General features: G+C 36.9%; 1 protein-coding gene across 1 annotated transcript; it reads left to right on the top strand.

Moving 5' to 3' along the window:
- The first annotated feature begins 205 nt into the window (after positions 1–205).
- On the top strand, positions 206–81,639 carry LOC131044638 (chloroplast sensor kinase, chloroplastic). Its single transcript, XM_057978001.2, has 9 exons — positions 206–829; positions 10,653–10,823; positions 10,944–11,228; positions 45,609–45,674; positions 45,778–45,846; positions 46,022–46,114; positions 79,097–79,302; positions 79,660–79,933; positions 80,981–81,639. The coding sequence occupies exons 1-9, from the start codon at positions 269–271 to the stop codon at positions 81,218–81,220; spliced, it is 1,965 nt and encodes a 654-aa protein (XP_057833984.1). The 5' UTR covers positions 206–268; the 3' UTR covers positions 81,221–81,639.
- The last annotated feature ends 62,540 nt before the right edge of the window (positions 81,640–144,179 follow it).

Below are 144,179 nucleotides of genomic sequence, written 5' to 3' on the forward strand. Positions count from 1 at the left end.
ATATTAAAAAATTTTCCATTCACTTTTTAAAATTTTGTTATCCAATACTATTTATTTATCTATTATTGAAATTCTTACAAATATTTTTTTAGATTTAACTTTATAATTATAAATTTAATTGCTAAAATTAATGATAAGACACTCAAAATTTTGATATTTTAAGAAACCTACATGCGTAAGTTCAAAATTTTCAGCTTCAAAGAATTCTTTAAAGGTAGCGTCTCTCCAAACGTATAAACCTACTATTCCTATTATTCTTTCGAAAATCATGGCACAGCTTCATCTTTCCGCAGCACAACAAACACTCCGACACATTTCCCCACACATGTTGGACAACCACATGTATCCCAAGAGACTTTCGAATTCCTGTTCCTTACAGTATAAAGAAACTCTATTCATTTTGGGCTCCTTGTCGAAAAGGTTACACAGAAATCCAAATGCAATTAAAAATGGCACAGGCCAATCTGAATTGGGCATTACAGAAAATTCAGGCGCTCTTCACAATTGTACAGGCTCGCCAGAATTGGGTTTTTCAGATAACTCAAGTGCAACCAAAAACGATACCGGCCCACATGAATTGGGTGCAGATTGCCTTGAAGTGGTGCAGTGCAATGCAGAGCGTGGTGATGAAGGGGAGCTCAGCTCCTCTGCAATGGCAATTGCCTTGGCAATGCAGAAGATATGTGGGTACTCTGTTGAAATTGTGCAGAGGGTGGAGAAGGTTGTTCCAGCTGGAGTATTTGCCGGTCCCAGCGCCGAGTTCAGGACACTCTGCATTGAACAGCTTTCTCTCTGTGCAAATATTGTCGGGGATGATGCCATTCTATCAGTCAGTATTATAAGCATCTTCTTCTGCTCAATAATATTGCAATATTAAGGGATTAGACAAATGAATTTTAAAGTTAAAGAAAAATGGTCTGCGGGACCTATCGTAGTAGATTTAACTGTGCAGGTTGGTTTTGATATGGTTTTCTAGTTTTAATGTAATATATCATCAATGAGTTTAGATTGATGTTTACAGGCAAAGTGGTATATAAGACTTATTCCGAACGTCTGTTTGATTGCATTAAATCAAGATTTCAGTCTTGAGAGAAGACTTTTGATGTGCTTTAAGCAAAAATGATCCGTAGAATATAAGACCGCTGTTTATATTTGCATCTTTTTCTTATTTTTGGTTTCAAGATCTTATATATACTGGGGTATGACTGCAAATACCTGCAATACTTCCTAATGCCATCATATGATGGACAATTGAAGAGAAAATGTGGACGAGCTTCAGGTTATACTGATTAAAAGCATGTTGCTAGGACAGGTTTTTAGTTGTATTCGCTGGGGTTTAGACAAGAATACGAAATTTGTAAGGCATTTTTATGGTAAGTCCTTTTTGAGATTCATCAATGGTTTTCTGAGAACTATATGCTATTTTAGGTGCCAATCAAGTGGGTTTGGAAATTGAATCTTGTCCTAATTTTAGAACATCTCGCTGATTTTTGAAATCACATTTACTGAAATTTATCTCAGTTCTATGAATTTCTTTGAACGTCACCCTAATTTTAGGATGCTATGTTGTTTCTTGCCATTCAACCGAAACCTATATTGGGTCTTCTTTCTGAACTAAACTATATCCCAAACATACAAATAAAGACGCCCAAAGATGACAACACAAACAATCAAGGGTATTGCATCTACAATCACCTCATCTCTAAATTCTGGGTTAAGTCTGAATTGAAGCTTACATTACTTAGTTACTGATTTATCCACTCTCTGCTTCAACCATCCGAAATAATATACTATTTTGCCTTTTCATTTGGATTTTTATGTGGAAGACATTGGTGGTTTCATCTTCATTAGGAAACCCATCATTCACTATGCACACACCCTTACGAATTGGAGCACTTGACAACCTATTGCAATCTGGGAACCATAATCTATCTCTTTCTCTTTGCTCACATTTGTGTCACTTTTAAGGTGCAACTTCGGGTGTAACTTCCAACACCTCTATTCTAAAGGTCCATCCTTCTCACAATGAGTGCAATGGAACTTACCTTTACTTTTGCCCTTTGTATTAACAGTAGTATATGCATTCTTCTTGCTTTTCCACTTGCCCTTACCCTTGTCTTTGTCATGACCATACTGCTGACCTTTATCCTGCTCTTCTTGAATGTAGTTAGTGCTTGTGCACATGCTTCATCTATATCCTGGGATTTGGCATTCAAAACAAATTTCTTTAGGTGTCTAAAAGCCTACTTGTGTAATTCATGAATACTTTAAGGTCCATGCCATCCTTTCCCAATTGGACTGCTTTATTTGTAAACTCACTTGTGTATTCTTGCATACTTTGGTTTTGTTTTAAACTTTTAAGTAATGCTATTGTGTCACTTTTTCTCCTTAATAGCAAATAGGGTAAACCACCTAGAAATTGATGGCATATTAACTTGCAAGGAGTGAGCATAGCTTTCACAGCAGGGCAGAGTATGCTTGGATGGTTTAACTCTAGCAAATGAGACTTGTTTGATGAGGAGACATCTTGTGTCGGCTGAAATGTGCCACACTTTGAGACTCCCATTGGTCAAGCTGCTCGGCACTTATCTATCCATCAAATGGCTGAATGTCAATCTTAACACTAGCCATGAAGAATCTGCCATACAAGGTCCCTCCTTGCTCTTGCATGGTCTTCTTAGGTTAACCTTTTTCTTTTTGATTCTTTTATGGAATACCATGCTTCTTAGTTAAGGCAAACATTATGCTTTCAAATCGAACTAGAAATATGGGCAACATCATTTTTTACCCTTATAAATAATGCCTTGTCTTTGTCCATATCTCTTGCTATTGATCTCACTGCCCTATTACACTTTCTTGTATTGATCTCATGCTTAAAAGGGAATAAATCCTCACTTCCACTAGACCTTGTAGAGGACATAACCAGTAAAAAATGCTTTTATATTAGTCATTCTTGCAAGGATATCTAAAACCTTTCTTTGATACCACTCGATCTGTAAAAAGCTGGAGATACTCTCCTAGCAATCACTTGTTACAGATGCCTACTTGTCAACTTCACACAACACCTTCAAACATCTTAATTACTAGCTTAAATGCCTATAGTATTAGTCTTGCATGTTTAACATTGCATTAACATAAGGAAAATTAGTAAGCACAACCATCTAGAACATTCAAGTAGCAAACCATCTTGATTTTTTCCAAACAATCAACACATAACTTTGGAGCTGTATTTCATATGCCTTATGCTAACTTTCATTCCATTCAAGGGCATATCTCACATTTTGTAGGTAAAATATTACATCTCTGTCTCCTAGATTATTTTGGAGGTAACAACAGGTGGATGCAATTTTGGAATATGCCTTACTAAACTTTGTTGCATCTATATGCACACCATAATTTTCTATGGATGTCACCTTGTCTTCCCATTGTGCACACCTCCATTTATCATCATGTGAAGACCTATTGATTAATACAATATGTTTTTCTTGTCCGTCTTCATCCTTTGGAGGATATGGCAGAGGGGAAAAGATAAGGGGTTTCAAGAAAACCCGAAAATAAGCAAGACTGGTGCATCTTGAAATATCTTTTTGACTTGCATATCTGCATCAGTTGATTTCTTGGTCCAAGTGACTGATTCACCTTCTACATTTTCAACTAGAGCAAGGCCAGGAGGACATTAGCAAGGGTCTCTTCTGTTGGTTGAAAATTTTGTACGCCTGGGGAGGCGTGCAAAATTGTGGTTTCAGCCACAGCGTGAGTTAAAACTCTCCTAATTCTAAGGGAAGGCTCCCCCTTTTCTACTATTACAAATTAACTAAAACACTAATCTAACTTGGGTGGGAGAACATCTTTTTCTCTTTTTTCAAAAAAGATGATATTCTTTACTCTTTCCAGAAAAGAAATTGCAATTAAGAAAACAAACACAACACCTTAAAAAACTTTAACAACTACCAAGATTCTTATACAAAAAAGAAGTGAAGTTTCCGTGAAAGTTCAAAAGTCTTCCGTTACTTCCCCGGGACGGGAATGTAGAAACAAAAGCTCAAAGTCTTTACTTTTCTACTATCCTATCTACCTTCCAAAATGATTAATATGATAACAATGTACAACCTACGACAACTCAAAGTCTATTGATATGGTGCACCTCTACACTACTATAACTAGGAGTAACTACAAGCACAAAGTCTTATAATCTCTCTCTATTATGAAGACTTAGCTATTTTAATCCTTAATACTTGTAGCACAAAGTCTACAAGAAGTTAGATCAAAGCTCCTTTTAACAATCTCACCAGAATCTCAAACATATGCGGAAAAATATGTCACTATGACATAAGAACACAATGGAAATAAGAACAAGGTTTCAACACAAAGTCTGAAACTTAAATGCCTTCTTGATATTGCCTGAGAAATCAATTTACAAGTATAAAACACAAAGTCTTTATGACTGTAAATTTCTGCAGAGTTTTCTTGCTTGCTAAAAAGATAAAAATTACATAGAGCACCCTCCAATATATAAGAGAGGGGCTAAGAGCAAAAAGTGGGAGAAGTCCAACTAACTAAGACTTATTCCACAGCTAACTATGACTTAGTCCAAATTACAATCTTATTGTCTTTCAACTTGTAATTTGTTTACATGTAATTACAAGTTACAAGAATTCAAGTAATGTGACTACTTACAATTACAATTTTTAGCATTGCATGTAATTTGTCAAAGGGAAATTAAAAATGCATAATTGAAATTAATCTAAGTGTCCAAGACACGACTTTATTTACATCATCCTTTGTCTAGGAGGTTTTCATGCTGCTACAATATGTTGGCACTTGAAGTATTCAAGATTGGTGAGGATATTTGTCCAGGAATATCAATTTGCATCATTAATAGTTCTTATGTCCTTTGCCAATGAACTCTAATCTCATCTTCTTGCTTGGGGTAATACAGATTCTTCAGGAGAAGTTCTCTCTGTGCTTATGATAATGTACTCTTTTCAATTTACATCACTACTGTCATCAACATTTGACAACACTAGCTTTTGTTTATTGTCCTTACATGCATTGAAACCCCTTGCAATCAGGTCTCTAGGACCTGTTTACAAGTGCAAAAGTATTTAACCTTCTTGCAATATTGGCTTGCAATCGGGTTTCAAAGACCTGATTGCAATTAATAATATAATGGCAATAGAAAGGTTTGCAATTGAGTTTCCAAGACCCTACTGCAAGTAACTTGTAATTGGGTTTCTAAGACCCTACTGCAAGTAAAGTTAACTTGTAACTAGGTTTCTAAGACCCTACTGCAAGTAACTTGTAATCGGGTTTCTAAGACCCTATTGCAAGTAAAGTTAACTCTACTTGTAGTGACATCAAAAAGTCCCTACTTGCAACGACATAAAAAAGTTCCTACTTGCAGTGACATCAAAAAGTTCCTACTTGCAATGAGGAACTCAAAACCTGAAATTGCACAAAAAACTAGGAAAATGAAAGCAAAAACCAACCAAAACTTGGACAACGATGACAAACACACCCACTGATGATTTGACATCAACAAATATGAGTTTAAGCTTCGTAAAATGTGCCTTAGAGAAGAAAACTACTAATTTTGAGTAAAAATTTGTAGGGGTTGTCAATTTTTGAAAGTTCAAAAATTGAGACAACATCTTCTTCATTGTGACCTTCCAAAAGAAAACTTGGACTAGCAATCAACAGATGGAGCCTCATGTATGATGTTTCAATTGTCTACCTCATTATGTAGGCATTCCTCTTGCCCTTGTATCTTGACCTTCTCACAAGATAGATCCATTTTCTTTTGTGGGGAGATCAAGTCATTTGCATCAAGGATGCGAGGTATGACTTGAAATTGAATGCAAGGAGGGACATCCGGTTCCTCCACATTACCTACACATGGCTTTTCCAGTGACATGGGTGGAATTAATTGTGCTTCACCTATCAACTTTGTGTTCTTTTGAATTTCATGATCATGAGCTGGTAGCACCTCTTTCTTCTTCACTACTGATTGCTTCCCCAAACAATTATTTCTCTGTCACCTTCTTTACACTGTTGCTCTCGATCTTATCCTCTTCTTGTTTGTGACTTCTTATTGCTGCCCATGGAATTTCCTTTTGTGCTAACAACAGTTTCATTTTATGCAGGCACTTGCTTATCTCTTAGTTGATATCTACCTACACCACAACTTCATTTGTATGTGCCATTATGTCCTCACATGGTGATTTGGACTTATTGGTTGGTTGTATGAGTTCCCTTTGGATATTCTGTGCTGTGAGTTGGCTTATATTGTTTTGCATCAACACAATGCTCATCTTGAAACTTTGAATTAGTTGCATCACACATAATATTCGTCTTCACCCCTTATGGAGGCACATTTAGATGTATCATATTGTTCATTATCATCCTCATAGTACCAAGAACATTCTTTCTCATAAGAAAGTTCATCCTCTCTGCATACTAAGAGGGCTTTTGAATTCTTAATGGTGGCAAGTTGAGCTACCTTCAACTCTAGCTTTTTAATAAGCCATTGCCTTTCTTGCTCAAGAGGACTCAACACTTTCTCCCTATATTCAACTTTTTCTTCATATGACAAAATGGGAGGAGAGTGACTGTTTCCACATCTTAATGTCTCATGCCAAAATTTTGAACCCTATAAGATCTATCCTCATCTCTTCCACCAATAGTTATATTGTCCATTTGTATTGACCATCCTTGTCATTGTAATCTTTTTCATAATTATTAAAAGGGAACTCTTTCTTTCTGCTCATCAAGAGATCACAAACACTCAAATTTCTTTATTTGAGTTTCAAACAACTCAAAGACACTCAAATTTCTTTATTTGAGTTTCAAACAACTCAAAGAGTTTCTTATTGTTAGAATAATAGCTCCTTATATTGTTAATGGTCAACTTAGGTTGTTAGACTTCATTAATGTCTACAGTTGTAGGTAGTAGGTGACATTAAATACCTACTGTATTTTTGTAACTTATATGTATTGTATTTTTTCTTTAGTTAATGTGAATGAAGTATTTTACCCTATAAGATCTATCCTCATCTCTTCCACCAATAGTTATATTGTCCATTTGTATTGACCATCCTTGTCATTGTAATCTTTTTCATAATTATTAAAAGGGAACTCTTTCTTTCTGCTCATCAAGAGATCACAAACACTCAAATTTCTTTATTTGAGTTTCAAACAACTCAAAGAGTTTCTCATTGTTAGAATAATAGCTCCTTATATTGTTAATGGTCAACTTAGGTTGTTAGACTTCATTAATGTCTACAATTGTAGGTAGTAGGTGACATTAAATACCTACTGTATTTTTGTAACTTATATATATTGTATTTTTTCTTTAGTTAATGTGAATGAAGTATTTTACCAGTGAATCTGATTTTCACACTTAGATTCTTTAATGTATTTAAGAATTTTTTGATGTCTAGTGTGGAAATATTCCATATACACATCAAGGAATTCGTCCACATTTCTATAATCAATGACCACATCATAACTTTGTACATTAGCTTTTTGGAATTCAATAACCGTTAGAAGTTCACTCATCATATTCTCAAGGAAACATATCAGGCACTCTTTTTCAGTTTTGTACTTCTATATTGCAGTGAAGCATAAATTGGGAAAAAATCGCGATCAGACGCGATTAATCGGGAATCGTCACCGGCCCTGATTTTTTCCCCAAAATAATCGCCAAAATCGGGTCAATGATTGTCAACGATTTTTACCACTTTTTAATCGCGAAAAAATCATGTGTCTAATCGAAAAAAAATCATGAGCATTTCAGGTATCCCTCAACAGCCTGCAAAACCCTAGAATGCCCATGAAAATGCACAAATAAACCGTGAATCTGTTATTTATCGTGTCGCGCGACAGGAGATAGACCATTGGAGTTATTGCAGAGGACAAAGAAGGCAAATCGTGAAATCGAAGTGAAAGAATGAAAAACCGAAGTTTTTGTTTGCCGTTGTGGGGTTTCTAGGATGATTCAATGCTGCCCATGTAAATTCTATTTTATAGTCTTCCAGCAATAGTTTTATTTATTTGACTGATTTTTAACATTCGATTTAATTGTTTCAATTAGATTTATTTTTAATAGTTTTAGGTTTTAAAATTTTTAGTTGTTAATTAAAATATGTAATTTTAATTTATTAATATAATTCTTATAATATATATAATTAATTTATAATATTTTATAAATGTTTAAAATATTAAATATAGATTGCAATAGATTAATAGTTTAATATTTTATATTTAATAATTTAAATTATAATAAACGTAAATGTTTAATAATATATGATCATTATATATGTTTTGAATGGATTATATTTATAGTATAATAACTAATTATTGATATTACATTGTTAATTCAAATTAACACATATTAATATTATATAATATTTTAATTTATATTTATTATTTCTTATTATATTATTAATTTATTAAATTATATTATAATTACACTTTTTTAGTTCTTGTTGTTAGGTTGTAAAAATGTATTTATTTATTATTTTTTATATTTTTTTTGTAGCCATGTACTCAAACTTAGTTTTATTTGCTTATAATATCTTTATACTATGGAAATGCCCTTAAATACAAAAAATAGTAGTTTTTGATTATTTTCTTCAATTTTTTTACTGTATTTGTAGATCCGATTTTTCCCGATTTTTTCAAAAAATCTTATACTTTTGGTTTGCCAATTAATTCCCCAAATGATTAATGCTTCTTTGCTATATTGTATTAGTAGAAGTGGGATTGTAGCCATCAAAATATGTCAGAAGATCTTGATAGTACATGCCACAACTTTGCAAGTATTCAACAATTATGTTATGCACGCTCCACTTCCCACCGAGCACATCTTTTTCCTTTTTCTCGTAATCAGACCATTGTATTTTTCTATGTTTTTTTATCATGCTAACTAAGTCTTCAGAAGTAAATAGGTATTTCTTTCTAGAATCAATGCATGTAATGTTTTTACCTAAGATTCTAACTTCTGATTCTTGATAGGTGTGTCTAGGTGACTAATTAGTATTTGATGCTTTGCATGCTGTTCTCTGTCTCCTTGAATGTGTTGTAGCTTCATGTTCTTGTTGGTTTTCTGGCTGCCTTCTTCTCTCCATTTCAAGTCTATTGATTTGGATTCTTGTATTTCAGAGAAAAAATGCTAAGGAACAAGACAAGTACAAAATATGTAGTTTGATGGAAAGATCTTCCTAAAGAGGATGCTACATGGGAAGGTGCAAAAATTCTTCAGCATCCTAATTTGCAATTGCTTGAGAACAAACAATCTTGGGAAGGGCAAACTGTAATGTCCTCTGATATTAACCTTGACTACACAAAAAACAAATAGGCCACTAATAATAACAACCATGTTCTATGGCCTGTGAGCATGATCGGGTGTAGAAGTATATGCTATAAACATGGCGTAGGTGTATTCTCCAAGAAGTGTGATTACCAGCCTTAAGGAAGAGTTAAAAAATATTATAAAATTACGTTATGTCTATTGGAGAAAATGATCTATTTAAGAGAAATCAAGCAAGGAGGAGGCATCATTGAGAAAATGAATTATTATCTGATTTCTACTCCTTGTGGAACATGGAACTATGATTCAATTAACCTGAGGATGAAACCCTCTAGGTCTGGAATTGGAGGACGAGAATCCACAATTCCTTAAACAGTGATTCCACATGGAAATCACCATTGTGCAAATTTGATAAATTTCAATTTGAATTAAAACATCCTTTGAATCAGTAGCTACAAGAGGTGTTTTCACCAAGTAGTTTTCACCAGTATTTGAATTAAAATATCAGTTTGAATTATTTTTAACTTTAAGCAGTCCAAAGATTTAAAAAAGGTGATTTCATCAAGTAATAAACTGCTGCAAAATATCTCCCATTATGTGGGATTAATTTGGTCTTTCAGATCTATATTTTAAACATCATATCTAATTAGAGATTGAACAATTAAATTGCAATTTTCTGGGTTTATTTCATATTTATGTTAGTTGTGCAAACAATTATAATTGTGAGCTAGGGTTTGTTCTCTATAATTTTCTTTTACGAGATGTTACACTTGTCCATGATGATTATGGGAAATTCTTAGAGGATTCAAACACACTTACGGTTTCGACTTTTTGGTGTATACAGATACCTCTCTCTGATATTAAGGATAAGTAATTTAATAGTTTTGACTGTTGATAAAGAAGGGGATAGAAATCTCATGAAGTCAAACTTGATGTGCCACTTAAACTACTTATAACATGTTCCTTCTGTACCACTAAATTCTGGAAGAGTCGTCAATGCAGATGGCTAGAGTTGTTTCAATTTCAAGCATTCATCATAAATTGACAGTTCGTATTTTAATAATTTTTCTTTTCAATTCTTGTTTTCTGACATTATTTCAATTTGTGTTAAAATTGGGCATCTTCCAGCTAGAATTATCTGTTCAGCATGGAAATTTTTTTGCCAATTTTGCTATTTTTCTTCCTTGCACCATCAAGTTTTATTTAACTATTCTAATGTGGAAAGCATGTATTCTGGGGGACAGTTTCTGTTGCTACCTACAGGTTTCGTATAACTAAATGACAAGGGTTTTATATTGCTCCAATCTAAACCGACTAGAAAATTTACCTCAAAGTTTTGCAGATCTATCTCCGACCAGCTGGAAGCTATGTAACAGACCAGCTAGAGCTAAAGCAAGCTGTCATATATCCTGGCCAAGAATTAGCAAAGCAAGATGATATGCTGCTCTTAACTGGTATATTCAATTCACAAGTAAACTTACGCTCAGCCGAAGCAGCCATTGCAGAACAACAAGTGGGTGTATATCTTATCCTGACTATCTAATCTTGGTTTTTGATGTTGAGTTTTCTCTTATTCAATAATTAACCTTGAATATTTTACTTGAAGTTCATTGCTTGATCTCTGATAATGCAGGTTGAGGAGATTCTAGAATGTAATGCACTAGTTTTACCAATGGTTAAAGATCTATTTTTGGTTGGATTTCTTGTGGCAGAATGCCAAATGGTGAAGTCTGGAAGCATTTGCATGCCTGATAATGAATGCGAGCTATCATCATCTGATTCAGCAATAAAAACAGTGAAAATAGAGCCTTTCCAGCAAGTCAGAGATGATACATTATCCTCTTCATTCAGTGCGAAACAGAAGGCAGCAGTCACCAAAATTTCACGCTCGTTAGCTGTGGCCTATGTAATGGATCAGGTAGTATTAGATATGAGTTAAAGGGTGCTTCCCATAATAAGCTTTATCTCCATCTGAGAATGTATGTCTGGACTGTGTTACCATTTCAGGTAAAATGTTCATATGTCTGAACTGGAAACTGATAGAGAAACTTCACATCATGACTGCATTATGTATACCACGTATTGAATCATGTACTTTTTTTATAAAATAGGTATAACCCTGTTTGTTAAGAAATTCCTAAAATCATATTTAATTCTGTGAGAAACTAATAAAGCTTTGAAAAAGGCACAAACTAGGGAAGTCAACCAATTTTTTTATACATAGTCATGCCTTGTGCTCAGGATAATTATGAAAATAAGATTCCTTTCATAGACTCACCCACAAGGGAAAATGTACCGATGATAATATCATTCATATACTTTGGAATACAATTTACCAAATAAAGAATTTAATTAGCATTCCTCTTACAATACCTTAATAAGTTCAAGCATCATGCAAGTATAGATTGTCTTTTGATATATTGATAATAGAATAGATTTGTGGAGAGAGGGATTATCATATGTGCAAATTTTTATGTGACTGAGAGGAAATATATGAGACTGCAGCAAATGTGTGCTTGCCAATTTTGTATTTATAGTGTTCCGTAGGGATGCATTGCCCCCTCCAAAATAAATATGGGTTTTTGAAACAAGGATGTGTTGATGTGTTTTTTATGCACCTCAAACACATAATAGAATGCCCCAAGGTTTACAATGTGAACAATGCAACTTAATGCTCGGGATAGACTCAGTGAAATTGATGTGATATTGTTGGAATCACAAGGGGACTTACGTTTTCACGAACACTGCTGGAACATAGACTCTAACTTAACTTGGAAAATAAAGGACAAAAGGGAAGAGTTAAGAGGTCTAATCTAATCCTAAGAACAATGATGACAATGGATGATACTTAGGTAGACAAATTCCCTCAAATTAAGCCTTGTTTCGTCACAAGGACAACAACTACACAAAATTGATGCAATCTTCTAAGGAAATGGAAGATTTTCACATTGCAAATACATCACTCAAATACCCAATGTTGATGCAACTTGAACAAGTATCTACAATCGAACTTAGCACAATGATTACGCTCAGGCTAACATTACATTGTAGCTTACAATCAGCAAATCACAAAAAGTATGTACCAAGGAATTCATCACAATATCTTCATAAGCATCCACCATGATCAAGGAACTCTAATTAATCTTGAGAAGTAACAAGGAACCATGCAAAATGTAGAAACACAACACATGCATCCACCATAACTTCAATGAAAGTATTGCATTGATTTTGACATAACTTGGCAACAATCTCAAGCTTCCTCCTCCTATTCTATTGCTACTTCTAACTGTTAACTATTGACTACTGACTATTAAGTATTAACCTTTACAAACGAGAAGGCTAGGCCTTTTATAGAGATCTCAGTTACAATGAAGGGCCAAGATTGATTTGAAATCAATGGTCGAGATTTAATAATAAAACCCTAATTAGGGTTTGTTACAACAAACTCTTTCTTGACCAGTGAAATAATTACATTGAATTGGATACATGTCCATCTTTGAATTCTGACGAATGAATGATGAGGTTAGGTATGTTGGGCAAACTTTGATGTGGTGCCATGTGTCACTCCACCTTTGGATGAGTCAGGTTCGTTGTATCTAGACATGTTGATGTGGCACAATCTGTTGGGTTGAATGATGACTAGGATGCCACCTCAACTACATCATCACAAAGTGTTTGAGATTGAGACATATCTCTTGATACTCAACATTATCCAGTTGCTCAATATTATGAAGATGGTGGGACATATTCCCAAATTGTATCATCTAAGTGATCATGCTAACTTTGATTAACTCTTCTAAAGCTATCATTCATCCTCGATCACCCTCACTTTTCATCTTCATACATGGGAATATTATCCTCGTTCTCTCTTTGATGGCATTTGATCTTCCTCATTGTAAAGTGGTCTCCATTGGCCTTCCTTTGTGCCTCTGACATTGATTATGTTTGAGGTAAACCCTGTGATGCCCGTGCTTGATGTATAATGCATTGGTGTACTGACTACGATTCTTGAATTTCTGGAGGAAAATTCAAGATTGTCTTATGTTTTTCCTCTTTGAATTCTCATCATGAAGGTCTTTGAACTTGTCTCCCCGTTGTGCTACAATGTTGAAAGAGTGAAGTGCATATGTTAGCTTCCTCCTAGCCTTGAAGTCATAAAGTTTAGGTGCCATGATGCTCTTCATTGTGACTCCATACGCATTCTTGTGAAGTCTTCTCTCTTCATGTGAATGAATCTTGATTTTGCATCCCTTAATGAGCTTCATGCTCATGTTGTATTTGCCTCCTTGAACTCAAAGCCTGAAAAGAAAACACTCTGTGAATTAAGAGAAATTGTGTGTTGGTAATGAAAACAACATCAAAACCTCATCAAACAAATTGCAACCCCCCCCTTTAAATCTGAAAATGAGCAACCCTAGGTCTGGAATGCAAAGTTTTGAATCTGATTTAGGCACTTCCAGGTCTGATGATTTTTTTTGACTTGACTTCTCATTGTTTACAGGTCTGATTGAATTCACTTTGATACTGACCTATCACCTATGGTGGACTTTGATGAAGATTAACACTATTGCAATACAAAAAGGTGGAGTTTGGATCAGTTTGACACTTTTCACTCTGAGGTGGCAGAGTTTAAGGTAATTCTACATTTTTGACCTGTGGCAGACTTTGAAATGTTTCCACATTCTCCACCATCGGACTTTGCAGCTGTTCAACATTTTACTGATTTGTAGTGGGAAGTTGAGAAGCTAGTTCGATATTTTGTCATACACCTTGGCGGACCTTTTTGTAGATCAACAATTTCTGATCGGAGTTTTTAGAAGTTCAACAATTTGCAAGGTTGGAATTTCAAGAATTTTTACAATTCCCTGCAAGTGCAGGGTGGAGTTTTAAGGAGTTCCATATTTTTCTGATTGGAGTTTGTTGCATTTTCACACTTCTACAAAAGTGATGGAGATTGTTGTATTTCCCCACTTTCCTACAAAAGTGGCGGAGTTAGATAAGTTGTGCACAAACCTTCAAGGGCAAAATTTCACCTTTCTTCAACATTTCAAAGCTGAGTGGTGGGCTTGTGCGTAGTTCAACATTCCGAGCCCAAGATTGGCGGAGTTTGGAACATGTTTTACAATTTGTGCAAGATCCAATGTTGGTCTTTGACACTTTTTTGCATCAGCAAAGGCGGAATTTCATCAAATTTTGCATTTTCCCTTGTTGGACTTAGAAGGAGTTTGACACTTTTCATCAACATCCACCTTCCTTTGCCTTAGTGCGAAAATTTTCTAAGTTGCCCAACATTCAAACAAAAATACAACATTTTCAAAGCTTGAAAATCTTGACACCTTCATCATCTATGTTGTTCTTGACAAATTTTAGTGTTCATCATTGTAAAGCAAGAATTGTATGAAATACTTGCAATTCCTGATGGAATCGCAAGTAAATTTTCCACTACAACATTTTTGCAACTTTTCTTGTATTTTCACAACCTTGACAACATGGACAATTTTGACAATATCGACCACTTTCATAGCATCAAGCAACAATTGTGACAAGTTTGACAATATCAACCACTTTCACAGCAAGGAGATGTGAATGTTGAGTATCAAGAGATATTGCTCAAACACAAGGACTTCTTCGTGGTGATCTTCAAGATGAGCATGCTGATGTGGCACCTATTCCAAGTCAGTGTCCAAGTTCAATGAACTTAACTCATCAACAAGCTACACATGTGGAGGCACAAAGTTCAATATACTAATTGATCTGCATTCAAAGGACATGTGTCCAAATAATGTAATTTTCTTATTGGTCAAGGGAAGTTAGTTGTAACTAACCCTAATTAGGGTTTTATTGTTAAATCTCAGCCGTTAATCTTGAATCAATCAGAGCCATTGAATTGTAAAGGAGACCTCTATATAAGGCTCAACCTTCTCATTCGTAAAGGTTAATAGTTAGTGATAAAAAGTAGTAGCAGAGTAGGAGAAGGAAACTCGAAGTTGTTGCCAAGACTTGTTGAAATTAATACATGATTTTCATTGAAGCGTGGTGGATCTCTATGTGTTGTTTCTACAATTTGCATGGTTTCTTGTCACTTCTCAAATTTAGTTAAAGTTCATTGATCTTAATGGAAAAGTGCAATGATGTGTGACGAATTTCTTGGTTCATACTTTTTGTGGTTTGCTGATTGTAAGCTACAGTGTAAAGTTAGCCTGAACCATGTTATTGTGCTATGTACAATTGTGGATACTTGTTCAAGTTGCACTAGCATTGGGTATTTGGATGATGTGTTTGCAATGTGAAAATCTTCCATTTCCTTAGAAGATTGCATCAATTTTGTATAGTTGTTGTCATCATGCGAAGCAAGGCTTGATTTGAAGGAGTTAGTCTATCAAAGCATCACCCATTACTATCATTGTTCTTAGGATTAGATTAGATTCCCTTAACCTTTTCCTTTTTGTCCTTTATTTCTTTCAAGTTTAGTATAGATTTCACGTTCTAGTAGTGTTCATAAATGCAAGTCCCTTTGTGATCACTAGCAGGATCACATCAAATACACCGAGTCTATCCCAAGGATAAAGTTGATTGTTTGCATTGTAAACCGTGGAGTTATCTCATTTGATCACATCGATTAGCATATGAGGTTTCTTTGTTCAAGAGAGGATATAATACTAAGCATTTTATTCTATGTTTGAAGTGTCATAAAAAACACATCAACACATTCTCATGGCCACATCGTTTTTCTTTACCAAGACAACAGGAGAAGCAAAGGGATTCGAATTAGGTCTAATGTGCCCCATGTCTAGTAAATCCTTAATGGCCTTCTCATTTTCATCTTTGAACTTCTTAGGGTGCCAGTAAGTAGTGATAACTGGCTTAGATCCTTCCTCCAACTCAATTGTATGCTCATGTCCTCTGTTTGAGTGTCTCTCTGGAGGGATCTTGCTGAAAACCAAACTATGTTTGTTCAACATTGTTTGAATATCATCCTGATAGTAAAGCCATAATAGATATCAAACATTGGGCTGCCCAAGCTACATCACCATGTCTGAAACAATCCTGGGAGCACCATTGGACATTCCTCTTAAGACTATCTTTTTGCCATCAACCTTGAATTTGAACTCCATTATTTGAAAACTTAGTGAATACTTTCCAAGGGATTGCAACCACTGAATGCCCAAAATAGCATTAGTATCTCCTATGTGAAACATCAAGAAATCATTTGTAATAGTGTAGTCGCCTCGAGTGATACTCAATTGTGGAACCTTTCGTAAGCTTTAAATTTCATATCCATCCGCTACCATAACATTAAATCCCTCAAAGTCCTTAGTTGGAAGACATCTCCTAGCAACCAATGTAGAGTCTATGAAATTGTGAGTAGCCCCACTATCAATCAACACTATCACTTGCTACCCTTGCAAAACTCTAGAGTCTACTCATTTTGAAAGAGTTGAATTTAGGTGTACTAGACATAGTGGCAATTCTTGGTTGAAAATATTACAAAAAAAGACAAAAAATGATCAACCAGGGATCGAAGTTGATCCAACTAGATCTTTCTACTTTTCTTGACGATACACAATATATTTAAAGGACCCGACGGTTGCCATGAGGAACACAATCGTCAATCAACCAATGTTTATAACTACATGATGCCAACAAACACTTTACAAACAATTAATACATAATCGGATAACCAATATTATTGAACAAGACATTGTATGCTGACTACAGAGGTAAGCGATCAGTATAAGGATAATCAACCCTTAACATGCCACCTACAAACTTTTAATCAAAACACCAACCAAGCTCCCTCTACTATGGCATCAATCCATCCTTGTGTAGCAACTATAAACTAGCCTCCATGTATGACATCCCTTTGTAAATATGAATTTATTTATTTCCTAACCACCTAGCCATGGAGAACAAGTAATGGTGTCCCATCTTCAATGTTGTAAATCTTTCAAAGCTAACTATGGAATTCGTCTTTGTAAAAAGACTTCACAAATTTCATGCTCAATTGTTGAAGCTCCAGTGAGAAATGTGTGTGACCTCTCCAACCAACCAGCTAGGGTAGAATTTTGTACTACCAAACGTAACACCCTTAGGGTTTTCGTCCTACAGTTTCCAACTCCCCAAGAAGCTCTCGAGAAACAACTTAGAGAAAATAATCCAAGCATACCAAATGAGCTTTAGAAACATTGTTTTATAATAAGCCTAGGAAGCCTCATTGGCAGATTTGATAACAAGGATCCAAAAATTCCCTTTTAAGGAGTTGGCTCAGTTGAAACAATGGGGTTCACAATACACTTACATTGCTGATTTTCACAGATTATCTGTTTTGGTTACTGATATATTAGGGAGGTTGATACTGTTGTTTATGGATGGATTAGCAAACCCCCTAAGAGGTTGGATAAAGGCTCTTAGTCCACATGCTCTTCAAGAAGGCTAGAGATATGGATTTTGCAACTACTAAGAATAAATTTCAGTCCAAGGGATCCTCTTCCCAGAGACAAAGGGTAAAAAGCCTTTTCACAAAAAGTGGCCTAAAAAGGATAAACTAGATGATAAGGTTCATAATGAGTTGTGCAGAAAGAAATTATGTTTCAGCTGCAAGAAACCTTGGGAACTAGGTAATAGGTGTCTTAGGAAGGGTAAGGTGCATTAAATTAAGGTGGTATCTAACAATGAAGAGGAGGAGAAGCTAGAACAAACCTAGGACAGCGAGCATGGTGATCCAAATGAGAAGCATTTAAGAAACATGGGACAGTCACCTAAGGGGCGAAAGATCTAGTTGGATCAACTCCGATCCTTGGTTGATCATCTTTTGTCTTTTTTGGTAATATTTTCATGTGCGAATAAAGACATTTTACTCTTGTTTTTCATGTATATAATTTATTAGGTATAACATCAAACATTTGGTACCATTTCGTTGAAAAAGAAGTCGGGTCAGATTTAAGCGATTTATGCTCTTAGACCCCAATAAAGGCGAGAAGAGACCACAAGGTGGTCAAGACCATGATATTAGGTGATCTTTAAGGATTATCAAACTAAAAAACGAAGGAGATTATGAGAAACACTTGAGGATAATACAACTGAACAATTCAAAATTTGGAGCCCTTCTTGATAATGTATTCAAGTTGAAAAGTCAAGACAACCTTCTCCAGACTAGGGAAGTTGGGAGATGAAGTCACATTCCTTCAAAAAACTATACGAGAGTAGCCTTTGGGGCATTGAAAGGTTGTCAATTGACGAAGAAGTTGCGCCAAGGGTGTATAATAGAGAATTTGAAGGCAAAACAAGTGCGCGGAAGGCTAAAGCTAAGGGAAGAGTTGAGGGTTCCTACGTGGCCAAGAGTATGAGAGAAGCACTAGAATGTTTGAATCAAAACTCTCGAGCAAGTAGATTCCGAACGCTAGGTTTGCATCAAAATAAAACCATGGCAAACCCTAGTGGAGAAAAGAAAAAAATGCCCAAGTTTACATGCAATGGATTCGAGGATCTTGTCAGGCATTGTAAGACTTGTGAGACAATCTGCACAACAAATGGGCAAGATGATAAAGCAATTTGGCTATTATCTTTTCCAGCCACTTTACAAGGTGTAGCGATTGATTGGCATACAAGAATTGACCAAGCCTCCATAAATGCATGGGAGACATTAACAAAGGCCTTTGAAGAAGAGTTTATATTGCTTCGTGATGATTATGAAATAGTAGCAGGAATTTACAATCCAAAACAAGGTAAGCATGAAAGCGTATGAGCTTATAATCGTAGACTTAAAGAATTGTTGGTAAAATTGGAAACATAACTGGGTGATAGTCTAAAAAAGTGATGGTTCATTGAAGGTTTACTTTTTGTCATTAAGAAAAACAATGAAGGTAGTACCACCATCATCCTATTCTGAAGGTTACAATCGGGTGATGGACATAGAAAGTGAAGATAGAATGTCCTCACATAGAAAAAGAAAAATAGAGAAAGATGCAAGTTTTGATGGTAATAGTGGACAATGAATCGTGAATGGTACCAGCACTCCGGAGGGACATGCTCCCAATGATGAAAGAATTAAAAGTGGAGAAAGAAACCAACAAAGAAACGTACAAACTATGATAGAGTGCAAAGTTGCGGGGCACACAAAAGATAATTGTCCTAGAAAGATGTTTTGTGAGATTCGTTAGGTTATGGATCATTCAATAAAGGAGTGACCATACAATTTGAAGACTAGACGTACACAAGTGCTCTTCACACAGGGAGAGTCCACTCCATCAAACCACAAAATGCATCCCTAGAAGGTTATCAATATCAAAGAGGAGGGCAAAATCAAATGCAGTACGACTCCAAAGGACATCCTATCTTACAGTGTCGACGATGTAGCAAATGGGGACAATTTGTGAGAGATTGCCAAAACAAGCAGGACAAAGTGGACTTAGTGTGCAAATGGTGTGGACTAGGTGACCATGAGGACATCAATTGCTTGAAGCAAGAGGGTATTATTATGCTGGATGTGGAGGAACAAGATGAGGCAGTTTTAGTAATGACTAGAGTGCAATTTAAGAAGGTGGTATACTCAGACCCTCATATGGAGAAGGAACGACTTCAAGAAGCCAAAGTAGAAGTAGAACGAGTGATGGTGAAGGAACAAAGAGCCTCTAAAAAAATGCAAGTACGTCATTGCTATTGGAGTCGAAGACGAACATAGTATGACAGGTGTTATAGACAACCATACCAATCAAGGTGAGAAACCTTCTTCAAACCATGCCGCAAAGGGAGTGGCAATTACCAACATTGTCGATGACGACCAAAGTCAGCGACATGAAGACCCAAGAAAAGACATGATATTATAGCCACCACTTGAGGGCAAACAAGTCATTGACCCAATGCTGCTGATGGTGAAAATCGAGAAGTTATTTGTCATTGAAATAGAGATCATGGTGTAGAATCTCACCAACACCATTGTTGATGGAGGATCGGAGTCAACGCATTGCTTGAAGATACATAAAAATGCCTCAGTGTTGTGACCTATTTCACAACATTGCTCCATCGTAGATGGGGACCCCCTGTTTTGCTTTTAGGGTTTTGTCCTAGCTCTACAATTTCGTAAATCCATTTTCTTTGAGAGTTTTGAGTCAGTTTCTAAAGTCATCCCAAGGCAAGTAGAGAGTTCATGCTCAGAGTAATGTTTGAACGTTGTCAAAGTGCTTAGAAGGTCCGAAGGACGAGGATCGCAATTGCTTTGAGTCATTTCCAACAACTTTCTATTTTTAGGAATTTTTGCTTTTTTGCTTTTTTTTTTCTAAATTTAGAAAGTTTTGTTTTTTGCACTTTGGGCCCAATCCGGGAAGCAACTTTTTGGCTTGCTTTTTGCTTTTTTTTGCTTTTTTGAAAGTGAAATTAAGGTTTTGTTCCTCAGGCCATATGATTGGTGCCCATGTTGTCAGAATCGGAAAATTTGGTCTCCAAGTGTAAAAAGAAGGGTAAAAACCCTAATTAGGGTTTCATTCCAGAAGATCATTCCTTAAGCCATATGATTAGTGCCCATGTCCTCAGAATTGAAAAATTGTCTTCAAATCCAAAAAGCAAGGTGAAAACCCTAATTAGGGTTTTGTTCCAGATAAGCATGGCATGGACATGGCATAGGCATAGAATGAACATGGCTGATCAAATATAAAGGTGACAATGGAAGTAGGCATATGGCTGTCCTGAAAAAATTTGCTCAAATCGGAAGGCATGGAATAAGAGGTTCAATCAAGCAAAGAAAAACCAAGTTGGCACCAAGCATGCTAAGTCCGCCTTGGCATATTATTTTCCAAGTCCGCCCAAAGAGGTTGTCTAATGTCCAAGCTTCCTTAAACTCCGCCCATGTCTAAGTATCCTTCAACTCTGCCCTGTCCAAAGAGGAGCCAAGGTCGCCTTGGCATGAGACTATTCAACTCCGCCTTGAAGGTAAAGAGCACATGGCAAAGGAACCTCAAAGTCCGACTTAGTCAAGGAAAAGATGTTTAATCAATGGCAAACTCCTACCTTCAGTTAAGTAACCCATGGCAGAGGTTGAGCAAACTCCTACCTTTGGTTAGGTTTAAGCCAAGCAAACTTGGCACAAACAACATGAAAGCAAAGACAATGCAAACTTTGCCTAAGTTGGAAGAAAAAGAAGCATTGCCAAGACACTTCAAACTCCGCCTTAGCAAGCTATCCTTCAAGTCCGCCAAGACATGGAAAATAAAGAACAAGACAAAGCATTGTCCTAAAGCAATCTAAGTTCGTCAAAGAAGAAAGCGAGTTTGCCTAGATCTGGATGAAAGCAAGTTGAGATTAAAGCAAAATGACATGGCACTTGAAGTTCGCTTGACACAAAAGAAAGCATGAAAAGTTGGAAGGAAATAAAGCAAAGCAATGTCCAAATTCTTGGCTAAACACACTTCAAGGTCCATTCAAGAAGAAAATAAAATTTGCAAAGATAGATGGCACAAACAAACACAAGTCATATGCACTAAGTCAATTCATGTGTGAACCTAGGGAAATACATCTTGTTGCTGCAAAGCATATTCTGAGATATCTTCGAGGAACTATTGGTTTTGGTTTGAAATATAAATATGTAGAGCTTGACCTACATGGATTCACTGATTCTGATTGGGCTGGAAGCATAGTTGACAGGAAAAGCACATTAGGATGTTGCTTCAGTTTAGGATCAGGAATGATCTCATGGATATGTAGAAAACAGCCTTTAGTTGCTCAGAGTTCTATAGAAGCTGAATACATTGCAGCCTCCATGGGAGCAAGAGAAGCTGTATGGCTCCGGAAATTGCTTGTAGGACTGTTTGGTCAGTCCTCAAATCCTACTGTCATCTACTGTGACAATCAGAGTTGCATCAAGCTTTCAATGAATCCAGTATTTCATGACAGGTCTAAGCACATTGAGATTCCTTATCACTATGTTCGAGATATGGTGGAAAGGAATGTGATCCGACTGAATTATATTAGTACAGGTGATCAGATTGGAGACATTCTTACCAAGCCTCTCTCCAGGATCAATGTAATATCCCTTGCCCAAACTGACTGATTTTGGCTCAAGGAATATTGTCAAACACTTTGTATGCTGTCTTTCTCTATTTTGATTTTTGTATTTCAGATTGTTTGATACACTTTGAAAGTTGCCAAGAAATTTAGGAAGTTCACCAATGATGTTGACAATACCTCTTACAATGAACTAGTATGCGAGTGCAGTTCTTTTTGGTATTTTCAATGCATTTACATGAAAATTAGATATGGAATGCATACCTACAGCCAACTGACATTTTGACAAACAACTGGCATGCAACTATTATGGTGATCATATATGCTATTAAAAGGACATTTCGTCAAACAAATGGTATGCAACATATATCTTCTTTATTGAATTCATTCCTAAGTACAATGCTGCTATGGATTTGCCAAGACTAATTGGCTTACAAAAAGACTACAGCAATGCCAAAACTGATTCAAAGTTATCACTTACAACAGCAAAATTATATGCCTACAATTTCAATACTAGCTACTAAGAGTTGCAAGAGGAACCTGATAATAGAGATGCTCGATGATGGAGATGAAAGTTGCAATCGGAATCAAGCACAAATACTGTAGCGCGGCACTGTTCACGTGCACTGTTCATGCGCACTGTTCATGCATACTATAGCAGCAAGAACAAACTTTTAAAAGAACGATTACTAATGGCTGCCAATGAATCTTCAGGTCTGCACTCGATAGTCCTCAATATTCTTCAAACCCTTTCTGTTATTCCTTTACTTTAAGCACAAATAGAACTTCAGAGTGAAGCTCTCCTGAAATGCCAAATTTAGTGGATATTTCACCACCTCAAATGGTTGCAACACTGAAGAATTGACGTTCTCCAATGGCTAACTGAAATTAGAAACCCTTGGCTTCTTCTCCCAATTTCATATCAAATGCAATTGACAATAATCCGATAATAAGAAAAGGACCTCTCATTTTAATTTATTCTTTCCTTGTAGGAGCTCACTTACTTTTCTTCCCAATGTGGGATAAAAGATTTTCTTATATTTGCACCTTATAATATTAAAGTGACTTTATTATTATAAGTTACCTTATAACTTTATAATAACATTAAAATATTTAAATAAATCACTTACGTCACTTAAACTTTAATATCTCTTGAAATACTTGTCAGATTGCTATGCCGTCTGAAATAGGAATCTCTCCTCATAATTCCCCATGTGACCAAACACACTTTCTAAAAATAGAAAGGGTCCATCTCTATTACCCCTGACTTACTATACATAGTAAGTATGGCAAATGGAGTCCAAATGATATCGAACAAAAGCCAATTCCTTGAATGTTGGAGAAGAATCAATCCTCAGAAGACCCTCTAACCATCCACATTAGCCTATGAGGGTCCAATTATAGGCTAATCATTGGCTAGCATGATGTCACTAGCTAGAAGGGGACATCACAATCAAGATTGAACACTTTAGAGATAAACTTGGTATGGTTGAAAATGTTATTTAATTTTGAGATAGAGTCTCATTTATTCTGTTATACTAATATATTTAAAGATGTTTAATGTGTAAACTCTTTTATTTGTCATGTTTGTGACTCCATGACTTCATGGGCCTTCTGTGAATATTATTGAAGGGTGACGACTTTTCAATAATGAACACTTGTTTCAAATTGATATTGTAAGGTGACGATCTTACAACTATCAATTTAACTATCTGGATGGATATCATGTGACTTGATATCTGTGGATATGTCATGATAGTAAATATATCTCTGAGACATTATGGTAGATATTTGTTGGTTGATATCATTAAATAAACCATAATTATGATAGAGATCTTCATGGTGAATATTATGAACATGATATTCCTGGACATGCCATAAAATCATTATCATTATGGTAGGCATCATGTGACTTGATGCCAGTGCACATACCTTCTTGATAACTATGAGTTATGGTGAGTATCATGAGACTTGATATTCATTGTTGAACCATATCTTTGAATATCACTATGGTGTGATATCTCCTCTTCACAATCAATGTCCTCCCTAGTTAAGGAGGAGTCTTAATTTTTGTAACATCGGTCGTGCTATTTCATGATTCCGATATATATATATATATATATTTATATTAATTAGATTACATATACTAATATGTTAACTAGTGGCATATACATTAACAAATGATATATAAATCAAAGTTAACTTATCACAGTTAACCAACGGTTACATCATTTAGGTTATCGGGTGGTAAAACGATTTTTAAACAAGTCGTTCTCCTTCCAATCGGGTAAATGAAGTTAGTTTATGTGCTGTGGTGAGAGGTACGTAGGGAAGAGATGTGTCTTCCCATGTGGGAGGACATATCTCCTCACTACGTAACCCCTCATCCACTTATATAACATACTTACGTTGAGGAGGATGCACACACTGAAATTGATAAGTGTGGGGCATCCTTAAAATCACACTACATCAGTCAAGATACATAATTCAGGTCATATTTCCATCTCTTCTATTTGATCACAAAATTTAGAAAGAATTTAACATTCTTGACTGATTTGTTCTGTCTAAACCATTTGTTTCTTAGGATTTACTAAGTACTTGACCAATTTCATCCACTTTCAGTCTAATTTTTCACAGATATTTAGCTTTTTAACAAGCTGAAAGTGAAATTTCTGAGTTAAGACATCCAAAATCAGAATTAAAATTACAAATTTTTGATAATTTTGATGTATTTTGTAGGTTAAAGACAATCAAAGGCGTTCCTTCCAGAAAAACTCAAAGATGAAGTTCGCTAGCAAAAGGATTGCAACTGGAATCAAAGATCAAATCCAAGTGGAAGAATGTCACAGATATTGACCTTGGGCATGTGGATTTCGAAAACTTCAGAAAGAGAATGTATGGCAATGATGGATACCTGCCAACAGCCATTGCTCGCCGGACGATAAAGAATGGCATCGTCCAAGTAGCTGAATTTCCACCAGCTAAAGAATGTGCTGAGCTGATGGTTGAATGTTCTATGCACTATGATGCACAAAAAGAGCAATCATTGCACTTGATGGAAGGGTATTAGCTAATCTTTCAGAGTTAGCCATTCAGGAAGTGTTTGGAATACCAAGCCACAATAAAACCTCATATAAAACTAAAGAAGATACCCAAAAGATTTATGATGACCAGTATGAACTCTGTGCGACAAATGTTAACAAGTCATGGTTGGAAAAGACAAGGCCTCAAGGGAAAGTGCCAAAGAGGCTGCTACGCCCATACTTCAGAGAGGAATATGGTGATATTATCCTACTATTGAATAGAGTAATGGGCAGCCCTTGGGGCACCCCATTCAAGACATGGATGTACTACTTTATTGATGAAATCACCTCGTTAGTCAAGATGTTCAATTGGTCCCGCATAATCAGTAACAATCTTCATGAACAGTTGACAAATTTAGAAAAGACAAGTCATTTTACATGAGCTCTTACATTGTCTACCTGTTGGCCAAATTTTTTAGATATTTCAGACTGATTTGCAAAGGCATAGTTGGCAATGGTGAAAATGAATTCAAGTCCTATGACTGTTACCCACAGTTGTAGCTCAGTGAGAAGAGCCATTTCAAGCAAGTAAATGATGCATTTTTGTGTTGATGTTTTTGTAGCTAGGTCGGATTCCTTCTAGGGCCGACCTAGCATATGGGTGACTAATTGGCCTATCGGCCTTAGTCACATTAATGTGCAAAAATTGATACGTAACTTGTATTTTGGTCTGGCCCTAAATGGGCAATGTGACTTGTGAATTGAGCCGGCCCTATAATGGGCGATGCAACTTGTAATGTGCAAATGTAACTTGTAAGTGTGAATAGGGCTGTGTTGTGACCTTTTCACACATCGCCCCATTGCTAACGGGGACCCCCTCTTTGCTAGCTTTCTGCGTTGTTAGGTTAGGGTTTTGACTGCTTAGTGGGCAATTTTGCGTTTCCCGTGCCCGAGTCTCGAAGTTTTGATCATGCCTAGTGTCGTCTAGGGTTTTGAAGGTATAGGATCAAGTTGCAAAAGTTGATATTTTAATGATCCTAAGTTTTGCTAAGTGTAAACCTTTTTTGAATGTTAATGTGTTTTAAAACATGCGCATCAAGTGATTTTAAAGTGCCAAGGTATTCGCAAACCTTTTGGAGTTGTTTTCTCGCTCCTAAGGTAATATTTAAGTTGGTTTCGCACTTTATTCCAATATTTTCCTTGCGTTTCGCTCATATTTTTTGGAAAATTAGCCTAAGTCCAAATAAATTTAAAGTTGCTAAGTGATTTCGAGTGGTTAAAATGATAAAATCCTAAGGGAAATCCATATTCCAAGGGTTAAAGGGTCAAATTCCATGCTAGAAGTGCTTTTCCCCTCACATTCCAGACTACCCAACCCATTCCCCCACTCAGAATCCATACTACACATGGGTTTCCCTTGGAATCCATACTGACCACTAATTTCCCCCACTGTTTATCCAGACTGCCATCGAATTTCCCCTGGAGGTGCTAAAATTTGGCTAAGTGTCAGGATTAATCCAGACTGCTATTGATTTTCCACCAAGAGTGCGGACAAAAATGCGGACAACGTTAAGGATAATTCCATGTTTGGGTCAATTTTCCACTAGGATTTTTGTAACAACTAAGTGAGGATTTTTGTTCGGATTTTTATCCAGATAGGGATCGAATTTCCTTTGAGAGCATTTGTAAGGATTTTTGTCTGGATTTTCATCCAGACAGGGATCGATTTTCCACTGGGAATATTTTTGAAGAGTTTTGAGTCCGGATTTTCATCCAGATTGAGGTCGAATTTCCACCAGGGAGGTATTTTTCCAAGTTAAGTGAGTTCTGAGTGTGGATATTTGTCCAGACACATCGAATTTCCCCTAGGGGTGATTTTTTGCAAAGTGAGTGCATTTTTGTCCAAACTCGTATCGATTTTCCCCTGGGAGGTTTTTTGTGTGCATGTGCATTTTGATGAAGTTGAGCATGGATTTTTGTCCAAGCATGGGTCGAATTTCCCTTATGGTGTAAATTTTGACACTTGAGTGATTTTGAAGGGATTTTTCAATCCCGACCTATAGTGATTTTCCCCTGGAGGCTTTATTTTGGATTTAAATTGTAATATTTTAATAAATAAGCCCCATTTAATTGCTCTTAAATAATTATTAATGATTATTTAAAATTTAAAAGCAAAATTTCATAACTTGCAATAATTATTAAATGTTTGAACCTTCTAGAAGCAAGTTAGGGTTTCACCAAGCAAGTATTTATACAAGTGTTTTATCCCACATTGCTTGTGTGGTAAAAGTGAAAGATGAAAGCAAGTATATGAGAGGAACTTCAACATTATTTTATTATTATTTCTGCCAGGTGTCTCCATGAAAGCGATTTTTTTCGAAGTTGGGCAAATTTTTAGCAAGGCGTTTTTGTGAAGTGTGGGATTGAGGATTTATTTTCCTCCATTTTTTTCCGGCTTGCTGATCTATCCTCCTTGGCTGCCATTAAAGACCAGTTTCAGAATTTCGATTTTGCTAAGTTTGGCGATTCTTTTTCCAAATTTGGCATTTTTTGGTGAAAGTTGGCAAATTCATGTTTGGAGACTTGGGTGATTTTTCCTCCACCATTTTTGCTTGCTGTTCAGACCTTCATTGCTGCAGATTGCTGCCATTAACAACATTTTTCAGAATTCTGAAAATTTCGATTTTTGCTAAGGCAGGCAATTTTTTGTGTTTGGGGTATCCAACCCCAACTTGGGTGATTTTTCAGATTGCTGCCATCCTTGTTACTGCAGATCAAGGCTGCCATTGACATCAATCTTCAGATTTCAGTTTGGCGCCATAGTTGGGAAAATTCAATTTTGCTAAGGAGGTGATTTGGTGCCACATTTTGATGATTTTCGTGCATTCTTGTTGGCTGCCATCATTTCCAGCCTGCTGATTTGTTTCAGATCTGATGTTTGCTTCAGATTTCGACCTCCATTAATGGCTGCCATTAATTTTCAGACTTAAGTTTTTATTGCCCAGCCAATTCCAACTTAAACATTTAGCATTTGGAGGTGTTTTATGGAGTTTTCTGTGCATTTTTTAGACCATTTTATTACTATTGCAGGTCTGAAACTCCATTGTTAGGTGCTTGTCCTCAGAAATTTTCATTTCCAGCCACCTAACCAATTTTGGCGAATTTGCTTGGGGCTGTTTCCTTAGCAATTTTTCATCATTTTCAGGGATTTAAACCACTTTGCAAGGTGTTGGTAAGTCTGAAGTATCCGATTTTCAGACTTGTCCTCAAAAAACTAATTTTTACCAGCCATACTTACATTCCAAAAAATGATTGTTTTCATCAATAAAATTGATTTTTATTGATTTTATGCACATTTTGAAGATTACAACATGTTTTAAAAGGTCTGATTTTCAGGTTGTCTTCAAAATTTTGACCTCCATTACTAACTGCGGAAGGTGTCTTCAGACATTCATTGTGTGAAAACACAACCTTTCACACCTTTTCTTAGTCATCACTCATCCGGTATACTCCTTTGCATTTTTGCTTGCATATTTTCTAAGCATAAGGAGGTATTCAACGAATTTTATGGAAGGCTTCCATGCCTTAGTGTTGTTACACTTTGAACGTAATTGTTAAAATTTACCAAGTGTATGGATTATTTTCCTGATTCCATGCTCTAAATTAACTAAATCTTTAGAAAGTCAAGAATTTTATTACAAGTATTATTTACTTTCCTAAGTCTAACTTCGAGCTTCGTACAGGTGCGATGTCAAAGTCAGGATACAAGGAAAGGAAAGAGTTACTGAAGACTGGATTTTATCCAGAGTTTAAGATTTCATCCAGATGGAAGGAGATCACTGATACAAACATGCATTTCCTGGACTTCGACCAAATGTAGCGTCGGATGTTCGAAGTCAGAGATCAGGTTCCTTCCCCAGCATATGCGAATATTATGAAGAGTGGCACTTTCCATGCCGCTGGATTCCCATAGTCCATACAGTGCAGTGAGCTTATCCTGGAATGTACACGATGTTACGATCCGCTCACGAGAATGATTAAGAGTCCTAAGGGTGTTGTCATCGCCTACCTTGCTGAGGATGCCATTGCTGAGGTGTTCGGAATTCCACACGGAACAGACATGAAGGATGTGACCAAGGAGGATTATGCCGACAGATACACGAAGAAGATGGGTGTATGTAAGAATTTAATTAACAAAGAGTGGATGATTGAGCCTAGGTCTCATCATTCCAAGGCTCCCAAGACACTTATGTGCATAGATTTTAAGGAGGAATATAGTGATTTGATATTCCTACTCAACAGAGTGATGGGGATGCCGCAGGGAGCAATATTTCATGGATGGATGTTCTACCTCATCCAGGATTGGCTTAGAGGAACACTAGTAAATTGGTCCAAGATTATAAGTGACAATCTGAATTTCCAGTTGAGGAATGTAGAGCGGTCCAAGTCATTTGCCATGACTTCTTACCTGGTGTACCTACTTGCACGATCTGTTTCATACAGAGGATCAATATGCAAAGGTGAAGTCGAGAATGGGCAAGGACAGTTTAAGAGTTATGAATGCTACCCCCAACTGAGCATGCATAGAATTGAAGACTACAAAAGTGTGAATGATGCATTCACTATGTACATCACACGGATGCTGCAAGGCGGAATGCACCGAAGATTGTCCAAGGAGGCAATAGAGTTAATAGAGAAATACGGATCATGGTACATACAGTTTCCCACTTTCACATACCTCAGGATTCATGGGTTTCAATCTGAACCCTACAGACTTCCTAGGTATCCAACCGACAGAATGATATTGTTGGAAGTGGTAAGACAACTTCTAGAGTTTGATGTTATCCAGAGAGAGAAGCACAGGACAGGAATGACATTCCCTATTTCGGTTGGGAAGACGTCAGAGGTTTGCCAATCCGCCATAGCCGCCAGCACTGCAGGTGAGGAGATTGCATTCTACAGATTTGCAACATACAAGAAAAGAGAAAGATTCGATCCAGACAAGAAGGTCGGAAGGATCAGAGGAGAGAAGTTCACTCATAAGATTGACATAGAGGATTATTGGGCTAACCTGATGGACGAGCAAGTAGTGAAGAGAAGAATGTGGTCCAGAATGTCAGTGGATTTCATGAGGAAGTGTGGACTTTTCCTCATCCCTGATCAGGTATTAGATGATAGAGATCATACACATTCACAGTATCAGAGTGAAATGAAGAAGGCAATCCTATTGCCTAATTGGTCAAAGTCAGAAGAGATTGACCTGAATGTATTGATGAGAGAGGTCTTGAATTTCTCCCGCCTATGGGTGGATATACAGATGAATAAGTTAGTTGACATGGGTGTTCCCTTCACTTATGAAAGGATGAAGCCGGAAGAGTCTACTTCCGAGGATGATCAGAGGACTGTCAGTGATGCCAGGATTCATGCAGACGAGGAGAGTCAAGCTCCCAAGAGAAGGAAGAACACGCCAGGAGAAGTCAAGGCCAGAGGGAAGAAGATTGAGGATGTGAAGAAGAAGCAGAAGACTATCATTCCTCCACTTATCCTTCCTTCACCCCTTCCCAGTATCTCATCAATCAAAGTGATTGGAGTTACAGAACAGAATAGGGAGACTTAGCAGTGTTCCAACACAGTGATACTACCAGAGAATATTCAGGAATTCCATGCATGGCAACATCTGCACCTCCTGATGAGAATGACGACCAGTCAGGATCCCCTACTTTCCTTTTGGAAGTTATTTTGAGAAATGATGTATTTGATTGGACCAGGAATAATCTTGATGATAGTGATGAAGTTATCTCGGCATTGAAAGGACTTTATCATGAAATATGTCTTGATGGTGGTATGGAAATGCCGCTATTTCTGAATGGTTGAAGAAGAGTATGGAGAAAAGTAAACAGATGATAGAGGTACAACCTATTCATGATATTGATGACTACCTAGCTAGGAGTGCTAAGGAGAAGGAGCCCAAGAGAGCGGAGATTTTGTTGCACATAGCTAGAGATGAGACAGGAATGTGGATTGCACAGACTATTGTTCCTATTGCAAGAGTGACAGCGGACATTGCCACTCCTATGGATTTCTAGATCACTTCAATCGTCCTTGCTCGTACATCCACAGAGCAGGAATTTCAAGAGATTGGTGACAACCTCCAAGCAATCAATGCAAGGTTAGACAGAACGGTTGCGAAAATAAAAGATACAGGGAATAAAATATTAGACTTAGAGAGTATATTGCAGGGACAAGGCATGAGAATCCCACCCTTATTTCCCCTATTGGAGTTGACCATGGAATACATTCATACTGCGAGGTAGTGAGAGGTACACACTCGGAGGTGGAAAAGTGGATTGAAAGCACAAGAAAGCAGGCAGACGATTTCCTTACTTAGTTTGTTCATGCATATGATAAGACAACATCACTCGTATTCAAAATCCAGTATTTGGAGGGAGTTTGGGAAGAATTCCGGCCTATTCAAGACAAGACTATTCCACGCCTCCTGGCATTGAAGAAGGTTCCTAATTCCACCTTGGTCAGCGAGAACATTGTGCACAGTGGAGACAGATACGATTTTCATGGCTGGTATTGTGCATTAGCCTTGAAGAAATCAGCTTATGAGACGCCCAATCGAGTTGTATGGAGATGGAAGGATTAATTCAGGACATTCAAATGAAGATCCTTGCCTCGATTGAGGAATTATTGGGTATTGATGTTAGTGATGCTAGTGGTTTATACTTAGCCGAATTAAGAAACAAGATGAAATTTATGTATTTTTGCCAGTTGGACTCTTTGCAGAAGAGTCAGATTGATGACTTAGTCTCTTTGTTGATTCATGTTCATAATTCGCAGAAGCTCATGCCAGAATGGGAGAACATTTTGAGTGCTTGCTCGGATTCATTGGATGTGATTGATTTACAACAGGATACTTTGCCTAGCATTTCCATGGATGAGTTAGATTCAGTATTGGCTAGATTCTTGGAGTATGCTAGGAGAGAGAGAGAGATGCAGAAAAAAATCTTCTAGAAGATTCCCTATATGATGACTAGGTATCTTTACATTGGGCTATATGTTGGTGGCGCCATTTTTGATGTAACCCTAATTAGGGCAATTCTAGGGTTTTGTTGGCATGATCTCGGCCGTTGATCTTAGATCAATCTGGGCCATCCATTTTGTAAGAGATTCTATATATGCCTCCTTGTCTCACATTTGTAAGAGAGAGTTTTTGTAGAATTGTTGGTATATGCTGCAGCTATTTGAATCCTAATCATTGTTCAATTGTTGGTGATTTTGCTCTTCAAGTGTTGTATTTGCATTCATGGTTCTCAATTCCTCCAAGTTAGATTAGAATTTATTTTCATGTATGTCAGATTGAGTGGAAGATTTGTTGAATTCATTTGTATGGAATCCTTAATCCATACCACTAGCCACTTGCCGCTGGTAAGTGCGCCTTGTGCGGTCAACTGAAATTTAAGTAAGCATAACTTCAACTATTACGTTGACAAGCATCAACTTGGATGGTGTCTACGTTTGATGGTAATACTTTGAAAATCTTTAAGTATATCTTAGACGATTGCACTAAGCTTGTGTCAATACCTGATTGTGAGAGCTTGCCTAGTTTGATTCCATTGAATCCATTCATCATTTCCTACATTCTTAGTTTTAGAATAGATTTCCTGAACCCTATTCTTTTCCCCCTTTTTTAGTAAGAAGTAAATCTAGAGCCATATTGATAAATTTTAAGTTGTCAGCACACCTCTTCCGCATCATTCATGATAATCCAAACATTTGCGTATGCCCCCAAGTGAAACACAACAATTCACATCAACCACTGAACTTACCCACTCATCAAGACCTGACATGTAGAAACCTTGGAATCATTTTAGTTGATCTCATTCTTAGCATCTGAGGTGATTTTGTTCAAGAGAGGGTAAATTACCTTGGTACTTTATTCTGAAATGTTTTGTGCATAAAAAGCACATCAACAGGTTGACCCTATGTTAAACATGTAACTTGTAAATGCTTATAGGGCTGACCCTATAATGGGCGCTAAGCATATTATTGTTATTATTTGCAAGGCCGACCTGAGGTGTACAGTGAGGTCAAGGCACATATATATGCAAGGTTCATTCATGCATCAAGATACACATCAAGTCAGCGAATTACATCCTCCTTCAGCAGCAAACTTATCCAAGGGCAGCGAACTCATCTCTCAGGTCAACGAATCTGTGCTTGAACAATGAACCTCATTCATGGTTTGCTATAGGTCTCCTTAATCAGCGAATTGTCCTCTCTGATTAGGGCATCATTCTCAGTCAAGGATAATTGCAAATAAGTTTGCTATAACTCAGATTTTCATGGTGCTGTTCATACTATTGTGTGCCCTAGTGTAAAGTTATATTCTGCTGTTCATATTGCTTCAAGTGTTGAAGCAAAATTGTAAAGAGACAGTCTGATTATTGCCTAATACAAGTTGAGATTTTGTTGCTAGGTTTTTCACCTCCAAGAGGGAGGTTTTCCTAGGGTATTCTTGTGTTCTGTGTGTTCATTGTGTTATTTTTGGTTATTGTTATCAGTATGATCTAAAAACAACATGGTATCAGAGCGGGGTTGAATCGATCGTGATCAGATTGTCTGATAGCAGCGAAGCTCTTCCTCCTACTTCATCTTCAACAAGCGATTTCCAGCAGTGACAATGGTGTACGGTTTGAAGGTTGAAGATAGACTTGATAGAGCTTCGAATCTCACTTTGTGGAAGATCATAATCCTTGTTACTCTTGAGGAAAATGATCTTCTTCAGTTTGTAAAAGGAAAAGATCAGCCTAAGCCTGAAGATCAAGAAGAGAAACTCCAATTCAAGAAGAAAGCTGTCAAAGCAAAGAAGATCTTGATTAACTCCGTGAAGGATCATCTTGTACCTATCATTTCCAAGATGTCTTCAACTAGAGATATGTTCAGAACCTTGGAAGGCATGTATGAGATCAACAACACCAGCAGAGCTCTCGCCTTAAGGCAACAACTTCACAATGTAAAAATGGATAAAGATGAATCAATTATCTCATTATTTATGAAGATTATTGATTTGAGAAATCAGTTGAGCACTATTGAGGACAATATTGCTGACAGAGATCTTGCTATGATGGCACTTAATGGTCTCCCTCAAACTTGGGAACCCTTCATTCAAAGTATGAATGGGAGATCCAAGTTACCCAAGTTTGATCGCCTTCGAGCTGATTGTATTCAAGAAGAGTCAAGGTTGGTAACAAGAGGAATTGGGCGTAACCATTATGATGTGGAAAATCAAGTCCTTGCTACTCATACTTCTATGGAAAGTGGCAAAAGAAGAAAGAGGGATAGAGACGGAGAACCAGATTCTGTTTCAGAACCGAAAAAGAAGGATTTATCTCACATTCAATGTTTTAGGTGTGACAAGTATGGCCACATTGCTTGAGATTGCAAATTTAGGTCTACTCATCTAGCTTCTTCTGCAGAAATTGACATAGGGACACCTCAGGAGGAGCCAAGGTCTAATGTTAATTCAGAAGGGTTCTTATTCTAAAAGGAGGAAATAACATTTCAGGTTTAGAGGGAGCTTGACATTTTAGGTAAAGAGGGAGCCTCATCGTCTTGAAGATTTGGTTAATGCATTCTTCTCTGTGAGAGAAGTTTGAGTTGCAAGCCCTTGTTAATGCATTCTTCTCTGCGAGAGAAGTTTGAGGTGCAAGCCCTTGATAATGCATTCTTCTCTGCGAGAGAAGTTTGAGGTGCAATCCATTGTTAATGCATTCTTCTCCACGAGAGAAGTTTGAGGTGCAAGCCCTTGTTAGTGCATTCTTCTCTGCGAGAGAAGTTTGAGGTGCAAGTCCTTGTTAGTGCATTCTTCTTTGCGAGAGAAGTTTGAGGTGCAAGCCCTTGTTAGTGCATTCTTCTTTGCGAGAGAAGTTTGAGGTGAAAGCCCTTGTTCCACCCTCTGTGAGCAGGTATGGTGGATCCACCCTATGGGAGTAGCCATGGTGGATGTCATGTGAGAGACTCCATGACTTAGCACTTGTGTTTATTCACCCTCTGGGAGTAGCTATGGTGAACATCATGATGAGATGATGACATCACGTTGAGGATTCCGTGATGGGCACTTGTGTTCATTTGTTTTTTTCATTCATGGGTGTAGCCATGATGGACCCACCCTCCGGGAGTAGCCATGGTGGATGTCACTATGTGACTCAGATATTGAGGACTCCTCCCTAGCTAAGAGGGAGTGTTGATGTTTTTGTAGCTATGTCGGATTCCTTCTAGGGCCGACCTAGCATATGGGTGACTAATTGGCCTATCGGCCTTAGTCACATTAATGTGCAAAATCAATATGTAACTTTTATTTTGGTCTGGCCCTAAATGGGCGATGTAACTTGTGAATTGAGCCAGCCCTATAATGGGCGATGAAACTTGTAATGTGCAAATGTAACTTGTAAGTGTGAATAGGGCTGACCCTATGTTAAACATGTAACTTGTAAATGCTTATAGGGCTGACCCTATAATGGGCGCTAAGCATGTTATTGTTATTATTTGCAAGGCTGACCTGAGGTATACAATGAGGTCAAGACACACATATATATGCAAGGTTCATTCATGCATCAAGATACACATCAAGTCAGTGAATTACATCCTCCTTCAGCAGCGAACTCATCTCCCAGGTCAACGAATCTGTGCTTGAACAGCGAACCTCATTCATGGTCTGCTATAGGTCTCCTTAATCAGCGAATTGACCTCTTTGATTAGGGCATCATTCTCAGTCAAGGATAATTGCAAATAAGTTTGCTATAAGTCAGATTTTCATGGTGCTATTCATACTACTGTGTGCCCTAGTGTAAAGTTATATTCTTATGTTCATATTGCTTCAATTGTTGAAGCAAAATTGTAAAGACATAGTCTAATTATTGCCTAATACAAGTTGAGATTTTGTTGCTAGGTTATCACCTCCAAGAGGGAGGTTTTCCCAGGGTATTCTTGTGTTCTGTGTGTTCATTTTGTTATTTCTGGTTATTGCTATCAGTCTGATCTAAAAACAACATCTTGATGTATATCACAAGAACACTATAAGGGGGAATTCATCAAAGGTTATCTCCTGAAGCTAAGAATTTAATCAACAAGTATGGATTCTAGTTTATCCAGTTTCCAAAAATCACAAACATAAGAGTTCAAGGTTTTGCCGGTCGTCCTTACCGACTTTCGATCTATCCCACCAACAGAATGGTCCTGTTAGAAGTACTTAGACAACTGAAGACATATCAATGCTTCAAAAGAATAAAGCAGAAGGCGGTTATTTCCTTCCCATTCTTTATTGGAAATATGTTGGAGTCTTGTCCAACGGCATAGGCAGCTAAAAGTGCCAGGCTAGAGATGCAATGGTATCCCTTCACATTCTACCGATCCAGAGCTAACTATGATCCTCACGACAATATTGGGATAGTAAATGGAGAGAGATACAAACATAGAGTGGACTTAGAAGATTTTTGGACAGACGCTGCAGATGAATTTGACATCAGGAAGAGACTATGGTCCAGACTACCTGTAAGCTTGATCAAAATAACTGAACTTTTCCGTATGCCTGATCAGTTGGAAGATAATGTAGAATACACTTAGGCACGCTTTGACGAGAATACACCTCTTCCGCCTGTCAGATGGTTACAACCTAAGCATGCAGACTTGGCCACTTTGATGCGGCCAGTTGTAAAGTATTCTCATTGGTGGGTCAATCAACAAATTGATGTGCTAAGACAGAGAAATTTGACCTTGACTTATGACCTGATGGGTGAAATAGAAGAATGTTCTTCAAATGCAGAAGCATCTCAAAGTGCCAGACCGATTGAAAGTGCTAAAAAGAAAGGAGAAGTAGGAAGCTCTCCAAGAACAAAAGGGAAGATGGTTGTAAATGAAGGACCCACTCAAAAGAAACAAAGGATAGAACCATATCGTTTTGCCGCATCAGGGAACATAATTGATACATTGGCTATTGATGAGTCATTAGCAGATATGGATATTCCTTCCCCAATTCATGGAGGAAATGTAGAGTCAGTCCATCAAGAAGATGAAGAGCCCTTGTCTCCTACAGGTACAAAAATATTGGAGTCAGATAATGAAATGTATATTCTGGGCAATGAATTTCAAGAGGGAATGATTTCCGCTCTTCGAGGAGGCCAAAATATGCCATGAGAAGAGAATGATCAGGAAGTGGAAGGCGTTGAACAACCTACAGTACCTGATTGGTTGAAGGAAAGATTGAAAGAAAAGACACAAGTAATAGAAGTTCAAGAAGAAGATGATATGGACAACTTCTTGGCCAGATTAGAACAGGTTGTTGTAAAGAAGCCAGGCAAAAGGTTTTCCACCATCTAGAGAGATGAAGCCGGCTGTCGCATGGTGCAGATTGCTATGCCAAAAGTAGACAAGGGAAAATAAGATATTGCTTCTCATGAATATGCAATCACTACAATCAATTTGGGACCAACTACTATGAGTCAAGAAGTTGAAGACTTGAATAAGTTTGTCGCTTCCATGAATGCAAGACTAGACAAAGAAGTCGGAAAGAAAAGGGAATACAAAAGAGAAGTTGATTGCCTAAGGGAATACATTAAGCACTTGACTAAGCCGCTCAATCAAGCCAATCCAGAAGTTCCTCCACTTTTAAATTCACAGGAGACGGTTAGATACTCTGAGGAAGAAGTAGTTACGACCAAAGAAACCAAAGAATGGATGGCGAATGGAAAAGGAGCAGCAACATTTGTGGACAAATTGAGACTGACATATGGGCAGACTTCCTTCCTGCTCTCCAGAATTGCAAGTATGGCGGAAGCGTGGACTGACCTCTAGGACATTCAAGACAAAATTATCCCATGTCTTAGATTATTGAAGGGCATGCATAAACAAGATCTGATTAACAAAGAGATAATTGCAGCAGGGGCTGCTTATGATTTTAATGCATGGCATTGGACATTAGTTGCACACAGTGAAGTTCTGGAGAAAGTATAGGTAGATAGTGCTAAGGCCGAAGAGCAGATGAAAGAGATTCAGTATAAGATCTTCCTTGTGGGTGTAGATGTGCTCGAGAAATAAACAATCAGAGAAAGTGATATGTAGTTGGAAAGCTTAAAGCTTAGAATTCAGGAAATTTTCTTCCCCATTACTGGACCAGTCCTAAAATAGGATTTGGCTAAGGCATCAAAATTCTTGTCTATCCGAGATGCCTTCTAGAAGCAGGAGATGGAGTGGGAGATTGCTTTTGTTGCTTGCGCAGATGATTTGGATGGATGGGAACACAAGAGCAACATGTTGCTACATGTCACCATGGAAGAGGTTGACTCAATTGTGTCCAAATTCATTGAACGCACTATTGCCCATGAGGATAAGGATGCACCTTCTTAGGAAATGGCTAACTACGCCACTTATCTTGCATGCACTGGCTTCTTGTTTTATTTGGGAAACCCTAATTAGAGTTGTGTCGTTTTAATCTTAGCTGTTGATCTTAGATCAATCTCGGCCATTCATTCATTTTTCTTGTTTTCAATCAAGATTATATTCCTTTTCCAGTTGTGATTGGCTTTGGCTGCTACCAGCCATCCTCTCCTCAGTAATGCAACGTACGCTTTCTTCTGCAATGGGATGACCCTGAAATTAAGGAGGAATTCTTGAGTCCCAATTGTTACCCTCGTGTCGTTTTAATCTTAGCCGTTGATCTTAGATCAATCTCGGCCATTCATTCATTTTTCTTATTTTCAATCAAGATTGTATTCCTTTTCCAGTTGTGATTGGCTTTGGCTGCTACTAGCCATCCTCTCCTCAGTGATGCAACGTACGCTTTCTTCTGCAATGGTATGACCATGAAATTAAGGAGGAATTCTTGGGTCCCAATTGTTACCCTCTGCACCATCAATGTCCCCAACGGTTTGATTCCATGTTGGTTGGCACCTAATAATTGGACTGTCAATGGCTAGAAGATTGGCTTCCTATTTTCATTGTGTGGAGAGATTTATGAAATTGTTGCGTAGAGCTACCTGAATAATAAAAAGTTCATTATTAGTATTGTTTTGAAATCTTATTTTTGTCAAGTGGTTGCATGGCTGCATATTTTCTTCAACACATAGAATAGATTTGCTTTAAGTAATTTGCTTTGAAGTTGTTAGATGAATGAGAGATTTGATAGTTTAGATCGGTGAAACTTTTACTCATACTTTCTTTGGATGGATGATTTTCGTTCGATGTGTAAAGTTAGTCTGAGCTTTTGATGTGGATGCTTAACTTCTTCTTTGGGTAATATTGTTCAGTTGTTGGTATTATTCATAAGTATGAAAATCTTGAGCACAACCTTAGAAGATTGCACCCACTTTGCGTAGTTGTCCAAGAGTGGCAAAACAAAGTGTTGTTATTGGTTTCACCTAGTCTTTACCGTCTCTGGATTTCATAGGAATAGCTTAGAAGTAGCATAGAATTTCTGAACCCTTATCCTTTTTATCCTTTTTTTGAGGAAGTCCAAAATCCAAAAACAAAAAAAAGAGAGCAGTTATTGTTAAATTCGTCTAAGTCCTAGCTTATGAATGACATCTTTGTCAAGTGTAAGTCCCCCTTGTATTTCAACACACACTACCAAGGAAGCTATCCACATAAAGTTGCCCGTTCGCACATATAGACCTTGGAGTCGCCTTGTGGTCTTTCTCGCAATCTTGGCACAAGTAGTGATTTTGTTCAGGGGAGGATAGGGTATCCTTGGATATTTAATTCTAATGTTCGGTATATGATAAAGCGTACACCAACACTTAGGAAGCTAATCTTCTAGCCATTGACAGTCCAATTATTAGGTGCCAACCAACATGGAATCAAACCGTTGGGGACATTGATGGCGTAGAGGGTAACAATTGGGACCCAAGAATTCCTCCTTAATTTCATGGTCATCCCATTGCAGAAGAAAGCATACGTTGCATTATTGAGGAGAGGATGGCTGGTAGCAGCCAAAGCCAATCACAACTGGAAAAGGAATACAATCTTGTTTGAAAATAAGGGTCAGAAGTATGTAATTAATTTAAAGAATCAAGCCGTCTATGAGGAAGTAACTTCCTTGAATTTGTCAGATTCAAATTGTGGAGAAGAATCAAGGTCTGATGGGACTAAGCAACGAAGGAATTTTTGAATTATAGTCATGCTCGAACAATGAAACAAATTCTCTTTGTGGTCCATTTCATTGGCAAATGGAGGACTATGAGGTATTTTTGTCAACATGTAATTTTCTTGAAGCTATGATTCTTATTGAAGAGCAATTGATGAAAAATGATTTTACAAAGTCAGACAATTTGTGTACGAAATATAGTCCATGGTTTGCAAAAGAAGAAAACTACAACAAAGGTATTTAAAGTTGCGGATGATACATCTCAAAGTACTAAGAGAAAAATATTTAATGTGGAGCATACAAATATTGGTCAAGTCAAAATCAATTTCACAATTTGTTTTATAGAAAAGGACAAAGAAACTTAGAAAATAAAGAAACAGTGGAAAAGAAGAGGCAAAAATATTATTCAGCAATTGAAGGAGAAAATAATAAACGGCCGATTATAAACTTTGGTTAGCCGCATAGTCGAAGGGAACACTTAAAGATTATTGGCAATTAATCATGGGACAACAAAGGTGCTCGATTATCCAAATTGTTATTTGGAGAACAATGTATGCTGCTATTTATCATCGCAGGACACCCTCAACTTTACACTAACAATGTATGATTGTTGTTTCTCGTTGTATGGTCTCATGACATCATTTGGCAGATTGTCTGGTGGCATAAAAAATTCTTAATCATACACTGTGGGCACATCATACAACATTTGTTGGTACCCCTCATAAGTGTATGACGAACTCTGTGTAGCAACGTATATCTCCCTAAACTCGCCATTGGACCAACACTACCCACCGTACAACCAATACTCCACTCCAGTAGAGGACGAAAAAATTGGGCATTGAAACCATCATACGACATTGGTTGCTCATTGTACAACAATTGTTTCATCACTTGCAACGTATAGCATTGGGTACTCACCGTACAATGGTTGTTGCTCCTTTTTGCCTTTTGTCCTCACATTCACACGTCGTATGATCAACATTTCATTTCATTGTATTGTACACAATGACCCTTCTTTACCAAGTATGGCCTAATTACATCGTCAGGCACATACAATGCATCGCACAACAATCAACCATCATACAAATGATGTGCGTTGCCCACAAACCCCCATTGCACTCATTTGATTTTTGAAGCACAGCCCAAGTTTGAGTTTGCAAAGTACAATTTATAGTCTACACTATCATTATTAGTCTTCCCTCATGTTACTTGATGTTTGTAGTCTGGAAGAGGACTTTTTCTTTTGGGGGGATGATGTAGTCGGTGTACAATGTCTTGTTCGATAATATTGGTTATTCGACTATGTATTAGTTGTTCATATTAAGTGTTTGTTGGCATCAGATAGTTATAAGAGCTGATAGGTTGATGGTTGTGTTCCTCTTGGCAACCATCGAGTCCTTTAAATATATTGTGTATCGTCAAGGAAAGTAGTATGATCTAATTGGTTCAACTCCGGTCCTTGGCTGATCATCTCTGGTCTTCTTTTGCAATAATTTCATGTGCAAATAAAGACATATTTTACACTTGTATCTAGTATGCATTGTCATCTTTATTATTAATTAATGTATTCAATTTATCAGATAATGCAGTAAACAATCTCCATATTTATGCTGGATGTGGAAGTCAAACTGAAGGGTCGAAGAAGGAAGGGCTCTCCATTCTAGCCGCTTATCTCCTTTGTAACAGATTTGGCACTCTTTAATGCTGGTTGTGGGGTCTTTTTCTAAAGGATGTATGGCTGCCTGTGTCTCATACCTGGATGTGGCACTAAGTCCGAGCAATATTGAGGATTCAATGCATACTTCAGATCCTGCTGTGTATTTCTGAGCACTGCAATACCAATTTTAGACTGATATATGTAATGTAAAATGGCTGCTATATGATTCTGAGCACTACAATATTATTTTGCAGATTGGTACATGCAATGAAAGGTCAGATATTTGTATCTCTGTTCTTGTAACCTTATATCAGCTATTGCATTTTAAGATCATTGTCATTTCAGTTTATGTGCAAATACAAATCTTTATTGTTCAATCAATGTATGTTTCCTTTCATTTCTGAGTAAAGAAAACTTCTTAAAAACACATCAATCCAATATCATTATGCTTTCAAATCTGAAACTATGCATCATACTACCAAGAAAATTATTAGAGGGGCGATAATTTTGGATAAAGGCTAGTAGGGAATTTTACACCCTTGTTGTCTCGAAGACAACTTTTTCTTTTGAGGGGGATGGTGTAGTCAACATACATTGTATTATTATTATGTTTTGACTAAGTTACTGGGTTCGCTAGCTACTTGGCTGGATCCAGATCCGGTTCACACTAGGTCTGGTTCGCATTGGATCCGGGTATTTGGGTACCGGTTCGGTACACGTTTGGGTGCGCTTGGTTCTGAAGTTCGACTTGAAATTGAGGGAATGGGAAATGTATACACCATTTGATCGTAAACACCACTGTGCAGCCATCTATCTCCCCAGCCGGCCGATGAAAGGTTTTGCGACGTCATTATTGTTTCAAAGAATAACTCTAGAATTGGCTAATAAGTGAGTAGGTTTATCAAAATTTCTGAGTCAATGCCTATAAAATGATAACTGAATTGAATATTGTAGAAAAACATTGTTCCAATAATCTCTGAATTTGCTATTTTTAAGCCTCTCTTTTCCAGAAGGCAGAGCTAAGCAAAGAAAATCATTCCATTATAAGTTCATTTTATGTTAGAGCAATTCAAAAGAAATACGAATTTTGAGGTATTGGTATTTCTTTTCCTTGTGTTCTAATATGGCTGGGGCTCACTGGCATCCAGCTTTTGCTCGAGTGGTTGTGGCTCTACATCATCTTGGTGCTGAGGGCGCTCTTGCACATCTGTTTCATGGTCTCACTATCAGGCTCACATTACGTGTTTTTTACTCCCTACCTGCCATTCTTTGTTCTTGAATGTGTTTGGGGAGGGGGGAAGGGGGGTGGTTTCTATTTGATATCAGCTAGCTTCTAAGGTTTCCCTGCCTGGCCTCCTCAGTTTTCAACTGTCCTTGGCAAGCATTTTCAAACTCTGCATTGGTACTTCTATTGTGATCAATGGGTATTTTGTTGGTTCCTCCAACTCATCTTGGGACAGACACTTGAGGATTTCAGTTGCTCACTTGGATGGTTGTCTTCTGTTCCCCAAGTTTTTATTGTACGTGCTTGGTGATTTTCTGTTTTTTTGGTTAGCCTCCCTTTGTGTTGTGTTTGTTCTTTTTACCTTTTTCTGCCCTCCTCCTTTGCTATTGTACATGATGTAAGTTTCAGTTCTGTTGATCTATTTTTGATCATCTGTGGACGTTAATATATTATTATTTTTCTTTCCTTTTTACTTTAGCCACATTGTTTGATGTTTATTCCCAAGCCAACCCTAAAGACAAACTTTTGCTATTCCTAAGTATAACCCCTCTTTTCTGCAGGTTTAAGATACTTTCAGAAGCACCAATAAAGTTAATTTAATTATTCTGCCAATAGGTGGCTTCCTTTTGTCTGTTGAATCAGTTTTCAGTATATTTCCTTAAAAAAGGGTAATGGTAATGTCAATCTTTGTTGTAGATACCTGCATGTCTTTTGCTGTGTTCCACAGTTTTTTATATGCAGTGTGGAAGCACCACGTGTGTATAGAGAGAGATGAATATATATAAATACAAACATATATGACTTTGGAAGTGTGCCTCAATATGCATGTGCCCGTTCAATTTCATGCATACAACAGCAGTAAGAAAAAATTGAAAGAATTTATTGATTTGAAGATCGCCAATCTAAACATATCAACTGAATCTGACTTATATTTGTATAGATTCATTGCCTTTGGTTACATGGAATCTCCAATTGTTTTGGATTAAGGCAAAAACAGGTTTTGAAGGGGCCCTGAAACCCTTTACATAGAAGATTCATGGAATCTCCAATTGTTACTTGGGAAAGATAACCTCTAATTTACTTTTGTTTTGCTTTGATAGGCTAATTGGTTTGATGCGGAGAAACGAGAATTGCCCAAAATTGCCGAGTTTGGGCGATTTCTGAGTTGAGTCATGCTCGTTGAGTCCAGTGGGCTCGGACTCGGACTCGGACGAGTCTGGGTAAAAAAATCGCCCAAAATCGCCGAGTTTGCGAGTCGCAACTCCCAAACTTGGCTGGCGGCATGTAATTTTAATTAAAAAAAAACACAACTTCTAATATGTTTTGAATTGATTTTTTTTGGTTTATATTATACTTTGAGCCTAAAAGTGAACTTCATTTCATTCATTTGGCAAAATAGGAGGAGAAAGGTGAGTTGTGAGGAGAAACAATAGAAAAATAACACCCAACGCCTCTATAAAATAATAAGTCTTTTTGCCTCGCGGGGCGCTGCCCCTCAACCCCGCCCTGGATTGCGACAGAGAGTGTGTTAGGGGCGCTGCCCCTGGACCCCACAAGGGGCGTTGCCCCTTGACCCCAACTTGGGGGCGTTGCCCCCAAACCTCCATCGTAAAATTAGGGGGAAATTGCACTGATAATAGTAGGGAAATTTTAACCTCCGAGTCTAATTAGGCTCCAATTCCATATAACAACATATACTTTCATTTGGTGCATCAAGAGTTGGAAAGGAAGAGTTTGCATCTCATTTGATCATATGATGACATGGATTTTTTATTCCATCAGTTTTGTAATATTGTATACATTTGACAATATTTATATATTTATGTTTGTTATTTCCTTCAGCTACAATTTGCGTTTATGCTTATGTGATTGATGTATACTTGTGTATGTAATCAAATTATCTTCTATTTGATGATGTTATTGTGTCTTTAAGGTGTATTTAACAAAGGGTGCATGAAACAAGTTTTAAATCTTTAAAAATCTCTAAATTTCTTGAGTTTTTCACTTTGCCAAGTCCAGCCAAGTCTTAGCCAAGTTTTGACTCCCGAGTCCGAGTCCTGAGTCGAGTTGGCCTCGCCAAGTCCGAGCCGAGTTTGAGTCCCGTTTCTTTGGTTTGATGAGACTGTAAATGTATTTTCCCCTTAACTGTGGTCCTAATTTTATTTTTAGACCATCCAACTCTGATTTTAAGCCACTTCAAATATATGAATCCTATTGATTAAATTTAATTAGTGTTTTTTTCTGTTTGACAGAGAGCATTACTACTCCAGCATACATCTTGGCAGAAGGGTATAAGAATGAGTAACCTCATGGAAGAAGTAAGTTGTTCCCTTTCATTTAAGGGTTTAATGTTTGTCTTTTTTGAGTCATTTTCTTAAATAGTGGTGTTTTGATTATGGCCTTACATTTATTTGTTAACAGATTTATGGACCTCTTTCAAATATCAGGACACTAAGCAAAATGTTACTACCACATTTTAAGAGAACTGAGGTTGCTATGTCCCTGCACTTAAATTTACTAAGCTTTCATATGCTAAAATGATTTGTATTTGCTTGCATGGTGTGATTGGGACTATAAATCTTTGAGGAGAAATGAAGAAGTTTGTGTAAGCTGGATGTTTTTATCTGTCAATCCAATAGTGAATTTCATATTGAACAATGTGCAGATTCCACATGATATTTTGGAAGATATACTAGTGCAAGGGGAACGCATGAAAGACATTGTACAAGAATTGCAAGATGCCTTCTACTACACCAAGGTATTTACTAGAAGACTCTTTTGATCCTAAGCTTATTTAGTTAAAGGGCATAGTGGATTTTGAAACCTCTTTTTGGCTACTCTAGTGAAATGTGATCGCACTTAATAATTCTTTACTTTTGGTTATAGAAACATTTTGTAAAAGGAAGCTTCAATAAATAAATTTTTATATTGTATCTTCGCTTGTTTTTTCTGCAAATAGGATTTAGCTAATGAAGGTCTATTATTGCAAGAGAATTTATTTATTCAAATGAAAAAAATTCAGTTTGGTTAATGTTACTTAAATTTGCAAATTGAAAACAATAAAAGCTAGTGTAAAAAATGCAAAGAAAAACATATTTTGGGAATTGTAGAATATTTTAAAGTTAACATTTCATCTCTACTTTGTTCTATTGTTTGGTTTGAGGTAACACAAAAGTGGAAACCTTGTTTGATGAAATTGAAGATGTTTTTATGATCAGATGTGAAATAAACAGAAATACAGAATTGATAAACACTTTAACACAGCAAGTACAACACATGAACAAAATAGAACACACCACATATCCTGGGAAAACCCTCCTTCTTGAGGGAGGAAAACCCAACCAAGAATATATCTCTTCTATTAAATTGATTGATCAAAATGAAATGAGGTGCCTTTTCTCAAGCAAGGCGACTCTTCACAAGAGTTGGCCTCATTCAAGAACCAAGGTGACTTTTCATCTTGAGTTGGCCCTTATAAATATAAAATAATAATTTGCAATACGCTGACTTGCTTCTAGAAATACCTCCTACAGCTATAAAACACTAACACTCCCTCTTAGCTAGGGAGTTATTTTCAAATATCCTCGTCATGGAGTCTCAACATGATGCCTACAATGGCTACACCCATTTGTGGAAAAGAGACATCTCAGTCTCAGAGATGTACAAAGGTTCATCACGGAGTCTCTCAACGTGATGCCCATAATGGCTACTCCCATTTGTGGAAAGAAACACATCGTCATGGAGTCACTCAACATGACGTCCACCATGGCTACTCCCATGTGTGGAAAGGAATATGTGCACAAGTGCCCATCACAGAGTCACTCAACATGATGTCATGGAGTCACTCAACATGACATCCACCATGGCTACTCCCATGTGTGGAAAAACACAAATACAAAGGATTCATCACAGAGTCTCTCAACGTGATGTTGTCATGGAGTTTCTCAACTTGACATCCACCATGGCTACTCTCAGAGGGTGGATAGAACCACATCTTCGTCTCAGAGATGGACAAGGGCTTTCACCTCAAATTTCTCTGTCTCAGAGAAAAAATGCATTAACAAGGGCTTTCACCTCAAATTTCTCCGTCTCAGAGAAAAAATGCATTAACAAGGGCTTTCACCTCAACTTTCTCTGTCTAAGAGAAAAATGCATTAACAAGGGCTTTCACCTCAAATTTCTCCGTCTTAGAGAAAAATGCAATAACAAATGATAATGTGACTCCCTCGAAAGCTCCAAGTTCTTGCACCAACCTCCTGACGTCCTTGTCCAAGGTTGCCTCTATTGGTTTGTCAGACTCCCTCTGAATGTTAATTCCTCCTCTTTGAGTAAACTGATCACAATGACAATCTGAATAGGTTCTTCCTCTTCGAGAGATGTCTCCAGTTATGTGCCACCAACTCAGTCCCATGGCAGCAAGCTGTGTCTCCATTATTTAGCCTGCGTGACTTCCTCACAAGATGCATCAAGCTCTTTCTCCCTTGAATGCGATCTCTCATCATCCTTTTGCTCCTCGATCCGTCCTGGAAGCATTTTAGAGAGAGATTACTAATAGTTCATAGAATTAAACTATCTGAAGAGAAAGAAATAGACCAATGCTGGAAGCATACATGATTCACTATTACCAATGTTATTGTATGAATTTTATGACTCGTAAAATTCATGATCATTAGTCAAAGGTACAAACAAGAAATACTTGTCTCTTTATAGTTGGTACATTCTACAGATGCAGTCAGGAGCTTGTCTTGCAGTTTCTTCTCAGCTGTTAAGTGATTTCTCCTTATATGCTGCACTTAGACCATGGTCTACCTCATTTCAGACTTGTAAACACTTCAAAAATACACTGATTTTATTAATCTGTTTGTTCACTTGAATCAAATTGCTTTCCTTTCGAATGGATATGCTTTTCCAATCAATTGCTGGTGTTGTCTGATATAAATTCGATGATCTTTCCTAGAGTTTGCTTGATTCAATACATTGAATACCCTTGGATCAATCTTAAGCTGAAATTGCATTCCCTTTAGAGGTGAATTCGCTGAAGTTCTCAATCGATGATAATGACCATGTCTGATCGAAGTTAAGATTTGCTAAGCTTGCTGTAAAAGATGATTGATTTGCTATAACAAGTTCGCCTCACAAAATATCCCTGCTATAATCTCAATCAAAGTCGAACTTATTCAAGGACAGGGTTCGTTGTAACTTCATAATTAGGATCGCTCTTCACTGTGTAAGAATTCGGTATGACCAGCAGTGGTAAATTTGAATCACTGAGTCTATGATAGACTTCGCTGAATTGGACAATCAATTCGCCTCACACCATAGGCCTGCCATAACTTCAATCAGATTTGTATTATTTTCATTCAACACACTCTACACACTTGCACTCATTTCACATATCAAACTATGATTTGAATCTCCCCTTTTATATCTTCTTCATTTGTCTGAAAGGAGTGTGACGCTTTCTAAGAGACATACCCTTTGGTATATGAAGTGCCTTCTCCAATCATGACAACCTTCTAAAATGAAGCAACCTTTATACAACTTATGAACTTTGTTAATTTGACAAAGTCGATCTTCCTCACAAACAATGATTATGTTTTATTGTCTAATAAAACACTAAAGTTGCACCATTCTGATGGAGTCGCATAATTTCATCAAGTATTATTCACGCCATTTGATTACTAACTTTCATTACTTGCTGCGTTTAGTTATGTATATGCAAATCGCTCCATTTGCTGTTAGTGAATCACACCTCTTCAATAATGAATTGTTTGCCTATTAACAAATTGAAGTCGATGTCCATTCTATTAGCTTACTGAGTAGTGTAGTCGCTGCAATACATAGTCACTGTCTTTAGTCAAACAAACTTGATCCTTAATAAAGTCACTGTATTTAACTTGTGTAATCACTGCTCTTTATCTGACAAATATGATGAAGTTGGCCACCATATTAATTGTTGTTTGTCTTCAACAAATTGCTGATCTTGATATTATAAAGTCGGTCTTCATATTGATCACTATTTCTTATGATTTCGCTACTTACAGATTGTTGGAAGACATCCAATTTGCTTGCAAATGGTGCATGAAGCGGTGCCACCATAAAGTCCCATTATCGCACTTCTTGTATTTTAATAGCAACACCATATATCGGGCAACATAATTCCATCCCCTTTGGCAAGATCACAGATTGGCCTCTTCCTCTATAGCTGCGACTCCCCTACTGTGGCGAAGAAGACATTTTGAGACTGTCTTTCACAGAAACCGAAATCTTTGTCAAGCCGTAATCTATGAATATATCATACACTCCACATTCTAATGTTCAATAAGAATAGTGCCAGGAAATCCATTCAAATCTCCAAGGGAGGCAAATATCTCCAAGGATGCTGACTTCTATTGCTTACACATATCTGATCTGGTCTTGTCTTAAACCTAGCTCTGATACCATGTTGTTTTTATGATCAGATGTGAAATAAATAAAAATACAGAATTGATTAACACTGTAACACAACAAGTACAATACATAAACAAAATAGAACACACCACATATCCTGGGAAAACCCTCCTTGAGGGAGAAAAACCCAGCCAAGAATATATCTCTTCTATTAAATTGATTGATCAAAATGAAAAAATCATCACCTTCTATATATACAAAGTAAGGTGCCTTTTTTCAAGCAAGGCGACTCTTCACAAGAGTTGACCTCATTCAAGAACCTAGGTGACTTTTCATCTTGGGTTGGCCCTTATAAATATAAAATAATAATTTGCAATAGGCTGACTTGCTTCTAGAAATACCTCCTGCAGCTATAAAACACTAACAGAAGATCAAGGATTCCCATTTTTGTGTATTCTCTGCTTTTATGCTTCAAGGGACATGAAGTAAGAAAAACAAAAACAAAATCCTTGTGTCTTAAGCTTGTGCATAATTTAAAGACTATGAATCTATGACATGTGTACTGTAATCATAAATTTCACGAGTTTTACTTCTCATAGCATGAGTGATGATGACAATTGGTGAGAGGTAGAGCCTATGGGGGTTGTGGGGAGTCAATGGGGTGAGGCAACTAGTTCTATTGGGAATGCTGCATTTAATTGCCTTTCCAAGTTATTAGAAGAATTTACAAAGGGTCACTTTGATAAGGAGTCCCCTTAAGATGATTTGCAACGGAATTAGAAGCAAAAATTGTGGCAATGGGGTGGCAATGGGGTGCCCTAGGCTTTGGAGATGTCATTTTTGTAAACTTGAATGGCAAGGTAGTGTTGATGTGTATTTTGTACACGACCAAACACAGAATAAAATACCCAGAGGTATCTTATCCTCTCTTGAATAAAGTCTCCGAATGCTGAAGATGTTGCAAAAAAGGATCAATCGGGATGACTTCAAGGTTCTTTGTTGTAGGATCTCTACGTGTGGATAAGCACCAATGGTTGTTGTGTATACTGTTTCTTCAAGGGGCCTTACGTACTTTCAGAGAAAGCTTGTCCACGTTACTTTCTTTCCAAATGCAGGAACAGGATTTTGCTAACACTAACGGATTTTCAAAAAATGTCAAAAGATAAGGGTTTCAAGGAAGGAATACTTGAACTAATCCTAAGAATGACTCAATGAAGACTAGACCTGATAAGATTCTACCAATTTCAGTATCGCCAAGAAATTACAACTCTACTGGAATTGATGCGATCTTCTAAGGGGATTTAATAATTTTCAAGTCATCAAGGATATAGATACTATCATAGAGATACATATCAATACTTCCAAAAATGATTGATTTTTTAAATCAATCTCAATGTTTCCAGTTGACCACACAAGGCGTTCTTACAATCAGTAAGAAGCTAGTGGTTTGGAATGTGAATCTTATCAAAGATCAAGCACAACAATTCGTCCTTCAAACTTAAAACTTAAATACTATTTCAATTGAGAGTGATTCAAGAAGATAAACAATCATGAAGATAGCCACAAGTATTGCAATAAAACACCATAACTTCAATATTTTATTGATCTCATAGCCAAATGGACAACAATTGTTCAAAATTCTTTCTTCACTACTCAATCTTGCTACAACAATAACTTTCTAACTTTCTTCTCTCTAAGCTCTCTCTCTTTTCTCTAACTTCTCTAACCTCTCTCTCTTTAAAATGAAATGAGTGAGGGTATATATAGCCTCCTCAAATACAATGAATGGCCCGGATCAAAAGAAGATCAACGGCTGAGATTTTGACACCTAAACCCTAATTAGGGTTTGTGACAAAAAAGTCCCCATTTAGATAAACATTACTAATCCATAGCCAATAAAGAATTGGCACAAATACCAAGGAGACATAGACCAATAGGAATTAAGTTGCCACATCATCCTATAACAACTTTTCATCTAGAATTTTGTTCCCTTTCCTATGCTCTTTCTTAGCATATTCAATGAATCTAGACACAATTCCCTCAATCTCAGCAATGGGAATCTCAGGAAGATTCTTCATTCATTCTTTCAAGTGAAGGACTTGATCAAAAGCAGTGAGAAGAGTCGTCTCCCATCCAGGTTCAAGTTCTTTGGTCTTCTCAATCAGGAACATAGTAGTTGTGATGTCCCCTTCTAGCTAGAGACATCACTCTAGCTTGTGATTAGCCTATCAAAGACCCTCGTAGGCTAGTAGGATTGGATAGAGGGTCACCTTGGCGTGGAGATCTTCCGGTGACAGAGCAGAGTACACTTCTAGGTTGCCAGAGTTTGTTTATGATGAGTTTTGCTTGGCCAGGCTATTTTTAGCAGTTGGAGATGGACCCCAGCTATTTTTAGCAGACATCATGGTCATATGGGTGGTCAACTAGTGAGAGCTCCAGTTTCAGACGGCATAGCTAAATTCAAAATATTCATGGAGTTAGACAAGTTTGAATGACTTAGCATTTATTATTAAGTGATTTAATAATAAAGTTATAAAGTGACTTTATATTATAATCACTTAACTTGAGGGTCAACTCATCATTAGACGGGGCCATGTTTTCAATTAAATTATCTGAGCCAGACTATTGAAATATTAAAATTAAATGCCCATTTAATGATTAAAATCGTTTTGACACCCAAAGTGAAATTAAATGAAATTACAAGCAAAATTGTAATTAAGAGGATTAGGGTACGACTTGCAAAAAGGATATATAGCGTTGAGTTTGGAAAGAAGAGGATGGCTATTTTATTTTGACATTGTGAAATTGAAAGGGGTTTTGCTCTGGAGACTAGGGTTTTCAGCCACCATTGGAGGACGTAGTTGCTTCAATGTTCACCATCTGAGCTGATGAAATATTCAGTGATATTTGGTTTCAGGAAGACTTCATTCAGAGGTCTTATTTGCATCTAATTGCGCAGAATTGAAGAATAAATTCACGAGAAATTATTGCAGATTTATTGAAGAAATTTTGGTGATTAACAAGTACGGTACGGATTGCTACAGTACCGCCGTACGGACCGCTACAGTACATCGTGAACAGTACCGCATGAATAGTGCCGCCGTACGGACTGCTACAGTACCGCGTGAACAGTATTTTTTTCAAAAAAATTAAAATTTGCAGTTTGCAGATTTTTCAACTACTGGGACAGCAAAAATCAGGTTTTTTATCTTACATTGTAATGAATTTGTTTTCCAGGCATATTGGCCATAAAACAGAACAACATTCCCTTGATAGTCTCGTAAATTAATTCCAGCAGTAATATTATTGTTTCAGTATTATTTTAAGCATAGGAGTTTATTTCAGTATTGTATCATTGCTCATTATTACCAAAAAAAAACACAAAAAAAATCCATAAACATTCAAAAACCAAAACAAATTCAAATCTACTGCATTCAAAAGAAACAGTTAGCAGAGGAGAGCCAAGTTGGGTTCTTACATTGGTATCAGAGCTAAATCCTGCCATCCTGAGGGTTTAGCAATCACCTGCAGCCGCCTGAGGTTGGTTCTCACAGATATTACACTCGCAGGCGAGCTTTGTTTGACAGGGAACAAGAATTTGACAGGCAGCCGGGCACCATGGGTGACAGGCAAGGGGGTAGCCCACCCAGAGGCGATAGGAATGAGGAGCAAGAAACAAGGGATTTTTTCAGAGCAATGGCTACAGGACGGCAGCAGATGGCTTAGGCCTTGCAGGCACTCACCACCATGATTGAGCGCATGAACCCACAAGACAGGCAGAATCAAGAGCAAGGGGATAACAGGAGTGCAGTGGGGTCACCTAGAGCTCAAAGGACTCATTCCAGGACAGCAGACAGGCCTACACGTCCTACCTTCATTAGAGATGAGCCTGAGGTAGCACCTATAGGAGAACCAGGAGAGGAGATGTTCGCAGATATCCTCATGGCTGCGAATGACGAATGAGATTTATTGACTCCACAGGTGCGAGAAAGGATGACATTCGAGAGGTTTGTTAATCAGAGGAGAGAGCATTACAGGTCACTCAGACAGGATAGGAGGCCTAGAGGTCAAAATAGTGAGCTGAATAGGGTTACAGGCAAGCTTACTATGCCTACATTTGATGGGAGTGGTAAGATGACAGCTCAAGCTTGGATTCATAAGCTTGACACATTTTTGGCATTGAGGCCAATGACAGAGATTGAAGCTATCAAATACGCCACTTTGCATTTGGAGGGAGTAGCACATGATTGGTGGTACCATGGTATGGTAACACTTCAGCATAATCAGGTGACAGAGTACCAGGACTTCGTGGATAGGTTGGTTGAAAGATTTGACAAGAAAGATCCAGAGGTTTACTTCCGGGACTTAGCACAGCTGAAACAAACAGGCAACTTGGAGTATTTCATTGGTGAATTTCAGCGGTTGGTAGTCATGGTGCCAAACATTTCAGAGCGTAGATTGATAGTTCTTTTTCATTGAGGGCCTATCCGAACCACTGAGAGGTTGGATAAAGGCATTTGATCCTATTTCTTTACAGGAAGCTATGAAAAAGGCAAGAAGTATGGAACATGCAGTCCCAACAAACAAATTTCAGTCCAAAGGAGCATCTTCTAGTAAGGATAACAAACCATTTTATAAAAAACCAGAGAGGACTGATTTTAAAAATGATTCTAAAGATAAAACTCCAGCACCTTTTGACAGGGAAACATTAAATGATTTGAGGAAGAAAAAATTATGTTTCTACTGTAAGGGACCCTATGATGCAAACCATGATTGTCCTCTTAGACCAAAGGGCAAAGCTAACAGAGTTATGTGGGCATACTATGAGGAAACGGAATCAGATAATTCAGATTAGCAGTTTGATATAGAGGAAATAGATGGTGAAAAAGACGAAGACAAGGCTGAAAACTTGTCTAAAATGGAGTCCAAGGATGGGGAAGGAGATGGGCAACTTAGGGAAGCTCGTCTCACAAGTATCAGGCAGGAAGGGTCATTCCGGATGAGAGGAGTGCTTGCTGGACAGCGAGTTATAACTTTGGTTGATACAGGTGTCACTCATAATTTCATTGATGCTAGGATGGTGGAGAAGCGTGGCATACAAATAGAGGAGTTTGGGGGAATTAGAGTGAGGGTAGTTGATGGCTATGTCCTCAAATGTGATCGTAAGATCACTAGACTCCCATTGAAAGTTAATAATTATGACTTTAAGGCAGATTTCTATGTTCTGCCTATGGGAGATACTGATATAGTCCTTGGGATGAGTTGGTTGCATGATATTGGGGAGTTCACTCTTAACCTCAAGGAGATGGAGATGAGGTTTAAAGTGAATGGGAAGACACATATTCTTAAGGCAATCAGGGACAGTGATCTCAGGATGGTTTCTTTCCGAAGGATGGCTAGATTGATTCGACATGATCAGGTAGTTTGGGCAGCAGAGTGCATGTTGATGCCATCACAGGAGGGACAACAGAAGATTGAATATCCTCCTGATATTCAGGAGCTTAGAGTTAAACACTCTAAGGTTTTCAGTGACATTCCACCAGGTAGACCGCCAGACAGGGGTATTGAGCACATCATTGAGTTAGAGGAGGGGGCTAAACCCATCATGATTACACCTTACAGGCATCTGAAGAGGTTGAAGGATGAAATTGAGAAAACCGTAAAGGAGTTACTAGCTATGGGCCACATTAGACCAAGTAAGTCTCCTTTCGCTTCTTCAGTGGTCTTAGTGAAGAAGAAGGATGGGACATTGAGGATGTGCATTGATTACAGGGTGCTTAATAGGAAGACAATTAAAAACAGGTACCCCATTCCTAGGATCGATGAGTTGATAGATGAGCTTCATGGAGCTTGCTTCTTCTCAAAGATAGATTTGAGATCGGGTTATCACCAGATCAGAGTTAGAGAGCAGGACATTGAGAAGACAGCCTTTAGATATCATTGTGGCCATTTTGAGTTTGTAGTTATGCCATTTGGGCTAACTAATGCACCTGCTACTTTTCAGGCAACAATGAATCGGGTTTTCCATCCTCAGTTGAGGAAATTTGTACTTGTCTTCTTCGATGATATCTTGGTATACAGTAGATCTTGGGAGGAGCACTTGGTTCACCTTGACACGGTGTTGGATATATTGGGCAGAGAGTCCTTGTATGCAAAGGAGTCGAAGTGTGATTTGGGCATGACAGAGTTGTTGTACTTGGGTCACATCATCAGTGCAGAGGGCGTACGCATGGATCCTGAAAAGATTCGTGCCATTGTGGAGTGGCCTTCACCGGTGAACCTTACACAGTTGAGGGGCTTTCTGGGATTATGTGGTTTCTACAGGAGGTTTGTGGATGGATATTCTAGGCATGTAGCACCCTTGACAGATTTGATGAGAAAGGGAGCTTTCTTGTGGACTCCTGAGGCACAGGAGTGTTTTGAGAAATTTAAGGAGTTGATGACTTCTTGTCCAGTGTTAACATTACCAGATTTCAGCAAACCTTTTGAGCTACATTGTGATGCTTCCGGGGAGGGCATTGGAGCGGTGCTTATGCAGGAGAAGCACCCTATTGCTTATGAGAGTAGGAAATTGAGAGGGCCAGAGCGGAGCTTTAGCATATATGATAAGGAGATGTTAGCCATTATGCAAGCTTTGGCTAAATTCAGGCAATATTTGGTAGGTAGCAAATTTTGTATCAAAACCGACCATAATAGCCTAAAATACTTTTTGGGGCAGCGAGATCTCAATGATAGGCAGCAGAAGTGGGTGAGCAAGTTACAGTCCTATGACTTTGACATTACATATTTTAAGGGGACACAGAATGTAGTTGCTGATGCCTTATCACGTAGGCCCCATTTGAGCTTATTGACAGACATATCGGAGGATTGGAGACACTTGATCCTTGCAGAGTATGCAAAGGATACTTGGGCAGCTGGATTCATAGATGGGACTATTCAAGACAGCAGATACACCCTTGTGAATGAGCTCATCATTTACAAAGGGAATATTTTTGGTTCCAGGATCAGCAGTGAGGAGGATGGTTCTGAAATCTTTTCATGATTCACCTATGGCAGGACATCCTGGTTACTACAAGACATACCGGCAAATTAGAGAGCGCTTCACATGGAAAGGGCTCAAAGCAGAGGTACTTCAGTATGTTAGGGAGTGTCCCACCTGCCAACAGAATAAGCAAGAACACTCCTATCCAGCCGGTTTACTTCAGCCACTTCCGATTCCTGATAGGAAGTGGGAGTGTTTGTCTATGGACTTCATCACAGGACTGCCTAGAGCCCAAGGCAGGGACTGCATATATGTGGTTGTGGATCGCCTTACGAAGTTTGCACACTTTTTTCCAATCACTGCTACATACACTGCTACACAGGTGGCAGAGTTGTTCTTCAAGGAGATATTCAGATTACATGGCTTACCTCGGAGCATTGTGAGTGACAGGGACAGCAGGTTTATGAGTCACTTTTGGCAGGAGCTATTCAGGTTGTGTGCGACAGAGCTCACTCCGAGTACTAGCTACCACCCTCAGACAGATGGTCAGACAAAGATAGTGAACAAATGGGTGGAGGGATATCTCAGAAATTATATAGCAGGGCAACAGAAGGCATGGGTAAAGTGGATTTATCTCTGTGAGTATTGCTACAATACCACTTATCACATGTCTATTCAGATGTCACCCTTTATGACCCTGTATGGGTATGAGGCACCCAATTTTATGGATTTGCTTTTGAGTGACAGTAGAGTGCCCAGTGCAGGTGATTTGTTACAGGAGAGTCAAGACATTGTTAAGACTCTCAAGGATAATATAATTAAGGCACAGAATCAGCAGAAGCAGTATGCAGATCAGAAGAGGACTGAGCGGACTTTTGAGGTTGGAGATATGGTGTATCTTATGTTGCAGCCTTACCGTCAATCCACTCTCAAGAAGAGTGGTGCCGAGAAACTTAAGCCACGATACTATGGTCCATTTAGGATTATCAGGAAAGTTGGGGAGGTGGCTTATGATTAGATTTGCCGACGGAGAGCAAGGTGCACAACGTTTTTCATGTGTCACGCCTCAAGAAGGCGCTAGGACATCATATTGTGCCTTCTACAGTACTACCACCCCTGGATGATGAGGGAAAACTTGTTTTGATACCGGAGGCTATCATTGATTTCAGAGAAAGGAACTTGAGGAGACGTACCATCCGGGAATATTTGGTGAAGTGGAAGGATTTGCCAGTAGAGGATGCTACTTGGGAGAGCGAGGAGATTTTACAGCATCTAGAGTTGAGATTGCTTGAGGACAAGCAATTTCAGGGAGGGTGAACTGTGATGTCCCCTTCTAGCGAGAGACATCACTCTAGCTTGTGATTAGCCTATCAAAGACCCTCGTAGGCTAGTAGGATTGGATAGAGGGTCACCTTGGCGTGGAGATCTTCCGGTGACAGAGCAGAGTACACTTCTGGGTTGCCAGAGTTTGTTTATGATGAGTTTTGCTTTGAGTTTGGCTTGGCCAGGCTATTTTTAGCAGTTGGAGATGGACCCTAGCTATTTTTAGCAGACATCATGGTCATATGAGTGGTCAACTAGTGAGAGCTCCAGTTTCAGACGGCATAGCTAAATTCAAAATATTCGTGGAGTTAGACAAGTTTGAATGACTTAGCATTTATTATTAAGTGATTTAATAATAAAGTTATAAAGTGACTTTATATTATAATCACTTAACTTGAGGGTCAACTCATCATTAGACGGGGCCATGTTTTTAATTAAATTATCTGAGCCAGACTATTGAAATATTAAAATTAAATGTCCATTTAATGATTAAAATCGTTTTGACACCCAAAGTGAAATTAAATGAAATTACAAGCAAAATTGTAATTAAGAGGATTAGGGTACGACTTGCAAAAAGGATATATAGCGTTGAGTTTGGAAAGAAGAGGATGGCTATTTTATTTTGACATTGTGAAATTGAAAGGGGTTTTGCTCTGGAGACTAGGGTTTTCAGCCACCATTGGAGGACGTAGTTGCTTCAATGTTCACCATCTGAGTTGATGAAATATTCAGTGATATTTGGTTTCAGGAAGACTTCATTCAGAGGTCTTATTTGCATCTAATTGCGCAGAATTGAAGAATAAATTCACGAGAAATTATTGCAGATTTATTGAAGAAATTTTGGTGATTAACAAGTACGGTACGGATTGCTACAGTACCGCCGTACGGACCGCTACAGTACATCGTGAACAGTACCGCATGAATAGTGCCACCGTACGGACTGCTACATTACCGCGTGAACAGTATTTTTTTCAAAAAAATTAAAATTTGCAGTTTGCAGATTTTTCAACTACTGGGACAGCAAAAATCAGGTTTTTTATCTTACGTTGTAATGAATTTGTTTTCTGGGCATATTGGCCATAAAACAGAACAACATTCCTTGATAGTCTCGTAAATTAATTCCAGCAGTAATATTATTGTTTAAGTATTATTTTAAGCATAGGAGTTTATTTCAGTATTGTATCATTGCTCATTATTACCAAAAAAAAACACAAAAAAAGTCCATAAACATTCAAAAACCAAAACAAATTCAAATCTACTGCATTCAAAAGAAACAGTTGGCAGAGGAGAGCCAAGTTGGGTTCTTACAGTAGTGTACATTTGATCTCGTTGCTTATCTGTGATGTTCTCCTTCTTGCAAAAGATGACCTTGATTCTATCCTCCAACTCTTGGATGTCCACATTTGTCTCGATCTCGATCCGCCTTTCAAGAATGGTACACAACACCTCAAACACCTTATCTTGAATTGGATGAATGATGCCTTCAACTCGGCTGCATCTGGTGTTGACGTCTTCAAAAAGGACCTCCTTCATCTGGAGCAGAGCTGACCACTGTAGGAGGTTATGGGTTCCTCCATCCATTATCTTTTCTTGTGCCAGAATCCGCCTTGGTGTTTCTCTTATCACTTGTAAGACTGGGATGATAACATTTCTAGTGTGAGTGAATGCAGCTACAGTTATCATTAGATTATGGATAATCTCAAGGACCTGGATAGCTCGATGAACTGTCTTTATCATTCTTGTTGCAAATTCAACGGCTACCTTGTGAGATTTCTCAATCCAAGAACTCATAAGTTGTACCAAGCTCTTCACCCTTTCTGCTTCACCTACTGATTCAAGAGGGAGTGCATGTAAAGGAGATATTGTTGGATCCTAACGTCTCAAGGGCTGATTAAGATGACTAAAATAGTTCCTCCAAGCACTGACCTTTCTCTCAAGCTTCTTATTCTTTTCCATTTCTTCTTTAAGTTTGTCTTTAAGTGCTTCAAATGAATCGGTTGCTTCTTCCATTGCTTGCTCGGAGGTAAGTGGACCAAGCTCAAATGTTTCTAAGTCATATTCTTCTGCAAGAATCTCATCCTCATATTTGTCCACCACTGGTGTAGCCACCCGCACTTTCCTGGATCCTGTCTCATCTCTAATTACCTTAGACATCCTTGTGGCCTTTTTCTTCTCCATTACTTCATGAGAATTTCCTATAAGGCTTTCCAAGTCAAACACATATTCTTCTTCTTCAACCACAACTACCCTTGTTAGTCTCTCTTTCAGCCAATCAGGAATGGCAGATCTTGTTTCCCTCACTTGTATTTCTTTAGGTAAAGGTCTATCTTCCCGGAAAGGAGATGTTGCTTCATCATCATTCTTTTCTTCATGTTGCTCATTAGCACCAACTTGGGGAGATTGACTTGATGAATGCTGAGGTGTCTGTCCTTTCTCCTGTTTATCATTCTGTACCATGGATTCCATAGACTCATCAATTTCATATACTATTTGCCTCTGATCTTCCCCTTGACTTGCTTCCTTTTCATGCCTAGAAGATGTGCTTGGTGGGCGATCAGGATTCGTTTTCTGCTTCTTCTTGGACGGTTCTCTCTTCTCAGGTCCTTCTTTCCTCTTTGAGCCTTTGGAATGAGAAGTATTGTCACTCACACTTGCTTCTCCTTCTTTTGGTCTTGCCTCCAAAGTGAATGTCATAGATACATTCTGCTCCTTCAACTTTTGATGCTGTACATCCACCCATCTGTGAGTGCAGGATAAAACGGGAGCCATCAAAGCTCTCAAGTCTAAAACCTCGGGCTCATTCCAATCTATCTTTACTTCTTTGTCTTCCTTCTCATAGGATGACTGGAGGTATCTACCATTATCTTGGGCTTGATTAGCTACTCTATAAACTTTGCATTTCCTGATGAGATCTAAGGGTAGCCTGGAATGCATCTTTCTTTTGACTTCTAAATCGCCTGGGACATTCATCCAAAAATCCTCCACCTAAAACTCGTGCTTGTACTTCTTGCCGACTGTCTCCTCCATATAACCATGAGGGTCAAAATTCTCTCTCGAGGCAAATGATGTGAATGAGTATAGAGATAATTCCTTTTCTGCATCTTCCACGGCTTGAGTGTTAGGACACACTTCGACTGAATTCCCTAGTATGATGGGCACGGGAATTCCATTTCCATGCTTGTGTTTGGATGCCTTCGCATAAGTTGCCAACTGTCTAGTCACCTCAAGTAGTACTATCCTGTCTGTTGGATATCTTGGCAACATGTAGGGAGGTGAAAGACACCCATGAACTCTGATGTATGTGAATTTTTGAAACTGAATGAACCATGCACCATGCTTCTTCACAAGTTCTTGTGCATCCAGAGACAGTCGATTGTGAATCCCACCTTGCAATATCCTGGTAATGTTCATCGTGAAGGTGTCATTGACTAACTTGTAGTCACTTCTAGATGGATGATGCAGTTGAACATAAGAATCACAAACTCTTATTTCTCCGGGTCCTCTTCCAGTCACTCCTCTGTGAGGTAGCCCTGCATACTCGAAACTCCTGACCAAGGCATATATAACATATGAGCTTATGTGGAATGATTTGGTGGGTCTTAGCCTTCTCAACTGTACGTCCAGGCAATTGCTAATGATTCTGGCCCAATGAAGCATTCCTTTTCCTTGGACTATTACTTGTATGAAGAAGAACACCCACTTGTCGAAGAAGACGGCTTGAGAAGCGCCTGTAACTCGATTCAGCAAAGTTATCAAGTCCCTGTATTCCTCCTGGAAGTCAATCCTATGTGGTGTATTGGGAATCTTGTTCAGGCGAGGCCGACTTTTGAGCAACCAATTCTTATTGATGAAGTTCAAACAAGACTCAGGATCATCTTCATAGATCGACCTTGCTCCTTCCAAACTCTTGTAGATCACGTCTTTATGGTCTGGAAGATGAAGAGCTTCGCCTATAGCTTTTTCTGAAAGTATGTAAGGCCCCTTGAAGAAACAGTATACACAACGACCACTGGTGCTTATCCACACGTAGAGATCCTACAACAAAGAACCTTGAAGTCATCCCGATTGATCCTTTTTGGCGACATCTTCAGCATTTGGAGACTTTATTCAAGAGAGGATAAGATACCTCTGGGTATTTTATTCTGTGTTTAGTCATGTACAAAATACACATCAATAGGTAGCATGACAAAAGTCAATACACATCTCCATGTGGCAAGGGTTTAGATGTATGTGAGGAATTGTCACTTGAAAAAACAGTTGAAATAAATAGATTGGAGGGTTACGGTGATGACCAAACACTTGTACCTACTAGTCTACCATCAAGGGATTCCTATTCTACTCTAAGTATTGGGACTTCCCAAGATCCACAAGTTCATTCTACTTTCCATCTAGTTAAAGGGTAGCAAAACCTAGTGGGAAATATAGAATTGTTGTTAGTAGTGGGGGTAGCACAACCTAGTGGGAAATATAGAATTGTTGTTAGTAGTGGTGTTGTACATATGGTAGTAGAGTTATTTGTTACAAAATGAGGATGAGGTAGATGATGTCATTGGCAAATTCTTCTTTGCAATGGCATTTTGTAATGTTCCCTTTTAGAAATAAATTAATTGGAAGACCCAAAGCCTATTACTTTATTTCCCATTGAAATATCCCAGACCAATTTTTTCAATTTTTCAATTACAAAAAGTAATGCAACACACATCCGTTAGGGTTAGCACTTAAACCAAAATGATGCGGAATACAACTCGAATACAACTCTAACAAAGAATGTACACCAGGATCCCGGGTTGGGCAAGGCGTGAGCATATGGTCAGAGGGTCTTAAAGCATTCTAAAAGTGACTCTAACCAAGAATGTGCCCAAAATGGACTAACATATGGTCAGAGGATCTTAGTGCATGCTGAAAGCAACTCTAACCAAGAATGTGCCCAAGATGGACTAACATATGGTCAGAGGATCTTTACAATTACAACTGCTGAAAGGAAAACTCGACACCAAGCATGTGCTTTCAAACCCAGGGTGGGAATGGAGCTACCATATGGCGGAGATGCTAAGAACTTAGAAATTGAATTAAATGTAAATAACAAGCGTGAAATGAAAATGAGAAGAAATGCTGCCAGTACTACTGTTCAGCTTACAATTTGATAGTGAATGCTTGCCAAGATCATAAGATTAAGACTATACAATGCTGCAACAATATAGAAGACTCTCCCGGGCTTAACAAAAATGATAAGTCCAAGAAATTCTTCTCTAGGATCAATCTTAATATTTTGATTTAAGACAGACCTGCACTTGAAATGCTTAGTCAACAACACCATGGAATCACTAAAATGCTCATTACTCTCTCAATACTAGTCCGAATGACCCAAAACCAAAAGCAATGGCTTCCTATGAAGGAGGCGACCAAACCAATACCAAGAAATCAGACATAAACCCAACAGATTATTTAACACGAACCCCAATGCAATTCCCAACAGTGACGCCAGGCAAGAATGGCAATTCTTCTCTATAAAATAAAACACTTCATATTAGAATCTGCAAATTTGCGCAAAGGAGCGCCCAGCCAAAACAAGAGGAAGTATGCAATACCCAGAATGAATATGTTTTTATTTTGAAATATATGAGTGAAACTACAAATCTGCCCTGCTAACCGCGACTCCCGAAAATGAAATGAAATGCAAATAACTGAACTTTAAGCACAACTCAAGCTACAATGCAATCCCCACTACAAACTCTCACAACTACAGTAAATTGCCACTAGTTGCTATCTTTCAAGCAAGAAGCAATGCCAAGGCTAGGAGGCATTCATTCCTCGAAGCAACCCCAATACCATTCCGACAGAGTAACATTACAATAGACATAAGATGCCCAAATGAAGGGAAGAGGCCTCCATTTATAAGCTTAACAAGGAATCTCAAGAGGCTTCTAGAAAGTGCGCCCTAATTTCACATTTGAATTTTCCTCCAAGAGATGGCACCACTTTTAAAAGCTTTAATTAACCTTTATTTTAAGTCACTTCTCTTCATAAAGTTGGCACCCCTTTTCATAAGCAAGATTTTAGACCTTAGGAAATATTAAATATCTTCCATGATGCGTCCACCCTTGAAGAACACCTTTTAAAACAACTTGACGTGATGAAGCTAGGCCAAGGGGTCAACTTTAAAATATAACATTAAAACATAACATTATTTAAATGAAAAGAACTTATCTCTCCAAAAACATCCCAAGGCCAAAAGTGACGAAGCCAACTGAACCAACTGAAGAAGGGAACCAATTGTGCCGAAATAAACAGGACCACTGCCAGAAATAGAATTTACTAAAAATAGTAAATTCCAAAAAGTGCTCGGAACGCAAAGCCGGACATACCACTGTGAAGCCCTCTGAAAACCCAGGAAGAATCCGCGATCCAAACTCTAATTCACGAGCAACAACAACCTCCAAAACTGGAAACCCTAATTTCACCCATTGAGTAGCCTACGGGTCTCCGAAATAGGCCATCGGTCAACTGAAACATCATGCCTGAGAAGGGGACATTACACCTATAGACTAAGGATAAAGTTAGGGAAATGTTTTAATAATAATGTTTTAAGTTAGTCCTAGTAATATTATTCAAAAACATTATAAAAGAGACAACTTAAATATTATTATGATGGGACATAATAAGGCCTTTTGTAATATTTCATGAAAATATGCAATTTTGGAGGGAAAAAGGAATTCAAAATAAAGGCACCAAAATGGAGTCTTATAAAAGAGGTGAATCATTTTAAGGGAGATCATCCATTTTATGAAATCAAATCCTTTTTTTGATAGCTTGAGCATCTATGTTCAAGTATTGTATTGGAGGATGAAAACCCTTGGAGATAGGAAATTTAGGGGACAAAAACTCCTTTTTCCTTGAGGCAGTTTCAAATAGGAGTTACATTTGTGTTGAAAAATTTGCAGATTGGTCTTGGTTTGGTGTGTTTTAGCATCGTTGTTCTTTGATATGCTAATTTGAGCATTACAAATATACAAGTCTAAATTTAATGAAGGAAAATTTAATTTTCAAAAATGTTTGGCAAGCATAAGGATGGTGTTGTGTTGTAAACACACACGCCCCATTGTAAATGGGGACCCTTCTTTTTCACTTGTTAGGTTAGTCATTTTGGCTTAGTTTTGCTTAGCTTGGCAGTAGTTTTAGTCTCCTAGCAGTTGTGGAAGGTAGTAATGTCTTGTCAGTTCGGGAGGGAAGTTTGATCAATCCATGAAGTGAGTAGGAATGCAAATTTTTATCTTTACAAGGAAAATTCCTTGTCAAGGTCAGATTTCCGACCTGTTGTGATGTATTTACACATCACCTCATTGCAAATGGGGACCCCTACTTTTTTGCTTTCTGGGGTTTGTTTTTCTAGGTCTTTTAGGGTTTTGTCTATTAGCCTTTGCATGCTGAGTGTTGTCAGAGGGATCACTAAGATAGCAGGCTTTGTTTTAGCTAAAGGCGAGTCAGTGGATGCTCCGGGTTAGGGTCATCTTTGAAAGTCTTCCTTAGGACAAAGTTTTACTCTTGTTGCTAATTGTGTCTTGTTTGAGTTTGAGGAGGTCAATGAAGCTTGGTGAGTGAATATCATCTTTGAAGGTCTGAGTTAAGTCAAATTGGTGAGTGATGAAGTTTGGAATGTCATCCTGATCCTGAAATTTGACTGTCTGGAAAATTGAAGAATCCTCCAAAAACTAGATTTTGCATTATAACTCCTGGAGGTCCGAAACCACTCTCAAACATCTTGACAGTATATATGGAATATAACTTAAAGTATAAGTCTTATACTTAAATGTTATATTCCATATATGAATCCTGACGGAGAGTCCAAAATGTCAAATTTCGCTCTTGACCCTTCCAAAGGGTCCAAAGCGAATTTCAATTTCGCTCTTGACCCTTCCAAAGGGTCCAGAGCGGATTCCTCAATAGGACATTCTACTTTGATCCAAACTTAGAACTAACTCATTCCCAGGCATTATTGAGGGCAAAACACTTGTTTGGATGAAGAAATGTGAGAAATGGAGTCAAGATTTGAGCCTAAATGTGAATTTCGCTCCTGACCCTTCCAAAGGGTCCAGAACGAAATTCTCCATAGACACTATTTTCTCCCTTGTTTGGGCTAGCATCCTTGTTCCTTGGATATGGTGGGGGTAGATTGATATGTTCTTGCCTCAGGAAGTGATTGAAAGCATTGAGGAATGAAGATTTTGACCTAAGACATGGATTTCGCTCCTAACCCTTTCAAAGGGTCCAGAGCGAAATTCCCTATAAGTACTGTCCTTGGCCTAGGTCAACAGCAAAATCCTCAGTTTGACCCCTTATCTTGCCTAAAATGATGAAAATGACCTTGTCTTGAGCTAGTTTGATGGTGGATTCACTTAAATGTGGAGAAAGGAGCTTGAATTTGATCAAGTTTGAAGGAGAATTGGATGAAGGAAGTGGAAAACCAACCAAGAATGTGGATTTCGCTCCTGACCCTTCCAAAGGGTCTAGAGCAAAAATCCCCATAGACCTCATTTTCTTCCTTGTTTTGGCCAAGTTCTTAGTTTCTAAGGCATGTTGGAAGGTGGATTGACATGTTTTTGCCTTAGGGAGTGACTCAAAGTGAAAATGTAAAGGATTTTGGCCTAGAAGGAGAATTTCGCTCCTGACCCTTCCAAAGGGTCCAGAGCAAAATTCTTGGAAACTCCTATTTTCTTCTTGGATGAGGTCAAGACAGTGGTTCCTATGGTGTAGGTGCAAGTAGATTGGTGTATTTTTGCCTTGCAAGGAAGATTGGAGTTGAAAAGATGAAGAGTTAAGCCTAGAATGTGGATTTCACTCCTGACCCTTCCAGAGGGTGCAAAGCGAAATTCCCCAAAACCTCCCTTTTTTTCTCAATTTTGTGCCAAGCCAAGTGTGGGTTAGGGTGAATTAGGATTGGAGAAGTCCTTAAGCATGGCTTTGAGTTTCTAGTGATCACCAAATGTGAAGGATTTTGGCCTAGAAGGAGAATTTCGCCCCTGACCCTTCCAAAGGGTCCAGAGCGAAATTCTTAAGAACACCTATTTTCCTTTCAAAACAAGTCAAGTTCTTGGTTTTTATGGCCTGGATAGGAATAGATTGATATGTTCTTGCCCTTTTGAGGTGAATTGAAGTGGAAAAATGATGAAATAAGCTCAAGAAGGTGAATTTCGCTCCTGACCCTTCCAAAGGGTCTAGAGCAAAATTCCCAAAATCCCTCTTTTCCTTCCATTTTTGTGTCAAGCCAAGTGTGGATCAAGGTAGATTGAGCTTGGAAGGACCCCTAAGCATGGCTTTGAATTGATTGTGGCCACCAATGATCAAGATTTTGAGCTTAAACTAGGATTTCGCTCCTGACCCTTCCAAAGGGTCCAGGGCGAAATCCTAAATAGGTCCCCGTCCCTGGCCAAGATTCTTAGCGAAATTCTCCTTTCTAGCCATTTTGAGGGTCAAGCAAGTTTTGTCATGTTGAGAGAGGGATCCAAGAATGAAAGTCCATGTACGAAAAGTGAAAAGAGTAGACTTAAATGAAGGATCAAGTCTAGAACTTGAATTTCGCTCTTGACCCTTCCAAAGGGTCCAGAGCGAAATTCCCCAAATCACCTAGTTTGCCCATGATGAAGGTCGAGGTATGAATTCCCAGGCCTTGGTGCAGAGAAGGCTAGTGTATGCTTGCCTTGGAAGACATTTTGGAGTGGAGAAGTGATAGAACTTGAGCCTAAACAAGAATTTCGCTCTTGACCCTTCCAGAGGGTCCAGAGCGAAATCCTTAAAGACTCCATCTTGCTCCAATTTTACCTCAAACTTGTTATTGGTTGAGATTAAAGGGATCCTTAGGCATGCATCTAAGCAAGCATGGTCACAAAGTGAGAAGAATTTAGGCTAGGAATGCAAATTTCGCTCCTGACCCTTCCAAAGGGTCAAGAGCGAAATTCTTATAGGGCCTGTCCCTGGGGGGAATCTTGAGCAAACTTCATTTTAATGATTTCTTGTTGATGATTTAAGGTAGGAAATGCAATGTTAGAATGAACTCATTATGTGTCCTTAATCACCTTTTGGCTAGTTTTGCAGATGGAAGAAGACCAGGCCAGGGCAAGGATGACCTCCTCTAGTCCATCATCATCAAGGACGTACCACATGCAAAAAGGGAGGACTCAAGGTGCTTTGAAGCGTTGGAAGACTAGGGGTGTTCAAGGAGTTCAAGTTAGCCTCAAGACCTCATTCTACCACAAGATGACAAAGAAAGGCTTTGCTAGCATTTCAGGGCGAGATATGCTACTGGAGAAGGAAGACTTGACAATAAGGAAGCTTGGTCAAACAAAGGAAGTACATCATTCATCATATCAAGGACAAAGGAGGATCAACCAAGTCACAAGCATTAGGCAAGGTGGCATCCTGATCATCATTCCTCCGGTCAGATTGGTCCACCTCAGTAGGACTAGATTCAATGTATCTAATCTATCGGAGGGGGCACAAACTTCGGTGTACCTACCCATGCTTGCTATTGGTCCTCACTCTTGGAATGTAATTTTCTCATTGGCTAGAGGAAGTTTGTTGTAACAAACCCTAATTAGGGTTTCTATCTTGTAATCCTAGCCATTGATTCTAAGACAATCAGAGCCGTCTGTTTGTAAAGGGTTCTCTATATAAAGCCCTGGCTCCTCATTTGTAAAGGTTAATAGTTAATAGTTAATAGAGAATAGTGAATAGTAAGAGAGTAGGAAATAGTTAGAGTAGAGTAGAAAGAGAAGGCAAAGATTGTTGCCAAGATATTGTTGCAAAAGACTTGTAAACTTCATTGAAGAAATGGTGAATTCTATGGGTCGATTCAACAATTTGCATGGTCTCTATACTTCCCAAATTTGATTTCATGTTATTAGGTGAATGGAAGAAATTTGTATGACCAACGGTGAAAATCGTATATCCATACTACTAGCGGTTTGTTGATTGCAGACTTGCCTTGCGTAGTCAATTGGAATCATTCAACTTAATGCTTAACTTCAATTATCGCTTCTTCATTGATATGCATCAACCTGATAGTGTCCATGCTTGTAGCGGTGATCTAAACATCATAAAGCTTTCCTCAGAAGACCACACTAATCTTGTGGAGATGATCCTAGGATGTCAAAACAAGACTTAGTTAGAATTTCATTAAAGGTCATTCATTGCTCTTACGTTCTTAGCGTTAGAAATAGATCCTGTTCCAACCCTTGTCCGTTTTTCCTTTTTTCAAAATCAGGGGCTGGTGAAATTCCACGTTCCAGTAATATCCAAAGCAAATCAGACGTTTAGGTCATCGAAAGTAAGTCCCCTTGTGATTCTAGCAAAATCATATCGCACCGCAAAGAGCTTATCCACATGTAGAGAACCTACATATCAGAACCTTGGAGTTACTCCGACTGATCCTTCGGCGAGATCTTCAGCAGTCGGAAAACTTTGTTCAAGAGAGGATAAGGTACCTTTAGGTATTTTAATTTGTGTTTGGTCGTGTACAAAAAACACATCAACATGACCTTGACAAGAAGGAAAATAAGGGAAGATTTTAAGAATGACTTCAAAATCCTTGGATAAATTGAGTTTTCATTTTAAATCCAAGACTCAATCAATTTTCCCCTTCACAATCCACGTTTGGGTTGCATTACACTTGGAAGATCCACAAGGAGGTTGATTTTCGACTCAAAAAATCCAAAATTGAAATGTCGATAAAATCCTTGTTTGAGATGTGGAAATTTATAATTGAAATGTAAAATCCTAAGTTCAAATGAGGAATTCAAAGTTGAAATGTTAAAATCTAGAGTTGAAATATGGAATTCAAAGTTGAAATTTTAAAATCCTAAGTTAAAATATGGAACTCCTAGAATGAGAAATCCAAGGATGAAACAAGGAAAATCCCTATCAAGATCGATTTTCCCCTAGAATTTCATGGAAAATCATTATCAATGCCTCAAGTCCACTAGGAATTCCATGCTCACCCTCAAATCTGCTCACTTGTCCTTGTTTAACTTGAAATTGCGCCACAAAGTTCTTGAACACCCTCAAAATGCGCTCACTAGTCCTTGATTCCCATTAAATTGTGCTCAGTAGTCCTTGATTCCCATGAAATCCCACCCTTTACTCTCTACATAAGGTGAGAATGTGCCCTGGAGTCCTTGAACACATTGAATTTGCACTCTCTAGTCCTTGAATAAATGAGAATCCTGCCCAGCATTGTGAAAGAAAGTAAGCGCTCAACTTACATTTATAGGTGTTCAAATCAAATGCAACAAGGAAGGAGAGCTGACCTAGAGTAGGAAAGACAAAAAAGTCGACTCCAAACGTGTGGAAGTAGTGATGAGGGCCAACTTGAATAAAACATGTAAGATGCAAGCGCTTAAGTGAAGTAATGAGGGCTGACTTGAAATCAAGCAAAAACAACTTGAAATTGCAAAAAAAAAAGAAAATACATGATGGCCGACCCCTTGGTCAATGAAAGGAAATTACCTATAAATGCCCATAAAGGAAGGATTAAAGAAGATTAACTTCACAATTCAATTCCAAACCATTTCCAAGCGAATTGGAGGCACAGATCAGAAGGAGAAAAGCAGTGAATTCCATAGCAAAGATACAAGCGAATTGGAGCAGAAGTCAGCAATTCAAAAACAATTCAAGAGGAAATAAAGTGCAGAATAAGGATCAAATAAGGAGTAGAGTAAAGGCAATAAGGGTTTGACATTGAATAGGGAGAAGCGAAATTTATCAAAAATCAGATCTGGAGCAATTTACCCACAAATGTGAGCAAATCTCTTCATAGATTGAGCAGTTTCAGATTTCAAGATGATAGGAAGCATCATCATCATGGAAATTTGCAAGTTTTTTTTCAGATTATTGAAGGAAAAATTAGAATGTATTAAGGTTTATTCTTTTGGAAAACTTTATGAGGGAAATGAAGATCAAGGGTTATTTCCAGATTTTGAAGGGTCTATGAAACATATTTTAATGAATTCTTGTGTTACTGTAAGATAAAATCTGTTTCACAACCTTTGATTGTCATGAAAATTCTTTCAGATTTCTTCAAGAATGAATTAATCATGGAAGGTCTTGAATTCTCATTTTATCATATCTTCTTGCATTGCACTTAGAGAGGGTTTCTTTCACAATCATGATTCAAGGTGTTTTCTTTTTCATGATTGATGCAAGGAAGATGAATGAAGCATATGGACTGATGGTGAACGATAGAGAAAGATCAACAACATGAAGAAGTCAAAGTCCAAATCATGCAAGATGAAAAGAACTCAACAAGGAGAAGGGCATCACAATCTCAACGATGCAATCACGACATGGAGGATATGTCTACAACAAGAAGATCAAGAATTCAAGAGATGATTGCAAGGAAATGGATGGAGTAGAAGGAAAGGCAACAATGTGAAAGGAAAGGACAAAGAAAGCCTTGTAAAGTATCAAAAGAGTTATCAAAGATAGAGATGCAAAGACTTTTTTATGATGATATAGAAGTGGAGTTGAAACAAGATGAAGAAAGAAGAAAGTTTACAAGACATGCAAGTTGAGGTGGCACATACTCACCTCCACCAATTAAACAATTCAAGGTCAACATTGTTTGGATTCATTTAACCTAACTCATCCTACGGAGAACAAGTGGATGCATTTAATGAAGTGTCATCCTATACTCCTTGTAAATTGTGCCATTGAGGCCATTTTAATCTTCATTGGTCCCTTTCCTCAAAAGGATATATATTCAAGGACATGTCATTTTCTCATTGGATAGCATTAAATGTAAGGAGCTGGTAGTTGTATGTAATGTCCCTACTAGTTAGAGATCATTGTCTTGCAAAACAGACTGTTAGAATGCAACAAATATATATATAACTAATCTAATTTGCAATTAAACTTCAATTACTTAATTAAAATTAATCTCAATTCTTATTTAATAAAAAGGATACGAGTGCAGTACTGGGACATGTCCTTAGGCGGTTATGATGCTTGCCTTCTTGGAACCCATCTTGGTTCCAAGCCATACTAGGAAATCGATGGATAATTCGATTCCTGTCTTGGATGTAACATCTTACATCCAAGCCTACCAAGGAAGACCATCATATATGATCAATTCCTTGCCTTGGATGATGCATCTCATCATCCAAGTCTACCAGAGAGGACCGGCTAGATCCGTCTTTTCTTGGGTGAGCTTTTGACACCCAAGCCATAACATATATGCATATAAATACTCAGTATATATTGCCTACCAGGGATTGTCATAATCCCTGAAATAGGCTAAGGGAATTTCCTCCCAATAGCCTCCATCACATAGCCACATTATTCATATAACATTCTACATTTCATTATCATTTTTCAATCCATAAGTTATGCCCACATTTACATATTCTTTAATTTCCATTATTGATCCTATATACATATAAATATTCTACATACATTCATATATCCCTTGCTACATACACATGAGATAATATCATTATCCTACTATAACTCTGTCAAAGAGATTGGTATACTATTCATACGACAGAACCATCATAAATAAATATGCGTGTGTGGCACACACGTCCACACACACATATATCCTTTTGGCATGTAAATCAACCGCTTACCTGTTTTGCAGCGTGTAAATTATCTGATGTATTCCATTGTCTTCGTATAATTCGCTTCTTATATCATATTCAGTTCTATTATTGAAAACCATCCATTATATTCATAGTAATGTATATTTATAATTTATGCTTTTGTAAATACATAAACATAATCTTATTGATATTATGTCATGTATATATATATATTATTACTTTCTGATTTGAATATAAATAAATTAATAAATTAAATTATATTATTTGTATATATATATATATATTATTACTTTCTGATTTGAATATAAATAAATTAATAAATTAAATTATATTATCAAATATTTATCTATTACCTATTGTATAAATTATTAATACTACCATTGCCTAAACAGTAATTATTAGTCTATCTAGAGGTTGTAAGGTAGACAGATCTGACATGCGTCAGATCTGGTCTGCCACTATATATGATACTAAATATGGCTGTCATATACATATTGCAGTCTATAAATATTTAATAATATTTATATTAATATTCATATATTACTATTACTATTAAATTTTGCATAAAAACATTGATAGGCTTCATATATTAAGCATATGTAATAAGCACATCCCCATGCATACCACCACCCAACAACGATGTTAGTGCCCGTAACTTTATAATAATTCTGATCTGGTCTGATCGTGTAAGAACCCAACTTGGCTCTCCTCTGCTGACTGTTTCTTTTGAATGCAATAGATTTGAATTTGTTTTGGTTTTTGAATGTTTATAGATTTTTTTGTGTTTTTTTTGGGTAATAATGAGCAATGAAACAATACTGGAATAAACTCCTATGCTTAAAATAATACTGGAACAATAATATTACTGCTGGAATTAATTTACGAAACTATCAAGGGAATGTTTGTTCTGTTTTATGGCCAATATGCCTGGAAAACAAATTCATTACAATGTAAGATAAAAACCTGATTTTTGCTGTCCCAGTAGTTGAAAAAAATCTGCCAACTGCAAATTTTAATTTTTTTGAAAAAATTACTGTTCATGTGGTACTGTAGCAATCCGTACGGTGGCACTATTCACGCGGCACTGTAGCAGTCCGTACGGCGGTACTGTAGCGTTTACTGTAGCATGGGTACTGTAGCAGCAATTGTATTTTGAAATGATTGCTTCAATTCTGATTTTTAATGGCTGCCAAATGAAACTGTAGGTCTGCAATTAATATATATTCGAAAATCTGCATACCCTAGATGTCTTCCCTTCTTTTTAAAGCCCAAATAGAACTCCAGAATGAAGCTCTCCTGAAATGCCAAATTTAGTGGATATTTCACCACCTCAAATGGTTGCAACACTGAAGAATTGTCGCTCTCCAATGGCTGACTGAATCAGAAACCCTTGGCTTCTTCTCCCAAGTTCATAACAAACAAATATCAATTCTCTGGATGGATGATTAAAAATGAGCTCTTAAGTCCCTTCTTATTCTTTCTTATGAGAGCTCGAACACTTTCTTGGCCAATGTGGGATTAAAGACATATTCACACATTATAATATTAAAGTGACTTTATTATTATAAAGTTACTTTATAACTTTATAATAACATTAAAATATTTAAATAAATCACTTAAGTCACTTTTAATTAAATTAATTAAATATAAAGTCACCTTTTTTAATTTTATTTTATTTAATGACTTAATAAGAAATTAATTTAATCAATTTCTCCTTATTTCTCCACTTAGCCTTCGGAGAATGTAAAGGCTAAGAACTCCAATGAGATGCTAAAAAGGTGGGGACATTACAGATCGCTGACTGCATAATATATATTCCCGCAGACTTGACCATTCTTTCCTTTTCTTCCCCCCAAAATGCCTATCTTATACAGAACCTTCTTATATAACTTTGGAGAGGAGTCGTAGAGTAATCTCCCTTAGCAAGGGACGTCATTCTTCATGGGGTGGTGACCCTTCCAAATGTCCCTTCAACCTTAACTGATCTTAATCGCTTCTTATCGGGTAGGCTTATTTGCTGACTTGTCAATTAACTGGTTACAAACAGTAATATCGCTGCAACATCTGTAGTTGCTATCGCATCTCATGATATGTCTATATATATAGTCACTATTATATGTCCTGTAATATTTGACGTATAACGAAGGTTTATACTTTGATTGTTGTATTAGTTATCATATTAACATACGTTGTTGTCACATGAGTCGGCTGAGACAATTAGAAAATGGCGAGGTGTAAGACATATATGCACTGTTTCATATGGCTGCTCTTAATCGGTGTTTAACTAAACCGATTTATTTTGTCAAGGAATCGTATTTCTTTTAATATATTCGATTCATTTACAAATATATTACTATTAATAATATCAATATTAATAATAGTAATTTGCTAGAATGACACTGATAAATAATCTTCATATTTGCTGTCATAGTGTTCATTATTCTGTTATAATGGATATGTTCATCAATCTACATGGATCCACTTGACATCAATGACAATATTTCCATCATGTCCTTCAATATATTTCATGTTGGTTCTTGAAATATCCCAGACCAATTTTTTTCAATTTTTCAATTACAAAGAGTAATGCAACACACATCCATTAGGGTTAGCACTTAAACCAAAACGATGCGGAAAACAACTCTAACCAAGAATGTACACTAGGATCCCGGGTTGGGCAAGGCGTGAGCATATGGTCAGAGGGTCTTAAAGCATTCTGAAAATAACTCTAACCAAGAATGTGCCCAAGATGGACTAACATATGGTCAGAGGATCTTGGTACATGCTGAAAGCAACTCTAACCAAGAATGTGCCCAAGATGGACTAACATATGGTCAGAGGATCTTTACAATTACAACTGCTGAAAGGACAACTCGACACCAAGCATGTGCTTTCAAACCCAGGGTGGGAATGGAGTTACCATATGGCGGAGATGCTAAGAACTTAGAAATGGAATTAAATGTAAATAACAAGCGTGAAATGATAACGAGAAGAAATGCTGCCAGTCTACTGTTCAGCTTACAATATGATAGTAAATGCTTGCCAAGATCATAGGATTAAGACTATACAATGCTGTAACAATATAGAAGGCTCTCCCAGGCTTAGCAAAAATGATAAGTCCAAGAAATTCTACTCAAGGATCAATCTTAATATTCTGATTTATGACAAACCTGCACGTGAAATGCTTAATCAGCAACACATGGAATCACTAAAATGCTCATTACTCTCTCAATACTAGTCCGAATGACCCAAAACCAAAAGCAATGGCTTCCTATGAAGGAAGCGACCCAACCAATACCAAGAAATCAGACATTAACCCAACAGATTATTTATCACGAACCCCAAGGCAATTCCCAGCAGTGACGCTAGGCAAGAATGGCGATTCTTCTCTATAAAATAAAACACTTCATATTAGAATTTGCAAATTTGCACAAAGGAGCGCCCAGCCAAAACAAGAGGAAATATGCAATACCCAGAATGGATATGTTTTTATTTTGAAATATATGAGTGAAACTACAAATCTGCCCTGCTAACCGCGACTCTCGAAAATGAAATGAAATGCAAATAACTTAACTTCAAGCACAACTCAAGCTACAATGCAATCCCCACTACAAACTCTCACAACTACACTAAATCACCACTAGTTGCTATCTTTCAAGCAAGAAGCAATGCCAAGGCTAGGAGGCATTCATTCCTCGAAGCAACCCCAATACCATACCGGCAGAGTAACATTACAATAGACATAAGATGCCAAATGAAGGGAAGAGGCCTCCATTTATAAGCTTAACAAGGGATCTCTAGAGGCTTCTAGAAAGTGCGCCCTAATTTCACATTTGAATTTTCCTCCAAGAGATGGCGCCACTTTTAAAAGCTTAATTAACCTTTATTTTAATTCACTTCTCTCATAAAGTTGGCACCCCTTTTCATAAGCAAGATTTTAGACCTTAGGAAATATTAAATCCCTTCCATGATGCGTCCACCCTTGAAGACCACCTTTTAAAACAACTTGAAGTGATGAAACTAGGCCAAGGGGTCAACTTTAAAATATAACATTAAAACATAACATTATTTAAATGAAATGAACTTATCTCTCCAAAAACATCCCAAGGCCAAAAGTGACGAAGCCAATTGAACCAATTGAAGAAGAGAACCAACTGTGTCGAAATAATCAGGACCACTGCCAGAAATAGAATTTACTAAAAATAGTAAATTCCAAAAAGTGCTCGGAACGCAAAGCCGGACATACCATTGCGAAGCCCTTTGAAAACCCAGAAAGAATCCGTGATCCAAACTCTAATTCACGAGCAACAACAAACTCCAAAATTGGAAACCCTAATTTCACCCATTGAGTAGCCTACGGGTCTCCGAAATAGGCCATCGGTCAACTGAAACATTATGCCTGAGAAGGGGACATTACAGTTCTTCTTTTTAGAGTATTATTGCCGTTCATTGGTTCATAAGCCTTGCCTTTTCAAAGCGTAACTTTTAGTCTTTGTTTAATTTATCTTTGACTATACTGCCTTTGCACTTCCTTGATTGTTGTATTGTCGTCTTTATTCAATATATAAATTGTGTTTACAATTGAGAATATGTAGATTAGGTTTGATATATAAGTTATGTTTATAATATTAATATATATTAATTAAATAATAATATTTAATAAATAAATTTCAAATAATCATTCGTTGTTAATAATAATAATTGCTTCATTTAGGATATATAACGATCAAGGAGGGGACATGACATTGTAACTAACTCCACTTGGGGTTTCATAGAATTATCTTGGCCATTGATTCAGAATCAATCTAGGCCCTTCATTTTGTAATTCAAAGTCTATATAAGGCTTGGCCTTTTCATTTGTAAAGGTTAATAGAGCGATAATTAAGAGTTAATAGAGAAATAGTGATAATAGCAGCAGGAGGAGGAGATCAGACATTGTTACCAAGACTATGTTGGAATAAATACATAATTTTCATGGAAGATATGGTGGATCTTTGTGTGTTGTTTCAACATTTTGCTTGGTTTCTACTTCTCAAGTTTTAGTTGAAGTTCATTGATTGTAATAGAGAAATGTGAAGATATTTGATGAATTCCTTGGTTCACATCATTTGTAGTTTGTTGATTGCAAATTGTAGTGTATGGTTAGTCTAAACCTTATTTTGGCAATAGTTCAATTGTTGATGTTCATTTTGGATTGCGCCAACATTGGGTATTTGGATGAATGTTTACAATATGCAAATATTTCACTAATTTAGGAGATTGCACTCTTTCTATGGCGTTGTGAGCTATCTCTGTTTAAGTAGAAAGTAGTTCCATAACAAATCCATCTATCTAAAGCACCATCCATTATCTTCATTGTCCTTAGGTGTTCAGCTTAGATTCTCTAACCTTAGACCTTTTGTCTTTTATTTGAAGTTCGAATTAGTTTAGTATTCAAGTTCCAGTTGCTTTGTACAACGATCGCGTAAGTCCCTTTGTTAGAACAACAAATCACATCATTTCATTGAGTCTATCCATTGACCATTGAATGTTAAGACTTGACAGTAGGAACCTTGGGGGTTACCATATTGATCATATTGTTTAGCATTTGAGGTTTTTCGTTTTCAAGAGAGGATAGAATACTTGGTATTTTATACTGCGTTGGAGAGTGTTATAGAACACCCATCAATAGATGCTCCAGTCATCCAACCCAAGTTTTCTTTATTGATAAATTGGTTTTATACAAAAAAACAAATTAATTGATTTTAATGTAACTACCAACTGCCCACTTGCAACTCAAAACTTGAACTAATGAAGTTGACAAGAATTAGTGATATGGATCAATTTATTATAGTTAATAATTTGTCCTCTTATAACTATGTGTGCTTTGGATTGAATTTGGCAGTCGGTTGTAGACTTTATATTATTTAAAGGGCATTGCTTTCCCAAGACCCCCAATAATGTTAGGTAACTAGAGTTCATCTAGTAGTTAAAAGGGCAGGAACAGTTCAGGGTTCGTAATGGATTACACAGATATATATATATATATATATATATATATATATATATAAAATCTCCAAGAGATGACACCAACGTCTATTATTAATAATATGCAAGGCTAAACTTAATATGATTTTCATTACAATTAAACTTGCAGAAGTGATATTTTTAAATATGATTTTTACAGTTTAACCCCGTTTTGAGGAGCCAAAGTTGGGCTAACATCATTCTTGTTTCCAAATTAACAAGGGAAATACACTCTTTTTAACAAATCCTATATAATTATGTTTGACTTTTTTCTTGCTGTGTTTGGTAATTTCTTCTTTATAAAGCCATGAGTTTTCACCTACTGATGTTGCTGCTAGCCATCAATTGCATAAGACAAACAACCTATATTCTCATAGTCTGCACTTTGTTCCTGTGATTTTATTTTGAAGTTTAACAAATCTAAGTTCATTGCATCGACATGTTTTTCCAGGCCAATTTAATGCATTTCAGGGAAGAGGATATCAATAAAATTGAAAGAGTTCACCCACATCCTCTATTAAGAAACGGATACGTGTACTCTGACTACTTTGATAATGACAAAAGCACTAAATTGTCTGTGGGTCCTAAAGCAGGAGCAGACTTGGAACTTCCGATGCCTCCTCTTGCTCTTGTAGCGTTACCAAAACCTAATATGAGGTATGATATGCAGGTGTACTGATGCATTTTTATGCCAAATATGTCAGTTTGCATTATTTTGTTTCCAAATTGTTTTCCTTTGGTTAGTTATATTTGGAAATATCAATACATTCATAAAAGTATGATCTCAATGTCATATGCTATTTGGTTTGATGCTTTGTTTGATATGTTTACAAGATTAGTCTTTTAAACATACCGATACACTAAAGAGAACAACACAATGGTGCATCAGCCTGGCTTTATTCAATATCCTCGATAGCAAACACCCTAAATTCATTGCATGTTGCATCTGAAAGCATCTATTGATGTTTGAATAGTAGTTTTTCTTTTGATTATCCTGCAAATTCTGTTTGGCAGACCATGCAATGTATCAAAACTCCTAACAGATCTGGTAAATGCTGGAGATGCTTTAGCTCACAGCCAGCAGCAAACATTGCAGTTGAGAGAAAACACACACGTTTTGCAGGCTGCAATTGAAGAATCTGCTTTAAGACAGGCATTAAGCAATTTACTGGATAGTGCATTGTTAAGAGTACCTGCAGGTGGCTGGGTTAAGGTTGAAGCTATGGAAGCCCCAGGTGGTGGTGTCCTTGTGGTGATTGATGACAATGGACCTGATATGAGTTTAATGGTAATTTTCTGATCTGGTAGGATTTAACTGCAATCTTTTTAGTTTTTAAATGTCAAAAAATGTGTTGTTAGGTGTACTTTCTACTTTTCCGCTGTGATTATTTCCTAAGGACATATGCAAGATCCTGTCAATGCTTTGTTTTTGGCAATTTGATACAATGTAAGTTCTACTAAGGAGGAGCAAACAGCAATCTTAGGACATAGATTATACTTGTAATATCAAGCTACAAATTACAATATGAATAAATTCAATCTCTAGGGCATGTTGGTAATTATTTTAGAAGACTGCATAAGGAGTAGCAGATGTCAAGCAGGGGTTTGTATGTCTCAACAATATTTTGTTCTGAAAGTCATGAAGCTATGCCGAAGGGAGTATTGAGACATCTATGGCATCTCTTACTGTATATGTGTCTGAAGCCATCACAGAATATCAATAGCTAAGATATAAGCGATCCATGTACTTTTGACATTTTGTTGTGACAGTTGACTGTTTGCAATGTATCAGTATGTTGTCTTTTTGATCAATTGATCCATTATTGAAAAATACCAGTCTTTATTGGCAAGCTGAGTGAAAATGCCTTATGCGACACTGGTATTCTAATAAAAGTATTATGGGAGCAGCAGGGATTCGACATCATGGAAGAGCTGTCAATTATGGAAAGTTCTAATGCACTAGAAAAAACGATCTAACATAAACTCAGGGTAGGAAATCCGTGTATTTTTGATAGTTTTGTCAAGCTATCCATGGTATTTGAGATCAATACAGCATAGGAAGATAACTGTTTGTTTTTAACATCTCAGGCAAGTATCTAGTTAATGCCATTCACTTTTACTTCTAATATAGAGCACAGCAACAAGAAAACAGTTGTAGGATTGGCAAGTATAAATGTCTGCTCTGGCTTTGAGAGAATTTGAATCTTCATGATTTCAGTCGCTTTATAGCTGTAACAAGTTTTTAAATAAGGTTAATGTTTTGCTTGTGCTGAAATTCTTTTTTCCTTTGATGCTACACCCAAGTGCTTTATGGTTACATTGTTTCTTTATGCAGACTCAAACTGAATCTGTAGTGCCATTTAGATCTGACCTCTCCTCTGAAAGTAGAACCGAGGATAATATCTTGTGGAACTTTGTGGCTGGAATTGCTATTGCCCGAGAGATTTTGGAACGTTATGGTAGTGTCCTTCGCATGTTATCGCCTTATTTACCTAATGCATTGCTAGGGGCAGGTGGAACACACATTGAGATTTGGCTGCCTCCCTTGCCTGTTGAAGGAACAACAAAGTCATAGGAAGAACTGGAAGTAGGTCCCTTTTTACTTGTGCTGAATCTTTGATATCATGTTGTATAAATCTATCTAATTTGAGAGCTATGTAGAGATACCTAATCTTCATGCAGAGAAATCGAGCAATACACACACAACAGCATGGTCTAAAGCAAGATTACTTGAATGCAATGAGGGCCTTTTATGTTCTTCCAGGTCATGCATCACACAAAACTCTAATAGCCATTACTGTAATATTACAGTGTATTTCTCAAGTTGGCTATCATCTTGTAAGAAAGTAACTGATGTTGAAATGCCCATGTTGTAACAAATTACTCTGATTTAGTAATCTCTTTTACTTTTCTCTACAGCCAACCTGGATGCAGCATGTACCTAATATGTTCCAATTATGGTTTAATATTTTCATGAGAATTTTTATTGTTAGATCTGTCTAGATTGCTTAATAAATTATTTTATGTCTTCTATTTATTAGTAGTAAAATATCATGAAGATGAAAGCTTGATATAATGGGAGTTCTTTGCCTTGCCAGCACACGTTCTTGCTCAATAATTGAGGGTTTCATGCATGATAAATATGATTCAGCCACAAGACGAGTATGCAACTTATAAGAGTGGGAATAATAGAAACAGATAAATCATGTTAGCAATAATAAAAGGGAGAATGTAACACATCAGTTGGGACTCTCGCCTTGGCAAAGCTTTCAGCATGTCTAGTGCCTATTTGCATTCTCACAATTATTGTGAATGTGGAATAATAAACTCATTTACAACACCTTGCCTTATTACAAAGAATGAAAAGAATAAGGAACAAAAGTTTGTTAAAATAACTGAGAAGGTTTAGAAAAGTCTGGTAATTTCAACATAGGAGCCCTTTTTATTGCTTCCTTGATGTTTTGGAAAGCCTGGGTAGCCTTATCTCCCCATGCGACTAATTCATTTTTCTTCAACATCTTTAATATGGACTTTAGTAGTTTTTGCAAAATTAGTGACAAAATTTCTTACAAAATTTATCTGACCAAAGAAATATTGTATTCGTTTGATAGTCCTAGGAGATGGAATCTTGTCAATAGCTACTAATCAATCAGGATCAATTCTGATTCCATCGTTGGATACAATATGTCCGAAAAGCTTTCTTTCATTGACACCAAATGCACATTTCTTTGGATTTAGTGATATACCATATTCAAGAGCTTTGGTGAAAATCTTTTCCATGTGCATGCAATGATCATTTACTTTTTTAGAGTGAAGAAAAATCATCTTGATAAATTGCCACGATTGAGTCAATGACACCTGCAAATGCAACATCTATTGCTCTTTGAAATGTAGCTCCAACCTTTTTTCAATCCAAAAGGTATCCTTACATACACATATGTACCCCAGGGGGTTGTGTTAGTTGTCTTGTATTGTTCAAAGTCCTTTACTTTCACTAGGTTGTATCTTGAGAATCTATCCATCATAGACAATAATCTACATCCTGACACCTTTTGCAACTTCGCTTCCATATTTGGCAAAGGGTAGGTATCCTTTATTGAAGAGACATTCAAATTTCTGAAGTCAACACACAATTTGATGTTTCCATTGTTTTTTCTAATTGGAACTAAATTTGAAACTCAAGTGCAATGTTTGATAGGCTTGATTATACCTCTATCTATGAGCTTCATGAGCTCTTGCCACATCTTTGGAGCTAAAGTAGGATTTATAGGTCTTTTCTTTTGTCTGAAGGGTTTAGCTTCAAGCTTCTAGTGTATTTCACACTGAAATAATTCTTCTCCATAACCTTTCAAATCATCATAAGACCACACAAAGACATGTTTGAATTTTCTGAGCAAGGCTATCAATATTGTTATGATTTTTGGACTCAATTGCTTACAAATGTAAACTTTCTTTGGAGCATTCTCAGTATCAAGATTTATCTCTTCCAAATTTTGACTATTAGTTGGAGTAGACTTTGTGATTGGCATATCATTACTATTGAATGCACTTTCCAAATCAACTAATGCTTTAGGAATCTTATTTGTTTTGAGCAGCTGGATTTTTGCATCCCCCAAAAAAGTTTCTATTCTATCTACAACTTCTACAAAGTTTTGAAAATCAATCTCCTGACCTTTGTATTCATCTATACACCAGAGAAACCTTATTAATTTTTATCATTATTGAATGTTTGCCAATTACAAATATTGTCTAGGATTGAGGTTCTTGCTTTGATTTCAACTTTGGATATATCTACTAATGTAACCGTTATCACAAAAGCTCGCACCCTTGTTGAGCTATCAACTCAGCAACCTTGTGAAACATGGAAACAACCCCGAAGTGTGGGACCTTGCGCAAGGGGGTTGAATCTCCGGAGAAGGCCGACTTCTTTCTCAATCTAGAGTGCAGGGGTTGAACCAACTCAACACTTCAAATCTTACTTCTAAACCTATCCTAACAACTTACAGAGGAAAAGGGAAGAGATAAATGCTTAAAATGAAAGGAGGTGATGCACCAAGATAAGAGATTGTTCCTCTCCCCACCCGAAATGACACAAGGAATCAACTGAAATACCCAAGAGATGCACAAACTTTAGTTGCATGAGTGACCCAAACACATGTATGGAGGTTAGAATTTGCTAAGTGTCAAGAGGGGAGAAGGATTCCCACAAGTCACACTGAGGAAACAAGTTAACACAACATATATGGAGAGAAGATCCACAAAACATACACCCATGATGAAGGTAAGGAAACATACACAACATGCATAAGTTGAAGGAAGGCAAGAATGCAATTTTAGTTCATTCAAAGGCCAAAGGCCAAACTTACAGTTGCAGAAATGCAAAAATAATTACAAGTCTTCAAGAGAAGAGAGAGCATAGGAAAGCTCAAGGCAGCAGAGAGAGAACCCTTTACAATGAGGCTTAACAACCTTTATATAGAAAAAATGGTTACAAGGGTGATCATGACCCCTGCATGTCAGTGTGGAAGTGCATGCACTTGACTTGTACATGCAAGCAACCTAGCCAGACCCACAAAGGGCAATTTTGAGAAGGTGGATTGACTAACCTTCCAAAGTCAGACATGACATAAATCACCAAGCATGGCCCCGTAACTCCCTTGATGGAAATCCTGCCAAAAATATTTAATGCACCCTTGTGGCTCCACAAAAGAAAGTGCACAAGTCACCAAAATAGTCGGAGCATTTAAAACCTTGAGTGTCGATCACGCCATCCGGAAGTGTCGCTAGTCGGAAGGAAGTCCGGAGACTTCGGAAGCTCGGACTCCCGAAGGGAGGAAGACAAGGGAAGGAGCAAGGAACTTTGGAACCTTTGGGTTTTGGAGTTCCGGAGAACTTCAAAAGGCTAAGGAAAGAACTTCGGAACCTGGGGGTTCCAAAGTTCCGGGATAGAGAGAGGAAGAGAAGAAAAAGAACTTCAGAACCTAGCGGTTTCGGAGTTCCGGGATAGAGAGAGGAAGAGAAGAAAAGGAACTAGAGAGAGAAGGCAAAGGGGAAGGAACTTCAGAACCTCGGGGTTCCGGAGAGAAGAAGGGGGAAGCGCGGAAGAGAACTTCGGAACCTCGGGGTTCCGGAGTTCCGGGAGAGAAGAAAAGAAAGGGAGAGAAGGAGAGGAACTTCGGAACCTCGAGGTTCCGGGAAAAGAAAGGAGGGGCAGCAAAGGGAAGGAACTTCGGAACCTCGGGGTTTCGGAGAAGGAAAAGCGAGAGAAGGGAAAGAGAAAGAACTTCGGAACCTCGAGGTTTCAGAGTTTCGGAGAAGGAGAATAGGAGAAGACAAAGGGAAAAGAACTTCGGAACCTCAGGGTTCCGGAGTTCCGGGGAAGAAGAAAAGGCGAAGGGAGGAACTTTCTTTGGACAAGGCAACACTTCACACTTCATGAATCTTCTCTCCTTGATCAACAGTGGCAACGCTGGTCCATGGAACATATCTCTGATCGGTTCTGACTGATGGACCAAGGGTGTCATAAAATGACAACAGTAACATCATCTAGTCTAATAGCAACATTTTTCTAAAGCATATGCCATCACAAGTTTCCTCTCATCTTCTTAGAGGATCCAACAAAGCTGTCAAAATATATAACTATTAATGAGAAGGGGTTTCCCTTTTGAAAAAGGATACTGGGATTGGTTCTAGAGGAAGAGTTAGGTTGGCTTCAGGCTTTCATAAACGAACAAAGTTTCGAGGTCCTAGATGAAGGAGAGATATCGATGATCGTAGATGGACTTGAAGCAGAGGTGAAGGAAGATGAGGCTTTGATAGGCGTGTTAGGAAAATTAATGTTTACATTATATTTCAGGTGTTAATGTAGAAGGGTAATTACTACTGTAATAGTGATGTTGTTAATAAACAACTCACTAATATATGTTTGGATGGTTAGTTGTATATATTGTTGAAATAACAATATATCACAATAGTTAGTAGTTAATGTGTTATACCCGTGAATGGTATTCCGGGATATTTGTATAACACCTCCCTATTATATATGAGGTTGTTTGTCTATTTAAGTGGCTATATATTAGCCATGTATTGAGTGTTGAAAGATATACAAATTGTAATATTTTGTGTGCTGCTCTGAAAGTTTAATATGGTATCAGAGCTCCCCTCTTTCGCTAGCTGTGAGAATTTGTATTCTTGGCGTAGTTGTTTCGAGTTAGAGATTTGCCGAGTAGAGGATATGATCAATTTTAATTTTAATTTTTTTCATTGGCACAACAAATAACCAAGTGTGCTATCTTATCACTGGGTGTGATTCAATCTCAAGGATGCTAAGTCGAATGTGACCCTTCTTATCTTGTGCGTGGAATTATATTGATGAGTTCTCTTTGGATGTGGATATGAAAACATAGTGTGGGTTTTTCATTGTTTGTTTCCCTTAGCATGAGAACTACCTTTTCCCAAGGTTGATTTGGTTGTCTTTCTATCAAATCGTACAAGGAGTCTGTAGTCTAAAATCAGAGCATTCTCAAGCAGATCGGAGGAGGTGAGAGACACCCTATGTCCATTCTCAAGCAATTTTCTACGATTAATGTGAGTAGCTTCCTTCAGTGGCATTGCAATTTTTTGTGAGCATCTGGATCGTGGCTTCTCAACCATTTCAGCAGCTCTACACTTCTTGAATTCATTAATGGCTTGGCTGATCGAGAATGCTCATTGATTGACATATTGGTGTCTTGAGCTTCATGTACTCTTTGCCAAGTTGGGAACCAGTGTATCTTCTTTGATCGATGCATTGAACATTAATGTCGAGGATGCTTATGGTAATGGCAATGTCAATTGTCTTTTCAAAGTCTGTGTGCATGCTGCACCATCATTAATAATAACAGAGCCTATGGATTTGGCTACAAGTGCATAACAAGTGCTCCTCCTCTGAGCATTTAAAGTTGACTGTTTGCTAAAGGATAAGTGTTCTTTTGTTTATTGCCCTTTCATATTTTCCATCAAGTTAAATAAAATATTGTTCATTGTTAAAACAAGTCATTTGTAATGTCTTAGGCTTATTGTCTAGACAAGTTTTTTCACTAAAATCAATTGTCCTTGTATCAAAGTGTTATAGTCAAGGTGGATTATCGGTTGAGTCCGACACCATTCATTGAGTAGTCATGGATAAATTAAGTTTCATTAAGAAATTCGATGGTAGAGACTTTCATACATGGTAGATACAAATGCAACTACATTTGATAGAAAAAGATCTTTGGGATTGTGTCAAGCCGAACTCAATCACACCAACTGATGCAAATGAACTCGCCAAGTGGAATATCAAAGATCAAAAAGATTTGGGAACTTTTGGTCTTGGCTTATCAAAAGCATACTTACACCATGTGGATTTTGCAAAATCGGCAAAAGAGGTTTGAGAGTCATTAAACAAGCTCTTTGGATTCGAAGCAAAAAACAACATTGAAGTAGAGATTGTATGGATTGAAGATGGAAAAAGGTACAAAAATGACAGATCATATCAGTAAGTTTCATTCTCTCCTAAATCAGCTCGCTGGGATTAATGAGAAAGTAAAAGATGATGATGCCAAAGCAATACTTCTGAATAGTTTGCCTAAACATATGTCTGGAATGGTGTTCACTTTAAGCAAGGTAACCATTAGTCTTGAAGGAGTAATATCTACTCTACTTGATCATGATGAAGACTCAGAGTTGGAATAGGTCTTATTTGTACATAACAAAGCAAGAAAAGGCAAATACAAATCCAAACATATTCCTTCAAAAGGAAAAATAAAATGCTTCTATTGTAATGAAATAGGACATTTAGTTTTGAATTGTAAGAAGAGGGCACATGATCTACTAGATGATAAATTCGATCATCATGCTTCCTTGATTGAAGAAATTGACTAGGAAAGACATGCCAATGATGAAGAGTTATCATGTCCCAGTGATGAAGAATATTTGCTCTAGATAAATTCAACAATGGAGGTAGGAGGCACTAGAGGTTGGAGGACATTCAATGACCTCTCGTCAGTCACCAATGACGAGGCCGCTTATCAGCTTTGGTGGCACTTTATTTTCTAGTATGCAGCATGATATGTTTTGTTTTTCAGTGTTCCTGCTTGTATGAATAAGTGGAATTTCACATTGTGGGGGGGAATATAACCAATATTCCATTCCCATTTGTGATATGCATGGTGATTTCTATGTAACTTCCCTGATGTGCAAGCATAGTGGCAAACAAAAGCACCAAAGTAAGTCAGTTCATGGATCTTGAAAGGGTTTGTGGAAGGATCCAGAAAACCACACGAGGTGAACAAATGAGTGGAGGTTTCTGTTCATGTCAAGGTTTGTGGTAAGCGTGTTTAAAACCATGGGAGGAGAGAGCCTTTCTTTTGGATCAAGGTCACGAGTCACATAGGTGGACATGCCACAAGGGTGAGCATACTACAGAAGAGTGTGTGAATGTTTTTCTACCATGTAAACATTAGGGGGGGAATGTTAGGAAAATTAATGTTTACATTATATTTCAGGTGTTAATGTAGAAGGGTAATTACTATTGTAATAGTGATGTTGTTAATAAACAACTCACTAATATATGTTTGGATGGTTAGATGTATATATTGTTGAAATAACAATATATCACAATAGTTAGTGGTTAATGTGTTATACCCGTGAATGGTATTCCAGGATATTTCTTATAACACCTCCGTATTATATATGAGGTTGTTTGTCTATGCAAGTGGCTATATATTAGCCATGTATTGAGTGTTGAAAGATATACAAATCGTAATATTTTGTGTGCTGCTCTGAAAGATTAATAAGGCGCAAACCACAACGAATGTGGGTTGGATTGTCCGTAGAATGTCAGAAAAATTCATCGGCCTGATGGACCAATCTCTAAAGATGGGGTGCTGTTTAGGGTTGGTAATCTATGATCATTGTGTGGTGGGGATACCCATATTGGTTTGCTTAAGGGTTAACATAGGTTTTGTTGTAGCAATTATACCCCATTTTGGTTAGGAGCAGGATATGACATTAAAGTAAGAATGTGTAGGTAGTAGAGGGGTTGTGCAAAATGTTTGTAACCCCTCATAGGGGTAGTATATTGACTAGGATGCTTTTTTCTAAAGTCAAGCTAATTTTGGAGTATGAACTAGCATATATCAATATACTAGATGTATACTTTTTTCATAATTAATACAACGGTGCAATCCCCTTAGATTGTGTTTTATTGGTACAAAAATATAATAAATAAATTAATATTATTATATTATTATATTATTGTAAATTTAATAATATTTTTTCTCTATTTCTCTTTATATTATATTATTATCAATTAAATTTATATTAATAAATTAATTAAAATTTATTTATAATTTTGTATATATGAAAAAAATTATAATATTTAAATGAAATATATATTTTCTAAAGATATCTATCAACGTTTTTTATATAAATCCTTATCGCTTTTTATCCTGTAATCATGGCAACTTTCCTTTTCTTTTGCATTTATTTCTATTTTAAATCTGCAATAAAGGATTGTCCTCATCTTCTTCTTCTTCTTCTTCTTCTTCTTCGATAGAGATCAAGTAGAATGGCGAGGGACGAGGGAATGCAGTTGTTTAAGAAAGTCAAGGCTACTATACTATTGACTTCAAGTCCTGCCCTAGGGGCAATTGTTGCAAAAGTTGTACTCATCTTTAAATATTTTTCTTATTTAACTCATGTTTGCCTGTACTTTTTATGGTTTTTGCAAAAAAAATTCAATAGAGATATGAACCATTTTTGGGTGATATATATTCTACTAACATTTTTGCGTTCATGAGCTTGCCTTGCTAGTAGCACAATAAATGAATTTGTGGATTAAGGTTTTGCGTTAGCTTTACGCATGCTAGTTGTATTTGTTAGAATTTTTAAGGTCTTTTCACCAAATCTATTTTATGCTTATTAAGAAAATTTTAATTTTTCTTGCGAATGGTGGCATTGCATTTTAATCATTAATAATGGATGTTCATACTTCATCTAAATCATCTCTTTAATGCAAATTTTCAATTTACATAGATTTACGTTCAATAATGCTTGCTTTCCTTCAAAATGACATCTCATTTAGGCATTCACAAGAATAAATATATTTAAAAGAATTACAAATATTAGTTTCTATGTTGAGAATAAAATTTATATATTAAATAAAAGAAAAATATATTCAAATTTATGAGGAGAGGCTATGCAAATTAACAGTTCTATATAAATTTTAGTATAGTAATAGTATGAAAATAACACTAAAATGAATTGAGAATAAAAGTTAAGTTTGAATAAAAGATCTCTCGATGTAGATTAAAAAAAAGACATCTAGAAGATGATATCTCTTAAGATCATGATATTTCTTAAGATTTTATACATATAGATATAAAAACCTCCATAAACAAATACTAGAAGCATTTGATTTGACATAAGGATAAGGATAAGAATAAGAATAAGAAAGAGAAAGAACATATAAAATAAAAATATAGAAATATATGATAATATAATAATAGTTTTTTTTCGTTTTTGTCAAAAGTTTAATAGAAATATAAAAATAATAATTTGGTACTACTTTTTTTTTCTTTTGTAAAGGTTTTAATGAAAATATGAAAAATATAGTAACAAGAGTATATTAAAACATAACAATATTATAATAGCTTAATTTTTAAGATACTAATTATAATATTATAATATAATAATGATTTAATATTAATAATAGTATAGTAATATAATTATTTTAAAATGAAATAATAAATAAATATAATATTTTTCGACATATTTTTTATATTTATATACTCTATGTTCATTAGAGAAAAACAATACCCTCTCAATAATTGGAACATCCAAAGTCCGTTGGAGTAGACAGCACAAGTTCATACATAGACAAAATCCAATCCAACTAAAGCCTCTATCTCTAATTCATACATAGACAAAATCCCATCTAACCAAAGCTATAACCAAAGCTTTTATCTACAAAATCTGATAACTTTAATTATTGGTAGGGAAGCGGCAAAATCTAACATCAAATCAATTATTGGCCCCTCTTAAGGCTCTTGGTCCCCTCTGTCACTCAATTGTCATTTTCAAAAGGCTTTTCTTGTTTTACCTCCAAACACTTGGCTACCTTCTCTTCACTATTCATTTGGAGTTGGATGTACCACGCTAACATCGAAAACCACATCTTGGAAGTATCCAAGATTTAAGTTCTCACAAACATCCGTGAAACAATTTTATTTGCTTCTCAATCTGCCATAATCTGCATTTTTCAATAAATAGATAATGAGATAAATTTTATGTAGGTATCTTAGGCCAGGAATTTCGGAACCAACCAGAGTTTTGAAATGTGGAAAAAAGGCAAGGAGAAGAAAGGCTCCATTACAGAGCATGAGGATTATGTAAAAGCAGCTGCTTGGGCATGGTGTCAGCACGGAGCCGGAGCACAATCTAAGCACGTTGAAGAATCCAATATACAAACCAGACGACAATTCCCCATTGAAAGACGACCCACAAGATTCAAGCTTGAGGCTATGGGCCTCCTCAACAACAACAATTGGATAGAAAACACTTTTGCAATACTTGATACAGTTGGATCAGATTATGTTAGTGGGTGCGCCAGTTTTCATGACTTGTCCTCAGTGGAATGTGAAACAGAGATTTGTGGGAGCTCTTTGTTTGATTATTATGAGCTTGTGGCACTTTCAAAGCAGCTTGAGCTTTTTTGTTGGGAAATTGCTAATCCAGCTTACGGAAAAGAACAGCCCATGAGCACAAAATCATGGATGCATCATGGCATGAAGCCAAAGACTAGACTTTCAAGAAATTCTTCTCAGGTGGTGATTTCTGGGTACATTAAAGGTAAGGAAAGTTCAGGGTCTAAGAATAAGCATCACCACTGGAGGTTCTATGACTTGGCTAGAAAGCTTCAGGCATTTGGAGTTTCCAAAGCTCATATGTAGAATTGAGAATTGTTTACTGTGGATTTACAAGCAAATTAATCCTGTTCAGCTGCACGTCTGTGGATTAGGCTCCACCCGCCCTTGAAGCCCTTGCCAGGCAGATATGAGACTGTTGGACATTTTTATTCGACGGGATAGCTGACTCCTCTTGCTATTATCTCCAAGGGCAGAGGCCTGGATTATGAAGGTGGCATGTTTATCCCCAGCTGGAGAATTGCTTTCCTGCAGAGCTTGGAAGTTAGGGTGTCCCAAGAAGAGTGGGTTAGTGTTTGAGGAGAAGAGTAGGTTAGTGTTTGAGACCTGAGCTTAGCCTCTCATACTTGGGTCAAGGAGGTATTTGCAGAGCTTGGAACTCAGGGTGTCACAAGAAGAGTGGGTTAGTGTTTGAGACCTGAGCTTTAGCCTGGGTCACGGAGGTACTTGCAGAGCTTGGAACTCAGGGTGTCCCAAGAAGAGTGGGTTAGTGTTTGAGCCTTGAGCTTTAGGCTCTTAAACTTGGGTCAAGGAGGTACCTGTAATGGTTGTTCATAGTTTCCACTTGAACTGCACTCCCAGTGCTTGAATCTAATTCAAGGGTTTACTTGAACTGCAATCTAGTAATGGTATGAATACATGATGCCCTCACAGTTGTTTTAAATGAATTTGTCTGAATTCTTGTGAACTCTTTTGCAGCTCAAATAGTTGAATAAATGATTTAGGTAATGGTGTCCATAATGGTTGATGACATTAGGAGTAAAGCAAATACCTCAGTGAAAAGGGGAGGACACTCTTATTTTTTCATAACTCTGAAATTGCCTACAATTAAAATGTTGGATAAAATTTAAAATAAAATAAAAAAGAATTGAAGCTTTGGACAAAATTTAGGAAGATGGTGATTAAAAAGTTCAAAATAATGTCAGTTGGTGCTTAACTTACAGTAAGATTAAGGAATCATAATATGCTACGCTCTTCAAGATCTACTCCTTTTACATCCTATAACATCTCTGAGAAAGCATCAATTATATGTCGGTCTCTTTTACACGTATTTATCCACTCACACAAGGAATAACATACATAAAGTGTTTGTTAAATGGTAGAATCTGTGTGTTTACGAAGAAAAACAAGAAGATCCCTTTTAAGATTAACTTTTCTTCCAAATTTATTATCCACTCACACAAGTAATACAATACATAATTTGTTTGGTAGAATCTGCGTGTTTACGAAGAAAAACAAGTAGATCCCTTCTAAGATTAACTTATCTTCCAAATTTGATGAGTGAGTGGATCAGATTCAGCTTGAAGAATCTGCTTTAGTCTTAGGTGTTGCAAATTGGGCCAAGTTCAGAAGGTTAATAATGGAGGGGAAGTTAACGCTATGAATACCCCTCTCATGGGATCAGGTTTGGATGACGAACCCGTTTCTGGTTTTATATATTGTCTAGAAAAAAACAATTTGACTCAAAGTTCAAAGAAAAATCATTGGAACAATTTGGCTTTAAACCATTCTGAAGTGAGTTGGTTGTTTGTTTGGGTTTGTATTTTTTTTTTCGCTTTTTGTAGTCTCGTCCTTGGTCCTTTTGATTATTTTTTTTTGTTGTTCTGCCATGCTTAATGCTTTTCTTTCTAATTGTACAAAAGTATAAATTCTTGCCTACCTTATTAAAAAATATACATGAAAAAAATCAATTATATATAAAAAAATAAAATAGATTTACCAAATATCATAATAGACTTCTAGTATACTCAACTTCTATCAGAAATGATTAGTATGTTTTTATCATTATGTGCTTGATTTTCACCTGGTACACACTTATAAGGTCATTAATTCAAATTACAGTTGTGTCATTGTATTTCCTAATCAATCAGAACCTCTGCTAGTCCAATTTGGCACTTAACGCGGTTCATAATTCTGAGGATTAGTTAGCTACCTGATGTTGGCACGAATTCAACTAGTAATTTGCCAAAACATCAGTTCTTCAGTTTTATTTATACCTAGAACATGAAAATACTTGATATTGCTACGCCAAATTTGAGGCTATGGATACTTTGTTAACTGCAGTAGAACCTCCAATTACTTCCACAGTTGCATTTGGAACAATGTCAAATTCATGATCTTTATCCATTGTGTCGTTATCAACATGAATAAATGACACTGGTGAAAGTCTCAACTAAATAATTTATAGACTTACGCTGTAGATTGTGAAAAGAACAAAGATATTATGGACGAAGGTTTTGGGTCCATTATCAAGGGTTTATAGGGCTAGCATGTTTATTTGTCATGTATCTCAAAAATCCTTGCATACAGAATATCACAGGTGGGTTGTCGCCTTCAAGGATCCACTCAAGACGTATACCATACTCAAAGTTGATATTTTGATAAAATAACTTTCCCATTCACTTCATATTGTTAAGTTAACCTTCTATACCTGGGCAAAGTTTATAAAGGTTGTATATTCTTGTCCGTTGGGACTGAAGTATAGGTGGTTGAGGGAATGAGTAGATGTAACTAGAAATCTGAACTCTTTTGATGTAAACCTTCGAATCTTAGAGTGAATTCAAGTAATAAATTTCCACCAGTAATAAAATTCCACCTTGTTAGTCTCAATACTTAATCAGTTTTGGTCAGGTGTTCCATAATTGAAAAATAAAAAATTAAATTATCTCAAAGGATGGCACATAATGATTAAAATCTGATTGAACTAAATAGTTTCAAACAGGGAAAAGTTTAGGCCTGCCTAATCTGGGACTTGTAGATTTGGTGAGTCTGTAACAATGAGACACAAAATGTTTTCTTAATGCAGATAATGTTACACTTATTGGAAAACTTATGTGTATTTAGTACATACATGCTTACACCATTCATACTTAAGCATGCATGCACATTCACTTATATATACAAGCTTTCACTAAATGTTTCAACATATTTCTCTCGTGTGTTGAGTTCACTTCAATTTGGGAGTTGTGCATGTGCAGATTCCCTGTGATGTAGAACAGATCTATTGTGTTGGTAAATATACAGTTAAGTGGTTTAAAGCATGGGAGATTTAAAAAAAAAAACCATTTTAATTTTATTAGATTAGTTAATCAGCTGTTATATTGTTATGACGAATGAAGCTTAAATAGTAGTTAAAAAAGAATTCACATAATAATTTTTGATAAATTACTGAGAGTGATTTAAAAGTTCCAACAGTTTTATTCAGAAGATTATATCTAGATTTTATGGACTCTGGAAGATTATATCTACATTTTATGGACTCTGGAAAACCAGCAATTTGCTACTTACTAAAACGAGCAGAGAAGTGCTGGGAAAGTGCATATTATAAAAGTGTAAACATCTGGAATTCATTCTTGTTTTTATTAATTTTTTATAAATTAATTAAATTAATTATTTCATAGTTAAAGTTATTTTTTTCACCAATTAATTAATTTCAGTTCGCAATTAATTAATAATTCATAATGAACATCTTTTACATTCTTAATGTTAATTAATTAAATCTAGTGCACCTGTGACAAGATCAGGTGCTGTGAAACGTAATTTGCAAGGTTGTTCTGGGGAAAGCAAAAATTCTCCGATTATTGGGAAGAGGGGAGCTTCAGCCTCCCCTCGAGGACAATGAGAATTATTTCTTGGAATGTTAGGGGCTCAAATGCCCCTAACAAGAGATGCTTAATTAAGTCCCAAATAAGTGTGATATTTTTATGTTGCAAGAAACAAAGTTGTCAAAGGAGTCTGCTGATTTGGCTTTTTCATCTTGGAGAAGGTGGAATTTTCTTTCTTCTCCGGCTTGTGGTGCTTCAGGGAGTTTGGCACTGCTTTGGAATAATTATAATATTGAGGTATAGTTAGTGGCATCTGCTACAAATTGGATGTTGGCTTTAGTTATAAGCAAGATTTCGAAGGTTAAATTCTGGCTTTTTAACATTTATGCTCCGTCAAGAATTCAAGGGAAGAGTAAGTTATGGGGTGAATTAAAGAGGATTTTTTCTCCTTTAAAACATGGTTCCTTTATTATCTTCGAGGGTGATTTTAATGCTATCACTGATTTAGATGAGAAAAGAGGAGTTGTTTTCCCTAATAAAAGGATTAAGGATGACTTTGGGATTTCATTTTTGATATGAGCCTTTTTGATTGTAAGTCTCAGAATGGGGTTTTCACATGGACAAACATGAGAAGGGATTTTTTTCAGATTGCTGAGAGATTAGATCAGTTTTTGTTATCTGAGAATTGGATTGATTCAAATTTTGAATTCTTTTCCTCTATTCTACCAGTCTCAGGTTCTGATCATTTTCCAATTTCCCTTTCAGTTATTGAGGATAGGGCTTCTTTTAAGTCTCCATTTAAATTTGAGCCCATGTGGTTTAGGGATTCTTCCTTTTTTCCTCTGCTTATGAAATGGTGGAATTCTGCTCCTTTTTGTTTTGAGTTCCGTATGTTTCAGATTGCTAAGAAGTTAAGTTATTTGAAATTGAATATTAGAGAATGAAATATCTCGCATTTTAAGAACATTTTTCAGGAGAAACAAAGGATTCAAGATACGATTGAGTGTTTTAATACTCATGTGCTTCAACATGGTATGGTGCCACAAGTTTTTGATGAATTGAAGTCACTTAAATTACAACTTGAGGAGGTGTTAGCTAGAGAGGAAATCTATTGGAGACAGAAATCTAGAGAGTTATGACTTTCAGATGGTAACAGGAACACAAAATTTTTTCATTCTTCAACTAAGATTAAAAGATGTAAGAATAGGATATCTTGTATTCAGTGTCAGAATGAGAATTTATTGACAGAGCCAGAGGACATTGCTTTAGAGGCAGTTAGGTTTTTTAAGTCATTATTATCTTCAGAAAATGAAAATCTTAGCAATGATATTATATCTAATATTCCTCCTTTAGTATCTTTGGAAGACAATAAGATGTTGATGTCTCCCTTTTCCTTAGAAGAAGTTAAGAGTGTTGTTTTTGCCATGAATTCGGATAAAGCCCCGGGACCAGATGGTTTTACTCCTTTATTTTTTCAGAAATGTTGGGATTTTGTGGAAAATGATGTTTTATTGACTCTCGAGGAATCTAAGAGAAATAGGTCCATTTTAAAAGAACTTAATACTACAATGATTGCAATTATTCCTAAAAAAGAGGATACTAAGACTTTTGCTGACTTCTGCCCCATTGCTTTATGTAACACTTTGTATAAGATATTTACGAAGGCAATTTCCCCTAGGTTGGCAAAAATTCTACCTAGGATCATTTCATTGGAGCAAGGTGGTTTTGTTCTTGGAAGGGAGACGACAGAGGGTGCAATTGTAGCACATGAGGTGCTGCATTCTATTTCCACCCAAAGAACCCCGACCATGATACTTAAACTAGACATGATGAAGGCTTATGATAGAGTAGAGTGGGAGGCTTTATGTGTTGTTCTTGAGAAGTTAGGTTTTTCCAAGGCCTGGGTCAAATGGATTCGTGCATGTATTTCTTCTACAAGATTCTCGGTTTTAATTAATGGTTCTCCTTGTGGTTTTTTCATTTCCACTAGGGGTTTGAGATAGAGAGATCCCCTTTCTCCCTTTTTGTTTATTCTCCTAGCTGAAACCTTTAGTTGGGCTATTAGGGCTACTAAAGTGGGGGGGCTTTGGAAAGGTACAAGGATTCAGAATATTCCCCAAAGTATTTCTCATTGTCTCTTTGCAGATGATACTCTATTATTTGGACATGCTTTGTTAGTTGAGGCAAAAGTGATTAAAGGAATAATACAAAATTATGCATCGTTTTCTGGTCAGAAAGTGAATGGTGATAAATGAAAGATTTTTTTCCTTAATACATCACAAGTGGTTTAGCATAGGTTGCAATCCTTTTGGGGATTTGAGAACGGAAATCTTCCATGTACTTACCTTGGGATTCCTTTCTTTGTTAAATTGGATAAGATTGGTTTTTGGGATAAGATTATTTCGGTCATTTCTAAAAGAATTCTCTCATGGAATCATGGATGGTTAACTTTGGCGGGTAAAATTGTTCTCATCGAGTCTATTTTGAATGTTGTTCCCATATATCTCATGTCTATTTTGAAGTCTCCAAAAGCAACCATTGTTAGTTTACATGATACTCTTCTAGATTTTCTTTGGAACAATAATAAAGATGGCAAGAAGAAACTCCCTTTAGTTGCATGGGATAAGGTATGTTTGCCTAAGGAACTTGAGGGAATAGGAATTCGGAGTCTAGAGAATCAGAATTTAGCCTTAGGTGCTAAGTTGGTTTGGAAATTATATGACAAACCTAGCTTCTTATGGACATAGATTATGTTTGCCAAATATTTAAATAATGGATTGAGAGAGGACATTTTTAAAGTCTCAAATTTGCCTTCGGGTTCTGCTATTTGGAATTTCCTTTGTAAATGTAGATCAGTTATTTTGCCTCATCTCTCATGGATTGTTCATAATGGTAGAAAGGTCAGATTCTGGGATGAAGTATGGAATGGACACACACCTTTGGTGAATATTAGGGATTGGTCTCCTCTGATCACTGTTCTTTCCTCCCTTTGGGGTGTTTTTGTAGCAGATTATTTTGAAATTGTGACTAGTGGACCCCTTAAGCTAGCTAGATGGAAGTCGATTGATTTCTTAGATGTTGATCAAAGCATGGAATTAGATTTTGAAAAGATTTTGGGGGATAGAATTGTATTTCTTTCTGATTCTGAGGATGAACTTATTTGGACAAAGAATATTTCTGGTAAGTACACTGTTAAAGATGGTTACAACTCTCTTATGGTTGCTAAAGATTTATCTTCTTGGCCTTATAAGTTGTTTTGGCATTCGGCTTGTCTTCCCAAAGTTGGAGCCTTTGCTTGGTTGGCAGTTTAGGATAGAGTCGTTACAGGTATGAGACTAGATAGGCTTGGTATTACTGCTGTTTTCCCTTGTGTCCTTTGTAACAAAAAATTGGAATCTTCTTCACACCTGTTCCTACATTGTGATTATGCTTATGAATGTTGGCAGTGGTTGTTTGAGAAGTTAAATATATCCTTTGTTATTGGTAAGGATCTCATTTCCCATTTTAGATCTTGGCCCTTTATGTTTGCCTCATCTTTTTATATATGCCTTTGGTTCATATCTCCATCTATTGTGATCTGGAATGTTTGGCTAGAGAGAAACAACAGGATATTTAAAAAAACAAGGTCTCCTGTGTCTAAGGTTCTATTAAAAATTGAGTCTTCAATCTCTGAGGTTGCTTTGTCATTTATTTATAAGAATTTGAAAAATCTTACTTCTTTTTCGTACTGGGATAGTAGAGTTACTAGAGTTTGGAAGTTGGTATTAGTTTTACCTTCTCATGGTTCAATTTTAAAAAAGAATGATGCAATAGGTAAGAGATGCTCTGCTAGATGGAAACCTCCTCTGCAGGGGCACTTTAAACTGAATTTTGATGGGGCCTCTCGTGGTAACCCAGGGTCGGTTGGGGTAGGCATGGTAATTTATGATCACAATGCAAATTTTATTCGAGCTAAGTGTCATGCTATTGGTTTTAAAACTAACAATTATGTGGAATTTCATGCTTTGTCTTTTGGATTGGATATGGCAATCTCTTTGGGAATTAAGGACCTAATAATTGAAAGTGATTCTATGGTGATTATTCAATGTGTTATGAAAAAGAAATCGAAATGTTGGAATTTGCAGTATATACTTGATCCCATTTTACAAAAATTAGAATTGTTTGAATCTTTCTTGGTATCCCATTGTTACAGAGAAGTTAATAAGATTGCAGATTATTTGGCAAATTTAGCCATTGATAGCAATGTTAATCAGCGAGAGGTGGATTTTGAGGAAATTCCTTCTAGGGTATGGGAAGGTTTGCAGCAATAGTCATATGATTTTCTTGAGTAACGTCGATGTAAAATTTTATGATGATAATTATTCACGATTTCCCCTTTCAGTTCAAGTATTCATGTTCGTTGTCTGGAGAAGAGTTTGAGGTCATGGTATTTGATATAATAGTGTTTTTCCAAAGGTTTTTTGATACTTTCTTTTTTGGCAGGAAGGTTTTTGGCTCATGGGATTTGGCACAGGGCTTTGGAAAATTTTGTCTTCTTCCATTGATAGTAGCTATGGAGTCTACATTTGAAAATTATCCGATGGGGTTTTTTGGCAAATTGTCATATGGGCTCTATGCAAAACTGATATTATATGTGTTGTGACTGCATTTTGTATGTGGTTTTGGGCAGGGTGTATAAATTGATTTGTTAGATACTATAGGTTTATTTTATGAGCTGTGACCGGAGTTTTTCTTCCCAGGGTTCTTTCCTCTGATATGCTCTTTGAATCCTGTGTAAAAAAAATAAAAATTAATAAAAAAGTTTAGTGGAATAATCCACTTTTATTGAAAATAAATAAATAAATTTGTCTACAATTAATCAATTAAATAATACATGCTTATTTAATTGATTAATCCTATAGGCTCTGTCTTAGGAATCAACAAATGTTCCAATATGAAAATACATACTAATGTTGATTTTATAGATCAGATTGAAAGCAGCGAACAAAAAATAAAACAAGAAAACAAAACACAGGTGTACCCTGGGAAAACTTCCCTCTTGGAGGTGAAAAACCCAACAATCAAAATCTCAGTTGTATTAGATTAAAACAATATGTATCTTACAAGTTTTGCTTCAACACTTGAAGCAATATATCAGCACAGTATAATTCCAAAACTAGGGCATGAACAACAATAACCAAATCTGCACTTAGGGCAACTTATCTGCATGATCCTTGCTGTAGGTGATTCACCAATTAGATGTAGGCCATTTGCTTGATAAGGAGACACTTCGCTTGGTCCGAGAATGATTCGCTGGCCTTAGATCAGTTCACTTTCTGAAGGTATATATTCGCTGCTAAGAACTAGTTCGCTGTCCTTGGGAATGAATTCACGACTCTTAGAAATGAGTTCGCTGCTCTTGGGATATACTCGCTGATCAGAAGAAATATTTTGTTGCTCTGCTAAAGGTGATTGATTGTTGAATGAAGGTGTATATGAATGTGTGAATGAACCTTGTATTTATATGTGCCTAGACCTTATTGGATACCTCAGGTCGGCCTTGCAAATGTGACAATTAATAATAATATAGTGCTCTAAACTTGGCACCCAATATACGGTCAGCCCTATTACATAATTGCAAGTTACATAAATCGTCCAAACAGGGCCAACCCAAACAAGGGTAAATATGACAAAGTGAATTATCAACATGGCTAAGGTCGACAGGCCAATTAGTCGTTAGGTGTGCTAGGTCGACCCTAGAAGGATCTGACCTAGCTACACATCAACACTCCCTCTTAGCTAGGGAGGAGTCCTTCTCAATATTCATATCCAAGTCACATAGTGACAACCGCCATGGCTACTCCCATGAATGGAAATACAAATGAACACAACCACCATGGCTTCTCCCAGAGGGTGGGTCCATCATGGCTACTCCCCTGAATGGAATTACAAATGAACACAACCACCATGGCTACTCCCAGAGGGTGGGTCCACCATGGCTATTCCCATGAATGAAAATGAATACAAGTGCCGACCACGGGCTCCTCGACGTAATGTCGTCATCATGACGTTCACCATAGCTACTCCCAGAGGGTGAACAAACACAAGTGCTAAATCATGGAATTTCTTCCATGACATCCACCATCCCTACTTGCAGAGGGTGGAAGAAGGATTTCACCTCAAAATTCTCCCAAAGAAGAGTGCATTATCACCATGCCTACTCGTAGAGGGCAAAACAAGGGCTTTCACCTCAAACTTCTCTCGCAAAGAAGAATGCATTAACAAGGGATTGCACCTTGAACTTCTCCCTCACAAAGAAGAACTCATTAAAAAGGGATTGCACCTTGAACTTCTCTCTCACAGAGAAGAACTCATTAACAAGGGCTTTGACCTAAAATTTCCCCATCACAAAGAAAAATGCATTAACCAAAAGACGTGGCTTCCTTTGAAGCTGGAATGTCGGGCTTCCTCTGAAATTGAAATGTCAAGCTCCCTCTAAAGCTGAAATGTCAAGCTCCCTCTGAAGCTGAAATCAATCTTCTGATCTCATTGTCCAAGGTTACCTCTACTTAAGTATCGCAAACTCAACTTTATGGCAGCAAGCAGTGTCTCTAGACTTCAGCTTGTGATGCTTCCTCACATGATGCCTCAAAATCTTCCATCCTTGAAGAAACGCTTCCAACCATCATCTCAGTTCTATGACTGCAAGCTTCAAGTTCTTTCTCCCTTGAATGATTCTTGGGTTGTCCTTTCTTTATCTTGAAAGACCGCCTGCAAAGCATAAGCAAGAGCACCTATTACTTCACTAAAATCCGCTTCATATTCCTCCTGAATGCTAGTCTCTTTGTTGCAAATAGAATTCCAAAACTCTATAACCTGAAGAGCAATAGGCTGTGATGAAATGTCCTGCATGTAAGGGACAAGTTTCTCATGGTAAGTACATTCAAATGCAACATGTCGTATAGGGACATTTGTTGACAATGTAAATAACACACCTATTTAATGACTACATATGTAATTCATGAACATTAATGGACTACTTATCTCTTTATTATCTCTGTTGCAACCTCTTTACTTTTTCTGAGAACACAAAGGAAATTCGCTCCAAGGATGCACTCAGATCGAAATTGTCTGTTGCTCCAAAGAATGATGTCAACTCCAATGACGGGTGAATCGGGCCTGCATTGTTGCTGTACCAGATCTAAAACAATGACCATCATTGTTGTCTCCAATGCGGATCGCTCCACTTTCAAAATATGGAAGCCACAATAGTTGCCCAGCTGTATAGAGTTCTAAAAGTATCCACACACTTATAGCTTCTTCCTTTATTGATTGAAAAAATGAGAGCATACAACCAAGACTTGGAGTTTCATAAGGTTATCCAAATGTTTCTTCATTTAAAGTTTCAGCTCCAACTTCAGACAACTTCTTTGAGTCGCGATCAATAACTAGACATTTGTTTGTGCAAATCTAATCAGATCTTGCTTAGACTTGGCTTTGATGCCATGTGGATTTTATAGATCAAACTGAAAGCAACAAACAAAAAATAAAATAAGAACACATAGAACACAACTGTACCCTGGGAAAACCTCCCTCTTGGAGGTGAAAAAACCAACAATCAAAATCTCAGTTGTATTAGATTAAAACAATATGTATCTTACAAGTTTTGCTTCAACACTTGAAGCAATATATCAACACAGGATAATTCCAAAACTAGGGCATGAGCAATAGTAACCAAATTTGCACATAGGGCAACTTATTTGCATGATCCTTGCTGTAGGTGATTCACCAATCAGATGTAGGCCATTTGCTTGATAAGGAGACACTTCGCTTGGTCTGAGAATGATTCGTTGGCCTTAGAGAAGTTCACTTGCTGAAGGTATATATTTGCTGCTTAGAACTGGTTCGCTATCTCGGGAATGAATTCACTGATCTTAGAAATGAGTTCGCTGCTCTTGGGATATACTTGCTAATCAAAAGAAGTATTTCACTGCTTTGTTGAAGGTGATTGATCGCTGAATGAAGGTGTATATGATAGTGTGAATGAAACTTGTATTTATATGTGCCTAGATCTTATTAGATACCTTAGGTCGGCCTTGCAAAGATGACAATTAATAATAATATAGTGCTCTAAACTCGACACCCAATATAGGGTCAGCCCTATTACATAATTACAAGTTACATAAATCGCCCAAATAGGGTCGACCCAAACAAGGGTAAATATACAAAGTGAATTATCAACATGGCCAAGGTCGACAGGCCAATTAGCCATTAGGTGTGCTAAGTCGGCCCTAGAAGGATCTGACCTAGCTACACATCAACAACTAAGACATCTTGAAATGCAAGAAATGTTCAGTTTGCATTTCTTTTCATCTCCTGGATTTTTGACCTAAGAGAGGTAATATAAATAGCTTTCTGGTGAATCTTGGTGTGATGAAGATTGTAGGACAGCAAAGAGAATGATCAAAATATGGGAGGAATAAAAAAGAATACGTAAAGCTAGTGAGACTGAAAAAAGAGGACATTATGCAAACAAGAAAATAAGAGTTGATTTTCCTTGAGAGACACAATCCAAGAGGCTTTCGAAAATAATTGCAACAAAAAAGTACAACTAAAGAGAACAATATCACATATTTACAATGACTAGAATATGTAAAACAATTGTATGAGAGAGCCCAAAATAAAGACATCCCTCAATCATCAAATAAATGGTTAAAGTCTTCTCTATGAAAGACATCAAAGAAGAAATTAAAAAGCTTGCAATGGGTAGAGTGTGAGACATAGATGGCTTACAAGAAGAATACATAAAATGGGGCATGGAAACCCTCACATTGCACAATCAAAAGAATATTTAATGGGCTCATTCAGAAGGGGTTTTGAACAAATTGGATGACTAGTATGATCGTTCCCTTGCTCAAAACCAATGATATCAACAACCATTCAAACTACTACACTATAATAATCAACCCTCTTCAAAAAACTTTTTGGGAGCATGATTGAGGGTAATTTCAATTTGGGTAGAGAAGGAGGGAAAGCGAGTGCAAGGACCAGTAGGCTTTAGGCCAAACCACTCTACCATTGATCATTGCATCACACTCAGACACTTGGTGTAGAAGATTTGGGATAAATAGGGAGGAGAGGTCATTTGTTGCTTTGTTGACTTCAAGAAAGCATTTTACACTGTTTCTAGAAGCAAATTATTGAATAGAATGAAAAAATTGAGAATTACAAAAAAGTATAGGATTGTTATTCATAGGCCATATGATCAAGTTAGGGCCAAAATTAGAAACAAGCAATTATTATCAAAATGTTTCGAGAGTGACATTGGGGTCAATTAGGGTTGCCCATTATCTCCTATGATATTTAGGTTGCTTATTGACAAATTAGAGGAGTGGATACACAAGTTTGGTGGTAGGGGTGTTCACTTGACCAACTATGTAATGAAATTGCTTCTATATGCAAATGATCTTATTCTAATGACAAAAACACCACGACTTGAGGGAATAGGTGAAAACTCTAGAATTTTTTTTCCAAGAGTTAGGGATGTAGGTGAATATTGGCAAAACTAAAGTTATGGTCTTTATCATGAAGAGGAAGAAGGTTCACATTGAATTTGCCTTTGAAGGTATCCCCGTGCAAGTGGTTAATGATTATAAAGGTCTTAGCCTGGACTTTCACAATAAGCTCGGCTAGGAGACATGTAGACAAAAAAGGATATAAAGAGGATGGAAATCCTTATACTCATTATAAAAGAAATCCATAAATGTTGAACTATGGGACTTCAAAACTAATAAAAATCTTTTTGGGTTGTTGGTGCTACGTGTGGTGCTATATGGGTGTGAAGTCTAGGGCAAGAATATATTATCATTGAAGTGGAGATAGATAGAGAAATTACAAAAACATTTAATCACAAGTAGCCTCAAAATAAAATTGTTTGTTTCATACGAGATTGTCTTTCTTGTGGAGGTGCCGAATATGATTTGGCCGCCAATTTATCTAAAGAGGGTAGATAACATGGAGTTGCCTCATTTGCTCAAAATAATAGCAAAAGAGAAATTAGATAGAAGGACTCAAGAATGTGGATAAAACAAAATGTTGAATGGATGAATAGGCGGGGTATTAGCATGAAAGAGTGCCCAAATAAAAAAGGAGCAATAAAAAATTACGCACAATGTAGAGTCAAGGAAATCATGTGGACAAGGCAACTTGGGAGGAAATTAGAATATTATATCAAGCATTTCAATCACATATATGACCATGCACATAATAATTATATAGGAGCATAAATAAAATGGAAAGAAAATATGTTTTAATAGTTTAGCTAAGAACTAGTTTACACTAGCTTAGATGTGAAACTGGAAGGTGGGTGATACCTAAAGAAGAGAGGGTAGATAGAAGATGTAGTTATTGTACTTGAAAATTATGGACAATGAATGACATTATGTCGTGGAGTGTCTAGCTTACAAGGACATTTAGATCAATTACATTGAAACTCTAAATGTGGACTCCTTAAGTACCTCGTTTGAAGAAGAAAGGATACCAAAAGTTGCAAATTGCTTCATCAAGAATCATAGCAAAAGATCCAAGATACTAAAGGAAAGCGTGATCAAGTAGATGCAACGTTTGCTGCATATTTTTCTTGGCTTTCATGCTTATCCATGTTGCTATCCATCTATGGGTCCCATAGACTATGGGTTTTAAAAAAGCCCTACTTTTTTATAAATACAGTGGTTCAACATGTAAAATTTCAAACCACAACATACAAAAACATTGAATGTTTAAAGAAATTTCAAAGTAGTGAGCAAAGGATGAGTGAGGAGATGGTTTCACTTTCAAACAATATTTTATTTTCTGTCTTTAGTTGTTGCTTTCAAGTTCTTATCTTGAAAGAACATTCTATTGTACTATTTATTTATTATTAATATATACATTTTTCAATAATTAAAGTATTGACAATCTATTTTCTTTAGTTTCTTTCTTTTCTCTAATGCACTCCACTTATTCCTTTTCATTGCTTTTTATTTTCTCCCACAGCTAAACAAATTTCTTGTGACCTTACCTACAAAACGTCATTTGGGCTTTGTATTAGATTTTTTTTCAATTATATGATTGCAAATTGTTGTTTAGGCTTTTATTTATTTCAAGCATATGTTTTTCCTAGGTTTAATGCCTTCTAAAAAAATTGAATGTTTTTTTTGTTTTAAATTTAGTTTTTATAATTTAATATATTTATTTAGTTTAGTGACATTATTTTTAAATTTAATTTATTAAGTATTTATCGAGTTCACTTTTATTTATTATGAAAGTTTATCAAGTTTTTTTCCAAGAAATTTGATATATATTTAAATTTCAAAGTTTCAATATCTATATATTGTATATTAAAAGAAATTGGTACCTCCAATTATTCATCTCTTACTTTTTTCAAAAAAATGCTATATAGGTGCCCATCTTCCTTACCAACATTAGTACTAGTCCCCTAGCAACTATGTAATGAATCAAACTTTTCACATTTTCTTCTAATTTAAAATTCTTACTCATACTATTACAAACCAAAAAAGTTTGTTCTCTAATCTCCAACATTCATTCCAAATCTAAGAAGCAGTTTAGGTCCTTCATCTTCACATATGCCTCATCAAACAACTTGTCACCACTCCTTGCTCACACATTTGTGAGCTTGCCTTTAGGTAATGCTTGTGCCTCCCCATGGTACCTCTGTACTTCTTATGGTGTATGTACCTTCCTATGACATTTTAGATATTTTTGTTCATCTTAGCAAAATTTTGGCTTTGTCTTGATTTCCTCTATTTTTTGCTAGATCTATCCTTGCTAACCTTTATTTTGGAAGATCTTTAGTGATTAAATGGACTAACCTTCATGTTTGCAAGTTTGTGAAGATTATTGTCTTCAAACATCTAGCATCGCGGTTAAAACACTTCATTGGTGAAGTGGCCACCAAGGTTCAAATCCCTGCTAGGACATTGTGCTTACAAGGCCTTGTACCTTTGCTGGGTCGTTGTGCTCACAGATTTGAACAAGTGAAATGTGGGGATGAGGTCTCTCGTTTATGGCCTCACTAGTTCATAGCTTCGGGTCAAAAGCATTTCATGTGGAGCCAGAGGGCGTGTCGTGCTAGTGTCACCAGTCACGTTAAAAAGTTTACCAGGCATAGTTTTTAAAAAAAAAAGTTTGTGGAGATTTTTAGTGAAGACAACGTGTACGACAAAATTTCAAAAGTAAGAATACAAATGAACTTTGAAAATATGCAAATTGAAACCAAAGTAAATCCTAGTCTACAAAATGCATTGCAAACCTCAATAAACACTGATGTATGTCTCTTTGCCTTCAAAATGTGATAAAAGTGATATGACTAATTCAACATAATGGACTTTCTTGATATATGATTGTTTTTTGAAATGATGAGGAAAAAAATGTATTTATAAACTTTTGAATTAGACTAGAATGAGAATAAGAATGATGACCCAAGTTAATTGGAGAGTAGTATGAACTCAATAGAAATAGAAATTTGCCAATTTGATTCATTAAAGAATAATACTAGTTTGATGGGTAAATGTGCACACTAAGTTTCTATTTGCAAACCAAATTGACTAAGGGAAGAGGAAGTTTCTAAATGAAACCTGTTAGGGTTCCCACAGATATTGAGAGGGGGGGTGAATCAGTATCTAACCGGTATTCAAATTTTCTTAAGTTAAAACATGCAGAACATAAAGTAGCAGTATACCTATTTAAGTAATTCTGCCTTAAAATTTGCTAACTTATCTTAAAAAATAGATAGTGAATCCGGTGAGTTGACAAAATTGTCTGCAAGCTTGTTTATCTCTTCTTGTGTCTTGCTTATTTTCTTGTCAATATCTACAGTTAGGAATTTTGTTTTGCATGTGTCTTTATACAAGTTTTTATACTCTTTTAACAAACTACACAGTTCCGATAGAAGTGTGTCAAAGTCTCTGTTACAATTCTTTATTTCTTCCTCAAAGAATTTCTGTTTCTCCTTTTCTACAATGTCCTTTATAGATTCTTCCTATATTTTCTCAATATTTCCAGAAATGTATTTACATAATGTATCCAACTGTCCTAAAGAATCTTTATTATCTATATTACAATCAGGAGCAATTATCTTCAAAATTGGTATTGAATCGTCTATTGCTTTGTAAGCTTGTGAACTATAGTTAGTTATTTTCTTGATGGATTCAAGTAATACCTTAGTCACATTTGTTGACTTTGATGATGACCCAACAAACTGAGTACCGGTGGAAGTGACCATGCTTGTATTGACCTCTGGCAGGTCAGTTTGTGTCTGCATTTCCGTTAGCACTAGTTTTCCTGCTTCATTGCTTACCGGTGGCATCTGTTCCAGAGCCTTTAGCTTTGTCGGTTTCTCTGTTTGTGCCTCAGATTCCATCTTTTTCCCTATATCCTCTGTCGGTTGCTTTGTATCTCCTGTTACCGGAGGCTCTTTAGCCATATCTGATTTTTCACTTGTGTCTTTATCAACTGTTATGTTGATATTTTGGGTATCAACATTTACAGTGTATAGGACTTTAGGATTTGTATTTCTATCCTCTGCATCCATGCTTTCAGTTGCCGGTTGGTTTTCAGGGATTGTAATTTTTACAAATGGAGGTAGGTTATCTTTAACCTTTATGCTTGGAGGTCCACCAATTTTGCCTTTCCCTTTGTCCTTATCCTTCTGATATACCTTAATAGGCTTGGGATTCCTATATTCTTCTTGTTTCTCTTTTTCAACCAAAAATATGTCCCAACCATCTTCTGTTTCCTCTGAAACTTCTGTAACTCTACCTGCCATCAGTGAAATATGCCGGCGTGCAGTGGAAAAAACTGTCTGGTTAGCCTGAGCTATCAGATCATCAATTTATTTTGGGGAGTTTACAGGATATACAACAAGTAGTTTTTCTATTTTTATTTTCTTGTCCAGTTCAATTACTCCTTGCCTTCTGGCCTCAATTCTTTTGTATAAGTCATCAGGAATTTCATTTATGACTTCCATCAAAAACTTTTTGAACATGTCCATGTGTAATATTACACTCTCCTCAACTTGCCCTTTCTCATCAGCCGATAGGGTGTCATAAATTTTCCCTATGTTCTTCAGTTTTCCTTCCTCTGTGATCTCATTTAACAAAATGTCTAGAGGTGCCAAGTCAATTTTTGCCTTTTTCTTTTTCTTAGGAGTCAGCTTCTTTTTAGGTGTGACCTTTTTGACCAGAGATCTCACAGCTTGGTTCTTCTGCCTTGTCCTTCTAGGTGAAGGAGTGGTGAGGGATCTCTTTTCCTAACAACTCTTTTAAAGGTTGCTGACATGTCTCCTTCTGAAGAAGTACCTACCGGTGATAGATGAGCTTTAGGTTGTGGGGCTGCCAACTCATCTTTAGTTATGCCAGTTTTCTTTAATACATCTTCCTTAATGGCTTTTGCTTGTCTGGATCCTTTTCTCACAAATGCCTCTACCTTCTTCACTCTTTTCTTGGACTGTATTTGTTTTTCTGTTGTTTCAACACTACCAAATGCTTCCTCCTTAGGTTCATTGGGGGCTTCCAGAAGTGCTTTGGCATAAGTTTCAACTATGTGGTCATCTATCTCATAGCCCATTTCTGTTACCCAGATTGTCCTTGGGATGACTGCTTCCATCCATATTTCATCCTTTTTGATAACAAAGCATATATCATCTTTGTATTTATCTACAATTTCCTGAGATAACCTTGTCCTTTTCTTCATTTTTGTCTTTACTGCTTGGAAAAAGTCATGAATGTTGTTTTCCTTATTCTCACCCATGGTATTGAACAGTTCTGTCAGTTGCTTTCCTACCAGCATGTCATATCCAAGTTCTTTATATCCTATACCGGGAACTTGTTTTGTTATATGAAGCATTAGACACACTAACAGATTTCCAAATCTGAAGGTTCCTTTCTTATCCTTTTTTATCTTTCCAAGGTTGTCTATCAGTTCATCCTTTAACCATTCACAGATGTCAATTTTTGCATTGTCTGTTATCATGTCATAAGCACTCTTAATGCATAAACTTGAAACTGAGTTAAGTCTATTGGCATGAGTGGCTTTGTAACCTAATATCATGCTTATGAATCTTACATTTGTATCCTTTACATCATGAACCCTTAAAAATCTTTTATCAAATGTTGCACCCGTTAGGTCTATGACTAAATCATTTGAAACTTTCTTGATTTTGTCTGGTCTTTTACTGGTGGCCGGTAACCCTGTGACAACCTTTACTGCTTGCTTGGTGATCTTATGAATTGCATCTAACCAGAAAAATTCTTCGTGAATTCTGCTTAACACTATCCTAATCACATCCTTAGGAAATTCAAGAATGCTAAGGATTTCTGTGAATCCTAGGGTTTCAATGATTTTGTGTTCAGCTTTGACATTGCCGGTATCATCACATATCTCGGTTTTATACATGGTTTTGATTTCCTCGTCTCCTAACTCTTCAATATTGCAGTGAATATACATTCTAGGGTCTTCAACATATACAACACCTTTAGGGATTTGAGAAAATGCACCTAAGGTATCATCCTTCTTTGCTATTTCGGGGACCAACTGAAATACGGGCCTAGGTCTTTTAATTACTTCCACAATAGTAGGGTTCGCTATGTATTCAATTGCAGAGGTGGATGCCATGATAAAATACCTTTTTCTGTCTTGGATGGATGATTGCTTGGAGTGTGCTTGCTTCTTGCTCGAAATGCCTTAGCTCGGAAATCTTCGTGCTCTCTGAAAGTTTGAAATCATGGTGAAATGAAATGGAGCCAAAACCTTATTTTATAAAGTCTTTTTCACTATCTACCACATTAATTGCATGTTGGTTAAGTATTCACTTAACTTTATTTGCTGGTAATAAGTGATTTTCAACTTCTTTTCTCTAACCAAGGGAATAATAGCACATGTGTCATTAGATTGCCAAACCCTCAAGACAATTTTCTTCAATTAGATGAAGAGCTTCTTGTCGGTGGAGCATTGCTCTGTCCTGCTGGTGGAGCATTTGTTGGTTCTTTCGGTGGAGGAGTATTCCTAATATTTAGATCAGCTTTTCTAATCCATTGCTTTGAGAATTCTTGCTTAACCTCTTCAACTTTTTCTTTACCTTTCAAGCTAGCACTTTTGTTGTCTCCCGGTGTACCTTTACTTCTACAAAATTTAGCAATATGCCCAATCTTGTTACATGCATAACAAGTTACATTATTTTTCTGAATAGCTTTCCCATAACTTATGCCGGTTTGTGTTCTGCATTGATTAGATAAATGTCCAAATCTTCCACAAACATAACATCTCACATTCATTCTGCAGTTTTCAGAGTTGTGACCAACTTTGTTGCATTTGGAGCATTATCCGGTGGGTGGATTGATATTCTGATAATTCCTAGATCTACATTCATTTGCCCTATGACCATATTTATTACAGTTAAAGCATTTTCCATTGAATTTATAAGTATTAGGTGGTCTTACCGGTTTGCTGTGATCTTGAGTATTTGTAGTACCGGAGCTTTCTCCAACCTCAAATCCAATTCCAGAAGTGTCACCTTTGGGTTTTTGATTCTTCAATAAGGTACCAAGTTCTTCTGAGCTTTTCTTGAATTTTTCTTTATGTTGATTTGCAGTTTCCCTTTCCAAGATTTCTTTTTGTCTCATTAGTTCATTTGAGTCATTCTGAGTATGCATCAGATCTATCTTCAACATGTCATTTTCATAGCTAAGTCTTGTGTTCTCATTTGCTGTATCACTTAGTCTTCTGGTCAATTCTTCTTCATTCTTCTTTCTGTCCTCAATCTCTTTGCAAAATCTCATAGTCATATCCTGCATTTCATTTTTTGTTGTCATGATCTCTTGTTTCAACTTGCTTATCATATCATTAAGTGATTCCTTTTCATCATTCTCATTTTGCAATTTTTCACAAAGTTCTCTTCTCTTATTTCTTGTAACAGTAAGATTTTCTTGAAGTGCCTGAATGATATCCTGAGCTACTCTTAAATCATCTTCTAATTTGATATTTTTCAACTTCTCTGCATCATAGTCAGTAAGAGCTCCTTCAAGTTGCTTCATCAGATTTTCCATCTTTACCGGTGTCAAGATCCTCCTCAAGCTGTTAGGCTTCTGAAAATAGAGGACCAGGCTCTGATACCAATTGTTAGGGTTCCCACAAATATTGAGAGGGGGGGGGGGGGTGAATCAGTATCTAACCGGTATTCAAATTTTCTTAAGTTAAAACATGCAGAACATAAAATAGCAGTATACCGATATGCATGAATTAATGTAATAAATAGAATCAAAAACATCCACATGAAAAGAACACCATAACACAAGATGTTTAACGAGGAAACTCGGTGTGGGAAAAACCTCGGTGGGATTTGTGAGCCATAATATTCACTTACTGGCCAATAAGAGAATATTACTTACAATAGGGGCCTGCACATGTAGGAAGGCCAATTGCCTAGAGCTCATTGCTCAATGAGAAGTCACACTGACTTACAATGAGGAATATACTAATCCAATGATCTGTACTGCTTTACAATAGCATCTCCAATGCCAGATTCAGTACCGGTTCTAACTCTGTTCTTTACATATACCCTTGACCTATAATTCGCACATTAGGTCTGCCTAATAATTTTCTTTTTGTTCGCTTCCTTACTCTCTCAAATGTCTACAATGATCTCTTTTATATACAAGAGTCATTTTACAATTTGCCAAGTCGGCTTACAATAATAATCAAAATATTACATATCAAAAATCCTGTCGGCCTCTGTGTCGGTATACATCTTTTCTTCTGTGTCGGTGCCGGTGCCGGTGTAGAGTGATCTTGTTGATGTTGGTGCACTGTCTTGCTTGAATAATGCTTTGCCGGTATGATGTCTTGCCGGTGCCATAGGATTGCAAGGTTGCCATCAATGAGAAAACCTTCAATCACACACAATGTCTCATTGGAGTGTCCATATGCCAACAAAAGCAAACTTGAAGAAGATTATATTTTTAAATAAAGACTACAAAGATGAAAATAGAAGTTATGAGTGGATAATTGCCTCACATTTAATTAAATAATAATAAAATTACTTAATAAAGTAGATAAATGATAAATGGAAAATGGAAGTGACAATTAAATGATAAATGATAAATGGATAATTAGGATGAATAGGGGAATGGATTTTTGTATCTACAAACAACATATTGTCCTGACATCTATGTCTACTCATGGTGTTTGTGCATATCTTAAGGCTTTTATACATTCCTTGTGGCACTTGTGCCTTTCTTGTGACCTGTGTATTACTTATTTCATGATATTTGTGCATTTCATTTAACATCTATGCCTATTTTGACTTTATGTGTGTGTGTGTGTGTGTGTGTGTGTGTTGTTTTAGGGCAACATCTCCATCTTGTGTGTCAATAGTTGTTCAATTTTATTATATTTTCTAGCATTAATCTTGATTATTTTGGTTAACCCTTTTAATTTTATGAATTTGATTAGTTTGAGGGATTTTATTTCTAATAAATTGTAGGTTTGATTGGAGAAGCCCTTCACCATTAAAATTACTAACAAGTGGCTTGCTAGTTTACTTGAAAAAAATAATAATTATCAATCATCCTCTTGTGTCTTTTCCTAACCAATTTTTTGAAGGATTAAAAAGTTAACTTGTTTTGTGTGTCTTCAATTAATTTTTTTCATCCCAAAGTATAATTGTTTGTGCTATCTCCTCACTCCTGATAGTGACACTGGACATTAAAAATAAGTGTCACTTTAATAATAACAAAAGTAAACATATGTACAAATAAAAAAGAACACAAATTCGTTCATTTAATCATTTACTATCAATTCAATCAAAAGCTAAGTAGCAAGTACTTTGATCATTACATAATGGAGTTCTATAAGCATTTTACCTAGTACAATGGACTTCTATTTGTGAAAATTGAATATTGCTTACAATTCAATGAAAATTAGTTACCAATTATAAAATAAATTATTCATACCAATTTCAAATCTCCTTCTCTTTACACTAATTAAATATTCAAATTTCAAAGTGGCAATGGCTTAGCAAAGCTTCAAGGTGGTGGCTTTGTAGGAGTGATAACATAAACAAGAAAGATAACAACCATAAATGTGAAGGAAGTAGGAGGTGTAATTGATAACATCATTCTACTAGTCTATCAAACCTATCTCATGCATTGGGCATGACTCTAGATTCCAAAAACATTGAGTATGAGCTAATGTGGCATTATGAGTGAGCATTGACATGTTTACACAAATGCGTCTTCATGGCCTTAGATTTGGCAATTTCCCACGAATACAAAACATTATTGGAAAGTGGTTTGAAAGGTCAACATTGAACAAAGGATTCCCAAGAAGAGAGTGACAACTAGTGAAAGAAAAAAATGAAGGAGAACATAATATGTCTCTATGAAGCCACTTAAAGCCCTCACTACTTCTACCTCTAAGTTTACTATATGCATGTAACATGTTATATGATCATAGTGGAAGCTAATATTATGATCATAGTGTCCTAATTTATTGTGCATAAAGTGTCATTTCTATCTTTCACTAAATTTATAGCGCATAAGCGACAACCCATATTTATCATATCATCTTAATCATGTTAAAATTATTGTATAGAACTCAAGTGGTAGTAGACATTGAATTTGTGATCCATCTCCTCATAATAGATATCTTAACAACATCATTCAAGATATACACATTAATTACAAAGGAATGTTTATTACTACTGAAAAGAGCCCATAATGCTTAGTTGGTAGGGTCACATCTGTGATCTACTAAGTGTTAATGCCACATAGGAGAGAGAAAGGTGACAACACCAACAAGATCTATTTCATGATCACTACATAAAAATGACTAAAAGGTAATGTGACAAAAAAATATTAGAAATTTTAACCTCTTGCAAATAGAGAATGTCCAAATTTGAAAAATATTGTCGAGCATTACAAACAAGATACTTCTATGGGGTGTTTGTTGATCCTTGAATATTTTAAGAGTCACAATTCATGAATGAATGTCAAGAGTTAATTCCTTCTTATCTATCTCATCTAGAGTTGAGTAACTATTCTATAAATAGGCTTCCTCTAAACTAAAGGTGTCTGTCTAGATGGAGGGATGCATAGGGCATCATTGTTTTGGCACATATTCAACTTCATCCATTTTTACTACAAGTTGTGAGACATTTGCTACACATTTAGGGGTGTGAAGTACATTGCACAATGGGTGGATCTTTTAAATACCAAAATTAATGTAGCTAATGCCAGTTAAGGTATTTTGTCTCATCAAATATATCCCCATGAGGGGAGTCAATAAACCCTTTATGTATGAATCTTTTAAAAGTATACTTTGATATTTTGACCCAAATAACCCCCAAAGCTTGATGATGGATTTGTTGAGGGGATGATATTACAGAGGTTCTTGAATTTGTGACCCACCACTGTAGGATCAACCTTATTTTTTTACATGAGATAAAGTGCTAGAGGTGGGTTGAGTGGTGGACTTAGAATAACAAGATGCCAAGGGACAATCCTAGATCTTACGCTCACAAGATTGACATCTATAGGAAGTGTTGGACAAATTTAAAAATAGAATTTGTTGAGTGCATCTCATATCTCCAATTTGAATGTTAACTATCTCTTTGTAATCCTTGGAAGATCCACTTCTACACATACCCTCTTCTAGGTTTGAGCCAAGAAGAACTTGTTTGGTTTAACACACACACCCAAACCTAATTGAGTAAAAAAATTCTAGCATAGAAAGGGTGAACTAGGAAATTCCACCTAGATAAGGATGTGTAGAGACTTCTAATCAAACATGACAAAATATCTAATCCACCTGAATGTGCAAAAAATAAAATGAAAGTGAAATATCATGCCCATACTCTTGAACATGACACAAAACCCAAAAAAATGTTTGATTTTTTTGAAAACTAGATGCCATGTACAATATATCCACACACACCACAAAAATGTTTTTCCCATTTTTGTTTATAAAAGGAAAAACCTCCTTTAGAAGAGTAACCAACCAACTTCTCAACAAATGTGAGAGTGGCACCCAAAACTCCTCTAGGAAAAACAACTCATATTCCATGTTCCAACTTTCTTCTTCTCAATGCAAGTGTTGTCACTTCCAAAGATGTCATAAAAGGGTTAATTTTTAATGTAACATCAAATTTCAACATCTAAATAACTTTTAATGTCTATCCTTATGTCCTAGGGGCTCGAGGGATTACATTATGGGCCAAAATTTGGCTATTTTAAGGCACTTTTAATTGCATAAATATAAATTGTTAATTTGACATCCTATCACATATAATCATAGACCTTAATTCCATGTAAATAAAGTATCATATTTTAAGACCATAATTCCTCTAACACAAAAAAAGATAGAAAACACAAGACAAGACATTGTGTACACAAATGACCCCAAAATAGACTAGATTGACTCATGAGGCGTTCACAATAAAGGTATCATGTAAATTTCCCTAGTTACACTAGCTCAAGAAACATCTTGCATATTTGATGAACATGATTAGTGAACATGATTAGCACCACATTATTATTTTATAAAAAAGCAACGATTACGAAATGAGATATACATGTACAAATTATCTAATCTAAACTTGAATTATTTAAGATTGATTTGTCATCGAATCACATATTACAACAGAAAATCTAAGAATCACATTATTTTAATATGCCATTATCATAACAATGTTTTGTTTTTAGGTTTGAAAATGGCTCTCTCGTCTCCCTCTAACGACTCTCCCGCCTCCCTCTTTTTGAACGCCCCTAGTTCTGTTGCGGTTGTCTGGGTCTGCTTTTCCCCCCTTCCTTGCGCGGGGTCCTCGGCTCCTGCGATCCATGCTACTATTGTTTGGTCGACGACCCCTTTGGCAGTTGTTGATGCCCCTGGTGCTGCATGCACCCCCCGGTTCCCCGAATGTGGAACATGTTGTTGTCGAATATATGGCTTCTAGGGATAGGACCTTGCAGCCTGCCGCTGATGCTGGTCCTTTGCCCAAACTTGCTGGTAAGCATAGCTTTTCTCATGCGGCCAGATCTTTTGCCCAAACCTTTAAGGTGGTTTGTCCTCTCCCTTGTGTGAAATCCTCCCCTGTGGTGGTTTGTAGACAGGATGTTGTGGACAACATTGGGTTTTACCAGTGCTGTGTAGAACCTCTAGGCTTTGGCCTTCCCTACCGGACCTCCACCGTTGGGTAAGTGACTCCTGGCGGCCTTTGGTTGCTCTCAATATCGAGCTTTTTCCCTGTGCTAAAGGATTTTTTGTTGCTTCCTTCACTTCTTCCGCTGATAGGGATTTGATTTTGAGGAAGCTTTAGGCTTGGGGAGTGCACTTCCTCTCCATCAAACCTTGGACAAGCTCTTTCAACCCTCTCACTGAACCACTTAATGTGTGTCTAGTTTGGGTTCGGCTTATCAATCTCCCTCTTAATTTCTGGGAGCACTCTTGCTATGAGGCGATTGATAACTCTATTGGTCGTTTCTTGAAGGTCGATGATACTACGTCTTGAATGAAACACACTACCATTGCCCACATTCTTTTTGATATCAACATCGCTTCTTCTCTCCCGGGTGATGTGGTTCTTATGGTGGGGGATAGGCCTTGGTCACAACTTTTGGATTTTGAAGGCCTCCCCTTTTGTTGCAAAAGATGCTTCTCTACTAGCCATCTTGCTTCAGGTTCCTCTTCTCCACAACACAAAGGGGTTTCTACTTGGTGGAAGAATGCTACTGCTGACCACTTAACGGTAATTGCTATGGATTCTGCGTCTGCTGGATCCTCCCATGGGGATGATGTCATGCCCCCCATGACTCCTATTTCTCCTACTGATGTTTTTGTGGCCTCGTCTCCAGAGGCCCCCACTTTTGCTTCTCCTCTTTTGCAACCCTCCCCTGCTGCTAGATTTTCTCCTGCTACTGTTGTTCTATCACAACCTATTATTTTTGATGTTCTGCAGCCCCCTACAATCCTCTTCTAGCCTTTTGCTGTCACTTGTGTTGTTGATCCTACGGGGGCCCTTCCGACGGATCTTAGCATTGCCTGGTCTGTGGTTGCTCTTTAGGCATAAGGAGAAATCTTCTCCCCTACCCCATACCCCCCCTTGTGGGGGTTTGGGTGGCTCGTGCCCCCCTTGAGTGGGGTTTGTTCCCTGGTTGGTTGGGTTCGTGTGTTTGTTCCTTTCTGCCTTTAGGCTATGATTCTCTTCCAACATCATCTCTCTTGATGTTGCTTTTTGTTAAGGGTCAACGCCCTAGTTAACGTTGCTTTTTTAATAAAAAACATGCCATAATCATCATATCATAAAGTTAACCATGCATGAAAATAATAAAATAGACAAATCTTTCCTCTTACTATCACATATACGTATGTATAAATCATCATAACTAACGTCATATGAATGTGTACCTCATGAGATAAAAGAATATGTCAAGATCGATGTCCAATAGTAAAATCTCAAGATGTATAATCTCATACAAAATTTCACAACTCAAACAATACATATTTATTCATCATGAGAATAAAATGGGTATCATATGGACAAACTAGGGACCATATTTAAGGATGCCTTTAACATAGTTGGATTCAACAAACAAAAAAGAGAAAATGCATTTGGTAAGGTTTTGCATGACATTAAGATGAATCCCATACAAGACCACATTCTTGATGATTTGGTCTTAGTGGGAATCCTTCCTATAAAAGATCATATTAAAGTTCTCCAATCATTGTTACACATTATCAAATTTTGTAACAGTAAAGCCAAAACTTGGGGAGTTTTAGTAGAAATACCTCATGGAACAAATTAGGAACGAACGTCTTGGGTCTTTTGAGTGAGGGAGCTATTGTGGAGCATCATTGAACCTTCAACTTTAGCATCAAGGTAATTTTTTGGGGTAGTAACCACTTGCATGTGTGAATAACTAAAAGGCATCACAATAAATATAGAAATCGATTCTTACTTTAGAAGTAGTAATATGATCAATGATATTTTAGAGGCCAATATTTGGTAATTTGCTAATAGTTAAAATTTGAGAATCAAAATTTACCTAATATTTCAAGTTGTAAGGTTACTTGAATCGAAACATTTTTAGAAAATTTTATTCTAGAGTTGTTTAAATTTCCAAAGTGTTTATTTTATTAAACAAGTTTTTGACTTAAAAACTGGCAACAATATTCAATACATGATTAGATCATATTCGCCTAAATTTTTTAAGTTATTGTAGAAATCTAAATTAATCTACTAATAATATATCATAATTATTAGTTACTTTAGGGTTATGTAAGGTGGTGAAAATTAGGGCTTCACCACTTGGGTTGATAAGGCCACTAAATTCATTCGGGACCAACCTTACATTAAGGAGGGAGTTGAATTTGATTCATCCAATCCTAAAAGGGCTGAATATCAAATTATTACTCCTTAGTTGAAATTGAATTGGAATTAGGATTAAGTTGTAAAATTAGATCTAGGAGAAACAATGAGAAATTCACATAAAATAACTATATGCTCAGATTGTGGTACCTGCATGAGAGAGGCAAATAACACAAACACACCAATGGGACATTATTTTAGAGATAAAAAATCATTAGAACAAACAAATGAAATAAAGATCTTAAGCACGTCTCATTGTTCTCTATCTCCAAGGATCCTTCAAATCAAGGTGGCTCTCAGCTTGGAAGAGCACTTGGTCTATAGGATGACTACCAAAAGAACGAGGGATATGTGCTGATTCTAATATCTAAATTGAAATGCAACTAAGACATTAGTGAAATGCTAATATGAGATAATGAAGATGAAATGCAAAACTAGATGATTAAGATTTAGATGAGTTCCAAATTGAAAGCTAAGATGATACTAGATGAGTTAGAGTGAGATACTTCTCGGGCGGAGAGAGAAGTAGAGATAGAGCGATGCAGCTAGGAAGAGGAGACAATGTGATCATTGCAGCAGGCAGCCACATAGGGTGTTACATGGGACACCATCTAGAGTCTTATTGAGCAGACAGGGCGGGCAGAGTATCACAAGACTATATTTTTAGGTTGTACCACCAGACCGACGTGCTCCTACCTATGCTGCCAGTTCTCAGCGCGGGGGTTATCAGAGACAAAGGGGTAGTGAGGGGGTTGTGGGTCCTAGCAGTAGCACAGGTCCGAGTAGATTGATCTCTCGATCGGTAGGTCTTGGAGGTGGTCAGACTGAACTTGCGTCGTGATCATGATTATAGATTCTGTATTCGTACCTTGATGTACATATATCTTTGTATTTTGATGACCTCCTGATATGATACATTGTTGTACTTTGGTCTTATTCATATGCTACTCAGCGATGTTCCCTTATGATGCTTTGATGATCTTATTGATGTTTATTGATGGCCTTGATACTGATGCTACGTGATATGATGGACATTTGTTATTGATATATATCCAAGGACTTTGGTTATTTGATGACTCCACTGATGATATGTTTTTGACTTATATCCTTATTTTTCCTTTGGATTAGCATGTGTCGACACATATATATGATGATATGTTATGGATGCAACTAGTTTGATTTTGATGAGGTATATGATATGCTTTTGATCTAGATGATTTTTGCAGATGCTGATGCAAATAATGTGTTGTGTGTGTTTTGGATAATTAATATGCTTTATATGATGATTATAATATACTATATGTTTGGAAGGCGATATGTAGATGATGGTTGGATTAATGATTGTAGATGCTTATGATTCATGTAAATGTTTCTAACATGTTTTGTGCTTTTGTATGCTGTCGATAATGCAATCTAGAATGCTACATATGCTTGATATGGTGATGCTCATGTATGGGATGCATGGTGATAATGATATGATTTTGATTTGTGAATGTATCTTGAAAATGAGATGTATGAACTGTAATGATAATGTGAGATGTATCTTGAAAATGAGATGTATGAAATGTAATGATAATGTGAGATGTATCTTGAAATTGAGATGTATGAAATGTAATGATAATGGTAACTAATGCAATGAATGTAACTATATGCAAGCTTTTAACATGGTCTAAATGATAATGATAATGCAAACCTAATATGATAATGAGAATGCACCTAATAATTTATATGCAACCCAATGTAAAGTGAAAATGACAATGATATGCAATTTAATGCAAGATTAACATGTTATGGCATTAATGATCCTGAAATGATATGCAAGCTAATGCAAGAGTAATATGATAATGATATGATTCTAATGTAAGATTAACATGGAATGATATGCAACCTAATGCAAGATTAAGATGATAATAATGTACAGCTAATGCCAAGCTTAATATGCATTCTCGTTCTCAAAATTTCCATCTGTTTTGATCAAAGTGCCAGTGCTTCCTTTGTTTTCATCATCAGGCCTTGATTTGTTGAAAGTTGATACAAGCATCATGGTATAATTAAACCACAATGACCTAAGTATAAATTACATGGATCTTGATATTGCAAGACAACACAAATGTCAAGGTATAATTGAACCAAGACAACCTGAGTGTTGCTTGCATAAAATAGACAAGAGTTAACCTTTGTCCCATACAAATCCGAAATGTCTTCAGTGATATGTTACCTGATCATGTCGTAAGACAAATTTGCATAATAGAAGGCTTCACTCCTAAACATCTGACAAAGAAAACATCACATTCCTTCCTTGCTTCTCTAGTCGTGAGGCATCCATGCGTTGCTTAGGAGATATGATAAGCAAAAATTAACAACCATAAGTAAGTATGCATGCTATTGGAAATGTATTCTTGTCTAGTAAAACATCTTGCAAATAGATCTTTTGTTCAATTCCAATCAGTTCAATTCCATGATATCTAGTCTGCTTTCATTGTCGTTTGCCATTTGTTGGTTCTTATGATCCTTGTTGTCTTGCTACGCATTTGGTGTGATGTCTAAAACCCTCAAGGCAAAATGCCCCCAGCGAGGTCAGGATTTTTCCCCTTGTTGTTGATACTACTCGATATGGATATGTACATTGATCACCAAGCCATGGTGGGATATGATTTAGATTATTGGGGACAGTGACTATGCTTAGTATGTCCAGGATGATGTGACATGTATAAGTATTTAGCGATGACTATGGGCTTAGATTAGATGGATCAAAGATATGTTACAAGTACTAATAGATGGAGGAGCCATTTTCTCACAAGTGGCACTTGTTGCCAAGTTTTCACCACTTATTTTTATTGCACTTTTTGATTTGTTTTTCATTTTTTTGTATTTTTTCATTTTTTTGATTTTTTTGTGTTGCAAGGTGCGTGTTTGTCAGGTTTTCACCTCAATGATGATTTTTGATACTTTTTTTGATTTTTTTGCTATTTTTCTTGATCCGTGCATTGTACAAATCAAGTGTAGAATTTCTTTAGATGGATAATGTTAGTTGGTTTGTCGAGTACGTCCCCTTCTGAAGTTGACAACCGATATGCTCCTGATCCATAGGCTAATATGATGACAAATGGTCCCAACCAGTTGGGCTCAAACTTCCCTTTCTTCTCTCGATCTTACTGATTTTTGGGATTTTCTTTTAGGACTAGATCACCAATTTTGAAAGCCCTTGGGATGAATTTGTGATTATAGTTTTTGCACATTCATTGCTGATATACCTTTAGATGGTCATAGGCATGTTGCCATTCTTCATCAAGAAGCTCTAGTTTTTGCAACCTGTTCACTCGATATTCCTCATTTGGTATGAGGCCCTTCAAAGATACTCAGAGAGATGGGATTTCTACCTCAAGAGGCAGAATTGCTTCTGAACCATACACCAATGAATATGGTGTATTCCCTGTAGGTGTGCAGATACTTGTTCTGTAGGCCCAATGTCCTAGATTGAGTTGTACATGCCAATCCTTGCCAGCATCATTCACTATTTTCTTGAGGATTTTTAGGATTGTTTTGTTTGATGCTTTTGCTTGGCCATTCCCTTGTGGGTAGTATGGTGTGGAAAAGCAACGTTGGATTTTGAATCATTCGCATAGATCTTACACATCTTGATTCTTGAAAGGACGTCCATTTTCTATGATGATGGAACTGGGAATGCCATATCTACAAATAAGATAGTTGAGGATGAATAATGAGATCTGATTTCTAGTCATGGTGGTCATTGGGACTACCTCAATCCACTTGGTGAAGTACTTTGTGGCGGTGATAATGAACTTATGCCCATTTGAAGAGAAAGGATGAATCTTTCATACCAGATCAAGTCCCCATTGACAGAAAGGCCAATATGTGGTGAATGGTTGCAGCTCTTGTGCTGGTGCATTCATGAGGTTACCATGAATTTGGCATTTAGGACATTTCCTAAAAAATTGATAGGACTCTTCCATTGTCAGCCAGTAATATCCCATTCTATGAAGTTTCTTGGCGAGAGTAGGACCACTTGAATGTGTACCACAAATACATGTGTGAAGCTCATGTAAGGTAGAGTCAAATTCATTACAATCGAGGCATCAAAGAAGAGTGCCTTCTAGCCCTCAGTGGTAAAGTGTTTCAGGGGTTAAGGTATAGCGGGTGGCTTGTCAAGTGAAGCTTCATTTTTGGTTGCGAGTTAGGTTGGGTGGAAGGGTATTTTTTTTGAGATAGTTGTAGATGTTCCCGTATAGAGGGGAATGAGAACCGGTCAGGGAACATATGACTTGGGATGCAGAATTATCATAGGCTAGGGAAAACAATTGCTTCACGAGGAATTCGTAACAATTTTGTTTATCTGAAATTTGTAGAAGCGAGGCGATAGTGGCCATTGCATCAACAACTTCGTTTTCCAGTCTTGGAATTTTCCAGAAGGTGATGTGCACAAAGTAATTTTTGAAGTCAACCACCATTCTCTTGTAAGGCATTATCTTATCATCTTTCATCTGATAGTCATCATTGATTTGATTGATAACTAATTGAGAATCCCCATAGACTCTTAATTTTGTGATTCTCCATTCTACAACTACTTTAATTCCTGTTACCAGGGCTTCGTATTCAACAATGTTGTTGGTGCATGGAAACATTAGTCTGTAAGATCTCAGAATTGTGTTCCCTTCTGGAATGACAAACAGGATGCCGACACTCGATCCATGTTGTGTATAGGATCCTTCAAATTATAGGGTCCATTTCTTGGGTGTGATAGTGAGTACATACATATCTAGAAATTCCACCTATAGTGGGTCTTGGTCTGGTAGTGGTGCTTCTGCCAGTTGATCTGCAATTGCCTGTCCTTTGATATCCCACCGTTCTATGTACTGAATGTCGAACTCACTTAGGATCATGAACCATTTAGCTAATCTTCTTGTGAGAGTAGCCTTGCTAAGTAGATACTTGAGAGGATCAACTTTGCTACCATCTTGATTGTGTGGGATAACATATAGTGCCAGAACTTTTGAGAAGCAAACTCCACTTCTAAGGAAGCCTTTTCGATGAATGTGTAATTGAGTTCGTATCCTTTCAAAGTCTTGTTGATGTAATAGATAATCCTTTCTTTGCCTACTGGATCTTCTTGTGCTAGCAGTGGCCCCAATGGTACTTTTGTTGTTGATATATAGAGGATGAGTGGCTTGGTTTCTATTGGCGATACCAAAACTAGTGGATTCATCAGATATTGTTTGAGCTGGTTGAACGATTCTGCACATTTATCTTCCCATCTAAAAGGTATATTCTTGTGAAGCAGATGATTGAATGGAAAACATTTATCTGATAACTGAGCAATGAATCATTTGATGAAATGTAGCCTGCCTTGCAAAGATCATAGCTGGCTAATATTTTTAGGAGGTGGCATCTCCATGATAGCCTGAACCTTTGCTGGATCCACTTCAATGCCTTTTTTTGATACAATGTAGCCCAAAAGTTTGCTGGATGTGACCCCGAAGACACACTTCTTAGGGTTTAATCTGACATTGAATTGCTCTAATCATTGACAGATTTTATCTAGGATGTCTAGGTATTCAACTCTTGTGAATGATTTAGCTAGCAAATCATCTATATAATCCTCCATGAAAGTATGCATCATGTCGTGAAAGATTGTTGTCATGGCTCTTTGATAAGTTGCACTAGCATTTTTCAAGCCAAAAGGCACGACGTTCCAACAATATGTTCCCCATGGACATGTGAATGCAATTTTATCTTGATCCTCTGAAGCTATCTTAATTTGGTTGTAGCCCGAAAAACCATCCATGAGTGATAGCATTGCGTGCCCTGCTTGTAGATCAATGATGGTGTCGATGCTTGGCAAAGGAAAGTAATCTTTTGGACATTCCTTGTTGAGGTCTTTGACGTCTATACAAATCCTTATGCTTTTATTCAATTTAGAAACTAGTACAATGTTTGAGATCCATTTGACATAGTCTATAGGTCGGATGAATCCGACATCTAATAACTTCTCCAGTCTGCTTTGACTAATAATGCCACATGTGGATTCATCTTCCTTAATTTCTGTTTGACGGGTTTAGCTCTAGGAGTGATGGACAAGTGATGCATGATTAGATTCAGATCTACCCATGGAATGTCAGCATAAGACCAAGAAAAATTGATTTGCTTCTCCATGAATAATTTAACAAAATCTGTTATTTCTTTTTTGGTTTTTTTTTTTCTATGAGTGATTCTGCCAGATGTATGGTTTTGGTTGTCACTTCAATACCAATATTTATTGATTGAGTTGGCTCAATCAAGATTGGTGACCTCTCTTGGTAATGTTCAGGAAGAGTGTCTCCCATCTTCAGGTGCCTCAAAAAGGTTTTCACCTTGAGATACGTCCTTTATTTTTACTTTTTTGTTTTTGCGATCTAATACTGCCATTAAATGGTTTTCACCATTAGATCCATTTTTTATTTTTCTTTTGTGATTTAGAGAATTGGCACTCCCTTGATTGCAGATATCGTTATGTGGTTCACTGATGGAGCATGTTTCTGGGTTGATTGAGCACATCCATTGGACAACTGACTCATTGTTTGGGAATATTGATATATCATGATGTTCGGGTTCTTCCAAGTCTATGAGGTCAGGATATATGAGCGGTAGGGAGTCATTTGGCGAGTTAAGATCAGCTGCTGCAAGTGTCATGATGGAGACATTGTCATAGTTGTTTGGGATATCGGAAAGGTCTATGATATTCTTGAGGTATTCAATGGTACTCTCCTTGGCATTGCCTTGTTCATATTGTCGATGCTCATTCTCACTAGCCTCATAGATATGTTGCTGTCAAAATTCAAACAATCGAGATCTTGAGCCTTGTCCCTCATGAGAAATGGGTGTGTATGCATGGATTGTATCCACTCCAATATCCTTTGTAATGTTAGAACAACTATCCCACTCATACTCATTGGAATTGGTTTCAGAAGCACTGTCCTTGGTTACCTCACTGAATTTAACAAGGATGTCGTATGGTGAGAAAATATCGCTGATAATTTATACCAATTGGTTAGCTTGTTCTGATTCAGGATCTGTACTTGTTTTTATTCTTTGAATTTGTTCATACAAAGTTTCACTTCTTTTAGTAGTAATCTCCTCCGCATGCGACTTGGACTTGGTTTGATCAGGTTCTTGTACATGATGTACTTTCTTGTAAGAAGCTTCCTCCCTTTGGATAGGGAGTTCTTCTTGTTGCCTCTCATTTTCTTCATGTTTTTTCTCCTTCCTTGTCATTTCTGCTGCTTGGTGTAGTGCTTCTTTCCATGAGTCTTCATTATGTTTTTTCTTTTCTTTCCATTGAGGTTTTTGATGATGAGCTCTCTTTTGTAAGGGGGAATATTCTGGCCATACCCAAGTCCTATTTAATTTCTTGCTAATTGGGAATGGGGTTATACGGGTTCTATGATACCTTCTTGACGCTGGCTAATAGGTCCTTTTCCTTTCGTTGCATCATCCAAAGCCCATTTCCATACTATTTTGTTGGTACGGCTACTTCCAGGGCACCAAATCTGATTTCTTCCTCATCCTTGTATAGCCAACTAAGGATGTCTTTATCTTTGGATTCTTCAGCTAGTGTGCCCATTTGGATAAATTTACCATCAAAATTTGTGATGGGTTGTGTTGTCTGATGTATTGATGTGGAAGGTTGTCCATAAGACCTTGGTGAAGCTAGCAACTTAGATAGACATAAGGGTTCAAAAGAGTATTCCCCCATGCCTTGGTCCTTTATTTTCATCTTTTGCTTGAACTTCATGGATAAAGACTTGAGTTCTTCTTGATGGTTGGATGATGAGGAAGCTTGGGCCTCCCTATTGTGTGGAACCAGGGCATTTTGAGCTACCCCCATAGCATTGCAGTACTGAAAAGGGTCAATATCTGCTGGTATTGAAATTTCTTGTCCGTTGTAGGGAAACTTGAGACATTGATGGTACTTGGAAGGTACCGCTTGCATTTCATAGATCCATGGATGACCCAATAGTATATTGTATGTCAAGTCTATGTCCAAGACTTGACAAATTGTGTCTCTTTGTACAATACCTACCTGAATGGGTAGTATCACAATTCCTTCAGATGATCTTTCCTCATCATCATAGGCTTTGATAGTGATTTTCTTTTTAGGATCAATAGCTTTCTCAAAGAAGCCCAATACACAAATAAGATTTAAAGTGCATATATTGAGACCGGCTCCTCCATCTATTAATAGTCTTTTTACCCTATGTTTATAGATGAAGACCTCAATATGTAGTGGTGTGTTATGTGGATGACTCAAGGAGACATCATTGTGTTCGCAAAAAGATATGTTATGTGACACCATCATATGGGCCACCATGGCTTGGAAATGATCAATATACATATCAACTGGAACGGTTGTTTAGAGAAGAGATTTCTTCAAGATATCCTTATGTTTTGGTGAAAGTTTGATCAACTCAAGTATAGATATCTGACTGATTGTTCTCTGTAGTTGGTCAACCAAGTTATATTGAGTCTTGGGGAGAGTTGTTGCTGTTGATGCGTTCCCCTTTAAAAAATATTTTTGAGCTCTTGTTGTCACATTTATCGATGCATGTTCTTGTTTGTCTTTGATTTTTATGAATTTCACTTGATTGTCATATGCAGATACGTGATTGATGGTGTTTTCGTATATGTGATTGATACGAGCTCCTTTGGTGTTGTTTGACATTGATGCTCCTCCCTAGTTGTAATTAGGAAGAGGATTTTTGAAAGCTTCATGGTAACCATTGGTTTAATGACCATCGAACCTTAAGTTTCCCTTGTTTATCATATCTTGAACTAAGCTCTTCAACCTCATGCAATCATTTGTTCTATTCCCCTTGTTTCGATGATAATCACAATAATGCGAGTCATTCCACCATGGTGGTTTGACTTGGGGTTTAAAGTTGCTTGTGGCTGGCAATGTGATGATCTTATTTGCCAATAGCTCTTGAAATGTTGATTCCAAGATTTTTCCTAATGGTGTGTATATTCGTCGATACGGGGAAGTGTTAGCGTTGCCTCTTTGATTTATGTTGTTCCCTAGGTTATTGTTGTTGTTGCCTTGGTGATTGTTGTTGTTGTTTAATGTTGAAGCTCCTTGGTTGGTATTTCATTGATAAGTGTTAGTGCCTTGATTGACACCTCTGTTGGCATATGTGTAGAGTTTGATGACATGATGATATTGTATGTTGTCATTGATGTTAATATGCTAAAGTATGAAAAAGTATATTGAAGTAAGCAAATTGGAAAGAGAACTGGTATGATGGTATGAAGTGAACCAGTATATGTGAAAATGTGAACCAATATATGCAAAGTTTGTAGCGGGGTTTCATTTGATATGACTACCGGTTGGTAGTCTCGGCTTCACGGTTTTTGGTTGATGCATTCCAAGTCTGTGTGATTCGATCGATGACATCCTCTGATGGGTTAGCATTGAAATGAAGATCAGATCGTGTTGCCATGTCAACCTTGTGCGCGTGAAGAATTTCCTTGAGGATCTTGCATGAAGAAGATTGATTCTATCTACCTCGAGAATGTGTGAAGTCTCAGTAAATGGTGGAGAACGCGTGATGGGTTATCAGCTTCTAGAAGCGGCAAAGAACGAATGATGGAGAACGTCTTGAGATTTATTCAGGATTGTTTTATTCTATGCAATATGTTTGAACGGTCACGATCGAACTGACTGTATTGTTAACCTAGATGCTCAGGGTTTTAGGTTTTGGCTACCGACCTAATTGTTGTCTATAAGGTTGATGATGATTCTCATTTGAAGTTTTTGGCAAATGCTATGTGTGTATCCAAGTGAAGAGATACTTGATTCTTTCCAGACTGGTGCAGTGAGTAGAGATCTGCAGAGTGTGATTGCAGATTTAAAGGAACTAAAGTGGATCTGCCTTGGCATTAAGTGCTGTTATCAGATCAATGTATTACCTGTTGACTTCTAACCATTTTAGCAGTTGGAAAATCCCTTTACTGGGTAGCTTTAATAGGCTTTTTGTAAATCCTTTAACAGGGTGACTCAAAATCATTGAGTTCTTAAAATCCTCTTGCGAGGTAACCTTTAACAGGGTTTTAACCTTTGATCGGGTATTTAGCCATCCCTTAACTGGGTGATCCCTAGCAGGATCGGTTCCTAGTAGAACCTATTGTAAAGTCTTTAACCGGACTAGGCTCCTAACAGAACGGACTTCAAAAGAATTCAAGAACAACTTGTGGGTATTCATCCCCATCATGGTTTTTCCCAGTTGGGTTTCCACATGAAAAATTAGTGTGTTATGTGTGATTCTTTTTCATGTGATGTTTTAGTGTTTTCTGTGAAGCAGTAATGCATGCTGATCCAGTGGTCATTATATTTATGATGTATTACTTGTTTAAGCATATGGGTGAAGTGGAAATGAGATAGTAGGTTTTGTGAAGATCTAAATGTTACCGGTTTATGTCTTTCACAGTCTCACTGTGTTTTACCGGTAGTGTCCTGATTTAGATCGGTGATGTTGTTTATCAGTTAGTGCAGTCTTTGTAGTTTAAGTTGTTAGAGAAAGTTTTTGTCTATACTGATTCACCCCCCCTCTCAGTATCTGTTGAGCATTTATTGTTCATCATTATTCATCAATTGGTATCAGAGCGTCCTCTAGGTCCTCTGTGTTATAAGCTTAACTGCTCGAGGAAAAGATCCTATTCTGATGATGAAGAGGGAAGGTCCTAAGTTCAATAAAGATAACTTTAAGATATGGAAGGACAAAATTAAGATATACATTAAAAGCATGGGTGCTCAATACTGGAACTATGTTGAAAATACTTATGTTATCCCTACCGGTACTCTCACCAATGATCAAAGAAGAGAAATTCAGGAGAATGGGCAAGTCATGGAAGCTCTTATCAGCAGTGTATCTGATATTGATTTTATAGATGTTCAGGATAAAGACAATCACAAATATGTATGGGATACTCTGGAGTCTATCTATGGCGGTGATGAGCATGTGAAGCAAGCTAAGGAAGAAAGCCTTAGAGGAAAGTTCAAAGACATGTGGATGGTTGAAGGAGAGACCATTCAACAATATAGGATAAGGATTAAAACTGTTGTTGGAGACATCAAGAGTGCAGGAGGTATAATGGATGATTCCACCATTGTTAGCAAAGTTTTGAGATCCTTATTACCGGTCTATGTAATAAGGTTTTCTGCTATTTAGGAGTTGAGATCTATTGACAAGACAAAGGTATCCCTTGATTGCATCATTGCTAAGTTGACCACATATGAGATAAACAGTTATGATGGCAGTGTTCAGAAGGCTGATTTAGCCTTTAAAGCATCTGCTACACTATCTAGAAAGGGAAAAGAAGCTAGTACTAGCTGTGAACCTAGACAAAGTAGAGATATGGATGATGAGGAGATCCTAATGGAATTTGAAGCTCTTCTGGCCAAGAGACTTCCTAAGGGAACTGGAAAATACAGAGGTAAGCTCCCTTTGAAATGCTTTTCTTGCAATAGGATAGGACACATTGTTGTAAACTATCCCAATAGTGATAATAAGGACAAACCGAAGAAGTTCAAAAATTTCAAAGGAGGAAATAAGAGAAATTGTCTTATTGCAGTTGATGAAGGTGTAATTGATGATGAATCAGAAGATGAAGAAAGCGAAGACATAGTGTTTGTAGCCGTCAAGGAAGAAGTGTCAGACAAGAAGGCTCTTGTCTCCCGCTTTGATAATTATAATGAGTGGATTATTGACAGTGGTTGTTCTCACCACATGACTGGTGATCGGAGAAATTTTTTGTCTCTAGAAGAGTATGATGGAGATGTTGTCCAATTTGGTAATGATGCACCATGTATGGTAAAAGGAAAAGGGTCTATCTCTCTAAATGGAAAAAGAAGTGTTGATAATGTGTATTGGGTAGAAGGTCTCAGACATAACCTTTTGAGTGTTGCTCAGCTGAATGATAAATGACTCACTCTAAAATTCAAAGATGGAGTATGCAAAATAAAAGGAAAGAGTGGTGAACTGATGGCCACTGGTATGTAGACCAAAGGTAACTTATTTAAGTTAAATACAAATATCAGTCAATGTCTAATGGCTAAGTTTGACGACAATTGGATATGGCATAGGAGACTCTGCCATGTAAATTTTGATAACATTGTGAAGGCTAGTAAGATCAAGGCAGTTAGAGGATTGCCTGTGCCGAAAAAACCAGAGAATCCTTTGTGCAGAGAATGTCAACTAGGGAAAATGTCTTCCTCAACCTTCAAAGGAAAATCTTTCACAACAGATAATTTACTTGATCTTGTGCATATTGATTTGTGTGGTCCCATGAGAACTAGGAGTGTTTAGGGAGATAGGTACTTTATGATTCTTACTGATGATTGCTCAAGAATGATGTGGGTCACATTCTTGAAAGACAAGTCTGAAGCTTTTGGAAAATTCAAAGCCTTCATAGCTCTAGTTGAAAAGGAAAGTGGTAAGAGGATCAAATACCTTAGAACTGACCAAGGAGGTGAGTTCACTTCTGGAGAATTCAATAAGTACTATGAAGAGAACGACATCAAGAGGCAACTGTTTGCCCCCCGGACTCCACAACAGAATGGCCTAGCAGAAAGGAAAAAATGGATTGTAGTTGAAGCAGCCAGAAGGATGCTGATTCAAGGGAAGGTTGCTCACACTTTTTGAAGAGAAGCGGTGGGCACTGTAGTGTACACTATGAACTGAGTACTCATCAAGAAAGGTAAGGATAAAACTCCTTATGAGTATTGGACCGGTAAGATTCTTGTAGTAAGCTACTTTAGAGTGTTTGGTAGCAAGTGTTATATTAAGAGAAGTGAACACCAAAGCAAGTTTGATGCAAAATATGATGAGGGAATATTCCTAGGGCATTCCACCAAGAGCAACGTTTTTAAGTGTTTTAACAATATGACTCAGAGAATTGTTGAAATTATCAATGTTAGAGTTGATGAAAGCTTTGAGAAACCTGAGGAAACTGACATTGAGTGAACAGTAGATGAAACGGTTGTAACCTTATGGGAACTGGTTGCATAACAACCAAGTACCAGTAACAATGCTCCTACACCAGTAGATGCTGATGAAGATAAGGATGAAGAGGAAAAGAAAGAGGAATCGGTTAAGATCATTCCTAGTTATGTAAAGTTGCATCATGATCCAAAGCAGATCATAGGAGATAAGGATGCAGGAATACTTACAAGAAGAAAAGTCAGAGAAAATTCTTGCATGATTTCTGAATTCGAGCCCAAATCATTTAAAGAGGCACACAAAGATGAAGACTGGATTAAGGCTATGGAAGAGGAACTTGACCAGATAGAAAATAATTGTACATGGTCTTTGGTACCCAGACCCAAGCACAAAAATGTTATTGGCACCAAATGGGTTTTTAGAAACAAGTTGAATGAAGATGGCACAGTGGTAAGAAACAAAGCAAGATTGGTATGTAAGGGATATGCTCAAGAAGAAGGAGAAGACTATGGAGAAACCTTTGCTCCAGTAGCTAGATTGGAAGGAGTTTGAATGCTTCTTGCATATGCAGCCTTCAAGGGATTCAAAGTGTATCAGATGGATGTAAAATCTGCATTCCTGAATGGAATACTTGAAGAGGAAGTGTATATAGAGCAACCAGATGGGTTTGCCCTATCAGAAGACAGTGATATGGTGTGTAGGCTACATAAAGCCTTGTATGGATTGAATCAAGCACCTAGAGCATGGTATGAATGTTTACACTCCCATCTTGTGAAGATTGGATTTGAAAGAACAAGTGAAGATAGCAATATCTATCTAAAGTCAGAAGGAGATCATATTTTGATCTGTGAAGTGTTTGTTGATGACATAATTTTTGGTGGAGATGACAAGATGAGCCATGCGTTTGCAGATGAAAGGAAGAAGGAATTTGAGATGTCACTAATCAGAGAGATTAAGTTCTTCATTAGACTACAAATTCAACAAATGAAAGATGGCATCTTTATCACTCAGTCCAAGTATGTCAAAGAGGTTTTGAAGACCTTTGGCATGGAAGACAACAAACTGGTTGGTACACCGATGATGATCGGTTATAAATTGTCAAAATAAGATGACTCAACGTTGGTGAATGAGAAGGATTATTGGTCAATGATTGGTAAGTTGCACTATGTAGTACACAACAAACCCGACATTGCACATGTAGTGGGCATTGCTTCACGTTTTCAAAAAAGTCCAAGAGAATCCCACTTGGTAGCAGTCAAGCGGATTCTTAGATTTCTAAAGGGAACTATAGATTATGGATTTTGGTATCCATATAGTAATTAATTCAATCTCAAAGTGTTTATAGATGACGATTGGGTTGGTAATGTGGACAATGAGAAGATCACAACCAGTGGTGCATTCTTTCTTGGTGGTAGACTAGTCTCAAGGATGACTAAGAAGCAGAGTTGTATCTCTCAGTCCACAGCAGAAGTAGAATATGTAACAACATTTATGAACTACACTCAGACAATTTGGATGAAGCATGTATTAAGTGGTTTCAAAGTCCTTGTATCTAAACCGGTGAGTATATTTTGTGACAACACAAGTGCAATTAATATTTCCAAGAATCCAATACTCCATGCTAGAACCAAGCACTTCAAGCTCAAGTATCATTTCTTGAGGGAGAAAGTTCAGAACAAAGAGGTTGTAGTGGAACATGTTTCTAGTAAGGAGTAATTAGCATATATATTCAACAAGCCTCTACCGAAGGCTACATTTACCTTTTTAAGAGGTGAATTAGGGGTGCTGCCCCTTCAAGAGGTGAACTAAAGGTATGTGCTCCACATCAGTTAGGTATTGTATTGTCAAAAATTTTTAGAATTGGTGTGTTGAAGGATGCTAGACCTCAGGGGGAGCAGCATAGTAGATCATGGATGTTTGTGCCTCCACTTTGGCATTGTTGTCAAAGGGGGAGAAGATGTGAAGTAGAGAAGATATTTGCAGTATTGGCTACACATAATATGAAAGAGATTGGGGAGAAGATGTGAAGCGGAGAGATATCTTTGTATATTTCCATCAATGTCAAAGGGGGAGATTATTGGCATATGTGCAGAGTTTAATGACATGATGATCTTGTATGTTGTCATTGATGTCAATATGCTGAAGTATGAACTAGTATATTGAAGTAAGCAAACTGGAAAGAGAACTGGTATGATGGTATGAAGTGAACCGGTATGATGATGTGAACCGGTATATGCAAAAAGGTGAACTGATATATTGGAATGTGAACCGGTATATGCAAAGATTGTATCATGGTTTCATTTGATATGACTACCGGTTGGTAGTCTCAGCTTAAGGGTTTCTGGTTGATGCATTCCAAGTTTGTGTGATTTGACCAACGACATCCTGTGATGGGTTAGCATTGAAATGAAGATTAGATCGTGTTGCCATGTCATCCTTGTGTGCGTGAAGAATTTCCTTGAGGATCTTGCATGAAGAAGATTGATTTTATCTACCTCGGGAATGTGTGAAGTCTCACTAAACAATGGAGAATACGTGATGGGTTATCAGCTTCTAGAAGTTGCAAATAACGAATGATGGAGAACGTCTTGAGATTTGTTCAAGATTGTTTTATTCTATGCAATGTGTTTGAACGGTCAGGATCAAACTGACTGTATTGTTAACCTAGATGCTTAGGATTTTAGGTTTTGGCTACCGACCTAATTGTTGTCTATAAGGTCGATGATGATTCTCATTTGAAGTTGTTGGCAAATGTTATGTATGTATCCAAGTGAAGAGATACTTGATTCTTGTTAGACCGGTGCAGTGAGTAGAGATTTGCAGAGTGTGATTGTAGATGTAAAGGAACTAAAGTGGATCTGCCTTGGCATTAAGTGTTGTTATCAGATCAGTGTATTACCTGTTGATTTCTAACCATTTTAGCAGTTGGAAAATCCCTTTACCAGGTAGCTTTAACAAGCTTTTTGTAAATCCTTTAACAAGGTGACTCAAAATCATTGAGTTCTTAAAATCTTCTTGTGAGGTAACCTTTAACTGGGTATTTAGCCATCCCTTAACCGAGTGATCCCTAGCAGAACCAGTTGTAAAGTCTTTAACCGGACTACGCTCCTAACAGAGCAGACTTCAAAAGAGTTCAAGAACAACTTGTGGGTATTCATCCCCACCGTGGTTTTTCCCAGTTGGGTTTCCACGTGAAAAATCAGTGTGTTATGTGTGATCCTTTTTCATGTGATGTTTTAGTGTTTTTTTGTCAAGAGGTAATGCATGCCGATCAAGTGGTCATTATATTTCTGATGTATTACTTGTTTAAGCATATGGGTGAAGTGGAAATGAGATAGTAGGTTTTGTGAAGATCTAAATGTTACTAGTTTATGTCTTTCACAGTCTCACTGTGTTTTACCAGTAGTGCCCTGATTTAGATTGGTGATGCTGTTTACCAGTTAGTATAGTCTTTGCAGTTTAAGTTGTTGGAGAAAGTTTTTGTCTATATTGATTCACCCCCCCCTCTCAGTATCTGTTGAGAATTTATTGTTCATCATTATTCATCAACCTCTTTGATCATTATTGGATAGTGGTTTGCTTGATAAAGTCAACACTGGTTGTTTAGACTTTGCATTGTTGGCATCAACTACCCTATCATTAACAACGTTTTTGTTTCTTGTCCAAAATTTGGACTTGTCTAAGTTGTTGTTATTATTTTGATTGTTAAAGGTGTTATTATTTGATGAACTAACACCTTCCTTAAAGAAATTCAAGGTTACTTTCTTGATGGAAGCTTCTTCTACTTGGATACCATTCTCTATTAATTTTGCAAAAGATGGTATACATTGTAGTTTGAGATGATAACTCATTTCACTATTTAGATTGTCTATGAAGATTTCCATCTTTTCCTTTTTAGGCACATCTCGTGGGTAGCTTGCGACCATGTGCCTCCATTGTTGTAGAAACACCATGAATGTTTCATGTCTCTTTTGTTTCGTATTTCATACGTCAAGCATGGTGATTGCGTGTTGGATATTGTAGGAGTATTGTGTTATGAATTTATTCACCAACTTATCAAATGATCTGATGGGAGGTGTGCATTTTGACAATCACTCCATTGTTTTCCCTCCCAAATTTCTTGGGAATAGTCTCATTAGGTATGTATCATTGTGAGTGAACTCCAAGCTCATAGTACAAAATTCCCAAACGTGATCACCGAGATCACTCTTACCATCGTATTTGTCATACTTTGGTATATCTGAATTTGGGGGACAAAGTACCATGTTTAATCTCCTATCCAAAAGGATAAGGATAAATGTCTTCTAATGAGTATCTTATCGTGGTTCCTTGTTGCATGTCTTGCATTTGTTTTTGAAGTGTTTGGAGTTGTTGCGTAAGAATAGGTACGGGTACATTGGTCCTTCGATGGGGAACATACCCTCGTTCATTAAGATTGTCCTAATTACAAGTATTGTCTTGTTCGTGAGTGTTATCATGTTCATGGGTGTGATATCGATTGTGTATGTTTTCTTGATCATGTGTTTCCTCTCCTCTCAGGTGTTCTTGATTCTGGGTATTGTAAGTATAGGTTCTCATCCTTGTTCGTGAGATTCTCTCATTAGTATTCCTTAAATTTTCTGTGTCAAAATCTTCAAGAATATTGACTGCTTTACTAGTTGACATGAGGAGATATTTTGCTTATCCCATTCTAGAAGTCTTTCTACGAGTTTTTGGAAAGCAACATTCTCTTCACATTCTTGGAGAAGCTCTTTGGTGATCGTTGTTTCTTTCACATTTGCATATTCATCAAAAGGATTGATCTCCCTACGACTCATGCTTGATTCTGGTTGTGAATCCTTCTCTCTATTTTTTTGAGATTGAGTTACAACGGGAATCAATATATCTCTACAATAGTGAATTCCTTTTCTTCTATTGGATATCTTGGTGGAGTTGGTGGTTCAGGTCGATCTTTATTGTAAGTGATAAGAAATTTTGGAAAAAAGGTAGGATTAATCCTTCCCCCACTATTAAGGCATTGATTGAATGTTTCTTTTTGAATGTAAGCCCTACTTCTCAAAGGTTCTTTGTCAAATTCATTGGTTTTTCCTTGGAAATACAATCGCATCTGTTGCAAGAATGCGCGATGTTATTTAAAGAGTTGATGGTTGATATAGAGAAATTTAATCCTCTTGATAAGTGCCTTAGAACTAGGTTATCTCTTCTTCAACTTAGTCTTTTGATGAAGACTTCTTCTTCTCAAAATGTGGGGAGTGGTCATACAAAATGATCAATGTTAATGTCGATGTTGGATATGGATACTTTATTTTGGATACTCAAGCCTACTTGTCAAGTAGAAGTTTACTTTGATTTGCTTCTATGACAAAGTGTGTCAAATGATATGATTTAAGTTTCACGATGTAGAAACTTAACTTGACAACTTGAGAACCTAACTAGGTATTGTTTTGATAAGACTTGTTGGATGATGGAACCTTTGCTCACTCAAATTAAGACTCCTTAATTTTGTTGGATGAAATATTATCCTAAGATAGTTGAAGATCTGATACCCTTTTCTAAAAGTGCTTAGTTGGATTTGGAAATTCGCTTCTCACTAAGGTTGGTCTTTTCTGTTTGTTTTGAACTAATTGTTGTATTGGTTGATTTGTAACTTGAAAGATGTTTTAATGTTCATGACAAGAAGACATAGCACACATGAAAACAATGGCCATCCCTATGCTAAACATTGAGCGCATGTTTTTTTGAGAATGTTTTCAAATCCCTGATGTTTTCATTGGTTTGATTTACAATAAAGGACACATCAGATAGACACTTTATTCAAAGGTTATTGAAAATATCATAGCCCATTAGTCTCGATACTCTGTAAGCTCAAACAACCTTGTCACCCCCTAGAGGGTGCCTATTTTTTTGCCTTTTGCTAGAAATTAACCCAAAGTGAATTGTTTCACAATTGCTTAGTTATCTTGGGAGATATATGGTGAGTAATCTTGGGGGCAGGTTCTTCCCCACCCTTGCACTATGATATTGCCAATGTATGCCAACTGACTTGGTTCAAAGCTTCTAATGCTAAGGTTCATAGTAAGGATTATGTTGGGTGCAACAAATGATAAAATCAATTAAGATGCTTCCCAACCTTTAGAACAAAGGCTTTTCGCATGACAAGGATACTAGGGGAAGACTATCAAATGCACATTTTTGTTGGAGGGGATTTTCACGAACCTCCACATTTGATTATAGTGGGTTGGTAAACTGGGCAATAAAGTCGTTGCCCACTTGGGTCATAGCTTTCTCACTAGTCCCCTCAAGGCTTTGGAAAGGCAGACCCTCCAAAGGATTTAATGCTTGAAAGTACATAAAGCAATGAAAAAGTGGATTTGACTTTTTAATCACCCAATTAAGGGGAGAGCATATACCTACCACTTAAAACAAAGAAAACAACATGAACACAAACACACCAATGGGACATTATGTTAGAGATCAAAAATCATTAGAACAAACAAATGCAATAAAGATCTTAAGCGTGTCTCATTGTTCTCTATCTCCAAGGATCCTTCAAATCAGGGTGGCTCTCAGCTTGGAAGAGCACTTGATCTATAGGATGACTACCAAAAGAACGAGGGATATGTGATGATTCTAAGATCTAAATGGAAATGAAACTAAGACTTTAGTGAAAAGCTAATATGAGATAATGAAGATGAAATACAAAACTAGATGATTAAAATTTAGATGAGTTCCAAATTGAAAGCTAAGATGATACTAGATGAGTTAATTAACTAAGAAAAGATATGCATCTAAGCTAAATGAAACTAAAATGTTATGATATAGATGCTTGATAATAAGAGAGCTCCTTAACCTACAATGTGACTATAATTTAGATGTACAAAAGACTTGATATGGATAATGAGGAATGAGAGCTCTATTTATAGGGAAATTAGGGCAATGGAGGGTTGAGATTGAATAATCTCAACAAGGACTAGGATTGAAAGTTATCAATCCATGTGAGGGATTCAATCCAATCCGAAGTTGACAAATGTCACCTGGAGAGGGCTTGAGAGGAGATGTAAGAGGCATTAAATGCCTGAGAAGACATGAAGGTTACCTTAGGAGGTAAGGGTTAAGGTTAGGTTAGAGTTATCCAATGGATAAAGCCTTTACCCAAGGGCTAAACTCTTGTGCAAGGGTTAATAGGATAACTAGGGTCAAAGCCATTAGTGCTTGATGAGACCCTTGGGTTAGCTAAGGCTTAAGTTTGTTGTATTTTGGTATGGTTTTGTCATTGATGTCAACACCTACTAATACACCTACTTTGGAGATCCAGCAACATTCACCAGCAAGTAGTAAATTGTGCAACAGTTACTAGTATATGGTTCACCGACAGGATATATTGTTCACCTGTACCTAGAATGATATGGAAGACAGTTGATAATGTTGAAGACATCATGTCGACACTTTATTTTGAAGAAATAATCATTGGAATATTCATATTTGCATATTTGCTTTTACCAGTAAATAGGTCCAAGTTATCTAGGGTTGCACTAGCAAGTTTATCTTTTCCAAATCAGCATGGCATGCTATGGAGATGATTTATTATTGTTGTAAATGCATTAAGCCGACATGTTCAATCGGTTATTGCATCGAATATTATATTGTATGTAAAATGTTTTTATTGTAATATCTTGTAGAGCCGACCTACTAAAATTGGTCTTAGGGTATGGTATAAATGTAAGATCTTATTTGTAAGATCAAGTGTGGAATGCGGAAAAGAATTAAGTGAAGGTATATGCGAGATCAAACAAGGATATACACGAAGACATCATTTGAAGGTGAAGTTAGGTTTTTGTAGAAGCATATCAACATTACACCAGTACTGAATCCAACATATGAAGATGCTATCTTGTGCAGTACATTCTTATTGGATTTAACCATCCAACTGTAGTTAGTGTGACTCCCATTTTGTGATTGAGCAGTGAGCTCTAGGCTGTTGGCCTTTCTGCATGTGTAGACCCCATCTATGTACACTTACTATCTGTAGTAGTATTATCTAATTGTGGGTAAGGATTCCCACCATGGTTTTTCCCCTTACAGGGTTTCCACATACAAATATCGGTGTCATGTGTTGTGGATGACTTTATGTTTATGTTTCATGCATTAATCCTTACCGGTATAACAATTTACTGTTAAAACTGTCTACTGACATACTTAACTGGTTTAATAGTATTAAGCATTAAGTTGGTTAATAAGTTTTTGGTTTGAATTTATTTGACAACTGATTCACCACCCCCCCCACCCCCCCCCCCCCCCCCCCCCCCGCTCTCAGTTGTCTCTGGGACCTAACAATTGGTATCAGAGCTTAGTCCTCTTTTGCAGAAGTTTAACAACTTGAGGAGATCCAATGTCTACTAATTATTTTAGGAAGGACAATCCTAAACTTGATGGAACCAACTATGGGATATGGAAGATTGGAATGGAGACACATCTGAATTGCATTGGTAAAGACATCTTGGAAGTTACTAAGAATGGTTATACTATTGTTGTAGCTGGTCAGACTGCTCCAACTACTTTAGCCAAAGATGAAGAGAATGATTGCAAAGCAAGAGAAGCACTTTTGAGCGCATTATTAGATCAACAAATCATGGGATTATCAAATAGGTCTACTGCTAAAGCTATTTGGAATCATTTGGAAACACTAAATGAAGAAGATTTCACAGTCAAGATTGCAAAACTTGAAAGCTTCCGAGTCAGGTATTAACATCTGAAAATGGAAGAAGATGAAAGGATTTCTTCTTTTATGGAAAGAGTAAATGAAATTATTTTGGGTATTAAATGTTGTGGAGGAACCTTGAGTGAGGATGAAATTGTTTCAAAAATCTTAAGAGGTTTGCCACCAACATATAAAATGAAGGCTACTGCTATAAATGAGTTAAGAACAATGCCTAATACATCAGTAACTAGGGATACATTGATTGGAAAACTTTCAGCCTTTGAAATTGAAGAATTTGGTCCTGTTGCTATAAAGACTGATTTGACCTTTAAAACATCAACATCATTTGCTCCATCATTTGACAAATCAAACTAGAGAGCCTTTTATGCAAGAGAAATTGAAGAATCTAGAAGGGGGAATGAAGAGCTTGAAGCACTATTTGCAAGGAAAATGCCAAAAGGTCCAATTGGAAGTAAGTATGAAGGTAAAACACCCTATAAATGTTTTAACTGCAATAAGATTGGTCATATGGCTTCAAGATGTCCTGATAGACACGCTAGACTAAGAGAAGAAGCTAGAAGAACATACAAGCCTAATCCTGAATATCAGAGCTACAGATTTAAAAAGAACAAAGACAAATCTTGTTACATTGCTGATGAAGGTGTGATTGATGATTATGATGAGGATCCAACAGACAATGGATGGGTTTTTGTTGCTATAACAGAAGATCAACCGACACCTACTGCTCAACCGGGAGAACAAGCCTTAACAACTAAAGTTGAAGCAAAGGATGAATGGATTATTGACTCAGGATGCTCACATCATATGACTAGAGACAAAGGTAAATTCTTGAACTTTCAAGAATACAATGGAGGTTTAGTAAGATTTGGAGATGACAAAGTCTATTAAATCAAAGATAAGGGTTCAATATTTCTTGATGGTAAACATAACACTGACAATGTCTACTATGTTGAAGGATTAAAGAATAATCTTTTAAGTGTTGGTCAATTAGTTGAGAAGGGATTTCAGTTACAATTTAAAAATGGAAAATGCAAAATTATGAATAGAACTGGTTTGGAAATTGCAACCGGTAATCAGACTAGAGGCAATATCTTTCATTTGAATAACAGTGAAAAGACATGCTTAATTACACATATAGATGAAAGTTGGTTATGGCATAAGAGACTATGTCATGTAAACTTTGATTGCATAGTAAAATCAGTACTTCTAAGGCAGTTAGAGATCTACCTAAAATTGTGAAACCTCATAATACAATTTGTAAGGAATGTCAATTTGGAAAACAAGTTAGAGCTAGTTTCAAAAGTATTCCAGAAAAATCCAATAATGCTCTTGATTTAATTCACACTGATTTATGTGGTCTAGCTAGAACGAGAAGCTTACAAGGTGATAGATATTTCATGCTAATTATTGATGATTATTCTAGAATGTGTTGGGTTACTTTTCTCAGAGAGAAGTCAGAAGCACTCGGTAAGTTCAAACTATTCAAAGCAATGGTTGAAAATGAAACCGGTAAGAAAATCAAATGTTTACGATCAGATCAAGGAGGAGAATTCACATCTAAGGACTTTAATACATTCTGTGAAGTGAATGGAATCAAAAGACAGTTATCAGCACCTTGGACACCACAGCAGAATGGAGTTGTTGAAAGGAAAAATAGAACTATCTTGAATGCAGCAAGAAGTATGTTATCAGAAGCAAATCTACCACATGTGTATTGGAGAGAGGCAGTTAGCACTGCTGTCTATACATTCAACAAAGTTCACATCAAAGGTGAGACCGATAAGACCCCTCATGAACTATGGTTTGGTAATACTCCTACTCTTAAGTATTTTAGAATTTTTGGAAGTAAATGTTATATTAGAAGATATGAGTATATTGGCAAATTTGATCCTAGAAGTGATGAAGGAATATTTTTTGGTTATTCATCTAAGAGCAAGGCATATAGATGTTTTAATAAAAGATTGCAGAAAATTGTTGAAAGTACAAATGTAAAGATTGATGAACAATTCAGAGGAACTTCAAGGTATATAGACTCTGAACCGGCAACAAAAATTGTGACAAATGAACCTATACTGAATCCAATGGTATAGAATGAAGATCTAGTTACCCCGGTATCATCAGAAGATTCCACAATAATTGAAGAACAACAACAAACGAAGACACCCTGATATGTAAGATTGAATCATTCTAAAGATCAGATAATTGGAAACAAATTCAAAGGAGTTATGACAAGAGGAAGATTGGCAAATGAAGAGGTATGTCTTATTTCTCAAATTGAACCATCATCTATTAATGAGGCATGTGAAGATAAATTTTGGGTTAAAGTTATGGAAGAAGAATTATAACAAATTGAGAAAAATAATACTTGGACATTACTTCCCCAACCTAAAGATAAAAATGTAATTGGAACTAAATGGGTATTTAGAAACAAACTTAATGAAGATGGTAAGGTTGTCAGAAATAAAGCAAGACTAGTGTGTAAGGGATATTCTCAGAAAGAAGGAGTTGATTACAATGAAACCTTTGCACCGGTAGCCAGAATTGAGGTAGTTAGATTATTCTTGGCTTTTGCAGCTCACAAGGATTACAAAGTTTATCAAATGGACATTAAATGTGCATTTTTGAATGGAGATCTTGAAGAAGAAGTATATATTGAACAACCTAATGTATTTTCTTTGACAGATGACAATGATATGATTTGCAGGTTAAGAAAAGCTTTGTATGGATTGAAACAAGCCCCAAGAGCTTGGTATGCAAGGTTCGATAAGTATCTTTTAAAGATTTGTTTTACTGAAGGAAATGCAGATAGCAATTTATACTACAAAGTAACTGATGCTCTGCAAAATGGACAAGGTTAGCAAATGACAAACAACACAAGACACAAGAGATTGTTAGTGTTAGTTAACCAAAAGCTAATCTAAATAGGCATATCAAAAGAGA

Source organism: Cryptomeria japonica, chromosome 1 (genome assembly GCF_030272615.1).
Source record: "Cryptomeria japonica chromosome 1, Sugi_1.0, whole genome shotgun sequence".
Taxonomy (NCBI): domain Eukaryota; kingdom Viridiplantae; phylum Streptophyta; class Pinopsida; order Cupressales; family Cupressaceae; genus Cryptomeria; species Cryptomeria japonica.

Coding starts and splice junctions, on each gene's coding strand:
- LOC131044638 (XM_057978001.2), top strand. CDS start 269: ATGGCACAGCTTCATCTTTCCGCAGCACAACAAACACTCCGACACATT. Junction 10,824..10,943: donor CAGCCATTGCAGAACAACAA/GTGGGTGTATAT, acceptor CTGATAATGCAG/GTTGAGGAGATTCTAGAATG. Junction 45,675..45,777: donor TGAGTAACCTCATGGAAGAA/GTAAGTTGTTCC, acceptor ATTTGTTAACAG/ATTTATGGACCTCTTTCAAA.